The sequence below is a fragment of the Piliocolobus tephrosceles genome, chromosome 6 (assembly GCF_002776525.5).
Source record: "Piliocolobus tephrosceles isolate RC106 chromosome 6, ASM277652v3, whole genome shotgun sequence".
Taxonomy (NCBI): domain Eukaryota; kingdom Metazoa; phylum Chordata; class Mammalia; order Primates; family Cercopithecidae; genus Piliocolobus; species Piliocolobus tephrosceles.
The window spans coordinates 8,114,637-8,258,815 of record NC_045439.1 but is presented as its reverse complement, the minus strand read 5'-3'; the positions used below and the strand labels follow the sequence as shown (position 1 = coordinate 8,258,815).

The 144,179-nt window shown below is 43.1% G+C and overlaps 1 long non-coding RNA gene across 2 annotated transcripts; it reads left to right on the top strand.

The window, feature by feature from the left end:
- The first annotated feature begins 22,682 nt into the window (after positions 1-22,682).
- Positions 22,683-81,279, top strand: LOC111538284. Of its 2 annotated transcripts, none has more exons than XR_002730292.2 (3): positions 22,683-23,082; positions 51,718-51,921; positions 80,192-81,279. It is a non-coding gene; the product is annotated as an uncharacterized LOC111538284 (long non-coding RNA). The 2 variants fall into 2 exon arrangements; XR_002730293.2 differs by lacking the exon at positions 80,192-81,279 and adding an exon at positions 52,446-52,913.
- Positions 81,280-144,179: the final 62,900 nt, after the last annotated feature.

Sequence of the window (144,179 nt, the reverse complement as noted above, 5' to 3'; positions counted from 1 at the left end):
GGCTCCAGTTAGGGGTGTGAGGAGATGCCAAACGCTTCTCAGAATGGCCTATCTGGGATCTCGCCCAGTGCCTTTCTCCCTCCTCTTGTTATTTTTTGTGTCTTTTCTCTTCCCCCTCTCCCTGTCTCGGGCGTGTTTACTCGCAGCAGCCAGAAAGACCACCTTCCACCCGCCCTCTCTTCGGTTCAGCTGCACCTCTCTACTCCAATAAACCGTTTGCATTCCATCTGGTGAGCGTTTGCTCTGAAGACATTTCCTTGTCAATCTCTCCCGCCACATTAAAAATCTGTCATTACGATTGCATCGCCGCCTGGCTCCTGAGATTTCTGACTGCTTTATTGCTCTCCTCATTTTTTTCTCTTGCCTGCTACAGCCGAGAAGCAGAAATAAAGGTTTGTTGTTGAAACATGGCCGGGAGGAAAGTAGGAGGCACACATCTGTCAAGGCATTACCTTTCTTCAACCAGGGATTAAGGTGTTTTACGGCACTCGCTACTGAGCAGTCACACTGAATAAATTTTCTCAGTAGAACATAAAAATGAACTCATACATTTTGAACCAAGTTTCTTCTTTCCAGCCAGCCCCAGTCATTATGCAGTGGCACCCGCATACAGGGGAGCCGGCGAGTCAGGAAGTTTCTCAGACCCATCCCACTTCCCGCCAAAGCTGCATTATTTAAATGCCCGCTGAGGTGAGGGAAGCATCGGGATTAAGGGGAGATATTGGTTGTGAAGACTTAGGCTTCCTCGGCTTATGGGAGAGAACAGAAAGATTTAGAAGAAACCTGGCCCCAGGTGTCCTCACTCAGGCCTGGCAATGCCCGATCTTGCTTTAAGAGCTGGATCAAATCCCTTTCTGTGGGGAGTGGCCCCTGGTTCCTCCACCATCCTGTCCCCTCCTCCCTGCCCTGTAGGAGCACTTATGTGACAACTGCCTGTTTCACAGCCTATCCTCCTACTTTCGTCTCTATCCTGGAACGTCAGGCTTACAAGACTTTACAGTGCCTATTAAGAGCGCTGTAACCATAATATTTGTGGGGGGGGGGGGTGCTGTTTTTTTGCATTCTAAGCTCTGTACAGGGATTAGCTCATTTAGACTTCCCAGCCATCCATTAAAGTAGGCCATTCTGTTCTCATTTTATAGATGAGGAAACTGGGACAGAAAGCCGTGTTAAGCACCTTGCAGAAAGTCAAATAGCTAGCCAGGGACAGACCTAGGATTTGAACCCAGCATCAGAACCCCTACTTCTAAGACCAAGAGTCTGTTGATAAGTGCTGTGTTATTCTGCCAAGGGCATAGGGCATGGGGAGAGAGTTTAGCAAAGGCTTTGAAACAACTTTCTGGCACAGCAGCGTCTTGATAATGAGCAAAGGTGCCTGGGAGCGCTATCTTGTCCTGGTACCCTCTGCCCCGGGGGCTGCCACAGCCCCACCCAAAGTTACAGAGCAACAGGATTGGTGACCTGGGCTGAGGCTTCATCTGAACCCTATTTGTGACTTTCTCCACTATTTCTCTCTCTCTCTTTCACACACACACACACACACACACACACACACACACACACACTGTCCTCTCCACCTTTCTGCCTATGCTATTCTCTCTACCTGGAATCCTGAAATTCACTCCATTATTTTTTAAAGGTGGGGAAAACTCTTATTCATCCTTCAAAACCTTTTACTGTCTGTGAAATCTTTCTTTACCCCTCAAGAAAAAATACAGACTCCCCCTAACAACAACAACAACAAAGAACAACACCCCGCATGTCCTTTCTCATCCCGGAGTAATGGCACCCACCAAGTTGTATTATACAGGATCTGTTTTCAGGTCAGTCTCCCCCATAACCATCACAAAAGTCAGCACCCCTATACACACTGAGCCCTTAGTAATCTTCATAATAACCCTAAGAAATAGCTCTGCTCTCTTCTCTTAAATGGACTGAAGATCTGTTTAGCACCTTAATACCATTGTGTTCTCTGGATGTTCTAATGGAACCAGCAGTGCAGGGAGGGCTGGGGGCAAGACTTGGGGATCTGGAGATTGCCTGAAATCCAAGACTGGAAACTGGTTATTGTTTCTATGGTTTCTAAGAGCTGCGCTTGAACCACGCATCCAGGTACCCTCAAGGCAGGGCTTGCAGGAGGCACCTCCTTATCCCCAGACCCAGGCTCAGGACCTGGCACATAGTGCCTGCAGGGACAGCAACTCTGCTTTGCTACCAGAAACCTACGTCTAAGACCAGCTTAGCTTTCCTGGCATGGCCTTGCTGTTTGCATTGCTTATAATGGTAAAATCTGAAAGCAGCCAGGATATTCAGCTAAACAGGAATCCCTATGATAATCCAGTCATGCAAAAGAGCCCTATGCAGTCGTGAAGAAAAATGAGGTCATTCTAAATGTGCTGATACAGAAGAGTTAACACAATTAACTATTGTTAACTGAATAGAAAGCAAGAGGCAGAACAGCATATCACACAAAGAGACAAACATGCATGATAACACGTAGACTACTCCTGAAGGAATGAATAAAACGAGTGATCATCCCCAAAACGAAAGAGAATTTTTTTTTTTGTCTATCCATTTTATGTAGTTTGAATTTTTGTCAATGTGCATGTCTTATTTGCAATCAAATATGAGTCAATTTTAGGTAAGTGCTTTATGAAATCCTAAGGACCACCCTGTAGCACAAAGAGCATCACTAGAGTGGATGTGCCCAGCCATTGGTTTGTGAGAAGTGGGGAGCTCCAGCTCAGTGCAGACAGGCTGGGACACAAGTAAGGACTCACTCTCTTAGGCTGAGCTGGCCCTGGACTAAGAGACACTTTGCTTATCTTCCATGTGGCTTAGGCACTGGGCAAATGCCCCATGTTCATGTTTGCTTCCCAATTGGCAGGGAAATTGGGATAAATGGGCCAATTGGCAGGACCATTGCAATTAACCTTGGCTGACCCCTGAGTGAATGACCTTCTGGATATGGGTGATAGGCCTTGAGTTGATTTGCCACAAGGTAGAAGTCTCAATGTCCCTCATTACCCAACAAACCACTAGGCAGGGAATGATGATACCATGCATCAGATTGTTTCCCGATAGGCATCATGGCCTGTCTCCTACATAGAATACACCCATCTTGCTATGAGTCAACCAGTTGTCCACTGGCTGCAAGTCATGTGAAATTCAATTAATTTTCTACAGGAGGAATAAAAGCAAGGAAGAAGCTGCCACACCTCAATAGCCAACATGGTACTAAGCACTGAGGTCAATCAGTATTTTTATCAGATTAAATTAAACATGATCCCAATGACAAGTCCACATGGCGAGCGTCATCATCCCCATTCTACACACTCAGATGCCGACGCCCAGCTGCAAGGTGGTGCAGAGGACAGGATGGGGGAGCCCTTCCATTCGATCTGCCTGCTCAGTCTGTGAGGTGAGCATCTGGGGGCTCTCAGTTTGAATCTTGTCTCCACCATGGTCAAGGGGGGCTAGCTGGGAGATTGTATCACTTCTCTGTGCTTCAGTTGCCTCAGCTGTACTGTGCTGCTTATGCCGCTGTGCTACTGTGAGGGTAAATGAGATACCCCTTAAAGGCCCATCATGCCTAGCATACAGTAAATGCCCAATAAACCCTACTCAGCATTATAATCCAACTTGCCAAAATGTTCTCCTTTTGGTTTTACCCCCCAATCAGAGTTCACACATGCAGAGATGTGGGCCCTTCCTTAAGTTTCCCTTTCTTCCTGTCCCCACCCAATTTCTTTGAATTTGTTTTGTTAGTTAGATTTTTATTTTCTTGTGACCATTTCATAAAACTTATTTTGGAGTCCAAAATCCTGTCAACTTGAGCACATTAATCTGCAATCCCCATAAGGATGCGTAATGTGATTTATAGATGCATTTTCTTTAGCTTAACAATATCACGTTCACATTTCGGCCTCGGCGGCCTTCATCGCCTTGCCAAACTCTGGAATTTTATTGTTGGATCAAATAAACTGTGGTTATAAATCATTCCCAGATGTCAGCCTAATTATTTAGAATGCGTGGGGACCTGTTGGATGAAGTGCTTTGGCCACACACTCGCCGTGTGTTTCTGACGGCAGTTTCCTCCCCGCCTCGCCCTGAGAGCTCCCGGGGCTGGCTCTGAGGCACTGGCTTTCTGCCCCAACCCCAAGGCTTCCAGGCATTTCCTTTTTTATTTCTCAAAGATGTCCCCACCAGTGCTGGTTTCCAGGAGTTGGGGTTTCCCTTCAGACCCCTGACTCCCCTCTGCAGAAAAGCAATTTGCTTGACCATGATTTTTCACAGCCAGCGTTGACAAACAAATAGGACGCCTGTCAGGGCTACTTGTTGACCATGAGCGAAGAAGGGAGTGTAGGGCTTTGGGGTGGCAGGAGGGTGGGGTTAGGCATTTGGAAACAGAAGCCCTCAGGGTCATCCTCTGGTCCTGCTGGTGGCACCACTTAGCAAGCCTGCAGAAGAGGACAGAAAGGAGTCCTAGGTTTTTTTGGATCTTAAATGGAGATTTTCCAGAAAATTCATTCAGAGAAGGAGCACTGACTGTTCACAGCTCCAGTCACACTCCCCAAAAAACCAGCCTCTGCCTACGGTGCCTTCCTTCTCTCTTCCTGTCTTCCTTGTCTAGCTTTTCCTTTCATCAGATGCCACCATGGAGGTTCCCACCTGCCTCTCCTCTCTCTACCTTCAGGGTGCCTCTGCTGGAGAGGAGACTTCACTGTTAGGAAGGGGAAACCTAGGATGGGCTGGCCAGACATGGGCCAGGGGCTGCACTGCCTACCGTACCGCTCCTCCCGTGGGGACTGTACAGTTACTTTCTTTAAAAAATGCCTTGATAAACCCTAATATTTTAAAATATTCACTTCTGTAGCCAGGCCGCTCTCAAAGAGCTACTTTAAGGGTGGTTGATGTTGAAAAATGCACGCTCTGCACAGTGGAGCAGTGGCCGTGCCCTTCTTGTTTCCCTGGCTCCATTATCAGGAGAGGAATCTCTTGCTGGAAAGCATCTCAGCTGTGCTGTGGCCCCAGCTGCTGACGTTGGCCTCGCTGCCCTTCTCCTCCTTCTGATCCAGGGCCCAGTGGCCTTCCTGCCGGAACTCAGCCTCCTGCCCCTGCCCTCCCACCAGTGTGGGCGGACATGCAGGTGTCTACCCTGAGCCTCCTCCCCTATCACCTGGGTTGGTGTTTAGCCAGTTGACACCGTGGCTTGTGGTTTTGCTCCGCCAAAGCCACTGCCATATGGAGCGTTTCAAGGCGAGCTATAAACGTGACCAGGCCAAGAGCTCAGCTGTTGGCAAAGGGTGTGACCAACTGAAAGTGTTTCTTTGGAGAGCCTAAAACATCAAGGTCTCTAGGATTAGGGGAAAGGGATGGTGATAGATTTTCTACAGCTTCCTTGTGAGATTATTCTTTTAGCTTCTACCCTCTGTATCAGATTAAAAAACATTAATAATAAAATCCCAACAAAGGGGGAAAAATGCTGGAGAAAAAGTTGTTTGAGAGGCAGAATATATAAAAAGAGAAAAAGAAATGGCTCAGGGTCTCAAAGACTTCTTACTGGCTTATCAGCAGGGAAACAGCTACTACCCTGTGGCCTAATGGGAGAGCTTAGATGTGGGAACAAGTTGTGAACGTTACTGGATCAGAGGGTGCCAGGAAGGTGTGAGGGGTTGGTATTAAGGCACTAACAAAACATACAGAAGGTGGAGAGCTTGAAAAGATGGGAGAGGGGCAACCAGTCCTACTTGGGTCTCCAGCAATGGCTCCAGGCCACACTCTGTGCCCACCACACCAGGAAGTAGAAGCTGAAGATGCCTAGAGTTCAGTCAGAGACACTCAGAGTTCAGTCAGAGATGCCGAGAGTACAGTCAGAAATGACCAGAGTTCAGACAGAGCTGCCCAGAATTCAGTCAAAGATGTCCAGAATTCAGTCAGAGATGCCCAGAATTCAGTCAGAGGCAACCAGAGTTCAGTCTAAGAGTATCAGAGTTCAGTCAAAAACAACTAGAGTTCAGTCAGAAATAACCAGAGTTCAATCAGAGCTGCCCAGAGTTTAGTCAGAGACACCCAGAGTTCAGCCAGAGACAACCAGAGTTCAGTCAAGGACGCCCAGAGTTGTCAGAGATGCCCAGAGTTCAGTGAGAGATGACCAGGGTTCAGTCAGAGATGACCAGAGTTCAATAAAAACTAATCAGAATTCAGTCAAAAATGACCAAAATTCAGTCAGAGCTGCCCAGAGTTTAGTCAGAGATGCCCAGAATTCAGTCAGAGACAACCAGAGTACAGTCAGAGACAACCAGAGTTCAGTCAGGAATGACCAGAGTTTAGTCAGAGACACTCACAGTTCAGCCAAAGGCAACCAGAATTCAGTCAAAAACAACTAGAGTTCAGTCAGAAATGATCAGAGTTCAATCAGAGCCGTCAGAGTTCAGCTAGAGACGCCCGGAATTCAGTCAGAGACACCCAGAGTTCAGCCAGATACAACCAAAGTTCAGTCACAGATGTCCAGAATGCAATCAGAGATGGCCATAATTCAGTCAGATGACCAGAGTTCAGTCAAAAACAGCTAGAGTTCAGTCAGAAATGACCAGAGTTCAGTCAGAGACAATTTCGTCAGAGATAGCCTGAGCTCAGTCAGAGACAACAAGAGTTCAGTCAGAGCTGCCCACAGTTCAGTCAGAGATGTCCTGAGTTCAGTCACTGAGATTGAAATGACACACCATGCCCCTCTCTCCCATTCTGGGAAAATGTCCATAGTCCAGGAAAAACACAACCTTCAAATTGAGGTTAAAATCCAAAATGTCCTGTTAGGACAGCCCATCACTGAATGGACAAACTACGTTAGAGAGCTCCTCATGTAATGTTGGGCTACCTCATGAATGTTTCTGCGGCGGAAAGATCACTCTTTTTGAGGTCAGACTGTCTTGGGTAGAAACCCAGATTTGAAAGGTGCAGTTTCTGTGAATCTGAGAAAACTGGCAAATCTGTGCCGAAGTGGGATAAAGCAATGCTTCCCTGGAAGGACTGCTATGAGGGTGACTTAAAACTCCTCGAAGAGGCACCAGTGCAAATTAGGTCCTGAACGAGGGTGAATCCCTGAGTATCACACAGGTGGCGTTCTGCCCGTGGTCAGTGTGTAGGAGTTCCAGAATGGATACAGAAGGGCAAGCAAAAGGATGGGAGGGTGAGCAGAAGACTCAAGTAAATAGATCTCTGTGTCCTTTCCAAATTACTGCTATTTTTTTTTTCAAACTTTTCAGAATTTTTTCTTGGAAAAAATGGAATAATTTTTTTTCTTGAAAGAATTTTCCCTTAGGTAAACTCAAATATTTTAAAGTTGAATTGGTGAGAAGCTAAATCTCTCCTAAACCGAAACAAGTGATTTTTTTTTTCTTATTTCTCTAGGTCTGTCTAATAGGCAATCAGCTAGCTAACTGATTAGTTTACTGACCAGTTAAAATAGATTCAATTTCCATTAGGAAACAAACAAAAAAATAAAACCCAAGGATGATTCCATTCAGTGCCAAACCCCAGTATTACAGTTTGAACCTGAGAGGCATTTCTTCTTTCTCCTACAGATGTGGTGCTTTGTGAAAAGATAAGATACCAGCCAGTCCACTTGGAAATGGCATGACACAAAGGTTTTGGAAGGATCTTTCCTAGTCATTGAGTTCTGTTGTGTGGTCTGGGAGGCATCACACTGACCCGGTGCAGAGATTCCTCAGCAGGGGCCACTGCCTCTCATTTGGTTCATTAGATCCCTCAGGCACTCTTCATGGGGAGTGAGAAGGTACCCTAGAAAGTTCTTCCTGCCCACCTCTGCCTCCTTTACTTGACACATCTCAGGCAGAAAAAATGTGTGCACAAACATGGAAGCAGGACCCAAGCTGCTGTACTCCAGAAAGAGAGAGTCCCTAGTCTGTTCCCGGCACTGCACTCTCAGCCACACAGGCATCAATGCCTTCTGGGCCTCACACCAGGGATCCCTCACATGGACACCTGGAGGGAAGTCCTTTCATTCTTCTCATTTTACTGATTTAAAACTTGGAGCTGAGAGGGAATGAATAACTCGAACCAAATGACAGTTCTGGGAGGCCTGCATCCTGAGGTTAGCAAATGTGGATTAAGTCACCTTGGGATGGGAGCAGGGGTTAGAAGAATGAAAAATTCATTACCCCTGATCCTGATTTCAAGGCCATCCCAGGCTGGGTCAGCTAGTTCAAACTCTTCTTTCCCATCAAGGAACATACGATGGATTCATCGACACAACAGGTGTTTCTTGAGCACTGACTTGTCCCAATCACTGATCCAGACACAGGGGGCTGAGAGGACAGCTGCAAAGCCTGTGCTCTTTCCCATGAGCCACAGGGTCCCTTGTGTATGCAGAGAAACACAGCATCTTCCCCATGAGCCACAGGGCCCCTTGTCTATGCAGAGAAACACAGCAGCACGTTTGTACAATAAAAAGACCATTTTACAGAGTTGGCACTGGATATTTCTAATCTATTTAAAAATGTAAACCATTCCCAGGTTCCCATACTTTTTGCCTGTGAACCATATGTGGGATTCAGTGTGTGACCTGTGATTTGCTGTGGTAGGGATTGGGGAAGGGACAAAAACCAACCCATGCAATTCCCGGGGCTAACAACTAAACCAGGGATAGCCACTCCAGGGGGCTTCCAAGGCGAGGTGTGACTAAAGATGAGTGTGTGTCAGCCTTCAAAAAAAAAAATGAGAGCATCCAGATAGAGGAACTAGGACAATTAAGAGGCAAATTCTGTGTGGTGGGTGGCCAGTGAGGAGCAAGGGGACCCGTGGTTGATTTAAACTGCTGAAGAAGAAACCCTGATTCAGAGAGTGGCCCAGGAAATCCCTGGGACCTCTACGGTCTTACATATGCCCATGTGAAAAGAGTTGTCTGTGCTGTGTGGTTGCTCCCCCTTGGCCCTGTTGACATTTGGGTCTAGATCCTTCTTTGTGGGGGGCTGTCCTGTGTATTGTAGGGTGTTCAGCAGCAGCCCTGGCCTCTACCCACTAGATGCCAGTAGTAGTCCCTCCTCCAGTTGTTACAACGGAAAATATCTCCAGGCATTGTCAAATGTCCCCTGGGGGCAAAATTGCCATGGGTTGAGAACACTGCTCTAGGCAAAAGGCTGCAAGCATACGGGGCAGCCTGTGACTAGAGGCCTCAGCAGGAAACAGCCTAGAGAAGTCACTTGGGGCCTGCCGCAGTGCTTCCAGCCTCAGGGGCAATGCCTGGCACACAGTAGGTCCTCAGCAAACTGGTGCCAAGCCTCCGTTGTACAACAGGGCTGTTGCAAGATACTCAAAGGATCTAGTTGTCAAACTGCTCTGCACTGGGCAGGGCTAGGGCCCTGTCAGGCCACTGTCCCTTGGCCTGGGAGGTCACCACTTCCGGCCAGGCAATGCTGGGTGGCTGTTTATCTGCGTGTCCACAGCTGCCAACCAGGCATATTAAAGGCCATGAAATAAGGATGAGGCCTAGGAGGGGTAATTAAAGCCACGATGACATTGATCTGCTGAGATTTCTGAGAGAGCCCAGAGCACACAGGGTGACTCTCCATCTTACCTCATGCAGGCCCAGCCTGATTGGCCCCCTGGGGATTGCTAAGGCCGTGGAACCTCACCTGTGGCTGGGAGACTCCCAGGGCAGAGCCAGGCTGTCTTCAGAAGCTGTGCAAAACAGGAGGCCTGGGCCTGGGGGGCAGCCCAGCTGCTGTGCTTTGCCCTGAGAAGGCAGGAGCAGGCCGATCTATTCAAGACACAGGTCCCCATTCTCAAAGGTCTCAAAGGTTAACCTCTTCCCCTCCTGGGCCCAGAGACTCAGTCAGGTGAGAACCTGAGATGCTCCAGGGCCATGTCATCTGCAGGGCAAGTCCATCTTTGCACATTGGTCCAGATGCCCACAAAAAGACTGCAGTCTGGATGCAAATTAAGTCAACAGTTAATTCTTGACCCTCTACCCTGAGCTAGGAAGGTTGCTTACTTATAAAAATAGGGTCACCTAATATTTTATTGTAGTAGTCTTTCCGAAGATGGACACTTTGATCAGAACAATAATTGTGTTCCTACTGTTACAGCTATCGATCAGTGTTTGTTTCTTTGTTGTCATTTTAGCTTCAGTTTTACAATTAGCACAGTGAGTGAAATTAATTAATGTATGTTCAGAGTCAGAAAGAACCAACATTGGCTGTGGATTTACCTATGACTTGGGCAAATCATTTGAGCATATTGTGTCTTCATCTCTCTATTGATAAATGGAGATAAAAGTAATCAATGCCATAGATCCGAAAGGATCAAATGAAATGATGCAAACTCATGAGCCTGGGAAGCCTTAGTTCATTTGCTACCTTGCTATATATTAGATTCTTTCTTATGCTTAAGATTATTACATCCTCACAGTCCTGTGAAGTGGTCATCAGTCACGCACTTTACAGATGAGGAAACTGAGGCAACAAATCCTTTCTGAGCTATGATTCCATATGAGGAGACTCCACACCCACCCCGTCTCAGAGGGGATTACTGAGGTGCTCACGCTGCAGGAAGCCCAAGTTATTTTTTGTCTTCCAGCTGCTAAAATCAGACAAGTAGAAGGCAGGTGCCCTGCCTCAAAGCCTGCGATTGCCTTCCTTCCTGCCTGCCCATGAACTGGCATGCACTGTACTTCATTACATCATCACAGCTTCTGGTCTTCCTCTGTGAAAACCTGGTCTGTTTTGTGCCCTCTTCCTTCGCCACACTGGTGGGGGATGGGAGCTGCCCCTCTGATCTTTGCACTGTAAAGGAAGTAGCAACCCTATCAGATAGGAGGAGGGAGAAGTTTTCTTGGGGCCTAGAAAAAAAAATAGCCTATCTCCCACACGAGTGGGGCACCTGTGGTGAGATCGCCGGTCTAAATATAAAGAGATGTTTTTTTTTTCTCATGAGCCGTCTTGAGTGGGGTGAAAGATTCTTCCAGAATTTTGGAGAAGATGTTCCTGATTAAAGTCCTAGAAAAACCCTGTCTCTTATGATCTCCACCTTACTCTGAATTAAAGTCCTAGAAAAATCCCTGTCTCCTGTGATTGCTACCTGACTCTACCCTCTGTGTTTCTAAAGTGGGTGGTACATGAACTTTTAAGAGTAGAGAGCTGTGCACTGACTGGAGGGTGGGAACCGTACATCTGAACACTGCTTTGCATTAAATGCACTGCATTGCAAAGACCCTGATTAGAGAAAGGCTTGGAGAAATGAGTTACCGATTATTGAATGCCCAGGATCTATGTGTCAGCTTATTTAATATAGGTTTAATGTGATTGCCATGAAGCCTCTTCTGGGTAATAGCAATCACAGGCAACATTTAGGGAACACTTACCGTGCATCAGCCCCTGGGCTGATCTTTTATTCAGGCCAAGCTGCCTCCCTAAGAAGAGTTCAGGATGACTGCTGTGCACATTGAGGTTGGGTAACACACCCATGAGGGCATCACCCCAAATTAAACCTGGCCAGGTTGACAGCAGGCTGCCCTCAAGTACTTGGTTGAAGAATACTCTCTCCTTTCCATGCATGCCCTACTTGTGAACAACACCTAATTGATAAAGTGAAACTGTGTGTAGTTCTTGGTTGCCATATGTGTGGTCTGCCTATGGAAAGAAGAAAGACCTTCTCTCCAGACTTATTCTGTTCCAGCCCATAATCTTATAGTCGTGATTCCAAAAAAGATTTGCAAAACCAAAAGTAGTTTTTATCATTTATCTGGTGATAAAACCTGACCTGAACTGATAGAACTAATATATAAGCCTATTTGTAGTCTTTATTTTTCCCTTGTAATGTGAACAGTCATTAATTTCACTGCAAAAATACTGTATTCTATCCCTAGGTGCTGTCTTAGACTCCTCTGCGTGATGCTGTATAAATATGTAATTATGAGACACATTAATTATTTTAAATGTACCAAATTCTGATTTCTAAAATACATGTTGTTTCAAAGGTTTCTGAAAATGGATTATGGGCCTGCAAACCAAACCTGTAGTCCCACTTTGAAGGTGTATCCTGTAGACACCCTTGGGTCATCACAATTATAGGGGTCAGAGAGATCTATCGACCTCAGCCCTAATTCTCACTAATGAAACTAAAAGTCTGTGGCATCCTCAGCCACATTGGAACCCATTAGAGCCTCAGGTTGCCCAGTTACAAAAAGGAAAACAGCAGCATCTTCCTTGCAAGGTTTCTGTGAGATTATGTACGTAAGGATTATTCATGTATTGGCCACTGGGACACTCTAAGGTTGACCATATTTTCAGATGTTCTTTGTAATGATTTTCAGAGTCAAGCACAAAGATGTTGTAAAATTTTCACCTCTTCCAAGTTTGCTGTCCTGTGCTTGGAGTAGAACGTGGCCCCTGGGAGCTTGGGGCTAGGGAGGAGGTAACAGCTCCTGAAGACCTGCCTAGGTCAGGGCAATTAGCAGGAGACAAGACCTTCTCAGTATTAATTAGCTATCTCTGCCCTGGTGCTACAGAGGATTTCCAGGCCTCTGGAGAGCCCTCAGGGATGTTGCCACTCACAAAGGAGCTCTGCTTTGACCGTGAGAGCTGAGTAAATAGGATGAAGCTTGGCTTCCAAAGGGCCAGGTGCTGATGCAAGAAGGATCTCCCTCTGCACAGGTGAGAGGCAGAGTCTGGAAGGACGAAGCGCGGACAATGGCTGGAAGGACTGGGCCTGGCGCCCGCATGCTCTGCCTCGCTGTTTCCACTCTGATGGCTAGTCTTTCTCCCCTCTGTTTTTTACTCTCTCTTGGTTTCTTCTTTGATCTCTCTGTTTGTCTCCTGCATTGGGCCTCTCTCTAACGTGCCTCCTTCCACATGTCTCCGTCTACAACCTTGCAGTTTGGTCCCCGCCAGTCACTCTCTAGGCCTTTCTCCCTGTCTCTTTGGCTGTCTCTTCTCACATGCGTTCTCCAGGGCATTCTACCCTCAGAGCATAAAGCTTAAGTCACGTGGTGGCTGATGGTCCCTACTCTTCCACTGAGCCCATGGTTCTGTCCAAAGAGAAGGTGATTCATACAGCGCAGGATAGCTGGCATTTTCTGGCTGACTGTTCTATTATATTTCAAACAGAAATACTTATTCAACAGATATGTATGGTGCACCTACCACCTGCCAGGCACTGTGGATGCAATAGTGAACAAGAGAGGAAGTCTTTGCTCTAATGGTGGGCTGGGGAAAGGCATTATGTAGAGACATAAATGAGACCCGGCATTTCAGAAGGTGATAAGTGCTCTGAAGAAAAATAAAGGCAGATGATGGGATAGAAAATGCTGGGGACAAGGGAGAATGATCACTGACAAGGGAGCTTTGAGGTGTCCTGAGCGAAGTGACAAAGAAAGTGTGTTGTTAACCAGGGAAGAACTTTCCAGACCAAGGAAAAGAGAAAGTGCAAAGACCCTGTGGCAGAAACATGCTGGGTGTATTTAAAGGTTATCCAAGAGTACACAGGATGATAGAATAAAGGGTCAGAGAAGCTTAATATTTTCCCATCTGATCTTTGCAATCTTTCTTCTGGAGAGAGGTCATTAGCCAAATGTGGAACAGAAAATAGAAATTGTTGACTGCAAATCACAGAAATATCAAGTTGATTACTAAGCTGAGATTCTAACGAAAACCTACAAAGAACAAACTGCCTTCCACAAGGCTTTCCTGGAGCTGGGGGACTTAGAATGAAGCTGTAAGCACCAGCCAGCTATTAGGATCTTATTTAAATGGAGGGGCATAGGGACAGAGCAACTGTCTCAGCTCCCAAAGTCAGGAAAAGTTACCACAAGTGACAATCTTGAAAACTTGGGCTTCTAGGAGGAGGCAAGAAACAGCATGAGGATAGGTTGAAATCTGAGTCCCAAAACAATTGATCACTCACAATTAAGGAAACTAAGGCTCAGACACATCAAGCAACTCATCCAAGGCCCACAGCCTGTGAGCGGTTAGATCCAAATTCAAATCCTTTCCCCTCACCGTGTTGCATGGTACTAGTGTACGATGGCAAAATGAGATTGAAAGATTCAAGCAAAAGGATGCCAGAGAAAAATATCATTTTTCTCCTAGTATTTTAAACATGCCTTTAATTTGGGTTGAATGGACTTGTGAATGATCAGCAATAGCATTTCATTGACAAAAACTATTTTCCACCAAGAAAACAAAAAAGGTATTTTAACCTCCCACCCAATTCATTTTCTAAAAAGAGTGAAACGTGATTTTGAAAGAGAATTACATACATCAATATCGCATGAGTGGGAAGCAGAAGCCAACAATGAATCATCTCCTTTCTACAACTCTCAAATCAATCCAGACACATGTCAGGTTGATGTCCATGGTGTGGGATCATTTCCCTGATTGGATCCTCACTTAAGGTGTGTTGGGATAAGGGAGAGAGGAGAGTTTCTGGCACCTTCATCTTCAATCACAATGAGTATCCATGATAAACTCAGCCATAGAAACATTCATTCACTAATTTATTATTTTATTCTTTCTCTTCCTTCCACTTTTGCTCGTTAGACAATCTGCTGTGTACCTACTGGGTGTTGAGTCCCTTGCTACCTATGGAGCATCCAAAGACCAATAAAATACAGTCTCTGCATTTTCTTGAACTGGGTTTATTTATGAGAGACAAGGCTGGGTTGCTTTCCTTGGGGGAATTCACATTCTAGTGTCAGCTGGACAACTGAAGATACCAGAATCCAGCCTGAGGTAAGCGTCAAGTCAAAGGTAGGATGGGAGGAGTTGAGGCTCTGTACCAGGGACCTGAAGACATGAGTAGGGGAAAGGTTCCACTTGTCTCCAAGCCCCAGTGGGCTGCCTTGGGGTAGAGGGGTACAGCCTTGGTCTGTGGGACTCAGGTGGGTCGGAGCAGGACAGAGGGACCAGATGACAGAGCATAGTGTTTGTCAGAGGGGATGCATGAAAGGACACATGCATTGCTCTTTGCATGGAAATATTGATTATTTGAGACTCTGAAACCCAGACTGAGTCACATCCTCTGGTAGGAAAGCCCCTGCCCCAGTCCCTCTCTGGGGTTCAGCCAAAACACTGGAAACAGACGAGGGGCCCCAGCACGGTAATCACACTGCCAGGATTTTTATTCTGACCAGGTGTGCCCCATACAGGCCCCTGAAGTTGTATTCTGACTCCTGGGGCTTTCTAAAGACTTGAAAACCAGATTTACCTACAGGTGAGACTGCTACGGAGTACACGGATCACAGTAACACACTGCTGTGCGAAGATCAGAAGAATGGTCAGGTTCTGGTCTCTAGTGTCCAGTTAGATATGAGGCTTTGGGCAAATCGCATAACCATTCTAAGTCCAATCTTAGTTCTCCCTGAATAGAGGACCATTACTCACTCCACCTAAGTGCTATTAAAAATGAGTCGGGGTATGTTCAAACACTTAGTCATCTGTCATACATATTATAAATATGAAAAAGTAGCATCATTTTAAGAATGTATTGACCTAATCACACCTAATACATATGTTCATGAGCATAAATAATATTTGGATATCTATATGTAGTATTATATATGCCGGTATATACAATTGGATTTAAAATGGGTCTCAAAGTACTATTTTCACTCTCATAGCTTTTTGATGGCCCTGGAATCAGATTAGTCAAAGGCTATGATTGCCACAGGGAAAGATAATTTTAGGAATGATAAGAATTGCAATATCAGTTAGTACCAGCTTGTTAATGAAACTTCAAAGTTGAAACCAAAGTGGGATCTGCAGATTGCTCCAGAGAAAAAGTCCTGTGGTTCTGCAAATCTTCTTTCTGTCTTTAACGAACGCTTAACCTCCCTGCACTTCAACTTGGGCATCATGGCCAGTAGTCAATTTTCACTCTAGTTCATGTATTTTTTTTTTTCCTTTTAATCCTGAAAATCCGTAGCCACGTCGTCAACTCCTTCTTAATTATACCATATTCTTTACATCTGTCCTGCTAAATAACTCTAATTGAAATAGCACCGGCGTGAATTTTTGTAATGTTCCCCCCAAGACATCCCGAAAGTGACTCACGAGAAAACAGACTGAAGTCACAGCTGGAAGCACGTCAAGGATCATTTCCATTTTTACATGATTAATTTGAATTTAATATCTTAAATCAAAACCTGATTAATTTAAATAAAATTTTGATGGTGCCCTGCTTCTAATATACATTGCAGTAATTAGATTCGGCTTAATGTGGGTTTTTTTACATAATTAAAAAAAAGGAGGAAGTGAAGTGTAACAATGCAATGTTGATAGAAATCCATCTAAATATATATAGGGGACTGCGGTTCTGGACATTAGTCAGGTAAAGAGAGGATAGCTAATTGAAAGGACTGTAGTAAGCCGAGAATAAGCGTGACTGTTCGGGCTCATCCCATATCTGTAGCAAAACATCTCATTCTATGATCAAAAGCAGAAAAACTTTTTGTTCCAAGCAAGTGATACCCACAGTGGGCCGTAACACCAAGAAGCAAAGCATGGACTTGATGCTGTCTCCAAGCGCAAAGGTTCATTTTCTCCACTTGTCAGACATGGATAGAGACCCCCTATGTCCAAGGGTCCTGGACAGAGCAGGTGCCGACATTGCAGACTTACATGAGCATCAGCTCCAGTCAAGCAGGGACACTGTACGGACTGTCGCTAGACCCTATCCTTGTAGACAAAGCCTCTGGGCCAACCCCAGAGGAGCTTGATTTGTACAACCTGTCCCACTTGAGAAAACGAAATGAATCCGGGGGTTGTTACAAGCTTTCCCCCAAATCTAGACTTCTGTTTAGCCCAATTCCGTATACTATGAGGTCCCTTAGAAATAAACATATCCAGACACCATGACTGAGTGATCATATTCCAAAGAGATCTAGCCCAAAGTTTTTATTTTATAATCAAAAGGAAGCAACCCAATCCAAAGAGTCCATCCCCTTACCAACACAGATTCTGAACAATTTTTTTCTAAACCAAGTCTTGGCCCTAATTTGCCTAGTGACCCTAGACAAGAAGGTCACCCACAATGGGAAGTACTTGTCTGTGAGGAACTCACTCCACTGACCCCAGTCTAGAGAAGGAAGGCTCAGAGATCCTCCCGAACCAGAGACCTGAGGTTGCTGAGCTGAGCCATATACCAGGTTTCTAAGGTGGGCACATCTGATGGAAGGGTCCCCAGTGGCTTCAGCCAAAGCCACTGTTCTCAGTGAGCTCCAGGGCCCATTCTTCACTAGCTTAGGATGTTTATGGACTTCTGTGAAACTCAGAACCAATAATGCTGAAGGAGGCACATGACTTGATGACAGAGCAGAGCACAGATAGAGACCGACACCTTTATTTTACATTCCACGTTTAAATGAGGTCATGCAGTATTTGTCTTTCTGGGTCCAGCTTATTTCGCTTAGTAGAATGTCTTCCATGTTCCAGGCCCCTCCACTTTGTCTAACCACACACACATACACACACGAATCCTAACTATGGGAAGTGATACATGTGCTAATTAGCTTGATTGTGGTGGTTATTTCACAGGCATACATATACGGAATCATCAAGCCATACCCTTTTGATGCATGCAATAAAACTTTTAAAAAGAGCCCAGTGTCTCTTACTTTTATTTCTTATTAATTTAGTGTGTTTGTTTTGTTTTGTTTTGTTTTGTTTTGTTTTGTTTTAAGACAGAGTCTCGCTTTGTCGCCCAGGCTGGAAAGCAGTGGCGCAATCTCGGCTCACTGCAACCTCTGCCTCCAGGGTTCAACCGATTCTCCTGCCTCAGCCTCCAGAGTAGCTGGAATTACAGGCACCCACCACCACTCCCGGCAAATTTTTGTATTTTTAGTAGAGATGTGGTTTTGCCATGTTGGCTAGGCTGGTCTCAAACTCCTGACCTCAAGTAATCTGCCTGCCTCTGCCTCCCAAAGTGCTGGGATTATAGGTGTGAGCCATCACACCTGGCCTACTTATTAAATTTTAATTTAATAAAATTAAAATTTTATTAAATTAAATGAACCTTTGGAATCGCCAGAAGAAAACAATTAAATACCTTAGTATATGCATATACACGGAATAGTTTGCTTGTAATGGTAACAACTGCTATTATTGTACCAACTTAAATGTAAAATTTCCTCCAAATTAATCAACGATATTTCGATATTTATTAGCTGCCTTCTATATGCATAATATTATGTACAGAGTTTAGGTTTTCATAACTTAGAAACTGCAAACTAATGCTCTATACTGTAAAGTCACTCATACCACAGAGATTTATTACATTTCCCTTCTTCCTTCTGTCCTCTCCCTTCTTCCTTCTTTCCTCTCTCTCCCCTCCTTTCCTTCTGCTGTCCTTCCTTTCCTTACTCCCTCCCTCCCTTTCCTCTTTCCTTCCTCCCTCCTTCGCTCTTTTCCTTCTTCTTCTTCTTTTTTTTTTTTTAAATGGAGTCTAGCTCTGTCACCCAGGCTGGAGTGCAGTGGTGCGATCTCGGTTCACTGCAAGCTCCGCCTCCCGGGTTCACACCATTCTCCTGCCTCAGCCTCCCGAATAGAGTAGCTGGGACTACAGGTGCCCGCCATAATGCCTGGCTAATTTTTTTGTATTTTTAGTAGAGACGGGGTTTCACCGTGTTAGCCAGGATGGTCTTGATCTCCCGACCTCGTGATCCGCCTGTCTCGGCCTCCCAAAGTGCTGGGATTACAGGCGTAAGCCACCGTGCCCGGCCTTCTTTCTTTCCTTCTTCCTTCATTTATTTCTTCCAACAATGCAGTGCCCTAAACGCTATTCCCTGAATGTTTGTTCAGGCACCTTACTCTCCATGAGGCTTCAAAAAAAAAAGAGAGAAATTAACACAGGGCATGCATGTCTCTGAGAGTGAGGACACAGGGGCCTGGAAAGGTGATTGAGGAAGACACTCACCAACATTTCTGTCTACTTTTAACTGGCCAAGGTTCACATTCAGTTCAGTTTCTATCATTTAATTTTTCCTCAAAGGGTTTGATTTCAGTCCTCCACTGCGAGTTTTAGCCAGGAGCATGACGTTTGAGAGTCATTTAGAACACGGCTGTGCCTTGTATCATGAAAGGGAGTGGAATCTTAATCTCGCACGCATTTGCACAGCTTAGTGTATGTAAGGGAGACCGTTTAGTCATTTGCTTTGAGCCAAAATGGACAGAACATACTTGAAAGTCACTTTCAGACTTCCCTGCAGATTCCCTGTGGCGTCTGCACTGTGGAGTTACTGCAGCTGTCTACACTACTACTAATAATTATTATAATTGTGATAACTGTTTCCAAATTCTGACACCTACATATGTTGCATACTGTGCTCCCAATTTCCACACAACATCCCTGCGTAATGTGCGTTGTTCAAACCATTTTATAAACTTGGAAACTGAGCCTCCTGGAAATAAACAACATCACTGGGTTCCCAGACTGATTGGAACCAGAATCCAAGCTCAGCCTTGTGTACCCCTTGTTGTGCAGCTGGGCCAGGCCCCCTCTGTCAATCCAGGTACACAGATAATTGGCCATTCCCTTTGCTGGGGGCCAGGGCACACTGACTCCTCTGCACCTTTGAAAGGACTTTGGTGAAGATCAGCCGGCCTGTGCCTCACCAGCCTAGGCATCTTCTGACGCATCAGTTGACAGAGAAAAAGAACTCAAATAAGGGATTCAAGGAAATCGCTGATTTATTATTTATCACAAATGGTCTAACACAATGACTTTCTAATCTGACAGCCGGGACTTTTGATGACAATCAACAATTTAATTTCTTTCTAAATTTAGATTTTTCCCTTTTCTGCATCAAACACCAAAGCTGGCTAAAAATAGTCGCACAGTGAATGCTAGAGGGGAGAATTTTACCTCTTATGTTTTTTTCTTTCTTTTTTTCATGTCAAAGTTAAAGTCAAAACAAAATTAATCAGGAGGGGTTATCTATAATGAATCACCATGAGGCTCAGGAGAAAAGGGTCGGGGCGGGGAGGTATCTTTGCCAGTAGCCGAAGGAATGTTCTTTCAAAGAGTCACATTAGACTATAGGCTCCATGAGGAAGATTGCAGATCTTCCATATTCAGCAGCATGAATCAAAACTCTTCAGCTTTAGTCTAACTTTCTTTTTTTTTTATTATAAAGCAGCGGGGGTTGGGGTTTGTATGGGCTGTGATTTAAATGGTTAATTGAAAGGAAGCCGTGGTGAGCTGTTTCTGGCTACAATATTACTGAGACAATCTTATCTGAGCTTACAGAGTTATTTCCAATTTGTAAATGCTGTATGCATTTCTACCAGATAAAACATTTAAAAATCCCAGACCCGAGTAAAGTGACCTTGCTGTTCTAGAGCCTTCCACACCTGCCCCTTTCTGCCTCTCTACCTCCTCCTGTTCTGATGCCCCCCCCACACCTTACCCCCACTCCTCCCCTTTCCTGTCTCTGCTGGGAAGTCAGGTCACTACTCAGGCCTCCCTAGGCAAATAAACTTAGTCATCAAGTGGTGGAATGAAGTGTAGTCTTGTCTGTGAGACTCATTGGACAGAGGAGAAAACTGAGGGTCAGAGAGGGCCAGTGACTCACTGAGGTCTTGCAATGAGAGAGTAACATTGTTGGGACCAGAATTCAGGCTTTGTCCCTCCTAAGCCCAGAGTCCTTTGGGTGGCATAGAAATCCCCAGAGGAATTGCCCGCCATGACATTCAATATGAGGTGACATAAATTACATGTTAGAGAACCAGACCCATTTGCCCCAGTTTCCTGGCTACATCAACGTGATTTCACAATTCCAGGAAATCCTTGCCCGGGAAGAAAAAAAAGTTGTAAACACCTTTATTATTTATTCTAGGAACCTCCAAGAAAACCCATGTAAAAGAACAATAAGCTACTCTTACTCTTCAATAAGTAGTAGTAAACTTGGAGTTTACACCCCACTCCAAAACTTGGAGTTTTACCACCCCAAGGTTGGCAAAATCTTCAACTTGCTACACCCACCACCAATCTTAGACGATTATCTCTGGACCCACTTTTATTCCTAATCGGAGAACCATAGTGTAAGGCCCACCTCAGACCAGCCACTAGAATCTCACCAACATCCAGTAAGACTCTGTTAAGATCATGCTTTCTGTGAGAGTCACTTGGTGTTGTCTTGTGGACAGGTTGTGTTTGAAGAGCCAGCATTCGACATGGTTAGGATGTGGCACCATGTATGTGTACTGATGAGAGGATGCAAGGCCTGGATGATAAGCAACAGGAGAACCGCCAAGATACAGCAGGATGAAGTCTCCGTGAAGCAGGCAGTCTCACTTCCTGAGCCACGCCCTAAGTCCTAACAGAGGGCAGACATGGCGGCTCTGGTAGAGAGAGGCGGTCTTTGTCCTCAGGGGCTCACAGTTCAGTTCTTGCCGAGGACTCTTTGACACACAGTAGTAATGCCTCATGCCACATGGGGCATTTGTGAAGAGGGAGATGGTAGACCCAGAGGAGGGGTAGGTAAATTCTTCCTGTTGGATGGGTAAATGCTCCTTGTCAGGTGATTTGACCTGTCAAGGAGCACCTAGAATGAGAAGCTGGGAATGGCCTTCCACAGACCGTGGCACCAGCTGCTTTGGGATCTGGTGTCTGAGGGACAGTCTAGGCACTGTTGTCTTCTGACTGACTGGATGTGGGGAAGTGCCTTATCTGTGAAAAAGAAAAATTGTAATAATACCCACCACAGCCGATACAGTGGCTCCAACATGCTAAGCATGGAAGAAAGCCTCCATAGGGTAAAATACATTGTCTTAGAAGTTTCAATGTGACCCTAACAGCCTTCTGATTAAAGACCACAATCCAATGGCTACCCTCTCGTTAGAAAATCAAGTGTGGATTTCAGAGAGATCAAGTTCTTTCTGACCCTAGCCGGCTGGGTAGAAATGACCCTGTCTTTTCTCTGTCTGAACCCGTTTCCTTGTCTAGAAGGTGAGTGCAGGGGACATAATGACCTCCAAAGGACTCAGTGGTCTCTCAATGCTGTCCCTAAAGCCCCTCACCTCTGTAGCCCATCACCCGCCTCATCTTCCGGGAACATCACCTTTGCAAATTCATCTCTTGCCTGCAATATGAGGAATATCTCCGGCTTTGTTTCTCTATTATAATAGATGTAAATTAATGTTTTGCCTTTGTTTGCCGTGGTAATCATAGAGGCAAGTGTATATTCCTAACAGCTATCTTATTTTCAATTTGCAAAGCATACTGTGCTTAATCCCACGAGCCAGCCCATGGCTTCAGATATGAATTTTAAAAGATAATTAGCCCAGTGCAGGAGGTGCTCTCTGAGACAAGGAGTGTGCACCAAAGTCTGGTCAGAAGAGTCCTTTGGGGGACCCCGTTGGGTCACAGATTCTCCACCAACCCCCGTGGTTTATTACTTTTTTTCATTGCTGCTGTCTTTGTGAGAACCAGATGATTTGTTCATGAAAATTTAAATCATGTTCATACTAGAAGCTGAAATTTCTTTTCGGGGTTGTTATTTGAGGATTCTCCCACCAGCCTCCACCAATATTTTTTCATGATATTCGTGGCAGGTGACAATTTATTTTCTGTTTTTTTCTTTTTTTTTCTTTATAACTCTAACTGAAAGACAGCACGAGGTCTGTGGTTGTTGTTTGTAATGTTGATACCTATGGCAGATTAAGTGACCATTCATTAGAAAAAGCCACAGAAGGCCCTGGGTCCAAAAGACGAATGCCCTTCCCGGCTTCCACCATGGACTCTGCCTGCAAGAACTTTACCCCCAGCAGGAAATCAGTTACGAAAACAAGCACACGTTTCAACGGGCTGAAGAAACGTGCCGGTCTGCCTGCAGCACGGGATATTAGCCGACTGTTCCTCGCACACAGGGCTGGCTTTGCTTTTGCTTGGCTGTCGAGGTGACACATGCACACGAGTGGAACCTCTGTGCCTAGCACTGTGCTGGGACTCTGGGGGGATGCACAGGTGAGCAGGTGCAGCCCACGCTGTCAGGAATACCCTGAGAACCTGGCAACACTCCCGGGACTCAAGAAGGCAGGTGGGATGAGAACTACAACAGAGGTGCAAATGGTACCACTGTTATCAAAGCAGGTAGCATAGATTCCCCCTCACTGTGCATCTGGGACACCTTACTGGAGGAGGTGGCATTTGAGCTCGTTTTGATGAGGTAGCATATATTTTAATCAAATCACATATTCCTGAATCCGGTAACTTGTATTTTGATATTATGATCCCCCCAGGAAAATAAAAACTAGAAGATGGTAATAGCTCACATTTATGGAAGGCCACCTATACAGCAAGCATTTCACATCATGTCCTACATATCTCATGAGGACGCTGAGATGCTCAGGGGCTCTGAAACATACCCGAGGGCTCACAGTGAGAGGGTGGCAGAGTTGGAATTTGAATCCTGGTAGTTTTGTTCCCAAAGGGACCCTGGCATACTGGATCATAGGGGCTATTCCTGCCTCACAGATAGGACAGGTAGTGGAGGGAGAAACACAGCTCAGAGCCCCGTTTAAGGAGGCTGATTGATTGCATCATAAGACATCCTCTGCTGAGTGTTGAAGTCCATCATTTAAAACAGTTTACAGCCAATTTTGGTTTGCCTCTGATAGAAGGAGCTGAACACAATTTTGATTATTTGCTTTAATTCAAATCAGGTTAGCAAAATCAGTATATTAGTGCAATTTAAGGACTTTTTTTCCCCCTTTATTACATAAGCTAGTGGACTTCCCTTCTGATGAGTGAAATGTTACTTTGTCTTTAATTCTTGATGTTCACGAACCCTTGTGCTACTGGAAAAGGAGTGGGCATGAGCAACCGTGTGTGTGTGTGTGTGTGTGTGTATGCATGTGCGTGTAAGTATATATACATATGTATGAGAGTGAAAACCAAACTGAAGTTTCAGATGGACTTTAGAAGGATTGAGCAGGTTTTGAAATGTGTCCTGACTTGTCCTTGGCATTTGTCATATTATCACATGCTTGGAGGTTTTCTCCTGAGCATTTCTGCATTTTTATCTAATGTGGTCACACAGGATGTTTGCTATTCCAATGAATGTAAAAATATTTTATATAAACTATTTACCAAGGCTCTCTAGAAAGGAGAAAAAAGGTAATTCTAGAGTGTTTTAGAGTATCTCTTCCCTCTAGCTAGGTCCAGAAAGGCTAGTGTCCTTGCCAGGCACATTTCCTTAGAATAAAAATTATGGATTAAAGTTGGGACCATTTCATATAAAAAAAACTTGAACTATTAAAAAGCCTCTTGTTCAGAGACTTGTTCTCTTATGTTTAAATATACTTTAGTATTCCAGGAAAAAAACAAAAACAAAAAAAACAAAAAACAATGCTTAGACCCCATGAGAGGATACATACAGTGCTACCAAAGAAATCAAGTCATAAAATGAAGAACCAGCCTCCAATTGGTGAAATCCTGTCTTGGTGCTAAAAAAAAATATGTCTTTACTTAATGGAGTTTTATGGAGTTTTATGGTAACTCTGTAAGACAAGGTAGAGTTAACAAGGTAACTCTATAAGACAGAAAGAAGTTTCATTAATTATAGTCTGATAAAAGAGAGCTTTGTTATCAAGGGTGCATTTCTTGCACTAGGTGTTAATTTCTCAAACAACATTGGCTTTCTTGTATATCATGGTGTTTAAAGGGAGGAGTGAACAATTGACCTAGAGATGAGCTCTTTGAAAAGTTCTGTTTTGTGTGATATGAATGTAAAAGAGTGGAGCATGAGCTATGAAAGAATTTCCAATAATCTCCCCTTGAGAACAGACAGATATTGAATGATGTGATGAGTGAGGCTATGGAACTAGGACCTCTGCCTTTTTTCACCTGTCCACTTGGGCTGAGGAAACACAGTTACCCAGAAAAAGTTCATTCAAAATATTTTCAAATGTTCTTTCCTTACAATCAAAACACTGTCGCCTGTGGCAAATGGCACACCCACCTGCCCCCAGGAAATGATGCTACATGGCTCCTGGGAAGATTTCTTTTGGGATCCTTTCCTGCAAACCTGCAACACCCGTGAGCATGCTCTGCAATTCTGTGACTTTCCCCACCTGTCTCATAAGAAGGCAAACTAGGGCTAAGACCACATGTAGTCACAAAACCAGACCTGTTTCCTGCCCTCGTTCTTCCCCTCCTCCACCTTGGATGGATTTTCGTACAACTTTGATGAAAATAACTAGGAGGACATAAAGATCTCTGTAGGTAGATCCTCTTAGGAAGTCCAACATCCCTGGACAGCTGAGGATCCCGGATTTCTTGGTGGACACGTCAACCCAGGAGTCCACTGTGGTGGAGACACAGCCGGAGCCCAGGCGTGCTGTGTGGATTAACTGAGTTAATGTCTGGGAAATGCTCAGAAGGGAGAGTTCTGAACACAGAGAAAGCATGTTACTATCATTATTATTTGAAAGGAATTGGAGGTCAATTATTTGCTATCTTACATTAGATGAATCTTTATTTTATCACCTCTCTTACCACAAAAAGTGTTCTCTTCCTACAAAAATGTCTTTTTTCTAATTTGCCTTGAAGTCAAATCCTAGCAAAACCAAGCTGTTGTTATTAATAGCTACATAAATGCCAGAAAATAGGTCAGCACCCTCTTTTTCTCCCAGAAAGACATTGGCTAATACAATCTAGCCCCTGATTGATTTGTTTGTTTGTTTCACCTAGATATGTTCAGCGAACAAGGGAGAAAGTAAGAGTCTATCAAAGCTGAACTTTTCTATTCTTGAGTTATCAGCATTTTGCTTTGGTTTCGCCAACAATAAAGAAAAGAACGTATTGAATATTTTAAGGGGTATTCTTGGGACACAAACAGTCTCATGCACACAAAATGTCAGCCTTTATCTGCTGTGATGTTGGTTGGGAAGTCCAGCACACTAGCCTGGAAGCTTGTCAGAGACTCTGAGCATCCTAAAATCAGGAACTTTGTCTTCTTCATCAATGTAACCCCAACACCTAACAGCAGGAAGTTTCCATGGCTGATAAAAATAGGCTCATATGCCGTGAAGTATAAATGGTCATTTAAAAGGTAAGTTAATTTAAAGAGCAAGACCCAGTCCCCAGATCCATTTAATTTTTAATTTTTGGCAATGTTTCCCAAGAACCAGGCCACTGTTGAATGATTAAATTCTTGCTCATCTTGGAGGGAAAAAGGATACATTGCTGTGGACTTTTCAGAAGACTAAATTTGTTATTTGCAACCCTTGGCCTTCTTTTTGATATTATCTCTTTGGGACCTAATATTAGTGGGTTCACATGCCTTGCTCTTTCACCATTATGGAGCTAGGCTTTTCTTCTTCTGCTGTCCATTTAATTTAATTTTCAACCTTGGGTCTTAATGGAAAGAGAACATTTTTCTCTTTGACTGCCAGTTTTTCCTGCTCGTTGTCCCTTGAAAAGAAGTCAGTGGACTCTCATTTAAGTGGTTATCCACCAAGGAGTTCATTGACTAAAGCATTGCGTAGACAAACGGAGGACAATGACAAAGTTCTATCCATGTTCTATGGCTTCTGTCTTTCATAGGCAATTCTCTGATGTACTCTGGCAATACTGCCTGTCTACTTTGATTCCTGAACCTGCTGCTCACAAATTAATCTCTTGTTCTTGTTCTTCTGAGTAGGACTGAGCTTTCGATCTGGGCAGAATCCCAAGTCCTGTGGCCTTGGGGGAATTATTTGCGCTGTTATGGACCTTTCTTCTCAGGGACTCTGTCATAAGAATCTCTGTCAATAAGCTTTTCACAGGAAGGCCCTCCTGAAGGCCACACCCTGGCACCCTTGTTCTGTTGAACTGTCTCCTGTGGCCTCTCACCCACAGTGTTTCCTGGTCTCAAATTCTCAACCCCTACTTGCTAAGAACTGATGGAATGCAGAAGGGGAATAAGGCCCTTGCTGTGAAGGGGTGTGAGGGAGTGTTTAATGGGTGGTTCAAAACTTATTTTGGTAAATGGCCACAGGAGTATTCACCACTTCTCCTGTGTGGCAGGTGGCTGGTACCTAAGGATGCCCAAACTTAGGAAAATTCAGGGAGAAATGTGAGACAAAATTGCTCCAAGTGTATCTTTTCTTTTAAGAGTGTGATAACAAAAATAGAGGTACACATAAAAGGATAAAGAAAAAATGAAAACAAGCAGTGAAAGACAACATCCGCTCTCATTTCAGTTTCCTGGAAGCGGAATGTGGTTGGGCAGATGGTGTTCTTTTGTTTCACTAGAAGAAACAGTAAGGTGTAAATACACACGATATACTCAGCAGTGAGGATGGAGAAGGGGCGCGACTCTAGGTGCTCGGTAATTTCTAGGTGGGTGGGAGGTTTTCTTCTTTAGGTTAGGTTGGTCCTGCCTACTGAGATCCGAAGATACTGCCTTCGACCTGACAGCTTCCAGCTGGGGACCACGAGCTCTCTAGTGTTCCATAAATGGGCTACCAGGAAGTCTGTGAACCCCCTTACTTTTTTTTTCTGCAAAATGTTGTAGGTTTCTGCATTTTCTTAGAGGAGATTTTTTGTGTGTGTGTTTCACAAGATTAGCAGAAGATTCAATAGCCATTGGCTTCTTGTGTCTTCACTCCATGCCTTCTCAGTTTGCTTCTGTAAAGTTAGTTGCATGTGACTATATGAAGTTGTTTAATGTAATTGCCCATGTTTGCATTGTATTGGAGACTTTTCAAAGCTTTCTCAAATATAAATATCCCCTTCGAATCAGTGACAGGAGCAGTTACCAGTAGCCCATCTTACAGCTAAGGAAATGAAACTTACAGCCGTTACTTGACTGGCTTATGGCCACACTCATGTCCTGTCAGGACAGAGGTAGGACAGACACTCCTGCCTCCTGATACTTTCTTGTTTGGTGCTCCTCTTACTTACTACTCTTGCTCTCATTTTTTCTGCCAAAATAGCCATCAGTATCAGTGAGGAGTAGGAAGAATTTGAGTCTAAAGCATGCATGAAGTGAAGAGAAAATTGATAAGAAAATAAATCAATGTGTCTCATTCTGGTTAATTATACCCATGTTTGACTGCCCCCTGAGATTATTTTGAAGCAGAAATAATATGTTGTTTACCTCTGCATTTTCAGTACCTAAACAACGCCTCCTGGAGCATAGCAGATGCTCAATTATTTGAGGTGTGCATAAGTGATTCAAAGTATGAAGAAAGAATCAGATGCACAAGGTGTATGTTGCCTGGTTTCTAGATACCTGCCATTGATACGACCATGGATTCTCAGATGGGCCTTGTCTGAAGTCTCTGAGATGGCCCTATGTCATTACAGGGTGATAGGGAAGTTTGCCAGAAGACTTTTGATCAATGAATTTGACAAAGCCCATTGATAGAGAAGCTCTTATCTCCCATGGTCTTATGTAAGAGGTGTCCATGTCATCCCATCTGGATGCAGCTTTTGAATTATCTCTCTAGGATATGAGGAGGTCTAGTGAACCGTGCACTTCCTCAAATAACTTGCTCTTAAACAAGTCACACACTCCCAGGTGCAAAAGACAGGAAGATCTCTCTTTTCAAATAGAAGCCGGAAAGCAACTACCCAATTCCAACATTCAAAAGGTGGATGAGATGAAGCTGTAAAAACTTGCTCAAAAGAGCTCTTTCGAGTAATAGGTTGAGTTGGGGAAAAGTTACAGTGACTCTAGTAGTTCAAGATTCTAAACAAAACAGGAATTGGAGAAATGGCAGTGACAGTTGTCATTAGTAATGTGGTATTAATCTTAGTCTGACCCCTGGATCCAGCAGAAATCTCAGCTGAGCTTCCAATTTCTACATAAATGTGAGAGTCAACTATACATATTCAAGAGATGTTTGTGAAAATAAATATTTGTTTTTATGATTAATCTTGGCATTACGTGATATGGAATAAAATTCTGGAACTGAAACTCCCATTGAGAATACTGAACATTCTAGAGGTTAAGTCTTTCTCCTATAATTGATCAGCATAGATCTTTCACCCCAGCATCAATCAATCATGAAGACAGGGTCATCTCTATTACCTTTGGGGAAAATTTCCCTGGGCGTGGGACACACTTTTCTAAATTTTTAAACGTGTGAAGCAAGCTAAAAGACATAGGCAGAACTAGATTTTTTTGAAAAACCTCCACATTTTTTTTTAAAAAAGAAACTTCCAAGATTGTAGAATTATATCCATCGCCTCAGAGATGTTGGGATCTGAGGGTAGCATACCAATGTGTGCATAGAGCTAGTTGATACCAATAAGCACTGGCATTAGGAAAACATGTATTGTCTAAATTTCTCCCCTTTCTGAGGGACTATATTTCTTGGCAAACAGATTGACAGGATAATCCCAAAGACAAATCCAATGCACCTTCCCCACACCCTGGCCCATAGACATAAAAGGATAGAGTCTAGGACCAGGTGAAGATGAAGATTTCAAAATAGAATTCCTAGAGACCCAGCATTCTGGAAACTAGAGAACTTAATGGCTGGGAAGGGGGCATAGATGGGCACACCTCTATACTATGACTCAGAGACAGGCTCTCAAAATGGAACGGGGATGGCATTTTGGTAAATGCCCATCACCTAAGACAGAGATAGTCTCCCCAAAGTTTGCACCCTTAATAATGTATTTGCTCCTTAGACCAACACAATAAACTAGGTATAGCAAATATATTTGCCCCTACTGTACAGAAAGGAAACTGAGGTACATTCACCCATTCTTGTCGACTGCCTATATACACAAGGCTCTTTCCAAAGTACATAGATGAGCAATGACTTATAGCTTCCTAAATTGGTTGCCTGATATAAGTGTTAAAGACCATTTTATGTTCATTCTACAGATAGTGAATACCAAACATTTCTCTGGTCTTGACCAAAATTGCATATTTTTTTTCCCGAAAATACCAATATGCATTGGAAAATAGGCTCTAGAGCTTTGGCTTAATCCAAGTCACCAGCCCGGAACCTGTTTCCTCATCTTTAAATTAAAATAATAAGATCCCTCTTACATCACTTAGAAGTCTTTGGGGTCATTAAACTAAATACTGAATCCTATTTCAATTGTACATATATTTATTAAATACCTACTCTATGCCAGTAACCATACTGGACACTGAGGCGACAATGATGAACAAGACCCAGTTACTCACTCTTCCTCCTAGTGAAGCTCATAGTCTAATGGCAAATGCAGACATTGAACATAGAGCTACATACATAAGGCATGCAGTGGAAGGGAAAGCATGGAATGGGATGGGAGCCATCACAGGAGGTGTAAAGAGAGTATTAACTACATTGGGAAGATGAGGCTGTGAGCTTTCCATGAAGAAAGTGAAAGAAGTGAAACGTAAGCTAAAACATTCGTATACAGGAACAGAAAGCCCTACTTTTATTATAGTATGTGCTAGTATTAGCCTTCCACAGCATTGGTGTTCTATTAGTAGGAAGATCTGTGCAATCTCTGTATCCTGTTCTGGCAGCACTCTGAGGATTCTCCAACATGGGAGAGTGAGGAAGCCACATACTGCCAGATCTTCTCAATCCCACAGCATCATAGATGTCTATGATTTGAGGAGTTCAGTCAGAATAGCCGGTTGAATGGCTGTGGATGGAACCACCGACTCCTGATTGGCATTCTTCCTACTGCACTTCTGAAAGGAAGGAAGAAAAGAAAATCTTGCAGGCACCCACATATCCAAAAGGAAAAAAAAAAGCATGTCATTTGTACCCACTCATGTCATGTCTGCTTAGTGACAGGCAGAAGTACACCCACTCCTGGTGGCCCAAACTCCAGAAGGAAAGTCATGTTGGAGCTGCCCACACTCTCAAGGATGACATGGGAGCTGGGTCAGGAGGCAAGGCATCTCCAGCATCTCAAAGGGCTGGGGAAAGCGGGAGGGCCTAAGTCAGGTGTAATGGGCCAATGTTCACCTCTTCTTCTAAACTGGGAGAGCCTTGAGGTCAGGGATGACCAGAACTGAGTCTGGAAACTTGATAAAGAAAGATATGTTTATAAGAAGCACTGGGAACAATTAGAAGGGCTTCCTTTTGCATGGCTGCCTTAGGACTGTGAAGCTAGCATAAATGCTGGAAGACTCACTGGGCAAGAGAAAAGGAAGAGCCCCATTCTGAGATTAGATTCAGCACTGCAGTCTCTTGCTTATCTGAAGAATCACAGAAAGCCTGATCTCTCCATGAAATTTCACTTCTCCCATAAAGAGTTCAACCCCTCAACTCTCCAAAATACCATTAAGATCAAATCACTGGGAAATATTTTATCTGCTATTCAGAATTCAGCAAAAAAGGCTTGGAAATCTGCTTATGGGCATACCACAACTGACTAAGCCAAACATGGGTGAATGCAGAAAACAAGGGATCCATTCATTGAAGGATTTCCCAGGCCTTTAGTTGCCATCTTTGCAAGCATCCTTGATACCTCTCCAAAGCCTTGAACTATCAATGAAAGACCAACAAAAGTCTATGGAAACACCAGGGATCCTGATGGTGCATGTAATGGCTCTAAGAAGCTGAACGGAGAGGAGCAGTGACATTTGAAGTAGTATAGAGCTAAAAGAAAGAAATGACTTGTTTCCTCTTTAGTTTATAATCTTTGTGAGTTTTTTAGAGAATAATTAAAGGGGGTAACCTATCACCTATTCATATAGATAAGAATGGGTAGATAAATAGTTGGGTATAAGGAATCTTTTGAAGTTAGTTTCTTTTGTTATCATGGAGCATATTTGACAAGCAATACCCTAACACTTAGGCTGTTATCTGAGGACCTCCCAGGTTGCAAACTTATGCAAGTAGGGAATTGAATATGTAACCTACTGGCTCTGAAGCTAAGCTAATCTGGATTTACATTTGCAACCTACTGGGTTTCATTTATTCAACAATAACAGTATAAAATTATACAGATTAAATGATAAGATAGTAATAATTTGATTGATAAAATGGGGTCCCATTTGCCATATTAAACAAAAGGGAAAGAATAACTGAACTGAAGAGGCATTTGAAACCTGTCAGAAGAGAAGCAAAGGCAACATGAGCTGAGAATACACAGGTCTGCTTCCATGTGGTGGGCCATCGACAAGCCTTCTTTGAGGAGGTGATCTTTGAGCTGAAGAAACTTTTGCTTAAAACACAAGGCAAAGACGGCAAAGGTGGAGAGATGGTGGTAGCAACAGAACATGGTGTGGGAAAATGGGGGCCTGTGCAGTTACATCACATGGTTTAGTTTATCTGAGGAGGTATCCTGTGCATCCTTTGCAGGCCAAGTCAAAACATGTGAACTTCTTCTGTAGATAGCAGGAAGCCCTGGAGTATTTTTGGCAGAGAAATATGTTCAGAGAAACATCTTAGGAAGATAAATCTAAGGGATGTGAGGTGATGGTGTGAGGGATGTTAGAAATAGCCAATCTGGAGATAAGGCAATCAGTCATGAGGCTGACGCTTTGGGACAGAGGAAAGGTGAGGAATCTCTGTGGTCCTTGAGGCTGAAAATTCCAGTCTGGTTAGACAGGAGTCCTGATTCCTCAACACCCAAGGGTTGAAACTGGCATGTCTATGTTCTACTTGTTCTCTGATTCCCCTTATGTTAATATTATCCTCTCTTCTTGGCCGGGAGGAGGTACCAGTAAAATTAGGAATGTCAGAATGAGCTGCTTTTTTGGCCCACGTGAGCCACTTACATTTTCAAATCATTCCTGTCACTCCCAGCTGACAGGCATAGGACTTTGTTCTGATGCCTTCATTCAGAATGGAGCCTTGCAATGAGGCAGAGAGACCTCCCCCTGCTCGCGATTACCCACATCACCCTCACTCAGACTCGGTTTCTTTGCTATAACATGGGGGGTAATGGGAACACCTTCCCATGTGACTGGGCACACTTAGCACACTGGTTGGCACATGATAAACTCTCACTCAATGCTTCTTGCTATTATAGGTCTGCAATCTCTTACCTACAATTCTGGAAGCCCAAACATCCTGAAAGCTTACATTTTATGACTTATTTGACTGCAACAACTGACCTGATCTGAACTCATTAGGCAGCAAAAGTTGACCTGGACTGACACCGGGATGTTGATAGTCTTCATTTATCCTACTTGGTGTGCAAGTTCATACATTTTTCTGCAGAAATATTAATGGGCTTGATTGCAGGGCACTGTCCCAGGCTCCACTGGGGGTGTTATATAATACGGAGTGCATGCAGCCTATTACCTTTCTAAATCTGAAACATGCTGAATGCCAAAGGGCTCATGGCCTCGAGGTTCCAAGTATGTGGTCACGGATTCATATTGCAAAGCTTGTATCTTTTCAAAGAGTGGTTGATGGCTTTCACATCTAGATGCAAAAAAAAAAAAAAAAAGAAAGAAAGAAACTGTTGACATTGAATAGAGTATCTCTTTTTTTAAAAAATTTTTGTCTTTTCTTTTTATTTGTCAGATGCTGAAATAAGAAGTGAGCTTCTGAAATGCCTGTGGGTGGTGCTGGAAGCCCAGGGTGTGAAGCCCACCTCCCACCCAAGGAATTTCAGTTTCAAAAGTCTGACTCTGCTTTTGTCTCGGTTTCCTGTTGAGAAAACATGAATGGAGAAGAGAATTCGGCTATTCCTTGTCTTAAAGATGGGACACTGAGGTTTTGAGAGTTTCAGGACCTAGTGATAGGTCCTACAGGTTGAACAAAATGGTGCCAGGACAGTCTTAACAACTTTTGAGTCTTGCACCAGTCATGAGTCCAGAAATAGCTTAAGCGAGGCTTTGGTTCTAAGACCTTCTTTCTTTAGATCCTGCATCAGGTGCACCATATAGTAAGCACTTGGTAAATCTGCATGGGATTGGAATGACTCTGTTTTCTTTCTTTCTCTTTTTGGAGACAGAGTCTTGCTCTGTCGCCCGGGCTGGAGTGCAGTGGTGCTATCTACGTGTACTGCAACCTCCGCCTCCCATGTTCAAGTGATTCTCCTGCTTCAGCCTCCTGAGTAGCTGGGACTATAGGAATTCCCCACCATGCCTGGCTAATTTTTTTATTTTTATTTTTTGAGATGGAGTTTCGCACTTTCACCCAGGCTGGAGTGCAGCGGTGCGATCTCGGCTCACTGCATTCTCCACCTTCCAGCGATTCTCCTGCCTCAGCCTCTTGAGTAGCTGGGATTACAGGCATCCGCCACCAGGCCTGGCTAAGTTTTGTATTTTTAGTAGAGATGGGGTTTCACCATATTGTCCAGGCTGGTCTTGAAGTCCTGACCTCAGGTGATCTGCCTGCCTCAGCATCCCAGATTGCAGGGATTACAGGCGTGAGCCACTGCTACAGGGTGACTGTTTCTTTCTGATATCTTCTCCTTTATCCATTCAGCAGCATAGGGAGGGACACTGAGTATCAAAGAGCAGCCTGTTGCCTCCTAAATGCAGTTGGTAGAAGATTCATGGTGGGACTGACTAACACAATCAGTGTGTAGGTAAAGTTTGTGTTTGAGCTACTACAATAATTTTAGGGAGTTCTTCTTTGTTCTGTCTCCTGAATAATGGGCCAAGATGAGACTCTGAGCTTTCCACCCTGAAATACAAACACCAGATTCTTGGGACTAGAGTCTTTGACTTGGAGATTGTGATGTCATGAAAAAAAAAATCCCCAAAAGGAACATGTCTTCAAGGAAAAGATAAGCAATGTTTTCTGGGTGGTGTTGATACAAAGGATCCTGTGTGAAGAGTTTGGAGACTTGTTTCATTCCACCACCAAAGTAGCAGCAAGGGTTCATGAACTGGGGGATTTTGAAAACTCTGTAGAAACTCAGAACCTTCTTCTTTTTTTTTCTTTCTATGTGCATAAGCTGTGTTGGAGAATAAGCACACTGCCATCATTCCAAGGGCACCTCAAGTCCTACTTCATCTGGAAAGCCTCAATTTATTTTCACCTTCATTGTCTGGCCTTCTTGCAATCATTCCCATTCCTCTTCTCCACGGGGGTACTTAGAGAGCTTGCAGTGTCGGGGAGCCGTGCATGGGAAGCCTTCAAGGGCTAGTTGGTCTCTCCTATGTTTCCTGGGACGTTGCCATTTAAATAACTTGCTATCCACCCAGAGTTCTGGATCTTCACATATTTAAACAGAACTACTGTCTCCCTATTATCTGCCACCCCAATAGGGTAGGGGTGCCATGTTCTTCTAGGAGGATAGGCTCTAACCCTTGGAGTCATTGCCAGCTCTCCTCTCTTTTCTACCTTCTGGTTCTAAGTTGTTTTTGGGTCAAAGAGCCCTTTGAGACTCAATGACACTTTGTCTCTTCCCGCATGGAAACACACATGAGTAATACCATCTTTCTTACCATTTCCAGGGGTCACTAACCCTCAGAACTTCATCCCTGGGCCCCCCACCCTCTATCAGTGCAGTTTCTCAGAGTAGCCCATGAACCACTGCCGGCGCAACCCACTGGAGTAGTTGATTTGTTGGTTTGCTTTAATGCAGATTCCCAGACCTCATCCCTAGACCTACTGAGACAGAATGGACAGAGCAAGGAGGACAGATGAGCTCCCAGACCACATGGTTAGCATGTGGTGACCCTGGATTCAAACCCAGGGATTGGCTTCCAAGGTAATGTTTTGATTACCTTGATCAAAAGGGGGTTTGATTAACTAAGCAATCAAACCTTGCTGGTTTTCCAAGGAGGAATTGCCAGGAAGATAGAGAGAGAGAGAGAGTGTGTGTGTGTGTGTCAGTATAGTCAGAGTTAGAATGTCCTAAGACTTAGGGAGGAAAGCAATATATACTCAGGTTCTGTCCCCAAATGTGTGAGCTCTACAGTGGTCAAGACACTGCTGAGATGTTCCCATTACGAGATGCATTTTCCAACACATGATTTGTTCCAGCATCCCCTCCAGCTTCCTAAGGATACCCAGGAAAAACAAGTCACGGTTGCTTTTATCTGAAAGGCCATACCCTTTTAACCCAAAGTCACTGGAACTCTTGACAATGCTAAGGATTCAAGATCTGCTGCCCCTGAGGGAACAGCCCAGGCAGAGACAGAGGAGGTAGGGCACCAGCGTCCTCACCCCGTGGGACTTTCCAGGCAGGCTGACCGGAGCAGGTTTCTGTGAGAAACTGGTAACTGGGCTGGCTGCCTCTGGCCTGCCTGCCTGCTCGAGACAGGGAGTGACAAAGTGCTGCATCACCTTTTTCTCCCGTGGTTCGGGTGCACGCTGCTGGGCTGGGCTCCAGAGGAACTGGTGGTTAGTTTTGTGGTCACCCAGCAGTTTTATGAAGGCCCTTAAGGTGCTTCAAGTACCAGGTGGCCCCAGCGTGGTTTAACTGTCTGGGGGCCCGAGCTCTCTCAGTAGCCACCTAAGTAACGTAGACAAGCTTGATGTGAGAATTGTTCAGTTGGCCATGGCGATTACATAATGCCTTAGAGGTGCAAGGAGTATGCTTGCTGTTCAGTAAGATATTACAAGTTCATACATTATAAATTAATAAGTACACCAGCCCTCTTGTGGCATGTGACAGTGAATCTAAAGCAATCAGGTACATCCATCACCTCATCTGAGAGTCACAGCAATCCCGTTGGATGCCTTGTGGGTTCCATGCTGCAGATGTGGAAATTGAGGATGGTCAAGGGTGAGGGTCTGTCCAATGGACCAGACAACAACTGAGAACCTTCCACAGGTGATGTCAGATTATTATTCCACAGTCCAACAAAACCTGGAGTCTCCCCACTTTGCAGACAATGAAACTTCCCTGTTTGTAGTCTAACTCTTTCCCAGCTAGCCCCTCTCTCTCACTGGAACATCTCTCTGAAAGCTGTGGCTTACAGCTCTCAAGCAGGTAGGATCAAGATGGCTATATTTTCTCTTGGTCTCATTCCCAGATGTTCTGTCAGACAGCACTTCTTAGCACAAATGCAGAATACAAAATAACTCAGACTGCCTTTCAAGAGCCCTCAGGAAGCTTTGGGGTGACATTTTAACTGCCTTTTTCACTTGGTCTCAGGCCTTGTTTTTTATTTATTTAAACATCTATCATAATCTGAGTACCAAGAATATGACCAAGCATGGACCAGCAGCTGAAAACACAGAAGATTAAAGACACAGCAAACACTCATACACATACATGCACAGATTCATTCACACAAACACACATATATGCACACACAAACACACATGCACACATGTCCCACCTGTGGAAACAATATTCAACTGGGGAAGCTACCCAGCCTGCTCACTGACCACTTATTATATATGTACCCAATGCTATGTAAGGCACTTCACTTTTTTGCAAATGTGGCTTCATTGTTTTTCTCACAATCCTTTTTATTATCATTATTGTGAAATTACCATCTTGGTGTGCATGGATGTGTTTATAGTTTTGTTCTCACCAGGTATGCATAACCTGTTGATGGCAGAGCCCTGTCTTATTAATCCTTGCATTCGTATTCATTGATTCACCTTCAAAATGCTTATTGAGTGTCTAGTATAGGCCAGGCACAGGCTAAGTACAGACTTGGGGATGTGAATTTGCAAGAATAAATAAATGAATGAACACAAGATGAAGAGACTAGGGAGAGAGCAGGAGTGGAGGCGTTGGGGTGAAAGTCCTTGTCATCTTCCTGAGAAGAGGTGAAGAGCTTGCACTCAGCAGAACAGAGGGATGGAGCCATTGAGGTGGTTTACTGTGCTGGGATTCAGCTCTCCATGAGGGGCCATGGACCAGGGGCAGGCCCATCCACCCCTTTCACCATCAGTATTCACATCTGTAAAGTGATAGCTGTGAGTCTCTACCCCAGAAGGGTCACTGGAACATTGGAGAAGCTGTGACAGGTAAAACACTGAGCCAAGTGCCTGGATATCCCCAGTAAAGTCTAGTGATTATTAAGAGTATAAATAGATGCACAAGCAGACTAAACAAGCATTTGGAAATATGTGTATTTGCATAAACATTTTGGTAATTAAACAACAACAACAACAAACAAAAAAGAAAAACAGAAGAGAGAGAATTACATAATCAAATCTCACCCTTCATGATTTTAACTCTCTTCCATCATCTGGAGAGAAGTCTTTGCAAGTTCTGCAATAGAATCTTGAACTATTATTAGAAAACTTCCTTGAAGGTTGAGGGACTCTGACCCAGCCTCTGGAATCATTTGGGTACCCCTGTGTCCAGATCCTGGCCTTCCCCACTCCTGCCCACACCACCTCTATGGAGCAGACTCTTCTTTTCCTTCAGGGCTGATAGCAAGAGACATATAGTTCCAGGTCCCCTGAGCTAGAGGGTAATCCAGCTGGCCAATTACTAGAAATTAAAGTCAGGTAATTTGAACCCATCTGTTGGGCGCCTGACCACAAACCACCTCTTAGCTAACCCTGAGCTGGATCCGATTACTCCCCGAGTGCCTGCCCGGCTTCATTATACCACGGCCATGGGAAGGGAGGAAACCAAGAGGTTACTGGGGTCTTCAGTTAGCGCTTTGTCATTAGCGTGGTTATTACCCTTGTCCTCCCTCCCAGCAGACTTCAAGAAATGGGAGATGCGAGGGCTAGCTGGTAATAGGACCAGAGGCTCCCAGGTCTCACCAGATGGAGTGAAGCCTTCATCAGAAGGGCCAGCAAAGGGCAGGCAGCTCCCCAGACACGGGTGGGTGGATTCCCGGAGGCCAGACTAGGACTCCGTGGCTCCATCTCAGATGCACGACAAATGGTTCTTAGGGGCAATTATGGGGAACTGGGCAAAGCTTGGACACTGGCATCAGTAAGTCTGGGTTTGATAAATAGATCTGCCCCTTAATAGATCCTGGGAAGTTTCTTGAACAAGAAAGCCTCAAGTTCTTTGGCAATACAATGAAAATTGTGGAAATTAACTTAGACTGCCTTTCTAGAACCAGAGCAGACTCAGAAGTCTCCATTAAGGGTGAATGTACCTTGACAGTGTCATGAAAGCCAAAACAGAGGGAATTCAGCCACCGGATGTTGAGGGGCTCTGGGGCAAGTACCTTGTCTCTATTCTAGGAATTGGAAATCAAAGCTCACAGAAGTTGAGCTCTGATCAAGGAAGGATGAGTAGATGGAAAATCCACTGTATAGATGCAGATGTAGCCATACCATGGGAAGTGAATGGGGAGGAAATAGATATCAGATTCTGGAAATGTAGATAAGGATAACATTGTCTTTATTCCACAGTGTCAGATGGGTTCTCAACCCTGTGACCCCATTCTTGGTAGCAGAGTTTTCTTAGGGAAATCTTTAATACCACAAGAATAGGATTACCCATTTCTCCCAAATATGATAACATTTTCAGCCCCATTCTGCATTTTTTCCCTCTGGAAAATTGAGCATCTTATGCCCAAGAAAAAATGATAAAACTCCATTTGACTTCACTAGGGCAGAACTAAGACGGTCTCTGAACTGAGATTAAGTTGATACATTGAGAGCTTCTGTCATTGTAATAGGATGTCAGGAGAACAGGCAGGGAGGAGTTTATCCTGGTAGCGTCCCTCCAAAGTTCTAGTCAAGTGGAGAGGGCTTTTTGATGTATCAAAGAGAGTGCTATCTTTCAAACTGCATTCATATTCTAACGTCCTATCATCATTGCAAAATAATGACAGAGCTAACATCCAAATTTTCACACGTATTTATTTATGGTTTTCAGTAGTCAAGTGAGGAGGCATAGCCGGCTATCATTCATGTCTGGCTCTAAATGAGCCACGGCACTGGCTCCGTCCACATTTGCTGTATCCATGGTACTGAGATCCTGGACTCTCATCAGTTGGCATCTGCACTGGCACTTCTCCTCATGGTGGCTGTCCCTCAATATTGGCAAAATACATTCAAGTAAATCTGCCAGGTGATTAAACTTCAGATGTCTCTGAGCCCAGGAAAGTGAGTGTCTTGATGTCAAAGATGGACAGTGTTTTAAAGCATTCCATTTCAATTTCTTCCTTTCTCTCCCCGACACCCGACATTCCTGATCAGTGGTCATCCAGCCACTCTTTCCATTCCCCAGTTGATGGGGAGCTCACCACATCACAAGTAGCCTATCAGATCTGCTATCCTTGTAAGTTAGGAGATGCAGGAGTTTACACCTGCTCACCTTTCTAACCTCAACCCATGTCACCTCCGAAAGTGCACTGATCTCCAGCCACACTGACCGTATTGTCCTGAGCAACGCTGAGCTGCGTCCTGCCTCGGTGATAGTGAATTTGCTGCTCCCTGCCTGAGAGGGGGCCCTTTTCATCACCGCTCACTCCTGCCCTTTGGTCTCAGTTCAGGTGGAATCTTTTCAGGGACACCTTCCCTGACCACCTCATCTACAGTGGATCTTACTGCCTTGTGACCTCTATCCACTCCCGATCCTCTGAGCCCATCTTCATCCCTTCATAGCACTACCACTGTGGGAAATGATCTGGCCGATGTATGCATTAGCCTGTGTGTGACTACGTACTGTTCATGCATGTGTTTGCCTGTGCACTACTATATTCTGTTTAAGTACGTGTTCACCTGTGTACAATCATATATCGTTTGTCCATATGTATCTTAGTCTGCTATCTTAGTCTGTTTTGTGCTGCTATAACACAACACCACAGACTGGGTGATTTACAAAGAACATAAATCTATTTCTCGCACTTCTGGAGGCTGGGAGATCCAACGTCAAGATTCCTGTAGGTTTGGTGTCTGGTAAGGGCCTGGTCTCCACTTCCAAGATGGAGCCTTGTTGGTGCATTTTCAGGGAAAGGAACTCTGTCCTCACATGATCCAAGAGCAGAAGAGAAGAGCAAACCCACTCTTGCCCTCCTTTTGTATAACAGCATTAATTTACTAATGAGGGCAGAGCCCTCATGACCTAAACACTTTCCATTAGGCTACACCTCCCAGCATGATTACACTGGGGATTAAGTTTGAATATGAGTTTTGGAGGGGACAGAAATCTCCAAACCATAGTACCTGCGTCTTATTATGTACTGGATATGCCTGTGCTTACCTATATATGATTCTGTACTCACTATGCCTGTGTTTATCTCTGTACTATTAAGGGCTGTTCATGCATGCATTTACCTGGGTACTATCATGTATTTCCTCCTCTGAAGTGCACGATTAGGAGAGAAGAAGTTCCTCTGTCTTGGTCACTTTTGCTTCTCAGGTAGAGTAGCTCTTCCGGGAACCCCTGGAGGGCGTTGGAGAAGGCTGGCAGGCCACACCTGCTGTCCAAAGTCCCTTCCTGAGAGTGAACGTCAGCCTCACCACAATGCCCACCACTACCACTGCCACTGCAGGCTGTAACTCTGCAGTTGAATTTGGTTTCTTTTGTCCATGGACATGTGCTTTATGATGCCAAGTGGGGGATCTGTGGCCTTCTCATCTCTGAAGACAGAAATCAGGTCTCCCCGGTGTTTCCAATCCCTACAACAGCTTAAATGTCTTCATTTTCTTCACAGGAAAAGTATCTTTTCAGATTCTGCTCAGATTTAATTTCCTCTATAAGGAAAATCCACTTCAGTGTAGCTCATCATTCTAGCCACTTGGCATCCTTTTTGGAGTTTGGGGGATTGCATTACAACATCTCCCATTGCCTCTCCCTCTGGGCTGTGTACACATCAGATGAGGTTGTCTTTGACTTTTTCCAGGTCATTAATGGATACTTTGAAAAGAATCTAATGATTAATTCTTAGAGATCCCACAAGGCTGGCTTTATTAATAAAATTAGTCTTGGGTCTTGAGCTTTTCTGAGGTCCCCTAAAGAAAGATGTTCCAAATATTCAGTCATTTGAAAAAGTATCACAGAAGCAGGAGTTACTCTTACACACATGTAGTTCAACTCCCTCATTCTCCAGATGAAGAAACCATGATCCAGAGAGTTTATCACATGCAGAGGAGAAGTCAGGGAAGGACCTGTGGCTGATGTGTGGGAGAGTCAAACTTGGAAGCTAGAGGCCACACCTCATGGCCAGTAGGGGCTGGCCTTGCCTTCCTCACCTACAGGGATCAGAGTGGAAGGTGGGGAGAATTTCCCTCTGGCTGCAGTGCCGCAGAATCAGGGGTGAATTCTGATTCTGATTTATGTTGAGCTTTTGAGCTGGAAAAGCCTAAAAGATCAGAACACCAACAGGAGACTGGGCTGCGTAGTGGGAATCGGGGTGTGTGGCCAAAAGTCAGAGGGCCTGAGTGGGAGTGATAGAGGCATTTAGGGGTGAATAACAGCTTTGCCTGTGGCCAACACTGGATTAATAGCAACGGAGACTGGAGCAGAAACATTTAGAGGGTTTGAGTTGGAGAAGATAAAATGCTGAGTGTTAACTACAGAGGAGAGACCTCTGGGGCCCCTTGCAGAGAGGTCAGAAGCTTGAGCACATTAATTTCATAGAATTGCATTCAGGAGTTTGAGAGTGGAGAGATGGGAGTGTGGGGATGACTGCCTTCCTCGGAAAGGTATGTCAGAGAGTGTCTGAAGGTAGAGGTGTAGACAAGCCAATGGGTTAGAGACAGTGGCCATCCAGCTACAGGATCAGTGTGAACAAAGACACAGAAACTAGAATACAAGGGGAGGTAGGGCTAGGAATGCAGCGGGGATGCTGCAATCTTTTTCCTTCACCTTGCCTGCCTCGGCCTCTCCGATGCACAAAGTTAACTCAAATTCCGCTCTTACCTGGGGTGATCACAGCTTGAAAATTCAGCCAAGAATTGAAAGAAAAATCCGGGAGAAGAAGAAATTCATTCTGAAAGGCATGGAGAAGAAGGTTGTTGAATTGTTTTCATCTTTTAAGAGGAACCTGCAGAAGGAAGGAATCCTCAGTCAAGCCCTCACCCCCATGCCCGCTTCCTTTCTCTAAGTACAACCTGAACCAACAGGGCATGTTCTCAATGTCTAGGGCCTTGACTCTGAACCTAAGGGACCCTAACCGGGACTTCACAAAAAGGTGGGAAGTTTGCGAGGAACAATGCCACTAAATGTTACAGAGGCATTGGACAGGCCCAACTGGGCAGCTTGGCAGTTCTTTTAAGCTAACAGTGCCTCAGTTTCTAAGTCTGTAAAATGGGTGTGATAATAACACCTCCCCCTGCAGATTGTTGTAGATGTGTCATACAGGGGTAGATTTGTTAAAGAGTTCCACAAGCTGGAAAGCAACCCATGAGTGTGAAGACCAACTCCTTCCCCCAGCTCTCTTTCCTCCCCAACCCCGACTCCATCGCCATTGTTGAAACATGCGCTCTGGGAAGGATAAGAGAGAATAAATATTTTTAAAAAACAACTTCTGTCTTTCTAATACGCTAGTACTTGCTTGCATTTAATTCTCGCCCTTGTCCTGAGAGGCAGATATTATTCTCTCTAGAGATAAGGAAATAAGCTCTAGAATATTCTGAGCCTGGCCTGGTTTCTGCCCTTCAGTGCATACAGAGCCAAGAGCAGAAGTCATGTCTGCCCATCTACCTCCACGCTCCCCTCAGTCCACTCCACACTGGAGGGTGTGTGCTAGAGCATCTTCCTTGGGTACCAATGCTCAGAGTCAGCCCCAGGCTTGGAAAGGAGCTCAGAGGAGCAAATAAGCCCTGACCTACAGCTAGAGCCAGGACCTGCACAGGCATCATTCACACAGTATGTCTTCAATTTCCATGGTGGAAATAGAGCTGCCCATGGGGCAGATGAGAAAACCAAGGAGCAGAGCACTTTCCCAGCTTGTCCAATGCTGCTTAACTACAACAGCAGAGCTAGACATTGGCCATTACCTGCCTGCTAAGTACTTTGAAATATCTGCAGGGACAGGAGTGACAGAAGATAGGACCTCTCAGCCAAGTAAGAACTGCTGCTCACATGGAGAGTGAAGAGGTCACACTGTCCTCAGGATGATTTTTTTGTAGCATGCATGGATGGGAGCGGGCCTCAATGAATCATCCTTGCAGGCGTTTCCCAGGACCAGTGAAGTAACTTGGAGATACCTCGTCTTACCGGACAAGTGGGATATGGGCCTATTGAATACTATCATGTTTCAAGATTCAGCATCCCAATCCGCGTGAATATAGCACTCAAGATAAATTAGTGATATGTCAACACACACAGCGCCCAAATATTAGCAGATCTCCATTAGGAAACACGGGGTGAAACAGACTGAACCAGCTCTGGCGCTCTGTTGCCACTATCGTCAGTGGTAATAATTAGTATCACTACTGATTATATTAGTAGCAATAGAACTAATATTGATATCTTAGTGCTAATGTTAGATTTTTATGGTATCCAACTTAATAAAAAGATCTTTGAATAGATCTTCAGTGTTGGCAAATTGTTTGTTTATATTTTACGTCATCTCACTCTTAAAATAAGCAAACTTCCTTGATGGTTGTGTGGACCCTGGTTCTTAGTGTCCAAGCTCTATCACTTCCTCCCGGTGTGTCCTTCTGTGAGTCAGTAATGCCACAGAAACTGAGTTTCTTCATCTGTGAAATGCAGATGGTGTTGCCCAGGACCCAGGATTCTCTGGAGGATAAAAGGAGGTGGAAGAGCACTCAGCATGGTGGTGGCTGTGATTTTGTAGCCACAGCTGTCATTCCAACGTTGTCACTGTCACCTTGGGGCTATTTCCTCTGCTGTGTACTAGGGTCAGGGCTCTGGGCTGTTCTCAGTGGGCCACTGTCTTGCAATTGCCATGTTTCCCAGCAGGCAACACCCCGCCACCACCCCAGCACCTTACTCCTGGCACTTTCAGGCACCCTGAGGCAAGACCAACCCCAGTACCCCTGGTTGGCCTGCTGAAGCTACGGGTGGTGCCTGCACTGAGGACCACCGCTGCAGGCAGCCAAGGAGGGCCCCTGTCATATGGGCACTCTGCCCACACCACCCATGATGGTAATGGCTGGCACCTATCCACTGCCTTGTTTCAGAAACAGATTTCTTTGTCCATCCAAAGAACACTGTGGTCCCAGTTTTCTAAAATTCCCCTGCAGGAAATGAATAACCCGAGGTCCTTGAGAGCTACCTTGTCAGACAATCACTCAAATGTAAATGCAGCAGCCCAGATCTCAGGTCTTCAGATTCTGTGCACTTGGGAGCAACCCAGCAGCCTGTGGGTGGGGCCATTCAGGTGCCTATGAGCCTGAATGCAGCTGGTCTAGCTCAACCCTGTCCCTCCTCTCAAACCATGCTCAGGCTGTGAGGCTTGGCATCCTCAGGACAGCCATGTGCATACAAGTCTCACCCCTCCGAGAAAGTCCAATCGTCAGCTTCACTGCTGGGAGCCTCAGACTCAGCTGCACTCTGCTTGAACCTAGGGTCTCCCATTGTGCACGGCGTGCCACGCGACTTGCGGCAGCCATCAACTGCCTGCAAGAGGGGGCAGCCAGTATCAAGCAGTAGGGGTGAAAACTAACAGGAACCTGGGCTTCCCTTGAGTGGGAAAGGACATTTGGGATTGATTTGAACAGGATGCATTATAAAGCCTGGGTTTGCACAAGAGAAGGGCTCATAAGAAGCATTGGAGTGCATAAGGGAAAGGAAGGAGAGAGGGAGAGGCAGAGGGGAGAAAGGGAAACAGAGAGAGGGATGGGGGGAGGGAAGGGAAAGAAGGGAAGAGAGAAAAGAGGGGAGGTAAGGGAGAGAAAGGGAGCGGAGGAGAGAAGAAGAAAGACCCCTCATTTCCACTGTAGCTTGCTGGCTTGAATTCATTTGGAGAATGGGAGAAAAGGGCCCGTGATCACAAGGAAGAAGAGAGTGAATTGGGTCCAGCAGCAAGGTGACAGTCTCCCATATCCACTTCCTCCTTTGCTCACGTTTGCCTGTGTGTATGCACTTATGCCTCTGTGCGTGTGAGGGAGTGTGTCCCTGTGTGTCTGCGCGCGTGTGTGAAGAGATTTATTGGTCATCCTGGACCCATGTCCATGGGTCCTTTAGCCCTGCAGGTCTGCTTTCAGCAGAAGCTGGAAAATGAATTCAGTGTCACCACCCAGTGACTAGACAGACAGCCTTGTCCTCTTTGTGGACTTGAAGAAGCAAAATTACCCCCAAAGTTGCACTTCTCTTGCTTCCCTTGCCATCAAGGTGGATTTTGGTGCTCGCCTCTCAGCTTTCAGGAAATGTGCGGGACTTCGTGTGCTTCGGGGCTGGCCCTGGGTAGGAGGACATCAAGGCCGTTCCAAATCAGATCTCCTGAAAGCTGGAAACTCACTTCCCAGCTACAATTCCCTTTGGTGTATATGAAGAAGCAGGGGCTGAGCTCTGTCCCATGTCACAAAGCATTTCTCAAATGCTCCGAGTTCAATAAAGCCCCAAAGTGCATTGTGCCAAGTCCTCTGTCCCATCCCATGATTTAAAAAGTCATGCATATTTTGACTGAAATTTAATCCATATGCTCCTGATTTATTTACAATTAAATCATCAAAATATTATTTTAAGGACTGTTTGATGTCTAGGAAACCTTTTGAGGTCTTTTTAATACGATTTTAGAAGCCTCTTTCTTTAGAAGCCGGAAACTTTGCTTTGCTGCTTGTAAATAAACCCAGTGGAGATGAGTGACTTAAGTCTAGAAATGTCACGGCATTTGACAGGGGTTTGAAAACAGTAGAAGTCCTCTTTGCACCCAATAAGAGCTGTATTCAGATTTGCGGAACTTGCCTTCGCAATGTTCCCAGTAGTCCTTCGTCGAGGCATTCAGAGACTACCATTCGTCCTAAATGTTTCATCAAAATCCCCTCGTTTTCCAAGGGGAAGGTCAGGGACTGACCTTTAGTGAGTGCCCTGGGTACTGCATTTGATGCTTCAAAGACAGGACCTCCTATCATTTCTCCTGACAGCTTCCGTGCCATGAGTATCAGGATTTGATTTCACCAATGAGGGGATGGGATATATAACAACTTAAGTGACCTGTCTGCTGGTAGTCTTCTGAAAATACGGGATTGAGACTCAGGCTGGCCAGACACTCGGCACTCCACCCACATCACCAGGCCAACTCTCCACGTGCAATAATAGAAAACAATTGATAAGTATTGGAATGATTTTTGCATTTGTTTTGAGCTTTGCACATGTGCAAATATCTTAAACAATCATTGTGGGCGTTGCCAGGGAGAAATGTACATGAAGATCAAACAACAGCGTCCTGCCAAGGTGGTGATACTTATGTTAAAGTTGTGAGCTAAAATGATCAATTATTTCATAATTTTATTGGATTTTCCCAACACATTGTGAAGAAGGTGAGGCAAGAATTATTAATCATACTTTAAATATAGAGAAACTGAACGAATAAATTAAGAGCAAAGAAGCCAAAGACTTCTCTTCCTATTAGCAGAGGTCAGAAAGGAGCTAGTCCATCAGCCTAAAGGGTTGCGCCTTTGACATGGGCATCTGGCAGCACATTGTGAAACTGTGCTCTCTAATTTTCTAGCTACTAGCCACATGTGGTTATTTACATTCAAATTAATTCAAATAAATAAAGTTAAAAATCCCATTCCTCAGTCACACCCACCACATCTCAGGTTCACAATAGCCTCCTGGGGCAGGTGGCTGCCATCTTGGACAGCCCAGCAACGGGACGTTTTCATTACTGCTGAAGGCCTTGCTGGACAGGGCACATCTGAAGACTCTGCACCCAGACCACCTCCTTGGGGCATTTTAAATTAGTCATGTGGTCCACCCCATCTCTCTTTTCCTTTCCTTCCTTCAACAGCTGCCATCGTCACTACCATCTGGGGTCCCTGTGACCTCCCTGTCCGTTCCCTTCTAATGCCTGGCCCAGGGGCAACCATTGTCTAAACAGTTGCTGGAAGGCCAGGAAGGGGCTTGGCTCCTGACAGCTCCAAGACCGTCAGTGGAGCAGTGCAGCCGCCTGCTCTGCCCTGCTGAGTTTCAACTAATCATCCTCAGTGTGGAAGAAAGGGGTTCCGGGGGGAGGAGGAAGGAGACTTCTGGAAGGTGAGGCACAGCAGGGCGATGAAGAGCTGCCAGGGAGCCAGACATCTGTGCCCAGACAGATAGAGTTTCACCGATACGATCTTTGTTACTATCCTTGTGAGAGATAAACAACTTGCAGGAGCAGCGTGCAGGGAGGAAGTGCCCTGCTGAGAAAGTGGTGTGCAGAGGCCAGACACTCAGCCCCTGCGGTCAGGCCCAGGGCGAGGAAGGCGGGGGAGGGGAGGAGCAGCCCGGGCCCCACACAGGTGACAGGAGTCACGGCGCCCACCGCAGATGTCACCCAAGAGAGACGTGTGAGCCTTGGCACAGGAGGGAGTAGAGGTTCTGTGAGAAAGAGGGGAAAAGAAAAACAACAGAAGGAAAGTGGAGCTGAGCATGTTGAGTATTGTCCTGTGTATCCAGCCTAAGGATTGGGATATAACCTGAATCTGCTGCTTACCCAGTTACTCTGCCGTTGAGTAACTTCTCTAAGACTCAGTTTTACCATCGAAAAAAAATGGAAGGTCTGTTTTCAAGATACATTGTCACAGTGTGGCAGGGTTTCTCCTTGAGCAGAATCAGTAAATTGTTCTCCACGAATCAGAGTTCAGATGGAGGATGGATGGATGGATAGAAATTCTATTAAAGCATTTTGTTTTGTACAAATAGATAGATTTGTACAAAGGTAGATGCATGCCTTTATTTCCCAAAAGACTAGGAGCTATTCCAATTAAAGGGATGGGGCCGATTCATTTGTAAATCTTCATGGGCAGCACAATTCCAGATATACCTGCTCAGAAAAAAAAAAAAAAAGAGAGGAAGAAAAAAGGGAGGACAAGAGAAAAGGAGGAAGAGGATACAATGGGAACATATTTTAAACTTCAAATTTATTTATATACGAGGCACTGTCAATAAGATTTTGTCTGTGTGGATTGACTTTGGAGGATGGTGACACCTTCAGATCTGAGTTTGGGTTTAGAGTGACATTGCAAATAAAAATATAGGATGCCCACTTAAATTATAATTTCAGAAAACCAACAAATATTTTTTTCTCAGTATGCCTATATAATATTTAGCTCACATTAGTACTCAAAAATATCTTGCTCATTTGAAATTCAAATGTAACTGGATGACTTGTGTTTTATATGGTAACCCTAGTTTTTGGAGGAAGAAAAAAAAATAACAGGCCTTTGGACTTGTCATTAACCTACACATGTTTGAGCACATTTCACCAAAGAGTTCCTCAGTGGGATTTGGAGCAAAAGCCTAGTTAACAGTAAAGGCACACTCTGCTTCCTGTTTTCTATGTTCCTTGTACAGGTATTGTCCCCCAGGACAACCCAATCACTTAATCAAATACATATAATAGAATGCTAAGCATAGCCAATGATTTCTAACACTAGTGACCTGGAACTTTTGGAGGGATTTGGAAGTTTCAAGGTGAATGGAAATGTCAGAGTGAAACGAAATCTTCCAAGTGAATGAGAACGTTTAGCATGCATTTAGAATGGGCAGAATAAATTGAACACCAAACATTCAGTGAATGATCCAAGTCTCAGCCAACCCTAGTTCGCCCACCTAAGGGCAAAAGTGACCCAACAGAATTATCTGAAACCCAGTAGAGAGTTCTGAAATCGTTTGTTTTTTATTTATTTCCAGCATGCCTTCACCAATTCATCCTGTGTCATGCATCAACACTTTGTAATATTAATTCTTCTTCTCTTAGGTCTTAATTATGATCCCCATTTCTCTATCACATTGCCATGCTCGTGGAACCCATTATTTCTGAGTTGGTCTTTTCTTTCTATTATTGCCAATTATTTCTTTCTATTATTGGTCTTTTCTTTCTATTAAACACCTCCCTTTCTGCACTAAGTCCTATTGTTGACAATAATTTGGTCAATCTAAATACACCGTTTATTTCTGCCTTTTATTCTGTGTTTCTCCTCCAAGTTCCTGATCATGAGAAGTTCATTAGAGAATTCCTCCAACATAAACGAATAATTAAAGGTATGTTTTTCTTTTAAAGAATTAGGAACACTAAAAGGCATGCATTTTTAACATTACAACTTATTTGTGTGGATGTATTTGTATTCTCTACCTACTCCCTTATACTATAACACTTTTTCTGGGAATATTTGATCCCATAAAGCCCTTTTTTCAAGACACCTCTCCTTCCCATTCTGAAATGATCTCTCTCGAGAGTGGCAGTGATGATACAATAGGTTGGAGTTGCTATTATTAAAAATTACTACTTTTTTTTCACTATGTTTCTTTCGTTACCCAGTGGGATTTTGATTCCAGACATTCTCCTTGTTTGACATCCACTGGGGAAGTGATGAAACCATTCATTATTTAAAAGTTTGGAAGCCACAAGTACTACTGTATCTAACCAGATTGGATTGACTTTTTAGCTCTTTTGATTAATAATTCATACACCTGAGGATATGTGAATTGGGTGAGCACTAACCTGCTAACAAAAGAAGAGTAGGAGATGAATGTTAACATGGCTCTTGTGTTACTTAACACTTCGGACCAACAAAACAAACCCATGTGTCATGGAACCTGTTTCATACTTTCAATCCCCAATCAATATTTCATGATTAACGGGCCCATATGTTCACACAGGTCCCCTGAAGTACAAAATTTGCACTTGCATCTCCCATGTGACGGTGTACAAAATGCCTCCTCCAAAAAGAAAGGATTTTGCTTCCTCTAATGAGAACTTATGTTCAATTCACTTTCCAGATTGTCTGATTGTTTTGTTTTTAACTTTTCCTTCTTGGGTTTCATTATAAGGTGGAAATCCTCACTGTACCCAGTAAATGCTCGGACATCAAATCAAACAACTGAAAATTTCTGCAAATGAGAACACTTGTAAGAGAGGGTCATGTAATTTACAAATGACATGTATGTTTGAAACCTGGTTAGTATTATGCACTGTAAAAACTATTTCAATTGGCATCTGAGGACCTGGGGTTGTGCTCTGTCTGTCATCGACAAGGTGTGTGACCTGGGTCAGGCAACTGCTTTATCTCTCTGAGCTTCATTCTCTTTTGCATGGTGACTAAAGCCACCCTTTTAATATCGCTGTGAAGAATGGAGTAAGATTATGTGAAGCACCTACACAGTGTCTGGTTTATGGCCATACCCTCCTCATTTATTACTTTAATGTGTGTGGAATGTTAAATGTTATTAATGTGATTAAATATTAAATATTATTAATGTTATTTAAGTTATTTTATTAGTCAATAAAACAAGATTAAGTCACACTGTTGTGATGAACAATGTATTAAAAGCACTTTATAAACTATAACATCTTGAAGCAACTGTAAGGGATTACCATGAGGTATTATCTAGCATTTAAAGTGGTAGTTATGCTTTCACTTTGATGTTGAAGTGATCCACATATTTTCTTTCTATGAAAGTGTATCAGAAGAAGAGGATTAGCTTTTTTTTTTTTTTTTTTTTTTTTTTTGAGATGGAGTCTGGCTCTGTCGCCCAGGCTGGAGTGCAGTGGCCGGATCTCAGCTCACTGCAAGCTCCGCCTCCCGAGTTCACGCCATTCTCCTGCCTCAGCCTCCTGAGTAGCTGGGATTACAGGTGTTCACCACCTCGCCCGGCTAGTTTTTGGTATTTTTTAGTAGAGACGGGGTTTCACCGTGTTAGCCAGAATGGTCTCAATGTCCTGACCTCGTGATCCACCTGCCTTGGCCTCCCAAAGTGCTGGGATTACAGGAGTGAGCCACCACGCCTGGCGGATTAGCTTATTAATTAATAAACCACAGGGCACTTAAAAAATAGAGCAAAGGAGAATGTATTCCACCAGTTTTCTCAGAAAACTCCTAACTTCTGATTGTGTTGGGTCAATTTCAGTTTACACCTAGAAGATTTCACTACCAAAGCTGCTACTTTGGAGTATCTGATGAATAACCAAAGATTTCAAAATTAGCAAACAAAAGACAATCAACAACCTGTAAGATACCCTGATGCATAAGGACTCACAACAGAGCACTTCCTTCAGAAGACCTCTGGTTTCTGACTCCAGGAATCTGACTTCTGCTCCACAGCCACTCCAAGGTATGGTGAGAAGTAGGATTGGATACTGGCTTTTCGTTGAGGAACACACTGCAAGAAGACAGGCTTGGTCTAGAATTTACCGTAATTTTTTACAAGTGCATAAACTGAAGTCTGAGCATATTCAACTCGGACTTCTCCTTATCTATCAATCCTAAAAAGGAATAATTTACTTTCCAGCGCCATTCCTAATGTCCTCAAGAAAAAATGTAGAAGAAAGTTTATATTCTGGCCTCTTTCGCCAGTGAGTTAAAACGGAAGTCAGTATTACTCCCTCAATTTTTCAGAATATCGAATTACCTAAAACTTCCATTCTTAAAACTTTGAGGTAAGGTATCGTAGTACAATGTTCTTTTGTCTGTGTGATTATTTAGGCATCTTGAAACCATAGATTTTGTGTGTGTGCTTGAAGGGGAAAAGATGAGATCTTCCCAGGCATGTAACATGTTCGAGCCTATAGTTAGACCTAAACTTGCCTCTTTCTTGCCTGTAGTTAGACCTAAACTTACTTCCTTTTCCTTGTTTAGAGGCCTGTAATGCAGAGGTGAGCATAGTTCTACACCCTCACTTTTCTGACACCCGCCTCTCAGAATACCAAGGATGAAAGGAAGCCTGGATGTACAGCTCAGAATCCAGATCCCAGAAGAGAGAAGTGTGCATGTCCTCTCTGCTGTGTGTTGGTGTTGGTGGGATTTGTAGCCAGCACCAGCCTTCCACTCCCATTTGTCAGGAGCATAAGCAGAAGCCAGGACAGGGACAAGGTGACATTTGATGAAAGTCACACAGCCATCTCGAGTCACACTGGGGTCCAGCCCTGACCTGCCTCCCACATCCCCCTGCTGCCTTTCCCCAGGAGAGAGAGAAAAGAGAAACAAACACATCCCAGGCGATGCACTAGGGCCATTCCATGCATTGTCTGATTTCCCATTCTCTCTTCAGCTGGGTAGAGAGCCTGCCTCTTCTTCTGGATCTGTTTTGCAAATGACCCTCAGCTTTTATGCCTCAGCATCAGGAGCTGCTTGCAGGAGCACAGGGACTGGAGCCCATCTTTGACTCGAGAGCAGGTTTCTGCCACTGCAAATTCCAAACAGCGTTTAACAGAAATTACCAACGTTTGTCTTGGGCAGGGGCGTGTTGTGTGTGGGTTTTTTTTTTATTTCCATCAGGGATTAGGAAGAGCAATCATCTCCTGCTTCTCATCATTACTTTTCCCTGTATCTTTTGCATTTTTCTGCAGAACCATTTTGCAGGTACAACAGAGCGATCTTTAGAGATAATCTGGTGATTATTACAAATTCAGCCTTTCACGCTACAGGCATTAAGAGATGAAAATTGCCTCAAGTCCACTGTTGTACACCCAATCTGTACCTCTGGACTTCTGTCCCGAGGTGAAAATGCAAACAGAGCAGATATTTAGAATCATTTTGACAGTTCATAAAATTAAGCAGGGATTAGGGATTTGCCTTTTTAAATAATGCCAGAGGGTGCACACAATGGTAATCATATCATCCTGCAACAGGTCCAGTCAAAGTTGAACGGACTAGCTAGGAAGAGAGAAAAAACTGTCACGTTATTAAATCTGCCATGTATCAGCTGTTGAAAATCCATTTTTTAAACTTTAAATTAACTGCCTGCCTAATGGAGACACTATTCCCAGCTTCCAACACCAACCCGTCCTTTGCCGGCACGTGTTTTGTTCAGACAATACATGATTTAGCTTCCATGTCTGTGCACATGACTACATCTAGTCAGAGGGGATGATTGTATAAATATGCATGCAGTGCAAATAGTTTAATTTTAATTGGGACAGAGTAGCTGATGTTGAAACCATTTGTGTAATTTTGAATATTAAGAGTGATATCAAGCATGTGACTGGGTCTATTAGATACCAAAAAAAAAAAAAAAAAGTAAAAAAGTACTTGTTTTAATTGCAGTGTGGGGCAGGAGCCTGAGTACTGAACCATGTTCTAGTCCTTCTCCTAAGTGCTGTAATTTTGACCAATAGATTCTTTTTCCAAAGTGTTACTTTCTCCCAAAGCTATTGGAGGATTTTAGACCAAGGTGGTCTTTAAAGTGCTGTTGTGAAAGACTGGTGATCAAATTCTTCTTTGTGGGGAGAAAGGAGCTCTTGATGCTCACGTGCAATGCTGAAGGGAGCTCAACAGCCCTGTCAATATCTAAACGAAGGTTAGAATTATGAAAAAAAATAAAATATAATGTAGGAAGGAAGGGCATCACATACACACACACACACACACACATACACAGTCACACCCATACAAACACACACTCCACTCACACATATGATCTAAACTAGCAAAGAGTCTCCTGTATTAACATGCTACCGAAATTTAACTCTTAATTCCACCTGCTTGATCCTACCTCTGAACACAGGCTTTGCCCTCTAAGAGCCATGGAGGAAGATGAACTGGGACGTGCTCCCAGGGAGGAGAGCTTGGGCCTCATCCAGGACATTCCCCCACTCAGGGGTGGGGAATCCTCATCATGTCTGTCTGGGTTTCAGAATTGCTAAAGACTAGTGGGCACTGTGTGCTGCTTACTCTTCCCTTCTTAAATAGGAGTTTTCTTGTTTTTACTCTTCCCCTTTCCCGATAGCACCTTTGTATTTGGGGGTGAGATCACAAGTAACTCACATTTTTATTTTATGGGACTTCAGATGGGAGAGGGCAGTCTCCACACTTTATATAGAGACAAAGATGACATCCTGGATTTTGAGTCCAAGTAGGACCTTTGACTCTCTTTAGGAAGGAGTGAGCATCTTGTACATGAGCAAAGGAGGAAGGTGAATACTTGTGACCAAGCGAACAGATGAGGATAGACAGTACTACTGTGAACACGTTTTCTGTCCCTTGTAGAAACACACTACTTGCCGCAACAGTAACGTCAGCCTTGACCTTGTGACTTGCTTTAGCCAGTCGCATATGAGTTGAGGTGGGGGGTGCAGCTTGTGGACAGAAGTTGCTAGAATCCCTGTGTAGTTCTCCCTTTGAGGAGACCAGCCTGTCCAGATGAAGAGGACACATCACAGAGCCACAGAATTCCTGTGATTCCTTGATGAACAATGACATATGTTATAAATAACCCTGCCTCTCCGTGAACCACTGTGATTTGGGGGTTGTTTGTTATTCTAACATAGACTTATCTGACATAAGTAGTTGATTTCCATGAAGACCACCATAAATGTTCCTGTCATCTTCCCTCTCTGTCCAAAGAGGAGTTGCTTTCACTCAGGTCACCATCATATCCTCCCTTGAGGTTTGTGAAAGGATTCTATGAGGTTTTACTTCCTCTTTTCTTGTTACCCTCTGCTCCATTATCCATACTGCAGCCAGAGTAATCTCTGAAAAATACAAAACCTGGCCGGGCATGGTGGCTCGCGCCTGTAATCTCAGCACTTTGGGAGGCCAAGGCGGGTGGATCACAAGGTCAGGAGATTGAGACCATCCTGGCTAACACAATGAAACCCCATCTCTATTAAAAAATAAAAAATATTAGCCAGGCATGGTGGTGGGCGCCTGTAGCCCCAGCTACTTGGAAGGCTGAGGCAGGAGAATGGCGTGAACCCAGGAGGCAGAGTCTGCAGTGAGCCGAGATCGCGCCGCTGCACTCCAGCCTGGGTGACAGAGGGAGACTCTGTCTCAAAAAAAAAAAAAAAAACCATCCTCTCCCTTTCTCCCTGGAACTCCTTCAATGTCTCCCTGCTCATTTCTGAATAGAACCCAAACTGCTCTCTGTTTCTTCCAAAGTCTTTCATTATCCAGGCCCTGCTTCTGGGTCCCTGCCATTGTCTCTCTTCACTCTGTTCCAAGCTCACGTGCGTGTCTCAGTTCTGCTCACCTTTGCATCTCTGCACACGTGGCTCCGTCCGTACCCCTCATTTTCCGTTTGGCTCTTTCTCGTCCATTTGTTGCAACCTCACACTTTGCCTCCTCTACACCTGACCATCCCTCCCTGTCTGACCATCCCTTTTCATGGTCAAAGCTTACTGCCCTCGCTGTGGTTCTGGGCTCCCTGTGGTTGTCTCTATGCTGCCTCATTCTTGTCTTCTGTGTTTTCTCAGGGCCACAGAATCCAGAGCATAGAAGATACTCAGTTAGGGGGATGGATGGATGAAGTATTGGGATGAGCAAAGCACCCACTCTCTTTTCTAACCTTTACAGAGATCCTGACCCCCAGGCAATGCTAATGCCAAAGGGATGTGAAAGCAAGTGACAATCCAAATCGGAGAGTTGAGGAGAAAATCTCAGGTTAAAACTGCACTGCCCTGTCTGTCCTTAGACTCACTGTCTCCCAGCAGTCTCATCTAGAGATGCAGGGAGTAGAATGAAAGGAGCGATTCCCTTCCTGTTTCCCTCTTTCTCCCCTTCCCTCCCATAGCAGCCTCTTGCCTTTTACCTAGTGCATGTCCTTCAAAGAGGGGTAAGAAAGGAGAAGAGTCTGGGAGTGACAGACAAGATAAAAGCTTTAAAAAGGGAGGCCTATGGGAACTCAGTTCTCTGGGACCATGCGGTCTGGGGAGGAGAACTCAGTTGGGTGACTTAGCATGTCTTCAATTATGCATAAGGGCATCTGGATGCTAATCAGCAGGCGGCTGTCCTTGTTTCACAGCAAAGCCAGGGTGTGGGAGGAAACACTGACTGTGCCACGTGTGAGGGCTGCAGCTGACCCAACCAACTGGTTGACTGGTCAAGCGACATTCATTGAGGTTTCTAAGAGATGACCCCTAGACATGCCACCAAGATGTCTGGTCAGTGCCTGGGAGAAAAGGGAGTAGGCAGAGGGGATTCTTCCAGACAGTATTCAAAAGATACAGAGGATTTGCAGATACGTCCATTGTGGTTTATGATTAAATATGATGTATCCCAAGTCCTGCCTTGCCTGCCTTTGAGCTCAGGTCCTGCCTTGCCTGCCCTCTGGGGAAGCTGCTCCTCTCCTCTGGGTCTCTGTCTTCTCAATTACAACACGGGGATGTGAATAATAATGAGCTGACACATTCACTGAGCACTTTGTGTGTGCTGGGCACCTTTCTCAATGAACCCTCACTGCACCTCTGTGAAGAAGACACTATTGTTACTTTCCTTTTATAGGTGCAGAAACTGAGCGAGGTTAAGTCATTTTCCCATGGTCATCTGACTAGAAAGTGCTAGTGCCAAGACTGAAAAACCAGGAATCCCATTGTCAAGTCCATGCTCTGAAGCACTGCCACTCGACAGCTTCTCTATTTTTTTTTTTTTGGCTAACAAGTCCATATACACAATACGCTCCCTTGGTCAGCACTATTTTTTCTATTTTTGTTTGTTTTTAGCATGTCTAAACTCTGCTATATAATGCACCAGTTTATTCTGTTATTGTTTCTTATGTCTCAGTTCACTAGGGCAGAGACCTTTATCTGTTGTATTCATTAACATACTCTGAATGCCTACAAAGAGGCTGAGGCAGAGCAGGTGCTCAATCAAATTTGAATAAATGAAGGAATGATGGTGAATTGGAACCATGACCCAAGGTAAGGGATTCCACACCATATCCAGGAATCCCATTAAAGTCTGAGAATGTCATCCACGCCACAGTTAATAAAGTCAGAGCTCCCACCAGAGGTCACAGGCTTATCTTCCTTCCGCCTTAAGTTTGGTCACTCTTCTTCAGCAATTCACTCCTAGACACTGAATGTGACAACGATTGAGGGTAAACCACCAACAAGACAATGTGCCCTTCTCCTTGAAGATATTCCCCAGGTTCACTGTGGCAGGGGAGCTGGGAAGGGACCTCAACTCTGGACTTGGCCTTGCCCGGAGACTCCAGCTGTGCCTGACCTCATGGACTCTCTTATAAAGTACTAGACAGGTGACACATCTCCACATTGAGAAAACCAGACCCTCCCAGGCTTCCTTTGGCCCACATGTGATACCCAGCACCACTATCTACGAGGTACGCAGGGACCATCCTCTTGCTTGAGAACAGACGACAAAATGTTCCACAGTGTTTGATGGGAACAGAGCGAGGAGGCGAGTGTAAATTTCAGTATGAATTGATAACACTTAGTCAGCCAGCTTCTAAAGCAAAGGGTATGCAAGCTTAGGAAGTGTTTTGGCCCGATTCACACAGGGGTCAGATAGGCTGCTCCTGGAGGAGAGGAGGGGCTCTGAGCATCTCTCAGGGCATGCACCCAGCAGTGGTTCTGATCATTTCCAGGGCACTGACTATGACCGGCCACTGCGCTTTTGTAAAGACAGGCCCCCGGGGTGGTGAGCTGTTGGTGGAAGTCAGTCTAAGTTGAAGTTTGGAGAAGAAGTGATCTAGGACATCTGATCTGTTTTACACATTAAAATAAAGGTCACAAACCTCAATGCCTATAGCACTCAGTTAACGTGAAAAAGAACCAACTGGCTGGGTGGAGACTAGGGGAATACACAGAGCACACGTTCTGTCTAAATGGAGCAGCAGATGCTCAGTTTCACCCAGTCTTCACCACAAGAAGTAGGCGAAACTCCAGTTTTCTAAAAAATATTATTATAATTATTATTTTATGAGAAAGTTCCCTATCTAGATGTTAAGTGAGATTTTAACTCAAAGGAAAGTAAAGTCAGAAGGGAGCAAGTGATGTTCTATTGGATACCGGCTAAGCTGTGCTGGAGCCTCACGTTCATTATCCTCTTTTCCCGACCCTTCTTGAAGGAGCACATTCCTCTCCTAACTTCACAGCTGGCAAAGCTTTGACAGAGGTTGGCGAAATTATATGTCCAAGATTCCATGGCCAGTTAAGTGACTGAGAACAGCTAATGCACAGATCTTTTGACTACAGAGTCATACTCTCTCCAACTGGCAATCGACCATTTTCTAATAGTGAGAGTTGCTCCATGATGGACTCGTCCTCGTTAAGTAATGTGTTTCCAGTCACTCTGAGCAGCCGAGCAGAATCTGTATACCTTCCTTCTAAGAATGCTATAAGGGGCTTTATGCTATAAGAATGATTTAATGATGAAATCAGACGAGATTATATGTAAGATTCCTTTACAGTACCACTGTCCCATGTTTTCTTTGAAACTCTGTAGCTTTTGGCATGGATATCCTTGCTCCATGGATTCACTTTGAGCGGAATTTAATATGAAAAGTCTACCTTGAACATGGAAATTTTATATCCAGGGACATGATGGAAGTTTTGGTGCACAGGTAGTATATTAACTCCTGATGATTTGTTGTTTAAATGTAGACTTTCTTGCTATTCTAAATCCTTTGAAGTATGAGACTGTGAATGCATAGAGATTTCACCTTACAGTTTTGCAGCCTCTTGTAAATCCCCGTCAGTGGCAGTAATTAAACCTACAAGTAGATGACAGCTTCTTAGAAAGAAACCAACAATACATGTATACTGTATTTTATATTGAAATCACTATAATTATTATTTCTAGAAAATAATGTGTCTGAATAGGGTTGACTAGAAAATGAATCATAAAACACGATAATAATATTAAATAGACCACATTAAATTATTTCTGGAACGAGATGGGAGATAGATAACTAGCTTCCTACCTAGACACATAGAAATAGCTACCATAAAAAGTAAATATATACAGCAATTTTCATTATGCATTGCATTTTTTTTTATGATCACCAGTTCATTTAATCAAAGTAACAAATTTGAGATTTGTTTTTGCCTAATTTAGAGAGCCTGGTATTGTGTTAAAGATTTTAACACCAGGATCTAAGTTAGTCCTCAAAACAATTATGTGAGAGCAGTATTATTAACATTATTACTATTATTATTATTATTATTATTCCCTTTTAAGGCAATTTAAAGCCTCAGAAAGATACAATGCTATAATTAAAAACAGTAGTCTGATCAGTGGTTGAACCATGCTTAGAAGTAGAATCTTATAGCATGTCTAACCTCTCTACTTTGGATAACACTGCACTACACCGAAAAAAAAGAAATATTTTCTATTATTTGTTAGTGACTATACATTGATTTTTAAGGTTAAACAAGCATACAGAATACTAACCAGGCATAAGGTGATGCCAAGACCAGGATGATGAGAATTAAGAAAATCTACATGACTGATTTTCTTGGGCAATGTACAAAACCAAACATCTCAGAAATTTAAAACTAATTAAGCATCTCCTAAAACTTCCAATAGGTAATTTTTATTGACTTTGAGATTTGCTAATTTTCAGATATTAGGCACTCAGTAATTGTGTGTGGAATGACTAAAATAAATGGGAAAAAAGTACCATGATACATTGAATATTTAGGAGAATCTCCCAATATTGAATAGTGAGCATTTAATCTACTTCAGAGTTGTAGATATTTTTTGCTGACGGTGTGCTCTTCTCTGAAAGTACCACGTAACAGTGAAATTCCAAGTTGCCATGATCTTGGGAGAAGGGGACTTCCTCCAGAAAGCATGGAGCATGGCAGATGGAACGGACTTTAGTGTAAGCCAAATCCAGATCAAAACTCAATCCCACCCTGAGCTGTAGCTAATTCACTTCTCTCTGAACTTCGCTTCTGTCATCTAGAAAATGGAGTGACAGTACCTTAAAGTGTTCTTATAAGCATCATTTCAGATCTAACATTTAATTCATAATCATCTTTTAAAATTTTGCTTTGTGTCTTTCCATAAATGATTTGCAGTGCCTTACAAAAGTGTACGTAATACAAAGTGGAAAATAAGCGCTGATAACAAATAGATTTTTTAAAAGGTTATACAAATTGATATACAGATTCACTCAGTACCTGGCAAAATAAACATTTTGTCTTCCCTTAACTTGTCAGGTCTTTTGGAGAGCTATCATTTAATACCAAAACCATGTTTGGGAAGAGAGATGAATGAAGTCAATCATCTTTCTCCCACTCCCCAAACAACTGAAAAAATATAAGCAAAAGAAAAGTGTCATGATTGGATTCTTCCATTTCTCACTAGCTTCCAAGTTCCTGGCCATTTTCAAGGGAGACATGGTACCTTAGCTTAAATTGCTTGTGACTGTTCCCAAATTGCTTTTATTTGTTCCAGGTTTTGAAAACCATCCACATCCCCCAGCCCCATCCTTCCCATCCCTGTCCCGTACATTTTTAATAATGCTGCCATGGCCTTCATACTCATCTGCAGTGTCATTAAATATCTGTGGAGGTCCCTGTGTCATATGGGGAACAGATTGCCACTGAGTCTTTCCTTTGCTAGGAGTCAAGCAAGGGACAACGAGGTCTACAGTCTCTGTGTTTCTGCATCTTGCTGCTCTGCTCTCTTTCCTGGTGATGAGTAAAGGCTCTGAGAGGACCCCTGCAAGGATAGTATAGCTATCGAGTGTAGGCACTCCAACTTTCCCAACTTACGTGATCATTCCCAATCATGCCTGTGGGATATTGTGGCTTTTCCCGCAAGTTATCACACACAAAGTGATGTATTCTCTGGAAATACTAGGTTACACATCAACTTGGTCAAAAATAGACACATGAGTCACTATTTGAACTTTGGCTAAAATGTGGGAGATTGGGATCTCAGTTGGATCCAAACGACTCTGGAAAAGCTGTGGGAAATGTTAAGGTAGAAAGAACACTTGAGAACACAGTAGGGTAGGGGAAGGCTCGCTGGCTCAGGAGGAATGCAGAGTGCAGAGGGAAGAGTATGATGGAAGTCAGCAGCCAGAGTCAAGCTCATCCTCTCCTGACTCCACGAACCTGGTAGCAGGTGGGATAGACAGGTTCCTGGTTTTACCAACCTTGGGTCTATCTGGAAGGTTGGATGTGAAAACAGGGAAATAAGAAATGTCAGAAGAGACTTTGGGAGGCTGAGGCTGGTGAATCACTTAAGGTCGGGAGTTCAAGAGCAGGTGGCCAACATGGTGAGACCCTGTCTCTACCAAAAATATAAAAATTAGCCGGGCGTGGTGGCCCGTGCCTGTAGTCCCAACTAGCTGAGAGGCTGAGGCAGGAGAATCGCTTGAACCTGGGAGAAAGAGGTTGTAGTGAGCCAAGATGGCACTACTGCACTTCAGCCTAGGTGACAGAGTGACACTCTATCTCAAAAAAAAAAAAAAAAGTGACAAGAGAGATCATGTTTTGATAGGAAGAGAAGAAAGGGATTTCTCACTTCCTGGAGAAGGAAGGGAGGAGCCCAGGACCTCCAAGAACACTGGGTGGTTTCTTAGGGCTCTGATGTGATTTGAGGCCTCATTTCCTGTGCCACAATCATCTACAATAGCTAAAAGTACCAGAGCTGGGAGTTTCAGAGCATGTTCTAATATATGCTGTACCTCTCTTTGGTAGAGTTCATAGTTAAAATTACTTCAACATCTGCCTTCTCATCTAGAAGTTCTATCTAGAGTTTCTATGCATTTCTCCAGTGTTTATGAAGTAGATACTTTAAAAATATGTATTATATCATAAATGGAAATGATTCTAATTCAATTGAGGACCTAGTATGTGCTCAATTGGACCCCATCATGAATTGAACATTTCCTTGATTTTATTGAAAAAGAAGAAGGAATAAAATATTGAAATAAAAGAGAAGAAACTTTAGAGATGATCACATTGAACTTTATTGAGAAAATTTGCAAATTTGTGATGACACCTTTGCTCAAACTTCATCTAAAGCCCCACTAGTGGCCACGCTTATGTGGCTAACATACAAAGTCCTCAAGTCAGAAGGCTACATGTTTTTCTAAAGTTTGGTAAGAACAATTTTATCCTTTAAGAGTATATTTAGTTTTACTCACTAATTTTATGTCTACTAAAGATATCACTAGATAAAAGACTATAACATCACATAAAGAGCATAATACAAAATATAATACAATTGATAAAAATCTATGAAAAAGGAACTACCATGCACAGCCTCCTTTTACTTCATAAGTATTATGAAAAAGGCTAAAAATGGTTTTGAAAAATTATTAGGAAACATTGGGGTTGGATAATATTTCATAATTTAGCAGTCTTAAATATAAGGAAATACAATTAACTGAGAAAAATTATATAAGCAGCAATTATAACAATTATTATATTGACTAGTCAAGAGAATAGCACCAAAATATTATTAAGAACGACACTTTTGGAAAGCACTTTTTGTATTTACACCTATGTTTTCACATGCAATGGCCCAGCCATTCCTCAAAATCAACCTTTGCGGTTGGAGTATTTTTGTTCTAATTCTGCCAAAAATGAAATGCAGGCTTAAGTGATTTGCCAAGAGTCTTGCAGATAAAAGTGGTAACACTATGCCTCTGTGCATGTCTTTTGCTTTGAGGTCTTGATTTTGGTGGGTATTACTGCTGATATTTGTTTTTAAACTGCACAGTGGTTGATTAGTGCTTGGGAACCAGAAGGAACGTTGAGTTCTTGGGGAGCTCTATTTATGCCACTATTACTTGGCCAGGAAGTAAATGTTTTTCCACAAACCCCATTGGCCAGGCTGTGTCACATGGTCACATACTGCAAAGGAGATTGGGAAAGTGTGCCTCTAGCAAGGCAAAACTAAATGACCCAACTGGCCTCTCACCAAGTAAGATTCATGCCCTCAGATGGTTGCATTGTAGTCTCAAACAAAATTTGAATCTGTGTGCAAAGAGATGGCAAGGTGTAGGTAGGGTAGATAACTACCAGTGACTGCCACAGTTGGTCTTTATTTATGGTCTTTTCAATCCCTTAACTCTAGGCGTTGTGTTTTCCATAAGGTAGATTCCCAATATGTAACAGTTAATAAAGCTTAAAGCATAGGAAAAATTAAATCAAGTGGCCACCATGTCCAAAGGCCCCTTTGGCCTGATAATCTGGTTGATATTTGTAGCAGGCATTCATTGAGCACCATGGTGAGTGTTTTATGTGCAGTTTTCTATTTCTCAAGTTCACGCATTAAACATGGTTCAGTTGATCCTTCCCTTTCTCACTGGCTGATGCCTAGCCTCATGTGACACTCAGCTCAGACATCCACTCCACCACTGGGCCTTCTTGGATCATCATTTGTGTCTCCCATGCTGTGTTAGATGTTCTTTCTCTCTTCCCCATGTGCCCAAGTTTCTCCCTCTCTTGTTCTCTCTTCCTTCCTCCCCCACCCCTCCTTCTTTTCCCTTCTCTCTCTCTTTTTCTTGCTCTTCCATCCTCATTCCTTTATAAATATCAAAATATATATTTCAATATCTGCCTTCATTCTCCCTCTCTAATTAGATAATAGTGGGCTAAAAGAAGGGGACCCAGTTTCCTTTAATCCTGTTTCTCAACCTTTAGGCCCAGTCAAGCCCTAGAGCAGGGACTTGGCGCATGTGTCTCTTGTGTGGAAGACCGTGACTTGCCTGATGTTGGTAAGAAGTTTGGATCAGAAACTGCATCCTGGATTTTGATCTGTGTGCTTCAGAACATGGCTTCCATTGCTACTGAGAGAGTCCTTGGCCAGAAGAGGTCACGGAAATTAAAAGCCACACAAGGTGTCTAGACAGACACCAGGCCAGCTGAACCCAGGGTTGGAGGGCTTTCTGAGCACCCCAGCTTGTCTTAACCACGGAGTCACCGTCCTTCATGCCCCCAAATAACAGTGCTGTTAAACTCCACCACTCTCCCCTAGAAGCTCCTGTCACCGGTCTGCTCCTCATAGGGGCTGGTGTGCCTCCTTTCTGTGTCATCTCCTCCCCGGCTTCCCCCCACTGTTGCCGATTTCCCATGCTCCACTGGCCTGGGATTGAGTGGCAGCCCGGCTTCGGAAAGCAGGTGTTGTGGAAGTGAAGCGAGCATCGCAGACAGCACATTAGGTAGCATCCGTCCTGGGGGAACCCCGAGGCTCCAGCTTTGGCAGCCCCAACTGCTCCTCCGAGGGGTGGGGAGGGCCAGGCCTGCCCGGCCCTGACCAGATGTTTGGGAAAGTTGCCAGGCTATAGCAAAGAAAATTGCTGCTAATTTATCTAAGGTGTAATAAGTATTAATGAAGCCTCTTTCTCATGTTTTTGTTTACAAGAAAGGCTCAAATCTTACAAAGACTTAGGGACTTCAGAGTGCACCTCGGGAGGTGTCCCTGGGGCACTGCACTGAGAGCCTGTGGACATGGAATCTAGTCTCCGTTTTGCCACTGACTTCCTTGTGACCCTGGGACAGTCCTTTAGCCTTTCTGGGTTTTGTTCCCTTCATTTTAAAATGAAGATGAAAAACTAGAAAATTTCTAAAGACAGCTTCAACTCTTAAAAAAAGTGGGAAGAAGAAAACCTGGGACTCTAAAGTTTACTCATCCTGAAGATACAACCTTAGACCAGGACACCTAGATTATTGAGCTCAAAAGAACTTAAAGGTCATAGTTCAATCTCTCAGTTGACAGAGGAGTAAACTGAGACTTGGAGAGGTGGCTCTGCTTGGCAATGCTCACTGGGTTCATTGGTTGGATCACAGCTCCACACAGAGCCAAGGCTCCTGGCTTACAGATCCAGATGGGACCACCATCAGCCTTCCAGACCATGGCTCCCGGCTAGGGCTGTTGATCTCCCAGGGTGCATTTCACAGCCCAGACCAGCCCACAGAAACAGGGAGAGAGGGTGGTGTGTGAACTGCTTCAGAGCGAAACTTGAAAGAAGGTAAGCCGAAACTCGAAACAAGATGAACTGACTGTGTCCTGGCTCAGAGTAAGCCGTGGGTGGGCTGGCCTTAGACCCAGGTCTGGAAGGCCCGGCCAGCACCTTTGATGGGGCCTAGCAACTGGGCCCAGCTCAGCAGTTTCTGACAATTTCAGCCTCGATCAAGCAAAACTCAGGCTGGAGTTCATGTGAAGTAGAGAGCTCACATGAATACCCAGCTCAAAGTGAAACATGGGGCAGTGAGAATTCACACAGCCTGAAACCAAACAGGGAAAAAAGACATTTAATGAGTGCATTCCAGCTCACCAACACTGACTGCCTTCCCTACAATTTACTTCCACCGTTCAGCCTAACTCAATTTCGGCAGTCACAGCTACCTCAAAGGCAAGACAGTGCATCTGCAGGAAGGAGCACTGGGGTCCCAGAGATCTGGGCTAGAATCCTGGACCTATGGTTTAGTGCTGTGTGTCCTCAGGGTAGTGACTTCACTTCTCTGAGCCATAGTGTGTGGATAAGGGAAGGACAATAAGACCTGCTTTACCAGGCTGTTAGCCATCAGCGGTAGAAAGTGTTGTTGAGCTTGATGTGCCAATCTGCTCTACGATTTTTATTTGATATTCCTTTTAATCCTTTTTCTAGCAGTTCCATGCCTGCCCCATTGACATCTTCATTTCTGCAAACAGTTCTATTGAGATATAATTTACATACCATAAAATTTTACCAGTTTCCAGTGCACTAGCATCATTTTATAGAGGAGAAACTGATGCTCAAAGAGGTTGAGTTCACCACAGATCACGTGGTACAGGACAGGTATGGGCAACTTTTCTGTTAAAGGCCAGATGGTAAACATTTTTGGCTTTGGGGCCATAAGATCTCTGTCACAACTACTAATTCTTCCTTTGTAGTACCCAGCAGCACAGAGAATATATAAACAAATTGGTGTGGCTATGTGGCAATTTTTTTCACAAAAGCAGGTGGCAGAGTTGGAACTGCTGGGGCCTGGTGCATGACCTTCCACTGCTGAAGACTGTATCATGATTGCCCAGGCCATTGAGAATTGCATCTGACTTCCTTGTGTTCTAGAGGTCCCCAGGACCTAGCCCAGCCTCCCCCGTGGCAGGCGGATCCGCTGGCTGGTGCTGTCTCCCAGCGGTCCCGACTCAAGCTTGGTCAATCCCTTCTCTCCTTCTGAGTGTTCTGCTCTCTTTTGCATGGCTGGTTTTCTCTTTTCTTTTAGGTCTCAGCTTAAATGCTGCTTCCTCACAGAGCTCTTCCTGACAGCTCTAAAGATCACTTGCTGGGATTCACTACACGTTCCTTGCTTTCCCCCTTCAAAACACCCAACTCCTCTTGCAATTTTTTGATTAATTTGTGTCTTTGCTTGTTTCTTCGTCAACTTCCCTCATCAGTGTAAACTCCACAGTGTACACTGTGGAGGAATCATACACATCTTGTTTACAGGAGTCATACACACCTTGTATATCCCTCTCTGATTGACACAAAGAAGAGGCACCATGTGAATTTGTGAAATGAATGGAAGTGAGGCATAGGCCCTTCTTTTGGGTTTCATAGTCCATGCTCTGGCCATTTGTCCACTGCCATCCACGGCATCCTGTAGACAACCTTAGCAGAATTAAGAGCATCCCTTATTTCCTTGCTCCTCCCACCCACCCCCCAAAACTGATACAAGTTTGGCAATGAAGACACATATCCTTAGCTGATATAAGTAGCTTTGATACCGTGGGTAAAAAAAAGCTCTAAAAGTATTTTTTGGCCAGGCGTGGTGGCTCATGCCTATAATCCCAACATTTTGGGAGGCTGAGATGGGCAGATCCCCTGAGGTCAGGAGTCTGAGAACAGCCTGGCCAACACGGTAAAACCCTGCCTCTACTAAAAATACAAAAAATTAGCTGGGTGTGGTGGCAGGTGCCTGTAATCCCAGCTACTTAGGAGGCTGAGGGCAGGAGAATTGCTTGAATCCGGGAGGCAGAGGTTGCAGTGAGCAGAGATCGTGCCACTGTACTCCAGCCTGGGTAACAAGCAAAACTCAGCCTCAAATATATATATATATTTTCATCCCCCATCCTCCTACTCCAAGTTTCTTAAAGAGATTGAGAGATGGTCTGAAATGTGGGATTGGAGCTATGACAAGGGAAGATTTTTCCTGAAGACTCAGACTGATGGAGTCCTGGGCACTCCCGCTCTTAAGGAGTGAACAAGACATCCCTTGTCCCCAGTGCAGCCTCTAGTTTCTTCTCTCAGATGCAGGACGAAAGTAAGAATACTCCCTCCTGTCTTTTTATTAACTTCCTTTCTGGTTGTCTGAACAACTGTTTTCGTCCTGGAAACATTTAGAAACTGTACACATGCTCCTTATTTTCGACCTTTCCTTTCCTTCTCTTCACTCATTGAAACCCGCTTGAAAGGCTGAGGGCAGCCTGCCAATTTCTCTCACCCTGAAAGAAGAAAAAGAAAACAACATAAAACCTCAGGCAAACGTGTTTAAAATGCAGACAGTTGTTCACTTCCATTTTCATCTTCCAGTATCAGTCTGTATAAATCAGAAGCTGGGGTTGCTGGGTTATCATGTACATTCTTGATTTGCAGTGATGCAAGTCGCTTTATTCAACATCAAGACACCAATGTGGACGCTGCTCCAGGGATGAAAGGGTTTCTCCAGTCAAACTCTGCTCTCTGGAATGTGTTTAACTGAGCAGAAGAAGATGATCGAAAAAGTGGAGGGTCCCGTCTCATCACGGATGTTCCGTAAACTCCGTGTTTCTGGATGTGCCCTGCTGGTCAAAATTGGAAACAGGTTGAGAGAGTTGAAAGAGGCCTGTTTGGAATCATGTCTACTTGAATCTGATTGTTGGCTTCATCACTGACTCTCTGTCGGAAGTTAGCTACATTTTTCAATCTTTGAGATCTTTAGCTTTCCTTTAAACCAAGGCAGAACAACAGTACCAATGCTGCAGGCTGATTTTGGTAATAGAGGTGTCGTCTATGTAAGGGGGTCAGTATATGTCCATCTCATCGAAGGCCCTCAATAAAAAGAAGCAAGTGTTATTGTGACAACATTTTCTCTAGTCTGTGGCCTTGGCTGTGGAATGTTCTCCTGCACATCGTGCATACAAAACACCCCATATGTTTGATGTGAGCTCCAGGGTCTGCGACCAACCGTGATTTGAAAAGCAGATGTTATTAATCTTCTAAATACTGCACACCAGCCATGATGTCATTTAGGACTGACAGTGGATGGGCTGCCTGCTTCCCTTTTGGAGATAATTATTTTGAAGCACTAGGAGAGGCCGTTTGTTTTTTAAGAGAGTTGGGGCCAATTTGCCTTTTGAGAAACCAGTGGCAGCCTGTAATGAAAACATGAAAATAAGCACAGGCCCCAAGCTCAGAATTCAAGACAGGAAGGCTGCAAAACAGAGAAAAGCTCTATGTGGACTGTGAGTGCCTGCCTGTAACCTATGGGAGAGGGAAGGAAGGTGATGGAGAAGCCAGTCCTGCAAGAGTGCCACAGCAAGAGGGCATGCTCGTCATGGCATAGGGAATGTCTCACAGAGTCCAGACTTCAGAATACTGAAGGAGCTATTTCCAGGTTTGAATCACCGAGCAATGAGGCTCTATTATCACAAACCAGGGTGGGATGGGCTCATCCCTGGAAGCAGTGCAGGAATACATTCAACTCAACATATGTTCATTGTGCACCTGCCATGTGGGAGATAATGGTGATCACATGTTTATAGCCCCTTCCCTGGAAGGAGCTCAGAGACAAGTGTAAGCTGACGTTGACCATACATTGTGTAAGGCACATGATGGGCATCCCTCATCTGATCTTCTTCCCGTAGCACTGCAAAGTAGGGAATGTACAAATCCACAAAGATAAGGAAATCTGACAGGCGGGAACAGACCCAGGGTGTCAAATACTAGGATGTTATAGAACAGGTGGGAAGGCAGCAAATCACTTGGCTGATAGTAAGAATAACACCAAAGTGTCTGCCTGGAAGAGGGGCCTTGAGGGCCATGGAGATGTGCACTGGGGAGTCCTGGGGAGGCTGAAGATGGGACAACCACTTGCCTCTGAAGGTCAAATTCAAGGTCAGACTGAATACAGGATGACTGGCTGGGAGGCTACTTCCACCCTGCCCCAGCATGAACTGTTCCTTCCACCCTATCCTGCTGGAGACAAGAAACATGGAGTTTAGTCTGTAGAAGAACTGAATTAGGAAGGCTCCAGATCCCAGGTAGCCCAGTGAAACCAAGAAGATTTGGTGAAAGTCTTAGTGACTGCAGGGTGAGATCCTTCACACCCATTGCCTCAACTCACTTCCTCTGTTTGGCCACCAGAACGTAGTTAGGATGAGAGAGGCCAGGAAAGGGATTGGAGCTTTATCATCATTGGAAACTCTGAGCAGCTCATGATCCAGGCCCTACAAATATTAAAATTTGGAGTTGAACCAGTGAAAGAGCTGAGTCATTGATCTATTTTAAAGCAAAGCATTTGACAAATCTCACCCAGCACACACAGCCTCCACACAAGCTATGGCTCCATGCTGTTCATTGTCAACGGGCAACAAAGGATCGTATGTATTTGAGAAGAGCATGAACTTAGACTGTAAATCAAAAAGGAAAATGAAACACTGCAGGGAACAGAAGATAAATATATAATTTAGAGAAATAAAAGAAGATATTGCATTTATTGCAAAAGAATAAGACACCATTAAAAGAAAACATTTGGAGCAAAAGAAAAATGTCTCTGGGATTAAAAGTGTGTTAGCACTTAACACTACTGAGTCATACACTGAAAAATGATTAAGATGGTGGATTTTATGCTATATATATTTTGCACAATTAAACATTTTTAAAGTGTCTAAATAGTTTCACAAAGGAGACATACATATGTCATATGTATATGGCATATGTAATGAACCCCTTCAAATCAATAATATGAAGACAAATAACCTAATAAAAATGGACAACAGGGACTTCATAAAAGAATATAAAGAATATAGATTAATGGCCAATAAGGACATAAAAAAATGCTCAACATCATCAGCCATCAGAAAAATACAAATAAAAATCATAACAAGATACCACTATATAATCAATCACCAAAACAGCTAACATAAAAATGACTGACAAAGCCAAATGTTGAACAAGGATGTGAAACAATTAGAATGCTCATGTACTGTTAATGGTAGTAAAAAATGATTTGATTATATTGGAAAAACTTCTGGCAGTTTCTGAAAAAAATCTGAACATCCTTCTACCCTATGACCTAAATATTCCACTTCTAAGTATTAGCCTAGTAGAAATAAAAAGATGTTTACTGGAAGAACTGCAAAAAATATTAACTTCACTTTTATTCATAATAACCCCAAACTGGAAAACAGCCCAGAGGTTCCTTGAATGGCAATTGATAATAAATGGAATAATACTCAGAAATAAGAAAGAAAATACCATGCTTACATGTAACAGTATAGAGAAATCCCAGAAACACGTCAAGGTAAAGAGGCTGGACACAGACAGCATGCAACATTAGTTCTTTTGTGTACAGTTCTTGAATGCCAAACTAGTGCATCATGAAGAAGTCCAAAGCGCTTTTCCCTCAGTAGAGAAGTAGAGAGTGACTCCTTCTCCCTACTTGAGGAGCAAGTAGAGAGAAGTCTTTTCTACGATGTGAATGTTCTCTCTCTGGACTATGCTTTCGGTTGCACTGGTGTATGCATCAGTCAAAACTCATCAAAGTGGGACACTTAAGATTTGTACACTTTACTGAATCTAAATTTTACCTCAAAAGAAAAAAAAAAAGAGAAGCAACGATAAAACAAAAACAATTGCAGACAAGGAAGATAATCAAAACACGATGTAAAAGGTCTTTGAAGTGTTCCGCACAATAGGTGTAAAATGACCCAAGGAAGGACTGTGATTTTTATTTTATTGTTGTTTTGCTTGTCAGATAGTTTATTAAAAGTTAGTGAAGTATGTCTGTTAGGAAAACAGCTAACAATCTGTTTTTGATGATAAAATTCAAACTCTCCAGTGAAAATTCAAATTTTGAAAGTTTTCTGTACTTCTCTGTGAATTTGACAGCTTCCCAATTCTTAAGGACTTTTTGTAATGAGATTGGTGATATTAACAAATGTGATTTTCATATAGCATGATGAAATGTGTTGACATTTGCAAGATCTACAAGATCATGTAAACCAAGTGAACCCAAATGAAAATAATTCATTCTATCAGAAAGACATACACACTTGCATGTTCATCCCAGCTCTATTCACAACAGCAAAGACACAGAATTAACCTAACACGGCCACTTTTAGAACACTGGAGATACAAAGAAGATTTGTAAAGCTTCCAGAGAGCAAGAACAAACAAGTGGCATTCATTCGTGAAGATTCTGTATGACACCGGCTTCTCGACAGCCCTGGGGACTGGAAGGTGCATCAATGTCCTTAGACCCAAAGGGAGGGGCAGTCCAACCTAGAGTTCCATGCCTAGCTGCCAAACTACAGTCGAATGGGAAGGTCGGATAAGGACATCCCCATACATGGGCTGTGCCTTTTCTCCAGGAATGACAGAAGATTGTGTACCCCAAACAAAGGTGATAACTAAGAACAAGGGGGAAACAGAATGCAGGGAAAAAAGACCAATCAATAGAGAAGTGAAAGGAATTTCCAGGATCAGGGAGGAAGGAATCTCTATGATGAGAAGTGTGGTTTGCAGAAAAATAGGACCAGACCAAAGCAGGAGTATAGAAAGCTCCAGAAAAGACTTTTCCTAGAACAAAACAGACCCTACAGATGATCTGATTCTCCAACTGCATTAGGAAAAGCATGTACAAGAGAGAGTTCGGAGATTAATTAGTAGTAAGGATACAGAAAAGAGCAATAATGACTTAAATAGACGAGGCAGCAGTTAACTCAGTGAAACTGTATAAGAAGGGAAATCCAATCGTCACACTCCCTGTGACTCAGCATGGAGAACACAGGCATGGCCATGATGTCAAGATCATTAAATACTGAGTCAGAGAAAAACCGAACAGTAACAAAAGGAGGGAGAAATGCACAACTTGTGCATTTCCGCACATGCATGAGAGAGAGCATGCAAAGTTCCAGTGCTCATTTTGTATCATAGAAAGTCAACAGATATTCCCTATAATAAGTATAAAATAAGTAGCTATGTAAGCAGGTTATTATAAATATAGAGAGATAAATAACAAGCAAAAACAGCTAAATATTCAAAAATGTTTACTTCTAAGGGACAGATATTGGGTGTGAACAGGGCTGGGGCAGAGGTTTGCTTTTCTCCATTAAGATCTATCCAGTCTTATTTTAATTTTAAACCATAGGTGTATATGTGTATGTATGTATGTATGTATATGCATATGTATGTGTAGATAGAATATAGTTGCATTGATGATAGGTGGTTGATAGATAGATAGATATAGATAGATAGATAGATAGATAGATAGATAGATAGATAGATAGATAGACAGGTAGACAGATAGGTAGATAGATAGACGGATGGATGGATAGATAATAGATAGATAGATAGATAGATAGATAGATAGATAGATAGATAGATAGCTGGATGGATGGATGGATGGATGGATGGATGGATGGATGGATGGATGATCAGGTAGATAGATAGAGAGATAGATGATAGATAGATAAGATAGGTAAATATAAGATAGATAGATAGATAGATAGATAGATACATAGATAGATACATAGATACATAGATAGATAGCTGGATGGATGGACGGATGGATGGATAGATGGATGGATGGATGGATGGATGGATGGATGGATGGATGGATGGATGGTCAGGTAGATAGATAGAGATAGACAGATGATAGATAGATAGATAGATAGATAGATAGATAGATAGATAGATAGATAGATAGATAGATAGATAGATAGATAGATATAGATAAGATAGGTAGAGATGGATAGATAGATAGATAGATAGATAGATAGATAGATAGATAGATAGATAGATAGATAGATAGATAAGATAGATAGACAGACAGCTGGATGGATCGATGGATGGATGGGTAGATGGAGAGAGAGAGAGAGAGAGAGAGATAATAGATCAGATAGAATGCTAGATTTTTTTTTTTTTTAGAAAGCTCTAATTTGGTGAAGAGCAGGGTGACATGGAAGGCCATCAATCCCTGACCTTTGAAGTTAGAGAAGACTCCTAAAAGGACCTTTAACTGAGCCAAAGCATAAAAGATAAGAGGAAAAGATGTTGGTTGGGGAAGGGTAGGAGAGGAAGGTTCAGAGAAAAACAATGAGAGAGAGAAGATGTTACAGGAAGAACCTGTTTGGCCAAACCAAGTGCTTTCATTTCATGAATAGAGCATACTGGAGGAAAGGGGACCTCTCTAGAATTATATTTCATGGAGACTGACCTTACTCTGTAAAATGCAGAATCATACAGAAAAAAAGAATTCTCAGTACTGATATTTAAGGCCCTGATTCAAATAAACTCTGTGGTCCTGGAAGGGATGCAGAGGAGCCTCAGCAACCTCCTAGAACCCAGACATCAAAAAAAGAGAATGGAACTGGAACCCGAGCTGAGACATTTTTCTGAGTCCCAACTACCAGGAGGTTTCCTAGACACTGGAGAGAAGAGGTTGAAGCTTAATATGAAACCACAATGTGCAATTGTGTTATGCAATTTTGCCATGTAACTATTCATGTCGACTTTATCAAAACATCATTCTGTAGGGAAGGTGCCTTCATTCTCAATTAATCCCTTTGTGGCTGAGTAACCCCCTCCCCACCAGATCTTGAAAAAGGCCCCTGCGTGACTTCAGATCTTGAAGAGAGCAGGTAAGCATCTGTGTTTCAGTAGCCAGACCAGCAGCTCCCAGGAGGGAGGCTAGAGGAGGGTGTTATTTAGGTTTGGTAGGTGAGGGTCCCAGAGATTCAATAACATATTTAAAGCCACACAGTGATAGTGGGGGAAGTTTTATTCAGATATTCCAAAAAATTCTCACCTGACTCCCACAGACCACATCACTAAAAAGGAGTTGATGTTGACCACCTGCCAGGTGACGTGCAGCATGCTGCAGAGTTTACATATATTCTGTTTATGTGCCTAACGTTTCCAGATAGTGATAGTCATGCTCATTTTGTACTCACATCATTTCATAGATGTGGAAACTGAGTTCATGATGCAAACTGAGAGTCTCAAGCCCAGGCCTTTTGTCTCCATGTTCAATCTGGACATCTGAGAGAGTGGCTCTTTCTAAGCCACCCATTCCTCTAAGAGCTAATGCCCTCATGCCCCCATAATTCACATTTCCCATATCTCCACTGAATTGAACTGAACCCCTCACAATGGCTTCTTTCCACCATCTTCCACTGGCTTTTTCCATCTGTCAGGGATGCTTAGACCTTTAAGTCAGCTGAGAGTCAGCTACATGAGACGGCTGAGATGCAACGTTGTCAGAAGAGGAGTAGGAGAGGGTGAGGGGATCAAGGAGGAGAGAGATGAAGCAGCAAGTGTCTTGCATATGCTCAAGGTAAGCAGGCCTCCTTCCACAGATGAAATCTGGAGTGGACTGTGGCAATTGTACAGTCTCCAGATACCAACAAGCCCTGCAGTGGCTCCATAGCACTAGGGAACCACACAGAATCCCAAGCACCCCTCTCCTTTCAGTGACAACACATTTCTCAGTGGTCAGTTGGATATTTAGGCATGCTAATTACCTAGGAGGCAACGTACCCCTTGGGGTTTTGCTAATCCCTTGCCCAACTGTACAGCTTCATAGGGCCAGTTAGTCATTCTTTAAAGTGTGCTTCTGAAAGTAAATGTTCTTTCAGATTGCCAGGGACTTTTTATTTAAGGAGGCCAGCTACTCAGTCTCCAGGAGCTGGGAGAGTCCAGACACAAAACCATGGCCAGGCTTGCCAAAGGGAAGGCGTGCTGTTTGGCACAGGGTCTTTAATCTACTGCTGATATTTCATTATTATAGTGCAATAATACAAATAGATGTGTAAAATAAAGCCATTCAGTAATAACTATGTCAGGCATACATTAGCCTGCCTTTGAAGAAGCAATTTTTATGCCACGTAAATCCTGGTAGGGAGAGAATCAGTGGTAGAACACTTAAGCCTTATGGGAAGATGAGGATGCAATGGGCTAAAAGACATGGGGCAGCTGTGTGTGGCCCTCAAATCGAGGAGACAGCTCTGTCCACTGACGATACCACATTTCAACATTATAGTGATACCACTGAGGAGTTTTCATTGTTTTGTTTGTTTATTTGTTGCTGTTGTTGTTTAAGGGTGGAAACTGAAGGGCAAATTAGTGAAATGAACTTCCTATCACTTTAGCTGAGCTGTGACTTGAATCTGACTCCATGGATTACATTCTTTCTAAATTCCTAAAGTTTTGAATCTTTTCTTTTGTCTTCTCCTAACTAAATTTGTAGGCTAAGCTACAATTTCTAAAATAAATTTAAGGACAGGCCAAAATATGTATAGCACTTACTGTGTATCAGGCACTATGTTAGTGCTTATGTGTGTCAACTTATTCCACTCTCACACAGGACTATGACATTCGTATCATTATTATTCCCATTTTTAGTGTAAGGAACTGAGACGCAGGGAGGATGGGCCATCTGTCAAGGCTCACACAGCTGCTTACTGATGCACATCAGACTTTAACCCAACCAGCCTGGCTCCCAATCGCTTCACAGGACTACTGAGCAAATTGGAATCTATGCAGCACCTTCCTCATCTGCTGTGCTTCTGGGGAGAAATCTTTTCAGAATTTTAAACTATGCTGCTCTTCACTCATGCTGTTCCTGATCAAAGACCCAGAGACCATTCTGTGTATTTTTTTTCTGGTAATAAGGTAGCCATATGAGTTTTCAGTTGCTGCTGTAAAAACTGAGCACAAAATTGGTGACTTAAACTAGTGATCCCCAACCTTTTTGGCACCAGGGAGTGGTTTCGTGGAAGACAATTTTTCCACGGACTGGGAGCAGGGGATGGTTTTGAGATGACTCTGGCACATTACATTCATGGTGCACTTTATTTCCATTATGATTGCATTAAAATATATAGTGAAATAATTACACAACTGGCCATAATGTAGAATCAGTGGGAGCCCTGAGCTTGTTTTCCTGCAACTAGATGGTCCTATCTGGGGGAGATGGGAGATAGCGACAGATCATCAGGCATTAGATTCTCATAAGGAGCACACCACCTAGATCCCTCACAGGTGCAGTTCACAATAGAGTTTGTGCTCCTGTGAGAATCTAATGCTGCCATTGATCTGTCAGAAGGAGGAGCTCAGGCGGTAATGTGAGTGATGGGGAGTGGTTGTAAATACAGATGAAGCTTCACTTGCTCTCCTGCTAACCTCCTGATATACAGCCCAGCTCCTAACAAGCCATGGACAGTACCCATGGCCAGGGACTGGGGAGCCCTGGCTTAAACAACAACAATGTATTATCTTCTTGATCATTTATAAACCCAACATAGGTTTCATCAGGCTAAAAGCAAGATGTCTGTTAGTCAGTCACCCTGGAGGTTTGAGGGTAGAATTCATTTCTTTGCCTTTTCCAGCTACTAGAGGACACCAGCATTCCTTGGTTTCTGACCCCCTTCCTCCATCTTCAAAGCCAGCCAGGTAGCATTCCACTCTATATTCTTCAATGTTCACATCTTCATCCCCACAAAAGCTGGAAAAGCTTCTCCACTTTGAAGGATTCATAGGATACGATTATCCAGGATAACTGAGGATAATCATCCTATCTCCAGGTTCATATTCCTGATCTTTCCTGCAAAGTTCCTCTGCCATATAAGGCAGTATAGTCACAGGCTACGGGGACTAGGACAGGGACCTCTCTAGAGGTCCATTAAGAGAGGTCCATTATTCTGATTACCACACTAGCCAAAGCACAACAGAAGTGATGGGCGCAGGCATCGCCGATTTTAAGTTTTCATTAAGGCAACTCTCACAGGATCTAGATATAAAGATCAACCCATAAATAATGAAAGCTTTTATGTTCATTAATTCAACAAACATTTGAATACCTGTCCCATAAGACTTATTATTATCACTACTCTTAATTTAACGTGATTATCAGCATTAATATTATTACCGTATTAACTAGCATCTGTATCTCAATGCAAAAGTTTTTTGCATTTATCATTTGTTTGGATCAAAGAAGGATACACATGTAAAAGGACTTTGTAAACTTCAAGTTCCTGTCGAAATATGAGGCGTAATTAGAGGCCTGCCTGTGCAGTGATAGGAGGAAGCACTGAGTACTGGTAGATGCCCATAAATACGTGTGGAGCTGAATGAAAAGCAAAGCTTTTGCTATGACTTAAATGCAAAGATGGATCTGAACTTAATTTAAGCTTAAGAAAAGTTGATGATTTTCTTGCCTCCCAGATTTATGAAGTTATTAGAGATTCTCAATGGACGAATTATGGGGGGTGAAACGGGAGGCCACGTACAGCTCAGCAAATGAGCACGTTGTCATGGTAGGGAAGACTCCACCACTTTGGGGACAGATAAGGTGACCTAGAGTAGCTGTGTACTCTATACACATGACTGTTCCTCTACACAGATCCGAACACAGAGGGGTAATGGGTAAGAAAGAAAAGGGCCAGGCACAGTGGCTCAAGCCTGTAATCCCAGCACTTTGGGAGGCCAAGACGGGTGGATCACGAGGTCAGGAGATGGAGACCATCCTGGCTAACATGGTGAAACCCCGTCTCTACTAAAAAATACAAAAAATTAGCCAGGCATGGTGGTGAGTGACTGTAGTCCCAGCTACTCAGGAGGTTGAGGCAGGAGAAAGGCATGAACCCGGGAGGCGGAGCTTGCAGTGAGCTGAGATTCGCCACTGCACTCGAGCCTGGGTGACAGAGCGAGACTCCGGAAGAAAAAAAAAAAGGGAGGAAGGAAGGGAGGAAGAAAGGAAGGAAGGAAAGAAGGAAGGAAGGAAGAAAGGAAAGAAGGAAGGAAGGAAGGAAGGAAGGAAGGAAGGAAGGAAGGAAGGAAGGAAGGAAGGAAGGAAGGAAGGAAGGAAGGAAGACTAAGAACTGGCCTATCTTTATGATGTGATAGGATGAAAAAGCCCCCTTTTCCTAGACTCAGCACACGGAACCAGCTATGAGGTTTCAGGGGCCTCACTCTGCTTTCCTGGGCCTCAGTATTTCCACTTTGCATGTGGACAAAATGGGATCTAACAGTCTGTATGTGCTTTCTCTCAATGACAACTCCAGAGAGTGAAGCCAGGTTTTTGCCCTTGGTCCACTGTTGATGAATTTATACCACTGAATCAACAGATGATGATATTGTCCTTAAGTGCATTTCTAACTTTAATGATGTATGAATGTCCTGAGAATCTAGTGAAAATGCAGACTCCTGTTCAGTGCATCCAGGGTTCTACATTCCTGTAAGTTCCCAGGGGATGCTCACACTGTTGGCTGATGGAGTACACTTTGGGTAGTGACAATGTTCCATCTGCTGGAGCCTGCAGACTTGTCCTAGGACCTGACTCACTGCTCTGCCACCCCTACCTCACAGTCCCTCACATCAGCCAGGTGCCAGCTGTAGGACTCACATTACCTAAACCCTTTGAGTTGCTAGTATAGGAACAGAGGGAGGATTAGCCCAAGCACAAAGTGGGGGTTGCACTGGCTCACATTTTGTGAAAGGTAAGGGAACAGCTGGGGAAGGCTGGAGCCAGACACTCCCTGGAAGGCACCCTCACCTCCTGCTTCTCACCCCTGCTGCACTCTCCTTGTTGGCCGGCAGCAGCTCCAATTTACAGGGCTCCAACCCCAAGTGAGAAATCTGGCAGAAGGTTCCTAATTTGCCTGCGTTGGAACACAGGCTTGGACCAATCTTTGAGAAGTATGTATATATGGGGAGGGAGGTGAGAGACATTAACTTATTCCCTGTGGCCAGCGGGAAGCTCCCATTCTGTTCTCAAGGTTGCAGCTGGGGAGGAGAGGGACCGCTCCCCAGAGAAAGGGCGTGGCAGAGGCCTGGCCCCCAGGAATTCTCGTGCACATGCCAGCCCCTTCCCCCTGCTTTGTGTGTACAGGGAGAGCATCCCAAATCCCAAAATCCAAAATCTGAAATGCTCCAAAATCCAGAACTTTTGAGCACCAACACGATGTCACAAGTGGAAAATTCCACACCTAATTACTTAACACAAACTTTGTTTCATGAACAAATGATTTAAAATATTATATAAAAATTACCTTGTGGCTATGTGCATAAGGCATATGAAACATAAAACAATTTGTGTTTAGATTTGGGTCTCATCCCCAAGATATCTCCTTATGTGCATACAAATATTCCAAAATCTGAAGAAATCGGAAAGCTGAAACACTTCTGACCCCAAACATTTTGGGTAAGGGATACTAAATCTGTATTACAAACCCTGTGGACCAGCATCCAGGAACTGTTTCTGTGTCGGGGTGGTAGTGTGGATTCTGGGCAAAGGGTCCTATAGCTCCCTTCCGTTTTCTTGAAATATACGGTAGTCTTGTTTGTCTGTTTCTGTGTTACGTGGGGCGATGGGGTCCCATGGTCCCAGGAGTAGGAGCTAACTGTGTGTTGCTCTGAAGTTTACCTGGGTCTGTTCTGGCCGCTCTCTGTTGTCCTGGTATAATTATTTATAGCGCCCTCCTTTCTCCTTCCTAAGGGCTCCACTTTGGACTATAATTTGTAAGAAGACTGGGCTTTGGAGTCAGACACATCCAAGTTCAGAGCCCACCTGGATGCTGTGAGATTCTGGCAAAGCCACTCACTCCCTCTGAAAAGTGGATTGCGGGGAAGATTAAGAGAGACTACTGAAGTGCCATGTTTAAGTTGACATCAGGAACACGGGTGCTACCTCCTTCCCATGTTGCGAAAGCTTTGATTTTGACCCATCCTTGAGTCCTCAAGCTTGAACTCTGACCAGCCTGGGGAAGCTCATTTGGTATATTGATTTGATTTGATTTTTTTTCCTTTCTCTTTATCAGTTCTGTGGCTAAAAGACCTCAGTCCTCCGGGCGACATCACATTGATGCCTTTCACAAGCACTAACATTCCCATTCAAAACCGGAAAATATTTGACTATCTTTGTTGTTGCTGCTATAAATCCTATTGGATTCACGTCAAATAGGACAAATTTCAAATTTCACCCACGAGACCTTTATCGGGTTTGCATCCTATTCAGAGACCCACAGTGGAAAACGGATTTCAAAATTGTGTGCACTGCATTTTGAGGCTGAATATTTTAAAACCTGAATGCATAACCAAAACATTGGCACAGGGCAAATAAACTGTACTGACCCATATCAACGAATGATATCAACTCCACTCCTACCCAGAGTGAGTGGAATTGCTTATCAAACAGACCCTTTCTCATCTTCTCATAAATAACAACAACACAGAGAATAGAATGGACAGGACCCCCTTCCTATTATTTCTTCCTATATTTTCTTTCCACGGCTTTCTCACACCACAACCGACAAAATAAGATTACAGGAATTTGTAAATCATTAGGAGCCTACAAATTGCACATCTGTGACTTAGAATTTGGTAAATTAAACAAAAGGCCTTTTTTTGTATCTATAGATTGTGAAACGGACACCATTAGGTTGCCTTTAAAATACGTAATAAAGCACACCTTCAGATTCAAATCTATAGGTAATCTTCTCACAGATGAAATGGTTCATATAACATTAGTGACACCACAAAATACCGTATTATAGCTCATGAATTACCATCATGCCTTTTACAATTCTGTAACACTGCTGAATCTTATTTTTGTTAAAAGTTATCATGTTATCAATTTTCTAATCTAATTCCTAATCATGAAAATGTACCCTGATTTCTATTTCACTCAAGTCAGTAATAAGATATTGTTTTCCTCTTTTATCATCGAATTTCCGTGGTTATCATGGTGTTGTCATTTATTACTGTTTATGGTTCCTAACATACGTTTTGACATCCAAGGCAGGGATTGTAAAATTCAGTAAAAATATGTTGAAAATTTATAAGGGCTGGAGGACCATGGAGTTGTTGCTGACATGTGGCATTTCTTCACGAAACACTGAGAACATATGATAATGCAAGGACTTCCTCTTCATTCAGATATTTGTCATACGACGGCTCTGTCCCAGGCTGTGTGCCTTAGGTTACAGGGCTACAGTGATGAAGTGATGACCTTGCAGAGATCAAATTCCAGCGGGGGTGATGGACCCGTGAGAAGAGACACACAGCATTGCGTCACTAAGTTAGCTAAGCCCTACGATTGTGTATATCTTTAAAGATGACAAAATACTTTCACATTTATTATCTTATTTGATCTTTACAGTCACTCTGGGAGATGAGAAAGACACTTATTATTAACCCTATTTACCAGACAAGGAAGCTGTTAGAAATCAAGATGGTATTTTGTGGTATTTGATATTTGGACCAGGGACTTGGTAATACAGAATCCTAGCCGACCAGTTACATCAACCTCTGGCAGATGTGAAGGGTGAGCTGAGAGGACTCCCTGGTAGGTGGATAGCGATGCTCCCAGCAGAGTTCTGGATGGGGCTGGGTAGAACCTGCCCAAGGCTCCAGACCTCGGCAATACATCTGATCACCCAAGAAGACTTCTACATATTGGGCACCTCCACTCCAGCCAGGCCACGTGGAAAAAAGTGTGCAGAATGGAGGGAGCCCACTAAGACCTTTATGGAGCTTCTGCCATGGGCCAGGTTGTATTTAATAATCCTCATTTTACAGATTCATAATCTGAGTTTCAGGGAGAATAAATAATTTTCTAAGTGTAGGATCAGTTTGTTTTATTACAATAAGAAAACACAAAAAACTTTACATAGACACAGATATATAGATGTGGTTTATACCTATTTATTTATATCTGTAACTCATTTATACCTACGTCTATATGTATATATGCAAATACAGACATAGATATTGACTTGGATATAGACATAGTTATCGATACAGATACAAATACAGATATATCTTTAGATGACTACGTTTTTCAACTTTTGTTGAGGCACACAGCATACGTACTGAGAAGCACACATGTAAGAGTACAGCTGAAGGCATTTTCACAAATCAAATGTGCCCAGTGAACCCTCTCCTAGCTCAGGAAACCTTCCGTCGTCAATCCTCAGGAACCTACCTCAGGCTCCCTCAATCCTTACCTACCCACCCACTCCCAGAGACTTACCACTATCCTACTTCTAACAGCTGATGTTAGCTGTGCCTGTTTTCATGCTCCATGCAAACGAACTCATACAGCATGCACTCCATTGTGCCTGACCTATTTTACCCAATATTTTGTTTGTGAGCTTCAACCTCACCTGCACTTTTACTGGAGGACTCTGTTGAACCACCCCATACATGAGCTGTTAAGAGGGGCCAGCATGCTTGACTTCCTGGTTTGTGTTCCTGCCCTGACATTTTATGAAACTATTAGGTTGGTGCAAAAGTAATTGTGGTTTTTGCCATTGCAAAAGCCACAGTTACTTTTTTACCAAACTAATCAAACTACAAGTAAACATTATAAAGTGCATGGATAGAAATTAACAGGAGGCCAGGGTTTGTGACCATGGCAGATCATGAACTAGCTGTGTGGCCTTGGAGAAATGCTTTAACCTCCCTGTGCCAGGAATCACTGGTGACTTGGCAGGGTTTTGCTCCATTATCCATTCAAAATGGTATTTCTGGGTTTAGTGTCCTATAGGAAGAAATAAGGACAAAACTTTCCCCAAGCCGTAAGTGTTAATTTTGCCCACTTATCTCTTTAGACTTGGGAGGTTTGCTCAAACTTGCTTAGCTATGTGTTAAAGCTTCAATTCAACACACTCCTGTTGATGTAATAACTCATTCTGGCACGTTCCTTTCCCTGGATTTCTGCAGTCAGGTCCTTGCTGGCTGGCTGTCTGGCTGCTGATACCTCTTTCCAGGCCCTTCTCAGAAGAGTAGGGGTTGGGAGGGGCACACTAGAATCTTTAAAACCAAACGTAACCGTAGTACTCTGTTGCAGAACATTCTCCTTCAGCTCCCAGTTGTCTATAGGATAGACTCAAAATTATTTAACACGGCATCTACAACCCTTTAAAACTTGGCCCAGCTTGCCTTTAGGGCCTCCTATCCAAGGCCTTCCCAATTCAGGCTGCCCTCTGCCTCAGACCCAACTGCTGTTTCTGTCCGTGTTTGAGAGATCTTAAAATTAAGGGAGGACTGTATCTCAGCTACAACGAGGTCAGCCAACTACAGCCCCTGAGGGCCCAATCTGGCTCACCACCTATCTGTAAACCCCAAGAGCTAGAAATAGATTTGCATTTTTAAATGTCCAAAAAGGATAATGACACATAAAAACTGTATGAAGTTCCAATTTCAGTGTCAATAAACAAAGTTTTAGTACAGCCATGCCCATTCATTTACGTACTGCCTGTGGTTGCTTCCACACTATGGCGGCAGAGTTGCTTGGCTGTGGTAGAGACTGTGTGGCTGGCAAAACAGAAAATGCCTACCGGTAAGCTCCTTACAGGGAGTCCGCTGGCTTCAAATCTATATTCACAGAATAATTTTTGAAAAATTCTACTTTGCACACATATATATCTGTGTGTGTGTATGTGTGTATATTTATACACATTTATAAATGTATATAGTTTATAAAGAGAAATTTTTCTTTACTTTTTCCCCAGAGTAGTATGCTCTATTTAACCTTGTATCCCAGCTTCTGATATCTTGACACACAGCAGCATGTAAATTAAGTATTTGCTAAATTGCCTTGGCTGGTTTGGTACACAGTTTAAGTCAGTGGCTCCTGGGTTTAACTAAGTGGTGGTTAATGTATCTGCCCAGAGGTTGTAGGTAGATTTAAGTTTTACAGATGCAGCATTTAGAATAGGGAATGTCGGGGCCGGAGGGTAAATCTCGTTTTGTTTGACAGGTATTTGTGATTAGCTATTAACAGGCATTGAGTGAGGAACACCAAGTTCATCGGCATCAAAGATGAAAAAGGCATGAGCTCTTCCTTGAAGAAGTTTGTTCTCTAGATAGGAAGGGCAGATGCTAATGAGCTGTCTAAACACTCTTTTAGTTAGGTCTGTGTCTTTCAGAGGGGAAGGCATTCTTTCTGGTCAGAGATACAGTATAAAATTTTAGAGGTGGAAGGGAATGTAGTGATTAAGAGATGCAGTTCGGTTCTTTGACCATTCTCAAACCAATCATTTGACTTTACTAACCCTACTTTCACATTTGGAAAATAGGTTTGAGGGTAAAATAGATCAAGCCTGGAGTCCCTCACAGCTCTAATTCTAAGTTTTAATTTTTTAAATTTTACTATTTGATTCAACTTTTTGATAGATGTCTTATCAAAAAATCATTAGTATTCAAGCATGTTGCCTTTCAGGTTGTTTTAATATACAGGCATATATCTATTCTAAAAATATTATTCAGAGGCTCTTCTTCATAAAACCAAAGAAAGACCCCACTATCTTAAAAAAGTACTAGAACACATGAAAAAAAAGACCCTTCATATCTATGAGAAGATAAGGCTAAATTTTCGAGTTCTTTTTTTAATTACTAAATCACTTCAAACAGTTTCCAAATGTAATAGGGACAATATGGTGTGACTCTTGATGTTGGCTTCTACAATTAGTGTGTTATTAATTAAACTCTTGAGTAATATAATAACTTGACAGTTAAAGCCCTTCTTTGCATTTAAAGTGCATGCAAACTGTGGCTCCAATTATAAATAAACTCTACTGTGATGGGCTTAAAACTGCAAATTTAATTATTCAGAGCAATTGTTCAATCGATGCTCTGTTCTGGAGGATGCTTCCTGAATATTCTCATGTGTTCGATATGAATGGGAGTCTAAAGTAGGGTTCCGTAGCACAGGCCTCCTTGTGCGTCTTTCTGCCCCTAGCTTCCCTACCCTCCCTGCTACTGCTCCAAACTGGAAATTCACATGGGTTTTCCAAGCTTGATCCATTCAATCCACTCTCCTATACCATGGCGCTGCAAAAACCTTTCCATGCAAAACACAATCTGACCAAGTTCTTCCATCACTTCTTTCAACATTGGTGAGACTTTCTCTAACTTTCAGGATGAAGTTTAGACACTAGCATGTTATTTCTTCATCCTTGCAAAAATGTACTTCATCCCCATGCCTAGCTCCTTAGCATCATGTCCACATTCACCTTGTGTTCCACCACATTGAGCCCACCAATACTCCTTCGATGAGTAAAACCGTTTCATGCCTTCAATTGTCTGCACATGCAATTCCTTTTTCCTGGAATTCCATTCCCTCTCTGACAAATTTCTATTTATTTTGAGACACCCAACACTGCTCATTTTTGCAGGTCATTGTGCTGGAGAAGAGATGTTTCCTGGAAACAAGGCTGAGTTGAAATGTTGAATGGAGTTTAAAGACCAGTAAGGAATTAGGTCTTCTGGGCTATCTCAGAAAAGAACTGAGATGGCTAAGAACCCCAAGCTGTGCCAGTGATTTATACCATTTAGGGATCCCAGAAATCCGGTCACTCCCTCAAGGTTATTTCTTGCATAGCTTCCATTTGCTTTCCCACAGAGAGGCAAGTCCTGCTCTAAGTGTCTATTGTACCATTGTCCCTCTACCTAAAGTCCTACAGAGGACTTCTTCAATACTCACGAAGAAGTAGATCTGACTCAACTCAAGAAAATTCAAGGAGGCCAGGTACAGAACTTACGATTTTTTTCAGTAGGGGGCTGCAGGGGAGGGGAGTCTTGTGCCATTGCCCAGGCTGGAGTGCAGCGCTGCAATCTGGGCTCACTACAACGTCCACCTCTCAGGTACAAGCAATTCTCCTGCCTCACCCTCCCATGTAGCTGGGATTACAGGTGCCTGACACCATGCCCGGCTAATTTTTTGTATTTTTAGTAGAGACAGGGTTTCACCATATTGGCTGGACTGGTCTCGATCTCCTGACCTCAAATGATCTGCCCACCTCGGCCTCCCAAAGTGCTGGGATTACAGGCTTGAGCCACTGTACCCGGTCCCAGAATTTACTACAAGAGGACTGGAAAAGAAAAAAAAAAAAAAAAAGCAAAGCAACCCAGATTGCCCTAAGAATGCTACAAATAAATTATTTCAGGGATTTTAACAAGAAAATGATCAGCCCTGGTTGGAGAGATTGTCAAAGTCTTCATGAAGGAGGTGGCATTTGTATTATGGGTATGAAGGCCTGTTAGCTTAGTCAAGACCTGATCAGTATCACAGACTTATCTCCATGCTTCAAGTAGGACTCACACCTTGCCCACCGACTCTCTACCTTTTATTTTTTATTTACATAAAAGATTTTAGGTCCTTTTGGTTTGTTTAAGAAGGTGTCTTGATAAAAAGTAATGATTTCCAGACTTCTATTACTAAGCTAAATGACATTCATGGCTTTTGCCACAGCTAATCTATCATTCATGTTATTGTCTCATTATAGTTCCCTTTAATGGAATCACTTTTTTACTTCAATTTTTTGTACACACACTATATTACATTTTTAAAGGGGCAGCAGTCTCCTTTTGTCATCAATTATAGATGAAGGTAAAATAAAGACAATGAGAATAGAACATTGGTATGAAATTCTAACTAGAACCTGTTTCCTGCTGAGGCTTGAGGGTATGTCTTGCCATCTCTGTTAAGAAGGGAGACTCCAAGTCTGCATTATAAAGATGTTAAAGACACAACATGCATCTGAGTCCCAGCTTGAAGCTTCCTCTTGAAGCATTTGAAATGAAGTTGAAAAGGATAGACGTGTTCTCATAATGGGATTTGGTGTTATCTGATGCCATTGCCATGAATTGCCTAAAATCATCTCAGGTCCCATCTGTGTAGGCCTGTGCACTTGGGGAAGCTTTGTTAGGAAGCAAAGAGCTCTGGGCCCAAATTCAGACACCTGCTTCTACTGCCAGGTCAGCCACCCGATGTCTGTCAGCAAGTCATTAAACCACTGAGACATCATTTCCACTTTTCCCCAATGAGAATGATAAAACACATTATACTGATTTCCATGGAGTCATCCACCCATTACATTGCAAATACCCATTGTGAACCTACTATGTGATAAGCCCTTGGCTCTGGGCTGTTGTGAAGAGGAGATGAGATGAGCTATTGGATGTGAAAGCACACGGGGAATGGATAAGCAGCCATTATCATTAGCATAACAATAAGCTTTGAAAATATGTCTTTCCTCTCCTGGTAATATTCCCAGATGACCCACATCATGCCTGGAGAGAAACTTTCCTACGCCAGAGTCTGGAAAAGCTGGAAGTAGACCTTCTGTCCATCCCCTGGAGCTTGGCCTCTGAAGTCCCTGAGTGTCTTTAATGTGCTGGTGTATACATTAGGGCAGGTATGGTGACTTTAAATCTGTGCCCATTGCAATTAAAATGCTTGTGAGATAAGATCAGAAGCTGAAGAGAACAGCTGAAGGGCAGGGCAGTCAAAATATTTTAATAATGTAACCATGCTTCAGATTTTAATTTGGTTTTACTTTGCCTGCCTTATTATCTAAATGGGACAAATGGAAATGCAATAAACTTCAGAGGTCTGATTAGCTCAAGCCTTCAAATCCTTAATGATAGGGAGGGTGAGGCACCCTGGTGCTTCTCAGCACTTCCAATATGAGCACACCCTAGATGTGGGGGTCTGGCCTCAACTCTGACCCCAATCATGTGCCCTTAAGTAAGTTACTCCCTTCACTCAGCTGGTTTCTTCTTCTGTCAGCTGTGGAGACACCCCCTGCCCTGCATGTGTGTCTGTATGCTTCAGTGAGCCAGTCTCACTCCTGGACACTGTCCACACAGAACAATCCAAGCCCAGCATTCCAAGTATTCCAGATTCTTGCCCCATCCCTCGTTGTAACAGAATGTTCTTCTCATTTTTCAGGCAGTTTTCGAAAAAAAAAAAAAAAAAGACTTCAATGAAGCCTGAACATACGTATGCTGAGTTGTTCCCTTCTAGTATACATGTTCTAATTTGACTTGTCCATAAGGTTTCAAAATCCTTTTTCTCTGCAGCCTTTTCAAATGTCAACTGGAATTGACTTTGCATCTCTTCTTTCTACTGCAAACTCCTTCATCACATTCATCTGGTACTCGGCACTAGCTACCTGCGAGACAGTGGTCAGCTGTTCATCATTTTCTCTTCTTCCTGCACATGTGGACAGATGGCATTTTCTAGACCTCTTTGCAGATATGTGAGGCTATGACTGAGTTCCAGCCAAGAAGATGCTAGCAGAGGTGATGTATACTTCTTCCAGACCTGGTCCAGGAAAACCTCCCTGGCAACATCCTCCTTGCTGTCATTCTACTTCTGGCTTAATGCAGGCATACCTGGCAATCTTGGAGACCATTTTTTCAAGATGATGAGGTTCAGAGATGGGAGTCAAGAGTCTTAATCTTCCCTTAGAGTAGAGCTGCTTGTCAGTTGGAGTATCTGCACTGGACTTTCCAAGAGTAAGAATTCCACCTCCATCATGATTGAGCTGTCATATACTCCAGAGCATGTTTGTTCCATCAGCTAGCATGCCTCATGCACCACTAATGAAGTGAGCTTTTCTGGGGCAGAGGCCCTGCTGAAAGGACTTCCTCCACCGGTGTTGTGTGTAATCGTCCCTGCTGAGATACGGATTTGGAGGAGGATTTGATAAACCAAAGAGCATAAACTTACTATTTCATTGTCATGTTGTGACAGATGCATACCCTCTACACTAAAAGCTAGACCTGAAGTCACAAAATTAGAATTCCATTTCATATTTCTCAACATAGAATACATGGTTAATCTACGGATCCATGTGATAAAGAAATCAGAGTGGAGAGTAAATATTTTCTATCATAGAGTACCTAATAAGCATATTTGTATCCTAATTTTGTGGATGATTGAAATGCATTTTCTCGCCTATGTGTCTCTCTTCTATTAATTTCTTCATTAATTTAATACATATATTTTGAGCACCTACTATGTGCTACAGAGTGTTTAGGGCTCTGGAGATATACCACTTAAGCAAAAGTATTCACTCACATAGGGCTTACATGCTATAGCACACAATGAAACCCAAACACGTGAAAATGTGTGACGCTAAATGCCAATACGCTCTCTGAAGAAAGCCTAAGGAGGCAGCAGCTTTATGGAGAAGGCACATTGGAGCAGTGCCCTGGAAGGAATGAAGGGCCTGAGCCATATGAACTTCCAGGGGAAGAGTATTCCAGGCAGGAATCACAGCAGGTGCAAAGCCCCTGTGGTGAGAGCCTACACAGCATGCTTAAGTAGGAGTAGGGAGGTCAGTGTCATGCAGCAGATTGAGCGAGGTGGTAGCATGATGTGAAGTTGGGAGATCAGGTTGGATTAATAAATGGGCAAGAGCAGCAGATGATGCAGTCACTTAACACTGAATGGATCTTGTCTTTTATTCCAAGTAAGAAAGAAAACTGCTGAATAGATTTGAGTGGAGGACTAACATGTGCATATGTTACAACCACCTCCCCATGGCTGCTTTGATGAGACTAGATCCTACAGCAGTAAAACTCTCTTTAATAATGTAAATGTTTTATATCTGTGCTGTCCTATAATGTTGCCACTAGGCTCAGGTGGCCATTGAGCACTTGAAATGTGGTGAGTGCAACTGAACAGTTGAATGCTTAATTTCATTTTAATTTGAATTAAACTTAAATGTATACTACTCCATGTACCTAGCAGCTATGATATTGGACAATACACCCTTAGAGAGAGAGAGGCTGACTCTATGACCGGTTGGGCTATGACAACATAAGTGAGAAATGAGGCTTACCTGGATTTGCCAGAGGGAGCTGAGGGTGTGGTGAGAAATCACCATATTTCAGAAGTATTTTGAAAGCACAGCAAAAAGATTTCTGAACTGAGAAGAGAGAAAGGATTCCTGTAAGATTGCTAGCCCAGTGGTAGGAGGGATAGAATTGCAATCTCCTGAGATAAGGAAGACTAGGGAAGTAGTTTGGCTGAGAGAAGATAGATCAGGAGTTTGCATCTGAACCTCATATGTTTGGGCTTCCTGGTGAGCATGGCATGGAGTTGTCAGTAAGTCAGTTGCATATACCTATCTATAGAGTTAAATGGGAAGGTCCTCACTGGAGAAGTTAGAGTTTGAGAACTGATATTTAAAGACATAAGACTAGAGAGCATTAGGACAAATGCCTAATGCATGCAGGGCTTAAAACCTAGATGATGGGTTGATAGGTGCAGCAAACCACCATGGCACATGTATACCTATGTAACAAACCTGCACATTCTGCACATGTATCCCAGAACTTAAAGTAAAATTTTAAAAAAATTTAAAAAATTAAAACTAAAGACATAAGACTAGATGAATTCACTTGGGGAATGGGAGTGTAAATAAAATAGAAGTGTTTGGCAACTGAGTTATATGGCATGCCCATGTCTAGAGATCTGGGTGATGCAGAGCATTGAGTAAATGAGGATGAAGTGGGCATCCGGAGGTGGGAGCAGGCAGCAGGTCATCGTGCTGGTGAGCCTCATTGAGGAAAGTCATGAGCTGGCCACTGATTTCATAACAAGGCTCATCCACTAACTCTGGGGAGGACTGTCTGGGCAGGATGGTGGAATGAAAGCTTGACTGGATAGAATGTCAAGAAGAGAATAGAGGGCAGCGAAGGGGACAGCAGTGGTCATCCAGTGCAAGGACTTTTGCTGTAAATGGGATGGAGAAAAGCGGGAGGGTGTGTCTGTAAGACATGAACAGCCTGCTCTGCTCCTGCTGTACTGGACTGGGTGCCAGGGTCAATTCTAGATAGTTAAATCAACCCTTCGTTCTTTCGTTCTTGCTTTTCCTCTCTCCCTTCTTTCCTGGCCCTTGAGAGAGCTAAACAAAGTGGCTTCTTCAGAGGAATCCCCTCCTCTGTGCTGACCTGGCAGGTGACCTGCATTCCCCACTTTGTCCTTGCATGTCACCCTTCTATTCTTCTTCCTTTGAATATGGGTTTCTCGTGAGCAGAACCCCCCCATTCTCATCTCTATCTAGCAAACTGTGGAGAATATAGTTGGTGCTTATCAAACGTTAGCCAAGGCAATGGTTGTCACAATGAAAAAGACAGAATTCCTTGTCTTTGAGTTGCTCAGGCCACATGGGGAAAGGCAGGAGAGGCGGTTTACGAACTGCTAATGGCACCCAGCATGAGAGGGGCTCTGAAGGGAGGGAGGAAAGAATGTACCAGAAGCAGGTCAGTGAATAATTCTAAGACAGGGAAGGAAGAAAGTGCTAAATTTCCAAAAAGTGAGCGTAGATCCTCTGCCATCCTGGGAAAATCCTCCTGGCTGTGTCATCAGGGAAGGCTTGGTGAGTCAGGTGGGGTCTTAACTGGGTCCTAGAGAAGTAAACTCTAATTTCTCTGGGGTACCAGTTTCCCTACAGCCCTTAGGAGGACACTCCAATGCTCCTACTGTGCATGACTGGCACACAGCTCACAACCCAGGAGGCTCAGCAAATCACTCAGCCAGGACTGGTGTCAAGGGCCTGAGACTCATGCACTCACACTGGGTCCCATGGTTTGGTGCTCTGTGGTCACCAGGGTGACATTCTTCACACTTTGTGACCAAGGGGTCCTAAAATTCCTCATGAAATAGTCCCACCAGGCATATACCCAGTTCTGTGGGTCTTTATTCAATGAGATGAGTCCATGGAGATGCACCTGGATATCTGTGCCATGTGAAGTTGCTATAAAAATTTCTAAATGCTTACTCTTAATTTCTGCACTCATCTCTTCATGAATTAGTAGCATTTGCACAGGTATGCAGGACTGAAGACCACACGTGGAGTACGTTGCCATGAAAGATGGCTGTGAATTGGGAAGGACAGCTCCACCAGGCGGACGGGACGGGGCTTATCCGCTCAGTACAATTTAGTCATATATAAAAGTGGGTGTGTGTGTGTGTGTGTGTGTGTGTGTGTGTGTGTGTGTGTGTGTGAGAGAGAGAGACAGAGAGAAAGAGATGGAGAAATTGAAAGCAAGAGAGAGAGAGAGAAACAGAGAGAAAGAGATGGAGAAATTGAAAGCAAGAGAGAGAGAGAGAAACAGAGAGAAAGAGATGGAGAAATTGAAAGCGCGCGCGCGCGCGAGAGAGAAACAGAGAGAAGCAGAGAAACTTCCTTGTGCCTTGGTCAAGGAAACAATGAATGTAAGGTCTCTGTATTATTCTTAAGAGGACAAGGGACGCATCTTCCTTGTGATGCTCAGGAGACCAGCATAGTGCCATTTCTAACAATACATGCATCGCTGTGCCAGTTCATAAACTCTTCCATACCCATTACAATCATCTTTATAATCCTTCCAGCAATGTGTATGAAACATGAGTAAGCCTTGGGCCCATTTTTCTGATAAGAAAACTGAATCCCATGAGGTTTATTGAGCTGAACCAGGTCACTAGAAGCCAGGCCCTATGAGTCCAATGCCTAGGACTTAGTCTCTATTTGTTGACTGAATAGATATTCCAAATGCGAGAATGTTTTCTTTTCTCTCTCCATTTCTTTCCGTGAGTGAGCAAGCTTTCATTTTAGCAGGAGCCAGAAAGGTGAATGGTTTTGTGAAATTCTTTCTATAAAGAATTTATGAAGATGAAGGCTCTGAGAACCAGGCCTGTGTGTGCTGAAGTCGGGAGCACAGGGATGCACAGCCAGCCCTTCTTGCCAGCTCGCTGTATATTTACCTGAAATCTGACCTCCAGCTAAAAGCCTCATGCTTGGAGACAGAGTAAAGGATTTTCTCCTTCTCCGCCTTTAATGTCACACTCCCTTTAAGCAAGTGCAGCTGCACAAGGTTAGACCCGCCTGGTACTGTCTTCTGAAGTCCCAGGCTGCTGCAGGATTCTGAGTTTCAACATGGAGTTTATTTCTGCTTAAAGTCACCCCTCAAACCCAGTCCTTTCTAGGGCAAAATGTACTCTGAGACTTGTTGCTTTAAATAAACCTGTTTAACCAACAAATGTTGCTCCTGCCACAGACATTTCGCACAGGAATTGTAGTGCCAAGGGGGAGTTTCATTAAAAGCTAACAATTTTCAGGCCTGGAGTTGGCATGCGGAGCCCCGTCTGAGTCTGGAGGTGAGAATCCCGCTGTCGGCTTGTGTGAAAAGCACGTGTGGCAGAGGCTCAGGCAGAAAGGTAGTCCTTTGAACTGGCGCCCGGAGGGCTGGATGCTGCCCTGCTGTTGGGGCAGAAGGCTCCTCTGGCTTTGAAGAATTGCTCACCATGTTAGTGAAAGGTTCTTTGTTTTCAGAAAAAACTGTATTGGGTGATGCTCTGTGTGCCAGGGAAAGGTGTGAGAGGTGGGGACAAAAAAAAACACAGGGTTTATGGCATTCTTTTACTCACTCCTTCATTTCTTCTATATATATTCAGCCATGACCATGTCAACAGCCTTGCACTCGGAGCATCTCATCGCTGGTTACTTGCGCACAGTCATTAAGGGTTGAATTGTGCCTTTCCGAAAGATGTTGAAGTCCTAACCCCCAGTACTGGTGAATGTGACCTTCTTTGGAAATAGGGTCTTTGAAGATAATCAGGTTAAGGTGAGACCCTTAGGATGGGTCCTAATCCAACATGACTGGAGTCCTTCTAAAGAGACACAGAGATACACACACACAAAACTGAATATCATGTGCATTTAACGTGAAGGCAGAGATCAGGGTGATGCTTCTATAAGCCAAGGAATGCCAAAGCTGGCCAGCCAACCAACAAACACCAAACAGATTCCAACAGCCTCAGAAGAAACCAACTCAGAAGGAAGCAACACCTGGATCTCAGACAGCGGAGAATGTAAGCGTCTCATGGTGCTCACAGAGGCACAATCTCAGCCTCTCTAATCTGACCCGCCCTCCATAGATTTTTTTCCCAGCAGCGCTTTCAAAGTCATGGGTTACTATCCCTATGAATGCCATTAAAGTCACTAATTTTAAGCTCCCTCAGTCCAAAATGTGCTCTCACTTAAAAGGCAGAACAACAACAGTAATAATAATACCTGTGAATGCACCTCAGCTAAAGGGCAACATTAGGATTTGTACCGAAAGGAGCATATATTTATCTTTTCTTCTAGCTGATATGTTACCAAAAGACAGTGAAGTGTATTTGTATTTGTTGTGCCCAAATCTGGCAAATTGTATAAAAAGATATTAGTACAATGTTAGTTGTGCTAAGTGACAACTGAAAATAAAATTAATTATAAGCCCCCCAATCCCCCCTCCACTTACTGAATGGGCTTCCTCTTGGCCAAAGGATTCCCAAAAGAACCTTAAAAACTACGTTCCAGCCACGGCAGGAAGGGAGATCAGACATGTCTCATTATACCCACTCTCTTTTGCCATTTAGACACAATTATTGACCATTGACCAGTATTAATGTTAAAATAGAGAGCATAACACTGACAGAACGGACTCTTTGTGGCAAAAAGACACCAAATTATAAACAAAACTGAAGGCCATGCCAGGCAAGGGTTAAGTCACACATCCCCTACGCTTAAAGAATAAACTATGCTGTAATGACCACAAAGTTTTCTTTTTCCCTAGCAGCTAAACAAGCACTGGGCTCAAGATAAGCAATATTAAAACAGTGGCGTCCATCCACCTCCAGACACAAACTGACCCCCTGTTCCACAGCCTAGCTTTGATTGGACAAATAGACTGATTTTGATAACTTTCTCCTGATGAGACCACCCGCCATGGACTGGTTCTGGTCAGTTACAGGGGGTGTGCGCCAAGCGTCTTTATGTCCCTCCTTCACCCTTTGACATACAGTGCCTAATTTCAATGCATTTAAATGTTAAACCTCCACACCAAAGTGAACAGGAAGTGAATGTAATATGCATGCTTGATCCGTACACATGTATCAGGACTCCCTTCATGAATATTCATAGCTCCTCCCATTACCTGTTGCATATCTATGTTTATCCAACCCATTCAGCATAAAACTCCTTCCACAGTCCTTTCTCCTTCTGAGTGCCTGATAACAGTCTCTGCCAGAGGCTATGCTTTTCATCCTGTCAGAATAGCCACCTTGCAGGTTATAACCTTTTCTTTTTTTTTTTTTTTTTTTTTTTTTTGAGACGGAGTCTGGCTCTGTCGCCCAGGCTGGAGTGCAGTGGCCGGATCTCAGCTCACTGCAAGCTCCGCCTCCCGGGTTTACGCCATTCTCCTGCCTCAGCCTCCCAAGTAGCTGGGACTATAGGCGCCCGCCACCTCGCCCGGCTAGTTTTTTGTATTTTTTAGTAGAGACGGGGTTTCACCGTATTAGCCAGGATGGTCTTGATCTCCTGACCTCATGATCCACCCGTCTCGGCCTCCCAAAGTGCTGGGATTACAGGCTTGAGCCACCGCGCCCGGCCGGTTATAACCTTTTCTAAGAAATAAAGTCTCCTTGCTAAATTTATAATTGTTTGTTTGGTTTTTCAAGTGAACGTGTCCAAGTTTAAACAGCAATTTCAGGATAGAGCCAACTGTAGGGTCTATGTCCTCTATGTGCTGGTGGGCTAGTTCCCCAACCTGCAACACCATCAGATCTGCGTTCAGAATTATACTAAAATCAGAGATGTTTGCTAGAATTCACTGCTGGAAGAGGATGAAGGAGGAAGAAAACCAGGCACTGCTCTTAACTTTGACAAATACTGGTTTTACACCCAGGGAGGGTCATTTCTTTCAGAGCCTTCATTTCCACAATTGGGAGGCAATTCCATGATCTTGGACAGTCCAAAGCTTTCCCCAAATATCTTGAAGTTCCCAAGGCTTTGGTACTTGTGCTTTGAATTCAAAACATTGTGTCCTTTGTGCCCTCCTCCACTTCACTCCAGATGCACATCCTTTTCTTTTTTCTGTTTTTTCTTTCTTTCTTTCTTTCTTTTTTTTTTTTTTTTTTTTTTTTGAGACAGAATTTCACTCTGTCGCCCAGGCTGGAGTGCAATGGAGTGATCTCAGCTCACTGCAACCTCCGCCTCCCAGGTTCAAGTGCTCCTGCCTCAGCCTCCCGAGTAGCTGGGATTACAGGCATGCACCACCATGCCCGGCTAATTTTGTATTTTTAGTAAACATGGGGTTTCACCATGTTGGCCAGGCTGGTCTCGAACTCCTGACCTCAGATTATCTGCCCGCCTCAGCCTCCCAAAGTACTGGGATTCCAGGTATAAGTCATTGCGCCTGGCCTCCAGATGTACATTTCTATCTCACAATACGTCTCGAAAACAACCACTCCTTACTGCCTTCATTGCTAACATCCTCATCCAGGGGTACCATGACTCCTGCCTTGACTCTTGCAATAGGCTCCATCTAACTACTCCCCCTTCTTCCATATCAGCCTGGTCTGGTCATTACAGAGCACCTAAAGCGATAGTGTACCAGTTTAAGTCAGGTCACACTCAAACTCTCCATCTTAGTTTGTTTTTGCTGCTATAATGAAATAGCACAGACCAGGAAATTTTTTTTAAAAATTGAAATTACTTCTCACAGTTCTAGAGGCTGGGAAGTCCAAGATCAACCTGCTGAACCTGCTGGCAGGTTCAGTGTCTGCGTCTGGTGGGGGCTGCTCTCTGCTTCCAAGATGGTGCCTCGAGTGCTGCATCCTCCAGAGGGAAGGAATGCTGTTCCCTCACTTGTCAGAAAGCGGAGGGGACAATAAGAACCAAACATTCTCTGTGAAGCCCTTTTATAACAACATTAATTCATTTATGAGGGTGGAGCCCTCATGAACTAAACACTTCTCAAAAAGCCCCACCTCCCAGTGCTGTTGCATTAGAGTTTAAGTTTCCAGCACCTGAGTTTTGGGGAGCACATCCCAAGCATAGCACCCTCTAAGAGCTTCCCACTTCTCTCACCTTAGAACAAACCTGGAAAACTGACAGCGCCTAACTTGTTTCTTCCTCTCTGTGTTTCTCCCTTTCTCATTCTGCTTCAACCACATTGACTTCCGTGAAGTTTCTCAAACACTCAAGCACGTTTCTGCCCAGGGTTTTGGCTTTTTTGTTGTCCCTGTCTGGAATGTTCTTACCTCAATAACCAAGAGTTCCTTTATTTTCTTCTTTAGAGTGTCCACACAAATGACACTTAACTGGGGAGGCCACCCTCTGCTACAGGATATCAAACAGCAGCTCCTCCCCAATGCTCTTGTCTCTCTTGCTTTACTTTGATTTTTTTCATATATACTGTAAATTCATTTATTTACTCTCTTCTTTCCCTCATAGGCATGTGAGCTCCTTGAAGGCAAGGACTATGCTTTACTTTATCAACAAAACTCTATATTGGTTCCTCACACAGTAGTATTTCGTGATTAGTTTACATGAGACCTCAGTTAGCCAGGCTATTTTATTATCCAGAAAAATATTAAATATTTGTTGAGCCAGAGTAGATATTCATGGTTACTTAGTGTTCGGAATACTCTCCAAGGACAGGTACATTCAGCCATGGATCTGTTTAATTTCTATGTTTAAAAGGTTGAGATCACCATCAGCCGCAGGGGTTTGGTTGGTTTGCATTCATTATCAGACTATTGGTCAGCGGGTTTAGCTGCCCATGGATTATTGGTCTGGAGCCTCTAGGGTCCAGCTGGGACCCAGTCAGACTTAATCTTCCCTGCTCTTATGGAACCTTCAAAGATCACTTCTTTTTCTATTTTATCATTTATCTTAATCAAGTTTTTACTGTATTTGTTATAGAAATAACTAATTATGGTCAAATGTGCTTATGTGCCAGAAACTTCAGAAAGCATTTTGTATGCATTTATTTCTTAAAAAATACAGTTGACTCTTGAACAATGCAAAAATTAGGGGCACCTGCCATGTTCACAGTCAAAAATTCACATATAACTTTTCACGTCCCCAAAACTTAACTACTAGTAGCCTGCTGTTGACTGGATGCCTTATCAGTAGCATAAACAGTCAATTAATAGATCATTTGTATATGTATTATACATTGTATCCTTGCAATAAAGTAAGCTAAAGAAAAGACAGTATTATTAAGAAAAGCACAAGGAATAGACAATACATTTACAGTACTGTGCTGTATTTATTGATATTCTACTATAAGTTTATGTCATCTGTTTTCAAGGTAAATCTTCTCTCTGAAACAGTGGCCAACTGCAGCGGCAGACCTCAATCTACGATATGTATCAAGCAATTCAACTTTTTCTTGTAGAGTTAAGACTTTTGTCTGCTTCTTGGAAGCATTTCTGGCATCACTAGTGGCACTTTGTATGTGTCCCGTGGTGTTATTCAAGGTTTACAATATTGCACTGAATGAAAAATATTCAAGAACTTTGAGCAATCACTTTTTACTGCTATCCGCAATGTACTGGAGAGAAGAACTGCCCACATGGAGATGATGCCAGTCACATGGCATGTAAGTTGATACAACATGTGAACTCCCACAATAACAACAGGAGGTGGCTACAAAGGTATTACCATAGACAGTATGTACTTTTCTTTTCTTTTTTTTTTTTGAGACGGAATCTCACTCTGTCACCCAGGCTGGAGTGCAGTGGCGTGATCTCGGCTCACTGCAACCTCTGCCTCCTGGGTTCAAGCAGTTATCCTGCTTCATCCTTCCTAGTCTCTGGGACTACAGGCGTCTGCCACCATGCCTGGCTAATTTTTGTATTTTTAGTAGAAACAGGTTTTCACCATGTTGGCCAGGCTGGTCTCGAGCTCCTGACCTCAGATAATCCACCTACTTTGGCCTCTCAAAATGCTGGAATTACAGGCATGAGCCACTGCGCCCAATCAGTATGTGTTATTTTATGCAGTTTATTTTATACAGTTATGATTTAATACGGCATCTACATGTTTGTTTATGTTTCTTTTCAATGTGAATGGTGTCAAGTACAGTCTCTAAGTGTTTGTATTCATAAGTTTTGATAAACTTTAACTTTTTGTGATAGATTGGTGTGTGTTATATGGTAGTAAATGATAAAATACACTAGTATCTTCATATATTTTGTGCATTTATCCGATGCCTAACTTTTTTCTAATTTTTCTACATTCTAGGCTATGAGTTTTGTCTGCAAGTTTTATCAAATTGCCAAAAATCTCCAAAGCATTTTTCATATGTATATATACTTGTTCCTATAAAATAAATATATATTTTATAATATATATTATTCCTATAAATATAATATTTTAATATAATTTTAATCCACATATAAGAAGACCCTCACAGTTCAAACCCAAGTTGTTCAAGGATCAAGCTATTCACTAATCAAGTGTCCAGGCACTGAACACACATCTGTCAACAGACTTAGCCTGAATGACAATTTCATTTGTTTCTTCCAATGATATCTTGCTTTCCATCACCCCTATTTTATAGATGAGAACACTGATGTTCCAAGAGGCTAAATAAATTATCCAATCTTACACAGTTGAGACTTAAAGCCCTCTCTGCCTAGTTCATGTCTTCTCTACATATTGCTCTGTGCTTCTTCCTCCTGTAGGGTGATGTCTCTCTGCAGCCAATGATGATGCTTGGGCCATGCTGCACCCTCAGCTGGTTAACCAGCTGAATTTCCAAAGTGAAAAAAAAAGAGCCCTGGGAAGAGAGGAGGGGAATGGGGTGATAACCACTTTCACTAAGAAAGGAAGGTAGGAGAAGGCAAAAATATTATCAAGGATAGGAGTTAGGAAACATTAAAATGAAAACTCTCTCTATACTGGTCACCTGTGTGACCCTCTGCTCATGATGAAACAGGAATTACAGAAAAAAAATAATAATCTCACCCACTGCAAGAGCTAAAATATAGCGCTGGGGTTGATTCCAGAAAACAGCTGCTTGAACAAACTCTGTGGATGCACAGCAGGAACCTTCCGTGTGTATCTAATTTCCACACCCTTGTGGATTTCTAGCCAGTCCAAGTTGGCAGCCCAGAAATCCAAGTTTTGCTGTGTGCTTGCTATTTAATACTTTGCCTGTTCCCAGCTGTGTTCTTCAGACCTGCAAAAACTGAGCAAAATTTCAAAAATGCAGACCAGGAAAAAAAACCTACATCTAGCCCCGCCATGTCTTGGGCACTGTGACAGTTTATTTTGTGCTGCTATAACAGAACACCTGAGACTGTTTGTATTATGAACAGGAACTTGTGGGCTCACAGTTTTAGAGGCTTAGAAATCCATGATTGTGGAGCTGGCCTTTGATGAGGGCCTTCTTGCTGCATCATAGCATGGTGGGAGATCAGAGTTTGAGAAAGAGAGAGAGAGCAGGATGGGGCGAATCACTCACTTCCTGAAAAAGGACATTAGTCCTTTCATGATGATGGAACCTCAGGGTCTAAACACCTCTGAAAGGTTCCACATCTCAATACCATTACAATGGCAATTCCATTTGAACATAAGTTTTAGAAGGGACAAGCATCCAAACCATAGCAGGCACATGCATGTTGGAGCAATGGAATGGTTTAATCCATAGTTCTACTATCTACAAACTACCTGACTGTGTTATTCTGTTCTTACATTGCTACAAAGAAATACCCAAGACTGGGTAATTTATAAGAGGCTTCATTGGCTCAAGATTCTCCAGGCTGTACAGGAAGCATAATGCTGGCATCTGCTTATGGGGAGACCTCAGGAAGCTTCCAGTCATGGTGGAAGGTAGAGGAAGAGCAGGCATGTCACATGGCAAAAGCAGAAGCAAGAGGGGAAGGGGGGAGGTGCTACACACTTTTAAACAACCTGATCTCAGGAGAACTCACTCATTATCGTGAGAACAGTACTAAAAAGATGGCAGTAAGCCATTCATGAGAAATATGCCTCCATGATCCAGTCACCACCCACCAGGCTGCACCTCCAACACTGGGGATTACATTTCAATGTGAGATTTGGGCAGGGCACACATTCAAACTATATTTGTGATCTTGTGCAATTTACATCTTCCCTGGGCCTCAACTCCTTAATTTCCTAAAGGAACAATTCTATTTCTCAGGACTTCTATAAGGGCGAAATGAGGCAATGTGCATGAAAGTCCATTTTGAAACTTCCAGGAAATTTCTCCTGTAAATGTAGTTAACCACTGTTCTCGGCTTCTTCTTTATCTTGTACGTTTCTCAGGACTGTATTTCTGCACATACCACACTGCTTTATAAAGACCAAGAAACAGTTGACCAAGATCACCTGTTCCTGGCACAGTGCAGGCACTGCAGAGATGCATAGGTTTGTGTTTCCCTACATGCTCCCAGTCTAGTGTAAGAAGTCCAGGTGCACATGGAGATATTATCAAAGCAAGGGCTGCTTGCTGTTAGAGATGGAGAAACAGGCTGGGCACCGTGGCTCATGCCTGAATCCCAGTACTTTGGGGGGCCGAGGCTGGTAGGTCACTTGAGGTTAGGAGTTGGAGACCAGGCTGGGCAACATGGTGAAACTCTGTCTCTATTAAAAATATAAAAATTAGCCTGTTGTGGTGGTGGGTACCTGTAATCCCAGCTACTTAGGAGGCTGAGACAAGAGAATTGCTTGAACCCAGGAAATGGAGTTTTTAGTGAACCATGACAGGGCAAAAAACAAACAAACAATAACAACAACAACAAAAACAGTGACTGACAAAAGTCGAGAACCCAGGATAATAATTCCCTCTCCCTGAAACAGTCAGAAAAGGTGTTTCAGACCTGAAGGAAGCGATACATGAGCTCCGATCATCTCGAGGTTTTAGTTATAGATGCCAGGCTGAGAAACAAACAAAAAGGGGGTGCTGGGATCACAAACAAAAACGTGGAGCATGATAATTTTTCTCAAGAAGCTGCATTTGAGTTAAGTCTGGAAGGATGAAGAAGCTTTGCATTAGGAAGCAAAACACCGCATTTCTAACTGAAGAGTGAGAGTAAATGGTTAGAAGAGGATCCGAGAGGGATTCAGGGTCCAGATCAGACAGGGTTAAAGGACATGCTGAGAAGCTTGGATTTCTTTTCTACAGAGGATCTGCTCTTATTGGAGGGAAGTGAAGGATAGTAACCTGTGCTTCATGAGGACAACGTGGGCTCATTGTAGAAGAAGGAATAGAGCTTTGAGAGAGCCAAGTCAGGAAGAACGTTTGACCCTATTGCATATCCAGAAGTAAGTAAATGACCTCCCTGTGTGCAGATTTATACAAGATGGCTCTTTACCTGCTTTATTTATGTGTGTAATTTGCTCAGCATGATACAATCTGGCTCTAATTGTCAGTGTGGCAGAAACTTCGGGCAGCCTACCCCAAACCTTCCCTGCTTTTGCATCACTGCCCTGTCCATGTAGATAGTTCTGCCCTGTGACCATCAGGAACAAATTCTAATTAATTGTAGAAACAGCAACTGCCTTGCTGGTGATGGGTGAAGTGAGGACACGTAACCCAATGTGGCCGATGAGCTGTGAGGAGACATCCTCTTGCTCTTTCTGGGAAATGGTTCCTCTCTTATTAAAGGAGACACAAAGAGGAGAGGCTCCTCTGTTATGAGTTGAATTGTGTCTCCTAAAAGATTTATAGAAATCCTAACCCCTGGTACTCCAGAATGTGACCTTGTTTGAAAATAGGGTCATTACAGATATAATTAGTTACAATGAGGTCATAGGGTAGGCCCCTAACCCAGTATGACTGGTGTCCTTCTAAAAAGGGGAAAGAGAGACACACAGATCAGCACCACGGGAAGACAGGGACACACAGGGAGAAGACAGCCATATGACGGGGGAGGCAGGGATTGGAGTGATCTATCTGCTTGCCACAGAACACCAAGGATTGCTGGCAAACCCTGGAAGCCAAAAGAGATAAGGAAGAATTTGCTCCAACAGATTTCAGAGGAAGCACAGCCTGCTGAACACCTTGATTATGGACCACTAAAGTCCAGAATTGTGAGACAACCTATTTTGTTGTTTTAAGCCACTCAGTTTATGGCACTTTGTTACAACAGCTCTAGGAACCTAATTTCTCTCTCATTGCCGGGTCTCCATACAATGCCGGAACTGATGCAGTCATGTGGAACTCCGAGAGAAGCTGACCTGGGACCAGTCTATGTGCTATGGAAGGCAGAGAGAAAGCAGAAGGAACCTGCTTTCCTGGTTCCTTGACTGAGTCAGTGTCCTAATTTTCCAGAGCCTTCCTGCCATCTGGTTCTCTGCAGTGTAGTGTCATACCCTGCCCTGTCCACTTGGGTCAGGGATCCTTTTATTTACCGGAGAAAACATTCTAACTTCTGTGATTAGGTTGATGCTGCCTGGTCACACCATCAGGAAAGCCCTTTTCACTTGAAACTATACAAAGACAACAAAAGAAGGCTTTGAGAATTACTATCCTCATGTTCTTTATGAGAACTTTACCTGATTACTCAACATTCGGATACACAATGAGTTCAATCTTCCTCTCCATTTTCCACTGTAAAATAACACATGTTACTGGGGATGTACGCCTATGCTGGGCCACTCTGGTTTTCTATTGTTTCCTGAGTCTGTACTCTCCCAGTACCTCTGCACCATACTGAAAAGGGCACGTTTGCTTCATGTATTAAGCCACACTGTACTCAATGCTCGCTTAAGATGCACGCTTTCGTAAAGTATATTTACATAGCCAGTGCTACTTCCCCATTTATCCTCTGTGAATGGCCAGCTCTCTGCTTGATGTGTTAGTAACAGACATGCTGGGACTATGGACTGAATTGTCTCCAACCTTGAGGCCCATGTGTCTTCTCGGTTCCATTCTCTCTGTTCGGGAACAGCATCCTCAGGAGTCTGGGTAACTGGAAGGACAGTCTAATAATCCCTTCTTGAATGAAAGAAGCGTCTCTTGCTTGGGGCTGCCATGGACCACGGATCCACCACTGAGGAGATGAATAGCATTGCCCGGGTCAATGAGTGATGTAACTTGTTTGCTGGCATCAACCATATCCCACCCACAGCTCTTCTCCAAACACTGAAACTCAGGAGCTACTGGGACACATGGCTACTTAATTATTTTACGGCCAATGTATGTGTGCTATCCACAGTGCTGCATAGTAAGAATATCATTATTCGTTGAATGTGAACATGATGCCATGCATCATGCTAAGGACTTTACACAGGTAATAGAGAGAAAATTGCTGCAATAAAATAAATGTGGTAAGTACTGTCATTCTCCACGATTTACAAATGCAAAGACCGAGCCACAGAGGTTGAGTAGCCTACCCAAAATAACACAGGCGGTATGTGGTTGAGCTCAGTGTTGGTGTTTCCTGGATATACATTGCAACGTAAATGGAACTAGAGAAAGCAGAAGTAACAGGCAACAGAAGAGAGGAGAGAGTTAGGAGGGAAAGGAATCACGGTAAGCCAGGAACTGGGCTCTGAATGTGAGGAAACAGAAAAAGTCTAGGGGAAGGAGAGACAGCCTTGAGAGGTCTGGTTGGAATAGTTGCTAGGATTTCTGGGTTCTCATGAGATGGAGACTCATTTTATTCATAAATTAAAGGGCATGAGAAAAACTACAGAGCTGAAAGGCGTGGAAGCCCCTGAGTTACACAGACCTTCTGAATATAAATTGGACGGGAGAATTAACATTCTTAAATGCTCAGTGTGTCAGGCACCATGCTGGGTACCTTAGAAGCACAAACTCATGTCTCTCCATTTGCCTGGGGCACAGGAGAATTGAGACAGTTGCTGCAACTGTTCCAGCCAGGGAGGGGCAGGGAAAGGGTCAGAACCCAGGCTGGCCTGATGCCAGAGGTCACCTTTCCCCACCATCTCAGCCACCCACCAAGAGAGCATTTCCCACTGTCCGGGTTCTGCACACAGCTGCCTGGGTACATTGCATACAGGGGGTCCCCATGGGGAGCTCCTGAGATTGAGTCTTTCCTGCCTGTGCCCATTTCCCCTGGGGTGCAGCTACAGCATGCCAACCTTCGTCCTCTCAGCCCCTTGCCCCAGGGCCTAGGGACCTTGGGGAGGATCCAAGCTCAGCATCAAGACAAACAATAATGGTCTTCAGTGGGGTGTCAGCGAAAAACAAGTTCACTCATGCAGTCACTTCAGGGCCAAGACCCTCTGCCATGGGCTTTCCATGTCATCTCTCTGTCTCCCGGCAGTAGTTAGACAGACTGCTTCATTGAGATTCGCTCTTCTCTTTCACTCATATTTGACTTTTCTCTCCTATTTTCTTATCCCCTCCTTATTCTCTCCTTGCCATCAGTAGATTCTCAATAAAAATAGTGTTTCTCTTTTTTATTATCAATAAAAATAGTATTTCTCTTACAAAATAAGAAAGTAAAAGCTCAATTAAAGGCAAATGGTAAACAAATTCTTACATAGTCACATAATCACAATTGACCATAAAACGTTGAGTTGTAGAATAATTTGAACACAGCCAAATTTTATTAACCAAAGTTGAGTGATGTAAGTACAATGTAAACAAAAAAAATAGTAATTTCTTTTCTCTTCTCTAATTGCTCTTTATGCTTACAAAATATGCTGAGGACATTGGGGGAGAAAAACACTGTCCAACTTCATACTTATCTCTCAGATAGATGGTAAATTGAGAGAAAGAGAGAGAGAGGTAATAGATGAATGGACATATAGATGGATAGTTAGATCAATAGAGAATGGAGGATGGATGGATGAATGGATGGATGGATGAATGAATGGATGAGATAAGTAGATGAATAAGTAGATAGACATAGATAATGGATGAATAGAAAGATGGATAGATGACAAATGAATGGATAAAGGATGGATACAAACTGGATGATGGATGATGGATGGATGGACAGATGGATGGATAGATTGATAGGTGAGATAGATCAATACATAGATGATAGATAGATAGATAGATAGATAGATAGATAGATAGATAGATAGATTGATAGATAGATAGAGATAGGTGTACATGCATATATCTTTATCTGTCTATCTTGCTATTTATTTATCTATCTGGTGGAATTGGAGATACTAGTGTGATCCAGGCACCTATCTTTAAAAAGGATGGAGTACTTGACCTTCCATCCTTGTCCCATGGCCCTTCTTCCTTTGCTTGTTCAGTCAAGCCAAATTCCACCATGTCTCTATCATTGTAAAACTTTTCAGGGAGAAAACCTCAGTGGAACCAGGGAAAGCATACCTACCAAGTCTTTTACTTTTACTTTTTTTTTTTAAGGTTGAGTTCCACACACTGTTGGTGGCACCTAAAAAACCACTGCCACCAGTTGAAAAGTTAATTACGGATTACCACTTGAAATAAAATACAAGTTTTATTGGAAGTGGAGGATAAATCAAAACAGCTGGAGGGAGAATGCCATGAAACTGCTGTGACGAAGCCCATGATGTTCTACTTAGAGTAAACATTCCTTTTAATTTATTATTTTTTTTAAGTCCTGAGTCTGCTGTGTAGAAAGTCATCATTGCTTTCATGTGGGACAAAAGAGGATTTGGAAAGGGAATTTCCTTAAATCTGTGCATTGAAAATGCAGCTTATGGGAGCCTAAAGAAAATACATTTTGCTTTTTCTTACAGTGGGTGCCTCTTAATTGTGACTTTTATAAACCCTTCTGTAGCTATCATAACCATCCAATTATCTAACTTCATTTTTGTATGATTAAAAGAGCCTCTCTTGCCGAACATACGGCAATTATTAGAACGTTTCTAAAATCTTTTTTTTCTAGTGATATGAAACTCCTGTAGATAAAATAAGTCTTGATTTACACAATCCTAAAGTACATGTGAATGTTATATCTATAAATAAATCCTCCATAGTGGATGCAAAATCTCATTATAAGTAACAATACTTTAGCATATTCATTGACCAAAAGGTCTTGTGATGTTAATGTTAATAAAATTAAACTTCAGCCATTTCATTCAGCTAGTAATTCCTGAGCTCTAAGAACTAGGCACTATGCTAGGCGGGGAGCTATATGTGTATATGTATCTGTGTCTATGTGGGGACAAGTGTGTGTGTGCCTTTTTTCTTCAAGAGTTCATATTATCATGGGAAACTGTAGATAACCCAACAGAGGAATAAAACTAAGGTTGATAGAGAACTTTCTATATGCCAAGTTCTATTCTATGCACTTTACCTCTAGTATCCCATTTAGCTCTCACATCAGCTCTAAGGGGAAAGTATTGCTATCTTTACCTTAGAAATGAACACCCTGAGAGTATAGTGGGAAGGAGAATTGTTTATGTTCCCTAGACAGTGACTGATGCAGCTAGGGTAGATAATAAAACATATATCACAAAGCATCCTACATAAAATAATAGACATCTATTTACATATCAAAGTCATAATATAAAAAGCCATGCATTATAAATTGAAGAATTGAAAAAAGCTTCAATGAAGAGAAAATTCCCAAGGATGTAGTGAAAAGGATGACTGGACAGATAAAAAAATATTTTAGAAAGAAGGAATGAAAAATAGGGAAAAAGGCAGGCATTGCATTACTTTTAAATAAAAACAAAAAAAATAAGAATGTAAAAGTTCAATTAAAGGTGAATGGTAAACAAATTCTTACATAGTCACATAATGCACAGTTGGCCATAAAATGTTGAGTTGTAGAATAATTTGAACACTTGCAAAATTTTACAAACCAAAGTTGAGAGAAGAAAGTACAGTGTAAAACTTTGTATTAAATATAATCACCGTAATGCAAATAAACACAAGCACACACACAAAATTATAAAAGAAGATAGAGTTTTTGCTTTGTTGGAAGATTACGGCTGATTTGTATTTTCATCTCTATCATTCTGTAGTCCAACTATTTTTATTCATTGTGTCCAGGAGTTTCTTTTATAATCTGAAAAGGCTATAAAAATATGAAATTATAAAAGATTGATGGACCTTAAATGTATTGTCACCATTTTCCTGGCTTTAAGTTGCAAGAACTTACACCATTCAGATATTTGTTATATAGCCAAAGCACAAGTTTAGACAGAAAGTGTCAATCTGACTCATACCATGTGCTTCCCTGGGCCTGCAGAATGTTAGGGTACCGTAGTCTGGAAAATGTACATTAAGGTGGTTTTTCTGCCTGTGGTGCTTTAGTGGATGGAGGTAACATGAGTGAAGTATTGAGTGTAACCGTCATTATAAGCGACATAATATTATAGAACTAAGCAATGGGGAGGGTAGAAGGAATGGGAAATTCTGTAGGTTTCTATGACTATTAGGATATTAGGCTATAATCATGAAGGTTTTCAACAGAACGTGGAATCAGAAGATGTAACTTTAAATTCCAGACCACCACTTTGAGACAATTGCCTGAACTCTCTCTCTCTCTCTCTCTCCCCCTGTCCCTCCCTCCCTCCCTCTCTCTTCCTTTCTCTGTAGATCTCCCACTTGTTCTCCCTCTTGGAAACAATTTTCTTATGGTCAGAGATTTGCCTCAAATCTCACAGCTAGTTAGAGGCAACCTGGATTCACCTCCCATTGCCTTTCTACAATCCGTTAGTGAGATCTGGCAATGCTCTCCTTCCTTTGTTAGTGCTTCTTTTCATTCTCCTCCTGCCTTTTAAAACCATTCATGTTCTAGAGTACAGGTCACACATTCTGAGCTCAGTTTCTGCACTGTTTTTCAAACTCCATGGAACACCTCTTCCCCACTAAGGCAAGGCATTCCTGAGTAATGACTGGTAAAAACTTTCCTGAGTCTATTTTTCAAATTAAATAGAAGTTAGGTCATGCAAACAATAATGACTTATCTGAAACCAATTCTTGCCCAGTTTGGAAAGACTATATGGGGAATTGTATTCTATAGCTGGAAACATCCAGTAGAATTGAATTTGGTGTTAAGACAGGCTTGCAGAGTGCTTGGTAATTTAAACTTTAGCTTCATATTACAAAATCACTGAAGTGTTTTTTTGTTGTTGTTTTTTTTTTTTTTTTACTGTTTTACTAGTGTAGAGTTTCGAACCAATGTTAAAATATCAGCAATATGAAAGATGAATCTTAACCTGGTAGGGAGAACATGCCGCTGACCAGAATTTCTATGAGAACAGATGCAGAACTTAAAAGAAATTTCAATATTCTGTTTTCTTTAATTTTTGTAACAATTTTTAATTTGTATAAATTCTAAATTGTATTAATAGTAATAGTAGCAATTTATATTTGGTCATAATATGAAATTTCTTGGAAGTTTTCAAATAGAAATCAGGATGATCAAGTTGAAGAACAATACAATTTTATGTCTGAATTGCACTTTACAATTGTCAAAGCACTTAAGAATTTGTAAATTAATTTTTCCTCAAATTAAAATTTTGTAAATTAATTTTTCCTCAAATTAAAACATGAGAGAGCATAAAATTCTTATTAGATTCTTATTTAACTAAAAGGAATATGTATTATAAAGCAGGAAAAATAGTGACATACAGAGGATTTCTAGGGCTTGCCTTTTTACAGTTCATTTATGCATCCATCCACCCATCTATCCATCCATCCCTCCATCCATCCATCCACTCATCCATCCATCCATCCATGCATCCATCCATCCATCCAAACATCCAACCATCCAACCATCCACCCATCCATTTATCCTTTCTTTTACTGCTATGCTTATATGTCTTTATACCTTTTCTCTTTTTGCATATATATAACCACGTGTGTGCATATGTATGTGTATAATTTTAAATAGATGTACATAGAACACTTATGGTCTTTGTTCTCACAGAGCATGGTCTAGTGATCTAATGGCTGGGACATTGTTAGCTGAACATGAATGTGGATATCAATGTGCTATTTTTCCAATGATTTGGGGTCTCCCTTTGAGATTTGGGATATCCTGCAGACCCGGAAGATATCCTCAACCTAATGACCATAATGCTGGAAATGTTCCAATGAAATTACCTGAAGGGAACAAGGCCAGGCTGATGTGGAAAACTAGGTAACAAAGAGACTAGATCAGTTTTTTTTTTTTTTTTTTTCCATTTTGTTTGTTTGTTTGTTTTCTGGAGGAAAATGTACACTTTGCGTCCAGATAACAAAACAAAAATTATGTCAGTCCACTGTATTGTCCCATATTATGCACTTTTAAAACACCTCTCCAGTCATTATTTATTCAATCAATGAGACATTTGGTTCATTAAATGAACTTACTGTGTACATGGGGTTGGCCTTATCCCTGCCCTTATGGAACTGAACTCAAAGGAGATGAACACATAAATCATGAGGAGAATGAGTAGGAGTATTGGCCATGATATTGACCATGATATGACTCTGGGATCATCTCAGAAACCATGTGCTTCATCAACCACTGGGTGCCAGAGATCATCGGTGAGTGTGAAGAGGGTTAAGGAGAGGAACCACCTTCCCTGAGAATCTCCTGAGACATGAGCAGACCTCAGGCCATCTGACCTAATTCATAGGTTGGGTCAGAGGGTCACAGGTAGGCAAGGTGATGCACACATGGGCAGTGTTTGGCCTTAAGGTTTCACATAAGCTAGCAGAAATAGTTTACACTTCAGTTTGGGGACCAGACAGAACTAAAGTCAAATCTTGTCTTTACACACCTTCAGAGCTGGGAGCTTTATTAAAGGCCCTCAACATCTCTGAGCATGTATAAAATGGGGAGAAAGCACTTCATCTGTCATGGATATCAGAAATCTTGGAAATAATGCATGCACAACACTGAACTTAATGCCTAGCATAGAGCAGACACTTACTAGACAGTAGCTCACAGCACCTGCAGGTTCGTTAACCAAAGCTCCTCACCTGAGCTGACCAATCCTCACAGCTGCTGCTTCTCTCAGCTCTGATCCTCTAACTTATTTTTCAGCCTTTGACTTCTTTCTCAGATCAAATGGTCTTTATATAGCTTCCCCGGGCCACAGATTCTGTTTATCTACTCTGCTTCTAGCCTTCCTCGGTAGAAGTTTAGTTCCCTCCAGTCCCAGAGGTTTAGAAGGGTGTGATTGAGGGTTGCACTAATATCCTGTGGGCAATAGCTTCACTGGGCTTGACTACCCACTGCAAAGAGAATCCAATACATCTTGAGAGCATTCACATAAAACATCAGAAAAAATTAGTTTCATCCCTCTTTAAAAGACAGGAAGCAAGCTCAAAGTTAACCTACCTAAAAGATACACAGCTAGTAAGGAGTAGAGTTTAGATGTCACCCTAAGTCTATATAAGAGACTTAGTACTAGTCTACTGGCAGCACTAGATTTCCAGTCTAGTAGTCTGAAAAGCACATCACATATAGATTTGTATATTATTGTACATATAGTGGACCTGGATTATATTCAAATTACACACAGCAATTTTAATAAAAGAGGCGGCGCTTTGCTCCAGGGAATTTGTAATATCACTGAGTGAACAGAACTTGAAATCAAGAAAGAGGAAACAAAGCTTCCTTGAGACAAAGCAACACCCAGAAAGCCCACAGGGAACCTGAATATGATGCTGGTGGTAGTTGTCAGGACTGGGAGCAGCAGATGCAAGATTTAGTGGGTCAGTTCTAGAATATCTGGTTTGAAAGTGGAAAAACTCAATGGATCATTTAGACTTCGGAATTTATCTCCTTCCCCAATTCTCCACTTCCCCAACAACAACAACAACAACAACAACACCTGGAATAAACAGGTCCTACAATGAGGTAGTTGATGGAATAATGTACTCCCCTTTCAGGCACCCCTTGGGGGAGGCAGATTCTGCCCTTTAAGCTATATATTACCATTCCCAAAACTGTAAGGTACCTGTGTCATTAATGGAAGGAGAGAAGGGAAGTATTAGGACTGCAAATTTGGGGTGCATGACCAGCCTGGCACTGAGCTTGCAGATTCCCAGAATCAGGGACGGGAGGGGCCACCAGCAACCTTGTGGCTCACTTGCTGAGCCCTGTCTTCTGCCTGAAGCCCAGAGGTAAAGGCATTCCGAAGTTAGTTGAGGCAAAACAAAACTAGAACATCCTTCTCAAATACACGACATATATTCATCTATCCCTTGGATAAGTTACACAACAGAGGCTGAGGGTTATAGACCCAATTGTGTAACTCCTACAATTAAAGATTTCCTGAACTAGGGGGTGGCAAAGTATCCCCTCTGTCCAAACCAAGCCCCTCCATCTGTTTATGTAAATAATACTTTATTGGACGCAGCCACACCCATTCATCGATGTTTTCTCTGTGACTGCTTTCCTGGGTGCAAGAAAGATGTCTGGCCTGGAAAGATGAAAATATTTACTATCTGGCCCTTTACTGAAAAAGTTTGCTAAATCCTGAAGAGGGACAATTACCAGGGTAGGTGTCTCTGCTCAGTAGACACCTTTATGTGACAATTTCCAAAGGGACGCTAACCCTGGTTAGTCTGCCAAATAAATAAAATATTACAGACCTTCCCAGTCAAAGGCACAGAGTGCAAGAAAGAAAGAAAAATAATAATAAAAGGTAATCCCATTGGATTTATCGTTTCAGCCCTGAAGCAAGCCGAGTGCATCTAAAGAACCCTTTCTCAGGAGAGTGGCGAGGCTGTCGAGAAGAGGACCCATCCACAGGAGCTGACAGGGAAACCAACTCAGGGAAGGCGGTGTTGATGTCCCGGGTCAGTGCGGGCGGGGAGACCACATTCCTCTGAAGACCAGCGTTAAGCCTTAATTTGTCAGGTGTTTTCTCGCATCTGAATCCTACTTACAATTGATCTGGGTGGGGTGATGGGGGGTAGACTTGCTGTTAAAGAACAATTTGCAATTGAAATATGACCAATGCATTATTAATGCCAGGAGCCATTCTGGGGTAATATTTATTTACTCCTGTACAATCAGAAGGGTCTCACAAGAGAAAGGTAAAAGAAAAAGAGAGAAGGATAGGGGAATGATGGAAAGAAGAAAGAGAAAGGAGACAGGCTGACGGAAAGAAAAAGTGGGAAAGAAAAGAGAGAGGCTGGCTTTTTTTTTTTTTCTTTTTTTTTTTTTATGTGTTTGCCTTCACGACTTCGAAGTTCTTGCTAATTCCATCTGTCCACAACAGAGCCATCGACGGCGAGAAAAAGCATTTCCATATGTGCAAATTAGCATCCAGCCTCCCTTAATCTGTGCCGTGGTCCTCTGAAGTAGATGGTGAGCTTGCCTGCCAAACCCACTAATGGCATCCGAATAGAGACATTATTGGCTGGAGCTGTTGTGGGGCTATTCTCCCCTCCAACTCTGAACCGGCCCTGGTCTCTTCTGTTGCTTCCACTCTGGACTGATGGTGTCACTTTGCTCAATTTCCAGTAAACACATGACCTCAGCAGCCCCACTCCCTTAATGAAAGCCCCTTTCCCTGCAGACCCATGTATCTCTCTTCTAATGAGATTGGGCCCTTAGACAATGACACTGTGGTCACCCTGCCCAGTGGCAGCTCACATGGCCAGTCTGGCTTTCAGAGATTCAGAAGAATGTCTGCAGGCGTCTGCTCCAAGCCTGTCCCCTCAATAGGTTGGAAAGGAGCCCACAAATCTTGCCCAGCCTCTCACCTACTGGCAGCCACACCTTTCTCTCTTTTATTCCTTTTCTTGTCTGGATAAGCCTGGTTCCTCTCTCTCTATTTCTGTCTTGCTCGGGACACAGCACTGTATTCATTTATTGCAAAAGCATTTGTGAAATTATTAGGAAGTGCAAGAAAACGGCAGAGATTGGATGTAGTCCCTTTTCTCCTGATGCTTACACTCCACTTGTGTAGATACAGGAGGCAGGAAACAAACAGTTGGAAGCTGGAGCTGCTTTACAAAGCAAATGGGTAAGAGCTAGAGGGGAGTGTTTAGAAAGGACCACCCTCAATGTATGATTTTGGTTTCCTGGGTTTCAGCCTTGGCATTTTCTCAGGATTTTGGGTTAAGCCCATTCATTTTACCAATCCTATTCTGACCCTCTGGGGTGGTTCGTGTCTATCATGCCAGCTCTGAATACAAAGAACTTGTCCCTAGTGCTGGCATCCCTAAAGGATCCCAGTGAAACATTTCTGTAGGCCGGGTGCGGTGGCTCAAGCCTGTAATCCCAGCACTTTGGGAGGCCGAGACGGGCGGATCACGAGGTCAGCAGATCGAGACCATCCTGGCTAACACGGTGAAACCCCGTCTCTACTAAAAAAATACAAAAAAACAGCCGGGCGAGATGGCGGGCGCCTATAGTCAGCTACTAGGGAGGCTGAGGCAGGAGAATGGCGTGAACCCAGGAGGCGGAGCTTGCAGTGAGCTGAGATCCGGCCACTGCACTCCAGCCCGGGCGACAGAGGGAGACTCCACCTCAAAAAAAAAAAAAAAAAAAGAAAAGAAAAGAAAAAAAGAAAAAAAAGAAACATTTCTGTACCTGGATTATAGTTTTCCCTATAAGCCTCTTGGGGAAACCTTCTCTTGCCCATTTACTAGGGAGTACATGAGGCAGTTGGAGCAATTGGAAAGGGTGAACTCTTAAGATCATTGAGTTCCTCAATATCCTTCCCTTCCTACTCCTATGGGATTTTTCCACCCATTCTTTGGAAGCTTCCACACTGCTGATAGCATTTTTGACATTGTTTTGTTGTTACAAAAGGGAGACACCAAAAATATACTGTGGCAGAAAGTGAAACATTCCTCCCCTCTTTTTCTTTTTGTCTGTGCCCTTTTCATTCCTTCCAGATATCAGATGGTGAGAATCAAGGAAATCAATCAATACATGAAAGCCTGACCAGTCCAAGTGCTCTTGAAGAAGGAAGTGTCACGTGATCTTGGGAGACTCTCGTGCACCAGGAGATTAATGCTGTGTGCCTCCGTCTTCTCATTCGGAAGTTGAGTCTTCCTGAAGACTCCCCTCTTCTCCTGATGCCTTCTTCAGCCTCGCTTGGATTTTCAGTGGAGGGATGAGGCACAGTGCTCTGAGTTCCCTCCAGGAGGGTTGGGAAGGACCAGGACCACTCCTTCTTCCTGTGCTCCTATGCAGTGACTCACTCTCTATCTGCAGGTTCCTGATTCCCTCCAGCTGTGGAGAACTCCCAAGGATAATCTAGAAATTCCAGAGCATGTAGGCTGGAAACAGGAGGATCTCAGAAAGCACAGCATCTGTTCTTCCGACCTCTCCTTTTACAGAAGAGAAGAATTCCCAAAGAGACGGATGAACGAGACGAGCACTTAACCTCAACAGAGTCTTAGGCAAAATCACATCACTCTTCAGCTCATCAAATTCTGCCCTCAAAGTCCCGGGTGACAGACTTGGAAGAAAGAATAGAAAATATGGATTCAGGAGAGCAGCCTGTGGAGCTGAGAATGGCTCTCATGCAAGATTGGTTCCATTTATTCTATGTGGCCCTAAGGGCAGCCCTAGTAACAGCGGCTGGGAAATGGAGAGCATGATATCAGGGCTCAATATAAGGAATTATTCCCTGGTTTTCAGAGCTGTCCAAAGAGGAAACCGGTTGCCTCAACATGGACATCAGATAATTAGCATTCTTACAGCAAAGGAAATTACAAGACAACTGCCATTTACAAAGCATATTCCAGACCACCAAGTCCTCTTCCACACGGTAATTTGATCCTGATACCATCTCTATGAAGCAGGTACTAATTTCCACTCACTTGTTTTAAATGAGGAAACCGAGGCTGTGCAGGGTACAACAAATGATATAAACCTTCAGGACTCATCATGAACAAAGCCCAAAGCCAGGCTGGAACTTCTGCCTTTTCATTCCAAATGTATCATTATTATAAACCTTCTATTACCAAAGGTACTCGAGAAGACAGTGAGACAGTCACAGGGGTGCTTTTGTACAGGACTCCAGCTTTGTGTGAGGTCTCGGGTTAGAGCAAATGAATGTCCCTTCAGAAAGCTAAAGGTCTGGGGCTCCCCAGGTGACCTGATGGCCCATAACCACATAGCTGGTGCACACACATGCTACAGTTAATGGTATTTGCTATTTCCAATTCACAGCTTTTACTGTTATGCAAAGACTTTGCATGGAATTCCTTCTGCGTGAAGTATTCTTCTCCTACTTCCTATGATTCTCAATAAATATTAACTGAAGTTAATATTTACATAAATATATTTAGGATAAAATCTTAAACTCAAATAAGCTATCATCTTTTCTGTGAACCCCTCAGTCTCTCACTGCCACTCCCAAGTACCCCCCGCACCCCCGCTAAACACTCTTGCCTTGAATCATCAACCCAATCTGTAATTTTTATTCTCTTGTTTATAACTTTGACTTGACTATGAATGCTTTGAGGGAAGGACCTTGTCTTATATACCTTCAACATCTTTGTCTCTGGCGTGCTGTAGATACTAAGTAAAATCTGAATGAATGACTGATGTAGATGCACTGAGCCTGTTAGAAACTGCTTGCCTCGGGATATCCACATTTTCTCTCTCCTATGTGCCCACAAGATTTCTGTTTCTGATGCAAAGGAGAGAACCATACCTGGTGTCCTCGCCAGCTTGAATGCTGGGAAGGTCCTTGCGGCTGCTAAGCCTGCCTTGCCTGGTGGTGCCAGGAATGGAACCACAGTCTCCTGAGCATAGCAGATTCCATATGCTAGCCCCCTAGTCTGCTAAATCACCAGCCAGCCTAAATTTGAAACATTTCTAAAGTGTTATACAATGTTGCAATAATGTTTTTACAAAACAAAGGCTGAGTTACTGGAAGCCATTTTTGACCAATCAGCATCTTACTGAAAGAGGAGCCCCGATTGTACCATGGGTAACACAGTGAAAAGAAAAAAAAAAAAAAAAAATACCACAGTCAGAGCTCAGCCAGGAAACATGTGCTTTGTAAATGGGGAAGGGATGGTGAAGAACTATGGTTGAAATGGGACTGAGGAGGGGCCAAGGATTGTGAGTGGAAAATGTTTTAAAACGAAAGAGTGGAACACAAATCCCAGGCAAATAACGCTCAGCTCTTGGGTCCTGCGGACCAGTTGTACTGAGATGAAATGGTAGATGCTACTTAGAGTTAGGAAAATGATGTAGGATCTTAGCTGTCAATCAAACTTCATCCATATGGTAATGGGAACCCTCACATGGCTTCATGCACTTGGGCTATAATAACAATGGTAGTGTCTCAGGAAAAGGAGGTGACTGCCTTGCTCTGGTCTGTGCCGGCTGGGCCACACTTGGCATTTTGCGTTTAATTCTGAACACCGAGCTTCACAGAGGATGTGCAGGGAGAATCCTCAGCAGGGAGTGACTGAGACGCAGACAGCATAAAACATCAGCACCTATCCAGAAAAAAACAAAACAAAACAAAACAAAACAAAAACACATAAAGGTCAATTTGAAAAGAAAACATCTTGACTATTGGAGGCACGAACGATGTTCAAATAGCTGAAGAACTATAATGAAAGGCCTGGATTGTGTTTTCACCAAGTTCCTTGCTCATTTTGGGACCTCTGCGGTGAGTTCTTGCGTGGACAGATAGATAGATAAGAGAATATGGACAGATGGGGAGCGAGATATACCTGGGGCCCTTGCAAAGAAGAATCACAGAGGATGCTCTCATTTGGTAGGAGGAAGAACATTTCAACAGAATGAGCTCTTCAGAGAGATACTGACTGCCACAGACAGTAGTGAATTCTCTGCCACTGGGTTTGCTGAAGCAGAAAGGGATAGGCCCCCTAGCCAGAAATGCTGAACCAGAGACCCAGATGGCAGCTGGGGCAGTGACGTGCAGGCTGGGTGAGCACTGGATGAGTCAGGATACTTCTTACTACAGCTCACAGAAAATCCAGCTCAAGACTGCTGAAGCACCCAGGGATGTGTGAGTTCCCCTGACAAGAAGGTTAGGGACAGGGCAGGTAGGTTTTGTGGCTCCGTAATATTTTCACACTCCATCTTCCTCAACATGTTGTGAGCACAGTTCCAGGTACTGCAGAAAGACACAGACGAAATAGTGGAGTGGGACTGCAGAGGTTGTCGTGTTCCGAGGCCCCCAGGCTGAAGCTGGATTCTTTCTCCGCTGATGCGCTTAGCGGAGGTAGAAACAAAAGTAGGATTTGGTTACCAAAAGGAAGGGGTGGGAGGGATGGTTGTTGCATGGGCAGCCAACAGTGGCTGCCAGAGCATTTTGTATTTCCTTCTCCTCTACTTTTAATTTAGATTTATATGATATACATATGTATATTTAAATATCAATTTTACCTACTTAAATAGATGATGGCATTTGATAGTTAATATTACCAAGGTGTGTGTCGCTTCTTGATGCCTTATTATTTTTTAGTTCTCTTGTTCTTTGCAAATATATGGACTCCAGGCATGTGTGTGCGTGTGTGCAAATTACTTTTACCCAAATAGGAGTGCACCATACATACATCTCTCTTAACTAATTTTTAGTTCACTTATCAACAGGTAGAGCATTGCATATCAGTACAGTGTGTGCTTGTATATCTGTGTGAATATGTGAGCGTATACACCCATATATATATACACACACACATACATATTTACCGATAATACAATTAAATATATCTATTTAATTTCATATATATACACATATATACATGGTTCTAATGTTTTAATGGTTGTCTACTATTCTGAATATTTAAGGCATTTGCTGTATTTTGATTCTACAGATTATGTTGCAACAAATCTCTTTATACATTTGCTTTACACAATCTTCATAAAATAGCTGGGTCAAAGTGTTTCTGAAGCTTTATTCTAACTAGTCACTGCTGAATGTCTCTGCACTAGTGTTGCAGTAATCTGCACTTGCAACAGCAATGAAATACCCAGCATAGCTCCCCAAACTCTGTCCCACGCAATGTGTTTTTAGACTCACCTTTGCCAATCTGATAGGAGAAAACAATATTTGATAATAGTTTTAATTTGTATTTATCTTGTTACAAGTAAATTTTGTATATTTTTTATGCATAAAAGCTATTTGTGTTTCTCTTTCTATGAACTATTGTTCATAGAAAAACTGTTTTGTTCTCTTTTGCCTGCTTTTTTGCCTATATTTTTTTATAATTCCTTAAAAGACTAAGTTCCAAGAAGTTGATCAAGCCTCTTTCTCTCATCTTTTAGATCATGGGTTAATCTGGAAAATACACAAATGTGAGCCAAGACACATCTCTTCTTTTTCTCCTGTGGTCACAGAAAGCCGCTTGTAGGCAGGGATCTTGGGGTAGCTGTCTGCCCTCCACCTCACGCCACTGTCACTCTGAGAAGTCCTTCCCCCTGACAAGGTATCCAATCCACAGAGTCACCTCTTGTCTTTCTCGGGGGCAGTGAGCCATGGATAAGCCAATGAGTGTGAACGCCTTTTCCAGACTGTACAGCTAGTGTGTGTTTCCCAGCTGAGGCCCAGCCTACTGTAGGCTTGGGCAGAATGAAGCATGTTTTCTTATTTCCTTTTCTTCTGTGCCCCAGATTTCGGCAACACCCACAGCAAAGGCCTTGGGTAAGGCATGCCGGGGGCACGACTGCCCAGGCTGCACCATTGCCTGGAGACCCCCCTCTCAGACCTGGCGCTCATGGGTGGGGAGGCAAGCCAGGCCCCTTGAGCCTCCCCCAACCCCCATCTCCTCTTCATCCCTCACTTGGATCCCTCAGAATCTGAGCTCTCCTAAGACTACCGTTCAAAACCAAGCAACTTCACAGTCGTCGGAGAGCCCTTGCTAGTTGAATATCCCAGCTCCTCAGTGGGCAGAGATGTATTCTGAGCAGGGAAGCCAACTGTGGCATGACTCTAAATCTTCCTTCAGTGTGGCATCATTCTAAATCTTCGTTCCAGCCTCCCTGTTTCAGGACTTATGAATTATTAACGAGCCCTCTGTTTGTAATGCCGGGCTCTCTGCTTCCTCCAAATTAAATTACTGAGGAATATATTTGATTATAAACATACTTAGTAAATGTTTTCATTGTTGCTTTCTGTAGCTTCCTTTGTACTAAAGTGTTATAATGTCAAAAAGTCAACCGCAAACATCTACAGCCTGCCGTGGAAAATCACTGAGAGCAAGCGCGGGGCAAATTAAGTAATCAGAAATGAAAACCACTTTAGGACAATAGTGAATATAATTTGTCATCTCTCAAAAAGTCCGGGGAGGGACACTGCCGCAGCTGAGCACTTCTGGAAGGGGACCTGAAACTGACAGAAGAAAGCTGAGTGCGGTGGGCTGCATCCCTCTTCCTGTTGGTGCCCCTGACTAAGACGAAGTCTCTCTATGCCTTCTCTCTATGCCTCTCTTTCCTGATCTGCAGAGTGGGAACACTAAGTCGGTCTGACCTACCCCACAAAGCCGCTAAGAAAGCAGTTTTATACACTGTAAATTATCTCCAACTGCGAACGCCAAGTACTGTTTTAACAAAAGTAAACAATGAAAATGCTGAGAAGATGGAGTGTAACAAATACTTAGTCAACAACAGTTATGCCAGCTGGGCCGTGGGCTAAGGGGTCCATAGGTTCTATGCATGAACATTAACATGGTCCCTATCTTCCAGGAGCTCACAGTCTAGTGGGTAAACACACACACAAAACAATTGTCCAGGTTCAACTGGGCAAGTCTACCACTGCAGGCACAAACCAACTACTCTAAGTAGAGAAGAAGGCATTACAGTGGGCCCCCTTATCCAAAGTTTTACTTTCTGTGGTTCAGTTACCTGAGGTTAATCATGGTCCAAAATAGGTGTGTATGGTAGAATAAGATATTTTGAGAGAGAGAAAGAGAGACAGACTACATTCATAAAACTTTTCTTACAGTGTGATGTTGAGATTGTTCCATTTTATCAGTAGTTATTGTTGTTCATCTCTTCCTATGCCTAATTTATAAATTAAACTTTATAATTAATACATACGTGTAGGGAAAAGCATAGGCTGTATGGGGTTCAGCACTATCCGAGGTTTCCAGCATCCACTGGGGTTGGATACCATGGATGAGGGGCTACTGCATATGCATGACACTGGGAGGACATGGGGCTCAGGGACAGAGCTTTGCTTGCAGATTTGATAGCAGAGAAAAGATGGAATTTACAGTAGGATCAGAGACATTCCAAGGAAGCTTCTGGGTGAGAAGGAAGGAAGGAGAGTTTCAGGAAAGGGGAACAGTGCTCGTGCAAGCCCAAGGTATTGGGTATTAGAGAGTATATTAGTCTGTTCTCATGCTGCTAATAAAAACGTAACTTGTAAAGGAAAGAGGTTTAATGGACTCACAGTTGCACATGACTGGGGAGGCCTCACAATTATGGTGAAAGAGGAAGGAAGAGCAAAGGGATGTCTTACGTGGTGGCAGGCAAGAAAGAGTGTGTGCAGGGGAACTTCCCTTTATGAAACCATCAGATCTCATGAGACTTATTCACTATCATGAGAACAGCACGGAAAAGATCCACCCACATGATTCAATTACCTCCCATCAGGTCCTCCCCCAAGACACATGGGAATTATGGGAGCTACAATTCGAGATGAGATTTGGGTGGGGACACAACCAAACCATATCAGAGAGCACTGCCTTGAGGACCAGAAAGTCCATAATGTTTACGGGTAGAGAGGAGACAAGGGAGCTGGGCAAAATCCCTGGGGCCCAACTATCAAGGGCCTTGGACTGCCATCTTGAAGAGTTTGGAGGCTCTTCTATGACTAATAGAAACCATTGATCCATTCAAATAGTAAATTGCTATCACCACTGTCTTTTCAAAGCATAACTGAATGACCACCAAAGGCAGTGAAGCGGAAAGGGAATGGGTTTGGGAGCCAGTGAGACCTGGGTTTAACTCCACTGCAGTAGAACCTTCACCACCCTGTGTCTCACTTTCTTCCTCTGTGCAGTGGACAAAACACGGCCCACTTCTCTGAGTTGCTGGGAGGACAAATGAGACCATGTGTGTAAGATTTCTAGCCTTGCATCTCACATAGAAATAAGCAATGATTAGCTTTTGTGTTATTTTCCTTATGGAAATTCTGACCCTTTTGTTCCTTCTTTAAGCATAGGAGAAAAAAACAAAAGTACAGACAGGAAGACAGTGTGCTACAGAGGGAAGAATGAGGCCGTGTGGCCACCCATGAATCATACCTGCTTTCTCAGCCTCAGTTTCCCTAGGGGTGTGGAGCAAATTTGAAGGGCCCATCTAGCTTTAACTGCCTCTCATGATATCAAATGGACATGTGGGAGACAGAGTTTGTTTAATTGGAGCCCTTCTATGACCACAGCATGACAAATGACATTTAATGCAAGCTACAAAGGCACCAGATGAGGACTTAAATGAAAATAAAATGGCGTCTCCATATCATCACAAATTAGCTCCATCTATCTGCACAGCCTGTGGTTCTGAAGTAATAGTTTGAAATTCAGCAACACTTATGGTTAACACATGCTGGTTTATTCATTTGTTTTCTTCATCAAACATTTACTAAGCACTTATTAATGCCAAGAACCATCCTAATTTTTAGGGACACCAAGATGAAAGGGCTTATCTTTTAACCCAAGTTAACCATCGTCTTCAAGCTCATCAGAACCCCTCAAGGGCAGAAGTTATGTTTTATACATCTCTGCTGACATTTACAAGTCCAGTGTCTGTTGAACAGTAAGGCAACAAATAACTTCATTGTTGATGGTGGAGTGCTCCTGGTGCTTGTGGGCTGGTTATTGTGAGGCTGCTGCTGATGGTGGTGGTGGTGGTGATGGTAGTGGTGGTGGTAATTGCAGTGGTGGTATTTGTGGTAGTGGTTTGGTATTGGTTGTGATGAGTGAAATGATGCTTTTTTGCTGGTAATAGTGATTGTGGTGGAAGTGCTGGTACCTCCATCAACAGCATGAGTATTGGACGTGAAGGTGCTTGTTTTGTTGATCATGACTTAGTTTTTTACCAAATGAATATTATTTTATTTTTCCTCTTGGTGGTATTTTGTTTTATAAATTCCTGTGTTTTTACATGAAGGATACATGTTCATTGAAATATAATATAAAATCATATTAACAATATAACCCTTACTCGGTTTTGATTTACATACTTTAAAATGCATACATGCATTTTACATAGAACAGACTGTTTTATAACCTGGCTTTTTCACTGAATCAAAAATATCATTCCCTTTCAAAAAAAAAATCATCTTTCTTTTTTATAAATAATTTCTAGACCTTATTATTAAAGGCAGCATCTTATTTCATTATTGGAGTCTATGATTCTTTACTGAACCAGTTCTTGAGCATCTACTTCCTAAGTTAGTGAAATGAGTGTAGACTTCGAGGAAAGTATGGCAAAGATTCAAAGCCAAACTCCACTCAGAGCTCGATGACACTGAAGCACGTTCCTTTGTCTCACGGAGTCCCCATCCATTCTTCTATAAAATGAGGGTATCAGTGCCTACCTCCTAGTGTATTTTGAGGCTGAAATATAATGCCCCATAGAGAGCCCAGTGACTCGCCTATGTCAGATACTCAGGTAGCCTTCTCCATTTATTGGCCCCACTACCTGGACAGCTTTTGCTTTTTCTTCACCCATAATAACCCAGGGGAGCTATTAATACAAACAGGTCCATCTTCCAACTCAGGAGGAGAGGTACAAGTGGGCCAGGGAGATCCAATCTTCCCATGGTCACCTTTTCACTCTCTCCCACTCCCTAGTTGTTGGGACTTGCATAGCAATTGCAGGACAGAGCAATTGTTAGGACCAAGTTGCCATTTCTCCCTGCCATAAGCAATGTGGAAGCAGTGAGGAGAGAAGATAGGATCCCTACTACTGGGGTCAGAGGAAAACAGAGGGAATATTTCTGCCTTATTTAGCATAATGAGTTGGAACTCAGAATGCATTAACCGGCAGAACCATATTGTAAGTGATAGTAGGTTCCCAGGCTAGCCCTCAAAAGTTGCCACCATCCAAAAAGGCCCTGGGGTCCCATGTAAACAGGGCCATTTCAGTTGACTCTAACAAGTACTAACTTCAGGTTATTCAAAACATTTAAAACACGACCAAAAAAACCTTTCTACTCCTACAGGTGATGTCAATGCCGAGGAATGGCAATCAGAAAAAATGTCTATGGTGAGTATCTTCGTCTGTTTTGTGCTGCTATAACAGAATGCCTGAGGCTGGGTAATTTACAAAGAACAGAAATTTGTTTCTCGTAGTTCTGGAGGCTGGAAAGTCCAAGACTAAACTGCTGGTATCCTGTGAGGGCATTCTTGCATGGAAAAAGGCCAAAGGGCAAGAGAGGACATGCAAGAGAGAACAGAAAAGGGAATAGTCTCATTTTATAAGGAACACACTTCCTGGATAACAGTATGAATCCGTTTATGAGGGCAAAGCCCTTATAACTTGATCATCTCTTAAAGATCTCACCTCTGATAGGCCCCAATGTGTGTTGCTCCCCTCTATGTGTCCATGTGTTCTCACCATTTAGCTCCCACTTTCAAGTGAGAACATGCAGTATTTGGTTTTCTGTTCCTGTGTTAGTTTGCTAAAGATAATGGCCTCCAGCTCCATTCACGCCATTGCAAAGGACATAATCTTGTTCTTATTTATGGTTGCATTATGTAGCACATTTTTTTATCCAGTCTATCATTGATGGGCATTTAAGTTGATTCCATGTCTTTGCTTTTGTGGATAGGGCTGCAATGTACGTACACATGCCTGTGTCTTTATAACAGAACAATTTATATTCCTTTGGGTGTACACCCAGTATGTGATTGCTGGGTGAAATAATATTAATATTTCTGTCTTTAGGTCTTTGATGGATCACCACACTGTCTCCCACAATGGGTGAACTAATTTATACTCCCACCAACAGTGTATAAGCTTCCTTTATTCTTCACAACCTCACCAGTATTGGAGGGTGGAGGGTGGAGGGTGTGTGGAGAGAGAGGATCGGGGAAAATAACTAATGAGTAGCAGGCATAATACCTGGGTGAAGAAATAGTTGGAACAACAAACCCCCATACACAAATTTACCTATGTAACAAACCTACACATGTAAGCTGAACTTAGTAAAAGTGTTTTGTGTTTGTTTGTTTGTTGTTTTTGTTTGTTTGTTTTAAGAAAGGTCTCATCTCTCAATATCATTGCATTGGGGATTATTTCCAATACACAAATGTTGGGGAACTCATTCAGACCATAGCAATGAGAAAGAAATCTGCATACAAAATTGTACCCCATAAAACTATTAGCTTTGTGTTTAAAGTATAATTTTAAAAAAACCAAAACACCCCTTGGCCCAATTGGCCTGGAAGTTCAGTCCAAGGCCATTCTGTGAGTTGAGGAATCTGCAGTGAGTTGACCTGCAAAGGCCCCACAGTAAACCAGCAGCGGACATAGGACCAGCTCACATCCTCTTCCCTGTGGGCCTCCACTCTCCACGGCTGCTCCTCTTGGGTCTTCACTGCCACCCCAGACTTTCAAATTCCCTGTGAGTATTAGGGGGACTTTGACTGAGGTGACTTCCCTCTTCCACTGCTTTCTGTCTGAGTGGCAACATCCCTGGTGACAAATGCAAACTAATTATGGTCGGTTCCCCCTAAGCATCTCAGAAAGCAGGAAACACAACCATGGATCACACAGCTCCTCATTCCATCTTTGCATTTGGTGTCTTGGGTTTCAGGATGAGAGAAAACTCTTCAACTAGATTCCCATCAATGGACATGTTTAAATGTAAACCCCACGTATGCTCATAAAATGTGTCATTTAAAGATGCTTTGGGTTGGCACCTGGGACTCTAGGCAAAACCAAGCCACAGCTTAATTTAATTACAAGTGGAGAAACTTAAAGAAATCCTAATTAAAGTTTGCTTATGCTAAGCACTCAAATCCAAATGGAGGAGGCAAGAAACATAGTGACTGCGTGGCTTCAGGAAAACCATGAGGGGTTTTCTACCCTAGTGCCAATCAATCTCTGCTTCCATGTGTGAGAATCCCTCTTCTCAACTATTAGGTCAAAAATGCGTGCTTTCAATTTGGTTAAATATGCCCATTCAGCCCCCACAGCCCATCAGAGTGTCAGAGAAACATGATGCATTTTAATAAACCCAATATTTAGCCAAATACAGCAAACTCCCGTAGTAACATTTTTCCAGAGGGTGGGAAGTGAAAATGCACCAAGCGGGAAATATCATGTGTGTAACCACCGGACCATGTCTTACAAAGATAAGTGTTACATGTGGGGACAGATTATAAGTGTAGTAATTTCATGTGGATGCTTGCATGGGGGAGGCCCTTAGAGGTGCCAGGAAGAGAGAAGCTTCATGTGGAGGTGGGGAGGGGGCGGGGAGATTGTGATCCATAGAGATCCACATGCCTGGGAGTGTTCCAGCCATCTTGCTGGCTCCAAGGAAATTCAGGGAAGTTGGAAGTAAACGGTGGGGTAAGGGTGGCTGCTCAGGGGCCTGGGAACCAGTCCCCACCCTATCTCTTCATGAGCCATGTGACACCAGGCAGGTCATCAGATATTTCTAGGCCCCCTTTGCCTCATAGGGAAAGGAGTTTAAAATGCCTCAGTTTCTGGAAATAGGCTTCGTCAAGTCCTCCTCATCTCTTCTCTTCATCTCAACCACCAAATCAAGTTGCCTGCCTTTTACTGAAAATAACCCAGTATAAGGAGTGAGATGCATTTGTGAGTAAGCTCACTCTAGTCTAGCTCCCAGGGATAGTAAGAGCTTCAAATAGCATTGTTTAATTTTTTTCTTCATTATGTATTTATTTATATATTTGAGACAGAGTCTTGCTCTGTTGCCTAGACTGGAGTGCAGTGGTGCAGTCATAGCTCACTGCAGCCTCTAACTCCTAGGCTCAAGAAATCCTTCCTCCTCAGCCTCCCAAGTAGCTGGGACTACAGGTATATGACACTATGCCCAGTTATTTTATTTATTTATTTACTTTTTTGAGACAGAGTCTCACCCTGTCGCCCAGGCTGGAGTGCAGTGGCGCAATCTTGGCTCACGTCAAGTTCCGCCTCCCGGGTTCACACTATTCTCCTGCCTCAGCCTCCCGAGTAGCTGGGCGTACAGGTACCTGCCACCACGCCTGGCTAGTTTTTTGTATTTTCAGTAAAGATGGGGTTTCACCACATCAGCCAGGATGGTCTTGATCTCCTGACCTCATGTTCCACCCGCCTCAGCCTATTTTTTGTGTGATTTTGCAGAGATAGGGTCTCTTTATGTAGTCCAGGCTGGTCTCGAACTCCTGGCCTCAAGTGATTCTTCTGCCTTGGCCTCCCAAGTGCTGGGACTATAGGTGTGAGCCAGCATGCCCGGTCCTTTATTCAAATGTTCACTGCAGTGTTTGCCAAGCTGTGTTAGGAAGTTACAGATCAGTCTCCATCGTTCAAAGGGAAGGTGTTCAAAACTTGGCTGGGGCTCAAAAGACTGTCCAGGTAGAAGTGGGTAGGCACGGGCATGGTTTCTGGACCTGGCAAAAGCTACAGCTCATGCTGGTACACTGTTAAGGTAGAGGTCTCGGACTGGTCTAGCAGTGCGTTTGGTTCTGATTCCTCACATTGCAGAGCAACCCGCCCCCCCAGTCAGCCTGGATCTAGTGGATGCTGCCCCTGGAACACACCATGCCTCACCAGTGCTAAAGAGCTGACCTCTCGGAAACTGTCTGCTGCACCTTCCTGCTGATGACACCTTGTTAGGTGTAGTTTGAGAGGTGCCTTCTCTCTAGCTCCTGACAACCAGCCCTCGCAGGAGGAGACAGAGCTCCCACCTGCCCAGAATTGTCAAAGGCCACTGATATTTACCAAGAGAAAACACAAATGATTGAGTGGCCCAAATGGCTTAGCACTCTTCCTAACACCTCTCTGCTGCCCTGACTGCTACTCTCAGCTTCATCCTCTGAAACTCATTTCTGATATGTCATGTCTCACTCAATGAACTGCAAGGCTTCTGAGTTTGGCATTCAAGGATTTCAGACCCACAGGAAACATCTGTTATTTGTATATAATTGTTGTTGAAAGATACTAATTTTTGAAGTTCAGCTTTTGTTTTGCTTTTGTGTGTGTGTGTTTTTGGTTTTCTTTTCTTTTGTTTTTTTGAGACAGAGTCTGACTCAGTTGCCCAGGCTGGAGTGCAGTGACTCCATCATGGCTCACTGCAGGCTCAGTGACTCATGGCTCACTTGACCTCCCAAGATCAAGTGATCTTCTCAACTCAGTCCCCCACCCCACCAAGGCCTCCCCACCTTACTTGAGTAGCTAGCACTATAGGCGTGCACCACAGCATCCAGCTAATTTGTTAAACTTTTTATATAGATGAGTGTCTCATGATGTTGCCCAGGCTGGTCCTGAACTCCCGGGCTTGAGCAGTCCTCCCACCTTGGCCTCCCAAAGTGCTGAGATTACAGGAGTGAGGCACTGTGCCTGGTTGAAGTTCGGTTTTGAACTTCGGAAATATTACCTTGCTTTGAAGTCCATTTTTGGCATTTACGAGCAATCTTATTTTCTTTGAGAGAGGAGGTCTCTGAGCACTTCCCTTTCCTAATCCAACCTATGGGGACATAGGTTCTAACACAGAGGGCTGCAGGCTGAGCAGGTGTGTCCCCAGGATGGCTGGGCTCTGGTGGGCCTGGTCAGCATCTTAGGACTTGGTGTAACTCAGTAGTTCTCATGCAGGGGCAACTTTACCCCTCAGGTGACATTTGACAATATCTAGAGACATGTTTTGTTGGAAAACCTTGGGAGGAAAGTGCTGCCAGCATTTAATAAGTAAAGGCTAGAGATGCTGCTAAACATCCCACACTGCATGTGACGGCCCTTAGTGACCAAAATGTTATCCAGTCCCAAGTGTCCAGGTTGCCAAGGTTGAGAAACCCTGACCTACATGGATAATTGCTTTTTTCTAAAGCTTAAAATCTATCTTACCAAAACACCAGAAACTTACACACAAAAATAGCACCAATGTGTTCTTTTCTGCATTCTTACTCTGTATCTCACACATATATATAATAGACTGTCTGTGTAATATCATTATATATTATAAACCTATTTTAATATTTATTTTATATTATATGTCATAATATAAAGTTATGTCAGAATACAAAATAATTTATATTATATAAATATATGTTTATATATTTTAATATACACACAAAATAATTATATACCCAGCAAAACAGAGTCAGGAAGACATAGATGGAAAGGAATAGTTGGTAGAAGGATCTGCTGAAAACTGCAGGGCCACCTTTGCAGGCTCTGCCCAGAGAGAAAAGAGTACAGGGCTGGGCGCGGTGGCTCACACCTATAATCCCAGCACTCTGGGAGGTCAAGGGGGATGGATCATGAGGTCAGGAGATCGAGACCATCCTGGCCAAGATGGTGAAACCCCATCTCTACTAAAATACAAAAACTTATCAGGGCATGGTGGCGGGCGCCTGTAGTCCCAGCTACTCAGGAGGTTGAGGCAGTGGAGTCATTTGAACCTGGGAGGTGGAAGTTGCAGTGAGCCGAGATCGCACCGCTGTACTCCAGCCTGACGACAGAGCAAGAGTCCGTCTCAAAAAAGAAAAAAAAAAAAAAAAAAAAAAAGAGTACACACTCCTCCCGTGGGCCCGATTGTCTAGTCTCCTGTAGGAAAACACCTGTACCAGGGGCCACTTCCTGCCCCCACCCCAGACCTGCTGGACGTCCTACGATTCTTCCAACATTCTTCAGATCATCGGGCACACCACAGTTGGAGCAGCACAGTGTCAGCCCTTCTAGGTTCAGGAAGCAAAGCAGTTTCCTACCACTAACCCTCAGCTGAAGCCAGACTGAGCTCTGAGGAATGGGCAAGAATGACGCAATGAATAGAAGTACAACCATTGGAGTTTAGGGTTAAATGCACTTACCCAGGACAGGTAGTGTGTTCTGAATATTCCAGCAAGGACTCAGCAACCAGGTCATTCCTTCTCCTCTGCCACCTAGGTTCCCTTCTAAAGCACAGTTTTGGATTATTCTATACCTCACTAAACTATGGTGTCAATGCTGTGGCCAAATCTGCTGTGTTCTCAGAAACGGATATATAGTGGACTCTCTGTTAGCTTTTACATATTGAGATAGTCATTGGAGTCTTAGATTGGGGATAAATTGGGCAGTCTTAACTCTTTCACTTCTGACAACAGTGCAAAAAATAAAATCAATTACTCATAAACACTTGGATTAATTTAATTTTTGTCTTAAACAAAGAGGGAAAATTAAAAGAAGCAGTTTGTTCCTTCCTACACTGTAGTGACAAGATTAAAAATTAAATTTATACATATTTCATTTCTACATAATAAAACCTTTTGCAAAAAAAAAAAAAAAACACAGTTCATCTAATTAAATCAAAGAAAATTGCCTGCAGCGACATTACAGTATCACAATTAAGCCGCTGCCAAAACCAACCCTTGGAGTTCTTAAACACCGCTCTGGGTTGAAAAACCAAGTCACCTTTTGGTGGGTGTATGAATGCTGAGGGTGACTTCAGGAAAATGTGGAGCTTTTTCTTATGTCAATTTATAAGGGTGGAAAAAAGAATTCTAAAGCTATTTGAGAGTCACTGATATATTGAAGATAGCAACAAGATCTAGTTTTTGTTGGAAAAAAAAAAATCAAGAACAGAAAACAAAAATTCAGCCTGAAGCTTGGAATTAAAAAAAATACCAAGAATGGTCTCTCTTCTTGTCATCTCCCAAATACTAAAATCATTAAAATGTATACACCTTAAATAAAATCCTTGACGAGGTGGGAAGGTTTCTGAAAGTCGGTAAAGATTACCTTGTAATACTTGATCACGCAGTTAACATAGACGTGGTCAGTGTGTGGTGACAGCCTTTTTGAGAAGTGTGATGTCCAGACCCAGTGAAAACCTCACAACCCCTTTTAGACTCAGCCTTGGATTTGATAAGGGCTGGCTTGGACCTCTCCTTCAGTGACTTCACTACCAGGAGGCTGGGCAGGTTGGCTGGTGTGGACATGCTCCGTACGGGAACAAAGAACCCTGTCGTGTGGCCCCCACCTTCCTGCACACCATGTGGTCTTGTAAGTTCCTAATTTGGTTTCTGATGACATTCTGGCAGAATAGAACTTTGTTCTTGGAAATCAGGCCCTGGAACAGGGAGCGCCTCACACAAGCCCTGGCCTGGATCCTGGTTTTGGTGAATCATTCATGCCTTCTTTTAGGTTGAAACAATGCTCCACGGCAGGTGCTGAGCAAATGTTTACTGAATAGAAGTTTCTTTCAGCAGCAGCTTGGCAAGGAGTGCAATGGGCCCAGTGGAGCCTGTGTGGGTCTCTGCGTTCCTGGTTTCTTCTGCCGGGTGGAGGGTCCAAGTCTGAGCCTGGGGAGCCCGTGTCTACTCAGTGCCCATAGCTCACCATCAGCCACAGCAAGCTCCGTCTACCGAACAGGCTTTGCAATTTGCAAAGTGTACTCACCCAATACAATGTTAGGGATCACAGCAACATCCTTGGGGGGATGGGCAAGAAATCCACAACTGTTTGTCTGAAATCCTGAAATTCAGAATCCTCTGAAAGCCAGATGTTTGTTCATAAATTTGGCGCAAACGTATGTGGGGGCAAAATCTGAACCGAACAAATGTGATGTCATTTATAACCTTTATTTATCCTACGGAAAGGCACTAAGCATAGTTTTGAGCACAGAAATAATAATGAGTTTACAGGGCACTGTCCCAGACCCCACAGGTGGTAGCACACAGTACACTGTATGAGCACTTATTGCCTGTTTGCTATTGATTGCTGCATAACAAAATATACCAAAACTTAGCAATGTAAAGCAACTAGCATTTATTATTTCAGTTTCCATGGGTCAAGAATCTGAGCTTGGCTTAACTGGATCCTCTGCCTCAGGGTCTCTTAAGAGGCTGAGATCAGAGTAGCAGCCCAGGATCTTTCACAGGCTTGCAGTAAAGGTGCAAGCAGAGGCATAGTTATCGCAATGTTTGATTGGGACAGCATCCTCTTCTGAGATCACTCACACGGTTGCTGGCAAGATTCGGCTCCTCGCAGGCTGTCGGACTGACACCCTCAGTTACTCACTGGCTCTTGGCCAGAGGCTGCCCTCAGCTCCTTCCCAGGTGACTCTGTCCATCAGAGTAAGCAGGTAAGAAGGACCAGAGAGCTAAATAGCAGCAAGGCAGAAGTCCCAGTCTTCGTAACCTAATTGTATGAGTGAAACTCGATCACCTTCCCCATATTCTTTCATTAGATGAGAGTGAGTCCGTCTAGCCCACACCCAAGACGAGAGGATTTCACAAGGACATGAACCCCAGGAGGTGGATGTCTTTGGAAGCCATGTCGGAAGCTGCTGACCACATTACAATTCAAACTCGGGGACACCCATCCCCTGATGGACCTGTATCGGCATCCTCACTTTACAACGTGGAAATAAGGACTGAGCCATTAATGTTATCTTGTTCTAGTGCTCAAGACTGACAAGGGGTGAGCAAACACTTGAACTTGCCCCTGCCATGCTTACCTTCTCACTCTCTCAGGGAACACACTTCTATCTCCTTCCTCAAAGCAGTAAGGGGAAGCCTAGTGGAAAAAGGCACTTACTGGAGACCTTATAGACATTGACCTGACCGTGGGTTCCATCATTCGCCAGCTGTGTGACCCTGGACTTATTGCTCGGACTCTCTGAGCCACAGTTTCTCATCTATAGAATAAGGCTACTCCTACCCTGCCGCTGCTGCTGGGAAGAGTATATGTTATCCCCTGAAGGGCACCGATTGCACCCGGTGGCCCACAGGCGGCCAGTGAATGGGAGCCCTTTCACCTGTGGGGTTCCCCCTTATTTTTGCTTTCTTCTGCTTCCTATGACAGTCTTGCAACTGGCAGGGAAGGCATGAGCATCCCCTTTTCACAGATGAAGAACTGAAGGTTCAGAGGGTATATTTGGTTTCCTTAATGTCACCTAATTAGTCACTGTCACTACCTGACACTATTCTATGAATTTGGTTATAAGTGTATTTATTGTCTCCATAACAAGAATACAGGCTTCATGAGGGAAGGAACTTCACTGTTCTCTTTACTGCTTCACCCCCAGCACCCTCATCCCTAGCTGCACAAAATCGTTGCTTTGTAAATACTCATTTGAGAAATCAATGTATAAGCCTGATATAGTTTGGATATATGCCCCTTCTAAGCCCCCAGTGTTGGAGGTGGGGCCTGGTGGGAAGTGTTTGGGTCATGGGGCAGTATCCTGCATGGCTTGGTGTTGTCCTTGAGATAGTGAGCCAGTCTCATGAGATCCGGTTGCTTAAAAGGGTGTGGTGTCTCCCCACCTCTCTCTCTTGCACCCATTCTTGCCTTGCGAAGTACCTGCTCCCCCTTCACCTTCTACCATGAGTGAAAGCTTCCTGAGGCTTCCCCAGCAGCAGGGCATGCTTTCTGTACAGCCTGTAGAACTGTGAGCCAACTGAACCTCTTGTCTTTATAAATTACCCAGTCTTGGGTATTTATTTATAGCAACGCAGGAAAGGCCTGATACAGAGGCCAAGTTTCTTCCCCCACCGATTGTCCACTGGGATCAACCTGCTAATCAGTGATTGACATGGAAGCCACCAGCACTTATTCAGTAGCTTTGAAGGACATACAGAGGCAGTGGTTTTGAAAATTTCCATTCATTCATTCATTCATCTATTCATTTTTGGTTGCTGATCCTGAAAGAATCTGATAAAAGTTATTAATGAAACTACCCCAAATCTCACAAAGTCAGAAACTTTTAAAAAGGCTCTCAAAGACCTCTGAAACCCACTCATTGACCCCCTGGGGGAAGAGCCCCAATCTAGGGAGGCATTTGGGGAGAGATGCTTTTGTTCTCATATAAATCAGCCTAACTCATATTGCTCTTTTTAAATCCCACAGCAGTTAAGAGAAAACCAGAGTTTGAGGCTCTAATCTGCCCAATTCTTCTGGATTCTAGGTTCCGTTTTTCAGAAGAAATCATGTGAATATCGCTTACTTTCTTCCCCCGACCCTCAGCCCTGGGGGAACACACATTCTATCACCGGCAGCTGCACTTACAGGAGACCTGAAGCCAGGCTCTTGCCCATGTGACCTCCCCTCCACCAGCCAGGCCCACTCCCCAGCCCTCAGCTCCTGCTGGAGCCTGGTGCCTGCACATGGGCTCCTCAGGGGCCTTTATCTGGTTCTAAGGCCAGGAGGGTTACACCCCCCAGGGATTCCCTGACAACCTGTCCCATGCCAGGAGATTCCGATATGGGGAGCAAGCTCCGGCCACTCTCAGGCAGCGTGGTGCTGTGGTTAGGGGTATGGGTTTTGCAAGTTCGAATCTCTGCCCTGCTCCATTGAGCTGTGTGACCTTGGGAAAATTATTTAACCTAACTGAACCTCAGTTTCCTCATCTGTAAAACGAAGATGACACCAACACCTGCATCAGAGATTGTTGTGAGGATTCAGTGAGTACCCTGGATAATGAAGGAGTTAAAGCATGCAGATAGTGAGCCAGTCTCGTGAGATCTGGTTGTTTAAAAGTATGTGGTGTCTCCCCCCGCCCCTGCCTCTCTTGCACCTGTTCTCGCCTTGCAAAGTGCCTGCTCCCCCTTCACTGCCCCTTATGGCAAGCAGTTTATGCACGTTCACCTCATAGTGATCACATTGGCCCATGGGTGACCCTGAGCCAAGGCTGCAGCATGGACTCTGTGTTTGTAAGGGAAGCCACACACTTCACCTACTCACTCCATGCCCTGGGCCAAATTGTTTAGTCTGTTAAGACCTCAGAGTTATTGTAGAAAAATAATAATGGGTGGATGGTCCTAAAGGATGATGTTCCAGGGCTAGTGGCACACACCAGCATTTCCTGAACCAGCCCTGCCTCTGTTCTTATGTGGAGTCATGTGCCTGAGTCCTGGCCAACATGTGGTGGAAGCTTCCTTCCTGCCTGTCTCTCTCGTCCAGTGCACTCTTGTCTGCTTCAGAAATCGTGGGTAGCTTCTGAAAAAGGGGATGGCACAGTCATGAGAAGAGAAGGAAGCAGTGTGGGTCCCTGAGTCACTGCATGGAAGACAGCTGCCTGGGGGGACACCCAGCACATACAGGCCTGTGACACGTCCGAGAAATAACTCTAGAGAGATTAGTTCTGAAATAGCTTTTACATGTTTCTATTTCTGGAGTGAAGGGAGAAAACCAGCACCAATTCTTCATAAAGTAGCAACAACTAAACTCCTAGTGCTTACATGTGGCAGATGCTGGAGTGAAGCATTTACATACCTTGTCTCAATACGCTGTTTTAACAATCATCGAATTTAATGTTGTTGCTATTTTCAATTTATAGATAAGGAAACCGATCGAGACTTTCCTAAAGTCCCAAAAGTACTAAGTAGCAGATCCTGCACCTAAAACCTGGACTTTATGATTCCAAATCTATTTTTAACCACGTTTGCTAACCTGGTGCTTCTTTTTTTTTTTTTTTTTTTAAAGAGTACAGTAAAAATTGGTAGAAACATTCCATGATCACAGATATGATAAAACAGAGCGTTTTGAATGCCATAGGAGAGGGCAGATAAAGTGTTGTCAGGATTCAGCTGAGGAAAGGGTGACTTCCAGCTGGGAATCAAGGAAGGCTCCCTGGTAGAGGTGGCATCAGCTCTGTACATCTGCAACATCACATCCTCCTGGTCTCTGCATCATTCTCCACCTCCACCAGCTCTCTCCTCCATCCATGTGGTTCCTCCTTTTAATTTCCTCCTCCTCCCACTACCTGTGTGTTCAGTTGAAATCCTATATCTTCTGGGAAGCTCCTCGGAGAAAACACAAGAATTTCTACTCAAGGTAGGTTCATGTGTTTTGAAAGAACTAATTAATAGAAACCGCAGCTGTCTATCTAGAAGCATGTGTTGCAGAGAGCCCAGGAAGTGTTGCAGAGAGCAGCAGGGTGTAGAGAGCCGATGGGCTGGTGCGTTGGAGTCAGGCTCACTGATGTGGATGTGCCATGGGAGACAGCTGAACCCACATCTGGGGTGAGGCCTGCTGGAAGTTGTCCTCAGCCTCACAGATGAGGTTATGGGTGTCACCTTAGAATAACACAGTACATAACATTTTGCCTTCCTTATGAAAAGATGTGTGTTAAGTTACATCGAAAATTCCTTAAATTTCTATCAGGGTAACCTATTATGTTACAATCTCTGGGACAGAGGCCAGGAGTATGTGATGAAGCTCTTGAGACAATTCTGAGGCCTACTATTAGATAATGAAATCTGTTCTGAAGTAAGTGGGTCAATCTTATGCTTTGGCTACCTTAAGGAGCATGGGCATGGGAGTATTTAGGTCAACAGAGAGAATATTTTGCAGCACCAGCTACCCAGGAAGAGGTGCCTCAGGTGCACAGACCAAACGTGACACAAACAGGGCCCAGGCTCTAGTGCATGCTGCAGATGTAATTGTCTGGTGTTAGGCTTTTCTCCTTTGAAGTCTTCATCAGGTCATTTGTTCACTTGCTCTTGGAATGGGAGGATTTGGCAGTCAGTACCAAGAGGAAGAATTTGCCCTCAGAGATCAGAATTAGAAATAATTACCATTGCTATTGGCAATAGAGCAAGGATGAGAAAATGCAGCCTCAGAGACATGGAGGCCTCTGCTCAAATTGGAGTATTTTTCACAAACTGGAGCAAAAGAAAAGAACAATCCACTCAAATTCCCATGCGGGAAGTCTCTAGAGCAGCCAGCTTATGTCATAGACAAAACTCTCTTCTCAGGACAAAAATGGAACCATCAATTCACAAAGAGGTTGAAAACAAAGAAAAGAATTCCAATGGCTATTTGACTCCAATACCCAGCTAACTGAGGCAGAGCAATCAAACTTATTCTTTTTTTCTGGGTCATGCCACTAAAATAAAACACTTTGGCCAACTTGATAGAGAAATCAGAGTGAATTCCACCCTTTGGCTTTTCAAAATGATTAGCTGCAACAAAAATTATATTAGGATTGCAAATGGTTTCTAATGGAATGCAGTTATGAGATTATTTTGCCCAACATTCTCAATTTACACATGCGGAAACTGAGGCACAAGAAGGTAAGAGGCTTGACTGAGATTACATAGCCAGGCTGTGGCTAATATTGTCAAAATTAACTGTGCCTGTGGTTTCCCAAAGAAGCTGACTGCTTTCAAGTCCTATGGCAGCATCAAAGTCGCTGAAATGCCCCAGCTAAAAGCCAGGTTAGGGGCAGAGAAGACCTGAAGGCCACCTAGACAAATTATGCATTTCATAGAAGAAATCAAGACTCAGAGAGATAAAGGGCCTAAAACACAGCTTTCTGGACTTGATTTACCATGAGAAAGCACACTAAACAGATTAGAAAATGTCATACACATTTTAGTTATTATCATTGTGTTCTGTATTTTTGTAAAAGTAATGTAATACTTTGGATAAATTTTAGTAACAGGACAACATGGCTTCACTGTAAAGTGATAACTGGCTAGAAATAGAAATAAAAAGGGAATAAAAAAATCTAGATAGCCTGAAGATTTTTCATACGACAACAGGCTGCGTTGTAGCTTTTGAAAAATGTTTGTTCATTGCTCAAACAGTGGCTGAGCACTTACTATCCATGAGCCATAGCATTAGATCTTACGAAAGTCAGAAAGGGATTGTTTCCAAGCTCTGCTTTTCAAGAGCTCAAAACTAGATAGGTAAGACATAACTGATTGTATAATTTTTCTGCAAAACTCGTCACATATCTTTGTTCATTTCTTTGTGACTTGCTTCTCCTTCTGGTGGAAGTCATAAGTTCATACCTCGTTGACTTTGGACTTGGCCAGTAGGATATAGGAGATAAAAAGTATACACTGTCCAAACAAATGCTTTAAAAGATGTGGAAAGTTTCTCCCACCACTCTCTGCCTTCTTCCACGACAATGGTGTGTCCCAGAGAGATGCTGCTCCATCAGCATGGGTCTCAGAATGAGAAGACATTAGATGCAGCCCCAACTCACAGAGCTGCAAACTAAAGCAGAGCAAACCAGCAGCCTACATACAACATGAATGAGACACACATGTTAATACACATTGCTGAGACTGGGGGGCTGCTTGCTACAAAAGCAAAGTTGACGAATAGGACGAATAGAGAAGACATAAAGATTGTACAAAGCAGGCCGGGCGCGGTGGCTCAAGCCTGTAATCCCAGCACTTTGGGAGGCCGAGACAGGCGGATCATGAGGTCAGGAGATCGAGACCATCCTGGCTAACACGGTGAAACCCCGTCTCTACTAAAAATACAAAAAACTAGCCGGGCGAGGTGGCGGGTGCCTGTAGTCCCAGCTACTCCGGAGGCTGAGGCAGGAGAATGGCGTGAACCCGGGAGGCGGAGCTTGCAGTGAGCTGAGATCCAGCCACTGCACTCCAGCCCAGGAGACACAGCAAGACTCCGTCTCAAAAAAAAAAAAAAAAAGATTGTACAAAGCAATTCTAACACAAGACAGAAGTTGATGACTTCTAAAAGAAATACAAACACAATTTTATGTCTATAGAAAGAAACAAGTTGCTTCTGTTGATAAAAATTAGGAAATCTTTCTGAAGCGTTGGTATGTGAGCTGGTGGAACATGAAAATAAGATGGGAGAGATTCTGATGCTCACATTATTCACAGCTGGGGCAGGAAGTTGGCAAGGAGGCAGTGGGACTTGAATATCTGAGAAAAGTCTGTTTCTCCTCTGTTATCGCGCAAATCCTTTAGGAGTGTACTCATTTTGATGAACTACTGTCTATGAGTGGAATTTTAGAAACCCCGGTCATAATAGATTAGCATTTTTTCCCAGAAGTACTCTCATGAACAGAGTGCCTAACACAGTATACATTGGATGGAAATCAGGAGGCCATGCCTGGATTTAGAAGTGAGGGGAAAATACAAGACCAGCCATCAGAGCTGGGCTTATTGCTCTTCTTGAGATTTAAGGGCTTTGTGATTTTGGATTATGTTTCACCCCTACCTGGCCTCAATTTCTCCACCCATACACTGAGAGGCTGGAGTAAGAATCTCTGAGGACTCTTTTAATTCTGAAAAATCTGAGCTGCTAAGGATTCATTTTCATGAAAGACTCCAACGTTAGATTTCATTTTGACTGCCAATTAAGTGTCATGTCACACACACATACAAGGTTGCTGTGTTGACCCAGACAATGAAAAACATCAGCTTTGTCTATGATAAAGGTCTACCAGTTAATTGCCAGTCTCCTCACTCCCCTGGATCTCATTCTTTCACATTCATGTTAACCTTTATTTTCCTCTATCATTTTTAAAAAAACGGTATGTATTCTTTAGGGAGCCTTTCTTCCTCTCACCCTCTAAATCTTAACTGTTTATGAACATTGCTGAATTCCATATTCAATATCTTCCATTTCTATCTTCCTTATTTCTTCCTCTAATTCTGAAATAACCCGAAGCTTATCACTATCTGACTGTTTCTGAGTTGTTCAAGCTGAAAATCTGGGTTGTTCTTGACTTTTATTCCATATACAAAAGCTAGGCCTTCAGAAAATTCTGTTGGCCCTATGTTAAAAATATCCTCCAAATTTGAGCTCTTCTGCCAATGTTGACACTATCACTCATTAGTACTCTTTCATTAGTAGTTACTGTAGTTTAACTAGGTCTCTGCTCCTTCCCTGGTTCCTGAATGCTACTCTCCACTCAGCTGTCAGCAGGATATTTTACAAAGTAAATCCAATATGGCAGCCAGGAAGCCATACCACTCAGCTCTCCTGCTGTAAGGAGCATAAGTAATCAACAATCCCACCTTCTGTTCCTCTGGATCCACTACCATATTTGTGCTAAAGCTATACTTCTCAAGAGCTCCTCCCAGACAGTAACCAAGCATGGTGAAGGTACTAATTCAGGCCCATGGCTGAAAGATATAGAACTCTAGCAATCGATGACTTTGGCTCAAGAACAACCACTGCCCTTGGACAAACATTCCTTGGAACTTAGAATAGTCCAAGAGTATTTCTAACCAATCCTCCTTCTTTCTCCCTCTTTTTTTTTTATGGAGGTCAGATCTGTATTGCGGTTGGAAGGTGCTACTCATTTACTTCAGCACTCACAGGCTTTTGCATCAATGCATTTGTAAATGAATTCCATATGGGACTAATTCAAATAAATATATTCTCAGACACGTCATAATAAATCTGCTGAAAACTTAAAACAAAGAAAAAATTCTGAAAGCAACCAGAGAAAGATGACATGTTTCTTTAGGGAGAACAATTATATAAATAATTGGAGATTTCTCATCTAAAACCTTGAAGGCCAGAAGGAAGTGGACAACGTTTTTAAAGTGCTGGAAAAACAAAGAACTGTCAACCTAGATCTCTATAGCCAGTGAAAATATTTTTCAGGAATAAAGGTGAAATAAAAACATTCTCAGATGAAAGAAAACTAAGAAAGAATTTGTCACCAACTGTCTTTTTAAAAATGCTAAAAATGTTCTTTAAATAAAAACCATTAAAAAACTACAAAAGAGATATAGTCAAAACCTCAATAGATGGATACAAATTATTTAAATAATCCAAAATAAAATAGGCAAAGAAAATAAGAGAATAAAAAAGGTAATAAATGATAAAATGGTAGACTTGCCTCTAAAAAACAATAGTTACGTTAAATGTAACTAATTTAAATAGGATAGGTAAAAGAAAAACACTGTCAAATTGGATAATAAAAGATGTATGACCCAATTTTTGCCTATTCAATATGATGTTGGCTGTGGATTTGTCATAAATGGCTTTTATTATTTTGAGGTGTGTTCCTTTGATGCCTAGTCTGTTGAGGATTTTTAGCATGAAGGGATGTTGGATTGACTGAAAGTTTTCCTGCAGCTATTGAGATGGTCACGTGGTTTCTGTTTTTAATTATTTTTATGTGGTAAATCACATTTACTGATTTGTATATGTTTAGCCAGCCTTGCATTGCAAGAATACAGTCTACTTGATTATGGCATGTTAACTTTTTGTTGTGCTGCTTGATTCTGTTTGCTAGTATTTGGTTAATAATTTTTGTCTATGTTCATCAAGGATATTGGCCTGAAGTTATTTTTACTCATTTTTTCTCTGTCAGATTTTGGTTCAGGCTGATGCTGGCTTTGCAGAATGAGTTAGGAAGGAGCCACTCTTCCTCGAATTTTTTGAATAGTTTCAGTAGGATTAGTATTAGTTCTTCTTTGTGAATCTGGCAGAATTCAGCTGTGAATCCATATCTGGTCCAGGGTCTTTTTTGGTTGATAGTTTTTTGGTTTTTTTTTTAATTACTGATTCAACTTCAGAATTTGTCATTGGTCTGTTCAAGTTTTCACTTTCTTCCTCGATCAATCTTGGGAGATTTTGTTTCCAAGAATTTATCCATTTTCTTTAGATTTTCTAATTTGTGTACATAGAAGTGTTCATAATAGTCTCAGGATATTCTGTATTTTTGTGGGATCAGCTGCAAACAAGGCAATAGTGACATATACATTATGGCACTGGTAATGATTTGCTTCATGAATGTTCATTTTATTATTATGCTTCTTCACATGCATATGTTAAATATATTATTTTGTATGAGTCAAATATTAAAGAACTTTGTAAAAGAATCAAAAGACAAGGAACAGAAAATAAACTGGGTATATAACTGCTTAAGGAGTGCAGAGTGTGGCCTGAGTATTAAAGCTTGGTTGAGGCTTCATTACTACAGTAAAAATTACTTAGATGCATTAAAGATCAAAATGTAAGAGAAAACATAAAAAAGTTTGATATCTAGATATCTTAGAAATTTTTATAATATCTAAACAGGGAAGGATTTTCTTACATAGGCATTCCCCCAATCTCTCCTAAGAAAGATATATTGACATAAAACATGTGATTGTGTTAAAATCAAAACTTCTGTTCATCCCAAGTCACCACACCATGCAGATTATGAAAAGACCATTCACAAACTGGAATAAGAGTTACAACACACGTAGCAAATGAAAGGCTTATATCCAAAATATTGATATGTATACACTTAATCCTAATTAATAAGAAAAACACAAAATTTAGCAGAATTATAGGCAAAAGCCTTGAACACTTCCATTCACAGAAAGAAAGCACAAATATATACACATACGTAATTAGTATACAAATATATATATATAATTAGCAACCAGTTAAATATATACTAAGACCATTTGCAACCACCAGATATGTAAAAACTAAGATACCCAACAATGCCAAGTGTTGGTGACTCTACTTTATCTTGTTGTTGGAAGTGAAAGTTGGTACCTTCCCTTTGGAAAGCAATTTTATGTTTTCTTGTAAAACTTAACATTTCTATTTTCAAATACGACACATTCTATTCTCAGATGTATGTGCTCCAGGACACATGCACAAGAATGTTTACGTAAGCCCTGATTATTGTAGGAAAAAAAAAGAAACTGGACGCAATTCACATACCCACAAACTGGAGAAAACATAAATGACATTGAGGTATATCCACCCACTGGATTATTACACGTGAGTAAAAATGAATCACTACCACAAGTTGACATGGGTATATTTTAAAGTATAAGGTGGATCAGTGGTAGGTATAGACTCTTACTGAGAAAATGATGCCATTTTTATCAAACCCAAAATAATAATATTTAGAAACCCAAAGCATTGTTTAGGAATACACATCCATATGAAATATTAAAAACGAGAATAAGCCAGAAATTCTCTGAGATGAGTGTTGATACGGTTTGGCTGTGTCCCCACCCAAATCTCATCTTGAATTGTAGTTCCCATAATTCCCACATGTCATGGGAGGGTGCTGGTGGGAGGTAATTGAATCACGGGGTGGATTTTTTCCCATACTATTCTCGTGATAGTGACTAAGTCTCACAAGATCTGATGGTTTCATACAAGGGCAGTTTCCCTGCACACACCCTTGCCTGCCACCATGTAAGACGTGCCTTTGCTCCTCCTTCACCTTCCATGATGATTGTGAGGCCTCCCCAGTCATGTGGGACTGTGAGTCCATTAATCTCTTTCCTTTATGAATTACCCAGTCTCAGGTATGTCTTTATTAGCAGTGTGAGAACAGGGCAAGAGTGACATATACATTATGGCACTGGTAATGATCTGCTTCATGAATGTTCCTTTTATTATTATACTTCTTCACATGCATATAGTAACTCATTTTGTATGAGTCAAATATTAAATAATAACTTCCAAAAAAATAAAAAGAGAAGGACCAAAAAATAAACTGGGTATATAACTGTTTAAGGAACACAGAGCACAGCCTGAGTATTAAAGCTTGGTTGAGTCTTGACTACTCAAAAGGAGCCGGGTGCGGTGGCTCACGCCTGTAATGCCAGCACTTTTGGAGGCTGAGGCAGACGGATCACAAGGTCAGGAGTTCGAGACCAGCCTGGCCAATATAGTGAAACCCTGTCTCTACTAAAAATACAAAAATTAGCCGGGCATGGTGGCATGTGTCTGTAGTCCCAGCTACTCAGGAGGCTGAGGCAAGAGAATCACTTGAACCCGGGAGGCGGAGGTTGCAGTGAGATGAGGTTGCACCCCTGCACTCCAGCCTGAGCAACCGAGTGAGACTCTTTCTCAAAAAAAAAAGAAGAAAGAGGAAGAAGAAGATGAAGAAGATGAAAAAGATGAAGAAGGGGAAGAAGGAGGAGGAGGAGGAGGAAGAGAAGAAAAAGCTTATCTGTTGTATAATAATGGCAAATGTCAAGATGTGTGTTTTTGTTTTCCTTTGTTACATTGAAATCCATACCCAAATCGAATGGTTTAAGCAGCCAAGGCATTTATGCTTTTCACGAACCTGCAGTTAGTGCAGGGCTCAGCAGAGATGGCTCCACTCACTGTCAGTAGGGACGCTTCAGACCTACGACTGGAATCCATAAGGGTTTGCAGACTTACAGGTCGGGACTGGAAAGAC